This window comes from Triturus cristatus, chromosome 5_2, assembly GCF_964204655.1.
Source record: "Triturus cristatus chromosome 5_2, aTriCri1.1, whole genome shotgun sequence".
NCBI classification, from domain to species: Eukaryota; Metazoa; Chordata; class Amphibia; order Caudata; family Salamandridae; genus Triturus; species Triturus cristatus.
Genome location: NC_140588.1, coordinates 985,235,805 through 985,379,983, shown reverse-complemented (window position 1 = coordinate 985,379,983; position 144,179 = coordinate 985,235,805). Strand labels below are relative to the sequence as shown.

The 144,179-nt window shown below is 48.1% G+C and overlaps 1 protein-coding gene across 2 annotated transcripts; it reads left to right on the top strand.

Annotated features, from left to right (window-relative positions):
- Positions 1 to 44,406: 44,406 nt before the first annotated feature.
- FGF16 (fibroblast growth factor 16) lies at positions 44,407 to 100,436 on the top strand. 2 transcript variants are annotated; one of them, XM_085608239.1, is made up of 3 exons: positions 44,407 to 44,856; positions 92,450 to 92,553; positions 99,429 to 100,436. In XM_085608239.1, exons 1-3 carry the CDS (start codon positions 44,583 to 44,585, stop codon positions 99,669 to 99,671), a joined length of 621 nt encoding a protein of 206 aa, XP_085464365.1. In that variant the 5' UTR covers positions 44,407 to 44,582; the 3' UTR covers positions 99,672 to 100,436. The 2 variants fall into 2 exon arrangements, with proteins under 2 accessions (XP_085464365.1, XP_085464364.1); XM_085608238.1 differs by having other exon boundaries at positions 99,426 to 100,436.
- Positions 100,437 to 144,179: the final 43,743 nt, after the last annotated feature.

Sequence of the window (144,179 nt, the reverse complement as noted above, 5' to 3'; positions counted from 1 at the left end):
ACACCCACAACCCCCAAACACGAACGAAAGCAGTACAGGGGCCTCGGTCCTCACGGCCTCTGCGCCGGCCGAGCCTCTTGTACTGAACCCAACGTCGGCTATAACGTTAGATGACCCTGAAATGAGACAGAAGGAGTCCACCAGAATGAATCAACTAACAAAGGACGAACGAGCAGGAATCGACAAAATAGTAAAGACACTAGTGGAGCGAAAAGAAAATGAGGAGTATATAACAGACGTGTATAACTCGTATGCCGACAGCCGCAGACGACACTTTGTCGTACGGCTCTGTTATCACGCCCTGAATGCATATGAGGATAGATACCACGATAAAGGTCCCGAAGGCTTAGCGGCCCTATATAGGAAGGTAGACATCGGAGAAGAAAGAGAGGGCGATGTGACGAACCTCTTCACTCGTACACTCAAGGTCTACCGACACCTTAAAGAACATAGACAGACCACCAAAGCAGAAACCCCCATAGCGACTAAGCCCCAGGAAGGAAGGGCTGATGCCATGATGCCCATGAAAGAAGCTGCCCCCTACTGGGTCCCCCCACGAGGTCAGGGAACACATGACGACATCAACCACCAAGATGCGAAGGGAAGGGTTGTATATAACTGGGTCTACCAGCCGTGGGACCGGCAAGATATTTTGACCTTTAGAAAAACTCTACCCGACTTGAGAAAGAACCCGACTGCCTTCTACACTGAACTGGGTACAGCCTTAGGTTCTACGATAATGACTTTAGCAGATATCGACTTGTTCTTTGGGCTATGTCTGCCGGCTGATGTGTGGAAGCAAATCCGGAAAGTTGACCACGCTGAGCCGTTCGGATATACCTGGGTACAACTCGATACCATAGATAAACAGCGAGAACCGGGACAGAAACCCCCGAAAGCCATATTAGAGCTCCCAGACAAGATTGTACTTAAGTTGAAGACTCTAATCCCGGAAAGAAAGGTAGATTGGTCAATAGTGACGGCTTGCCGCCAGAAACCCCAGGAGGATGTGTCTGAATACCTCTCCCGATTTGAGACGGTGTTTTCCGATTATAGTGGCCAGGACATGACCACTGCAACCGGACATCACCTCTTTGTCCAGAATTATGTGAAGGGTCTGTCACAAGAAGTTTCCCAGAAGCTACAGACCAGCGAGAGTAGTTGGGCAGCCTCCAAACCCGCAGCAATTCTCCAGATGGCCCAATACTACGAAAACCAGAAAAACGAGAACGATAGGGCGTCAGAGAAGAAGAAAAAGGAACTAAAGGAGAGGGTAATGATAGCACAGTTGCAAGGGGTGACCATAGGAAGGGAACCCCCGAAAGAGAATTACCAACCAACCGCCCCTAGAAAGCTACCCCCTAGAGACCATACACCTGCACCCTACAACGGACGGAGAGACTTAGATGGGAACCAATGTGCGTTCTGTAGAGGGTTCGGACACTGGAAATCCCAGTGCCCGGTCCTTCTGGAACTGAACAAAAATAGGGATCCCAGAGACACAGCATATGACCCCAGAAATAGAGGACAGGGACGAGGGCACACGAACGACGCAATCAACGTCAGGCCAGGCAGACCAAACACCTTTGATCGCCCCCGACAAAACCAGTGTCAGCAGTCCGACTACGAAAGCACCCATGACTTCGCATAGGACCGCCAGGGGCAAGGGAGGGATCCAGTCGAACTCCGTGTTGACCAGCAAGGTCCTTACGTCACTGCTAAGGTCTTGGGCACAAAATCTCCATTCCTGGTAGACACTGGGGCGACACGTAGTGCGTTATCCAAACGACTGATCCCTAGGGCACCCTTGTCTGGCTCACATGTAACCTCAATAGGCTTCGATGGAACGCCCTCCACTAACCCCTTATCAGCACCAATCTCCTTTGACTTAGAAGATAACACCACTGACACGACCTTTCTGCTCTCCTCCAACACCCCCGATGCTATTATGGGACTTGATTTGCTAAAACATTTTCGAGCTACCATCAGATGCTCCCCAGACGGAGTCCGAGTCATCCTACACGATAACCCAGATCTGTCCAGACCCTGTCACACACGGCGTATGCTCTCTATAACCGATGCTGACATGTCCCTACTCGACACATTACCTTCACATCTATGGGCTAAAACCGACTCAGATGTAGGGCGCATGGTGATTGACCCAGTACACATAACCGTCCGACCGGACGCAGTGCTCCCAAAGCTTCCACAGTATCGGATATCACCCGAAGGCGAGAAGGCATTGGTGGAAATCATCGAGTCCCTAGTCGAGGCGGGAGTGGTAGAGGAAGTAGTCAGTAATGTTTGTAACAGCCCTATCCTACCCATTGTAAAGAAGCAAGGCGAGGGAGATGAGAAAGCCTACCGTTTCATTGTTGATTTGCGAGAGGTTAACAAAGTAGTCATACCCCAGTACCCCGTGGTCTCAGACATCACCACCATCCTCACCCTGATTCCATCCACTGCCACCACCTTTACTGTTATTGATCTCAAAAACGCATTCTTTTCCATCCCCATCCACCCAGACAGCCGCTACCTGTTCGGCTTCACTTTAAAAGCCCGTTCGTACAGATTCTGCAGGGCACCCCAAGGCTACACTGAGAGTCCCAGTATTTATAGCCAAGCCCTCAAGAGGCAGCTAGATGCAGTCCAACTACCCGATGGAGTGGTGTTGATACAGTACGTCGATGACATTCTTTTGGCGGCTGACACCACTCCACTTGCCGTCACAGCCACCATTCACCTCCTCCGCTTCCTTGCGGAGAACGGTCACAAGGTCTCCAGAAAGAAATTGCAATTCTGCCAGCCCCAAGTAACGTATCTAGGCCACCTACTATCCAAAGACGGGAGGAAACTTACCCCTGACCGAATTCAGACCATCCTAGAAACCCCTGTTCCCAAAACTCAGAAGCAAGTGCGGTCCCTAGTAGGCCTCACCTCCTTTTGTCGACAATGGTTGCCAAACTTCAGTCTTATCGTAAAACCTCTGCTTTCCCTGCTGGCTAAAGATGTCCCCTTCCCCCTCCCCTGGACACCCGAATGTCAATCCTCCTTCAAAGAATTACGAGACGCCCTCTGTTCGGCCCCAGTCCTAGGAACCCCAGACTACACTAAACCTTTCTCCCTCTACACCCACGAAAGGGAGGGATGTGCGTTGTCTGTCCTAACCCAGTCCATAGGCCCTAAACAACGCCCTTGTGCCTACTTCTCTGCCACTCTTGACCCTGTAGCCAGAGCTTTGCCTGCATGCCTTCGAGCAGTAGCCGCCGCGGCTATCTCTATCCGGCAAAGCGAGGGGATCGTACTCTCAAACCCCCTCACAGTATTGGTACCCCATGCGGTTGACACCCTCCTGAACCAAACCAAGACTCAACACCTGACTAGCGCACGACTGACCGGTTACGAACTGACTCTGCTTGCACCCCACATCACATTGAAACGATGCACCACTCTGAATCCAGCTACTCTACTACCTCTCCCTGACACTGATCCCAATGCGTCCCCTATACACGACTGTGTGACCCTCACCGACGAACAGACCAAGAGTAGGGTCGACCTCCGAGATACTGCCTTCCCGGACCCTGACGGAGAACTGTGGGTGGATGGCTCATGCATCAAGCTCCCCGATGGCACCACCTCAGCTGCCTATGCAGTCACCACAGCCCGAACAGTTGTTGAGACAGCCCGCATCACACAGCGATCCGCACAGGCGGCGGAACTAATTGCTCTCACACGAGCCTGCATCCTGGCAGCAGGGACAACCGCAAACATCTACACAGACAGTCAGTACGCCTTCGGGGTAGTTCACCACTTTGGGCTCTTATGGAAAGAGAGGGGATTCTTGACTTCTCATGGCACACCCATCCTGCATGGAGATCTAGTCTCTGCCCTGACCGAAGCGGTCCTCCTCCCCACACGGCTGGCTGTGATCAAATGCCAAGCACACAAGAAAGTGACAGACATTATAGGACAGGGAAATGCATTAGCTGACATCACTGCCCGAACCACAGCCGAGAATAGGTCCACGACCCGTATGTACGTGACCAGGTCACAAGCTGAGAAATGGAAGGATGCTAGGGAAACGATTAGGGACATCCAATTAGCCAGTACACCACACGAGTTAACTGAATGGGCACGGGTGGGATTGAAGGACGATGATGGTTGCTGGCGGACTAAAGACTCGAACAAATGGTTGCTACCAGACTCATACTTGATCCCCATGCTGACCATGGTACACTCCCCCGCACACATAGGGTCTGCCCCCATTATCGAACTCGTCTCCAAAGTCTGGCACAACGACAAGATCCCAGACTCAGCCAAACGTCTGGTCCAACAATGCCTAGTATGCCTCCAACACAACCCTGGGAAAGGAACTGCTGTACCCCGGGGAGGGTTCGGGGTCCCCAATCACCCTTTTGAAGTCCTACAAATGGACTATGTCCAGTTAGAAAGGTGCCAAGGTTTGAAGTACGTACTTGTCGTTGTGTGTGCCTTCAGCAAGTGGGTGGAAGCCTATCCAACCCACGACAACACCGCTATGACTACTGCAAAAGTACTACTGAAGGAATTCTTCCCCCGATACGGCCTTTGTCGAATTTTGTGGAGCGACAACGGCCCCCACTTCGTAGCCGAAGTTATCCAACTCATCTTAAAAGGGTTGGGTGTAAAACAGAAATTCCATGCGGTCTTCCATCCCCAATCTGCAGGCCTGGTTGAGCGACACAATGCCACATTGAAGCTTAAGATAGCAAAAATAGTCGCCACCACAGGACTAAGATGGCCAGACGCTCTCCCACTAGCATTGCTATCAATGCGTTCCACCCCCACCAAACACCACTTAACCCCCTACGAGGTCGTCTTCAGGCGGCCCATGAACCTTTGGACTGCACCAAAACCAACATCCATCCACGACGTCCCGGACGTCCTCATGTCTGACTATTTGTATAACCTAACTAAAACGTTGTCTGTTATCCATCAGCAGGTGCTGCACGCCATTCCCGATGTTTCCAGGGGCCCCGGACACGACATCCAACCCGGTGACTTCGTCTTAGTGCGTAACTTCCAACGCACCAAGAGTCTGGAGCCCCGGTGGACGGGCCCTCTGCAAGTCCTGATCACCACCCGAACAGCTCTTCGAGTGGAGGGAAAACGCAATTGGCTGCATGCACACCACTGCAAGAAGGTATCACCGACCCTGACAACCACGGACAACATCACCGCCCAAGAAGAACTTCTGGACAAAGACCGACCATCCCTGAGCCGCTGCCCAGATACAGAGACACTCGAGTTAGTAAGATATCCTGATCCCACCGTGCCATCCAAGGAAGGGTATAACTTGCGACGAAAGGAGAGAACTTCGGCTAAGCAGACCACAGGCTAAGTGGAAATCTCAGAGCGGTAGCCTAGTCACCTCAAAGGCCACCAGGAGAGAAACTAAGCGAAGTCTGTGGTTCTGCCCGCTACCGAGTCTCTTGAAGGTGATGGAAGCGCCCGACATGAAGATGATGGAAGCAACCGGACGTCCGAAGATCCACTACAAAAACCCAAAGACTGACCGAATGCACAGCTTAAAGACTATTGCACTTTTCATTACCCTTCTCTTTTGCCTTCTTCTCGTGGTCACCTTCTGGATCATGGAGGAGGGCACACCCGCTCATAAGATATTGCTGACCACCGTTCAACCTACCACCACGAAAGAACACCATCTGATCTCACTTTCACCCCAACTCCGAGAAAGGCGTAAGGAGTTCTGGAATAACTCTTTTGTGCAGTTGCTCCACCAACACAATCTTGCTGCCAACACCACTAATTGCTGGATCTGTGGATTGCTACCACATGCCACTGGACACTCTATCCCTTTCATCCCTTCACCTTTTTCTGTCCATGGTTCCTGCCTCGCCTGGCTAATCCTCCTGCAAGAAAGCTACAAGGACAATGCCACTTCCGGCAGAACCATGTCACACTTCTACCATGGGTTCTGGCTGAACAAAACTGGAAGAACTTCTGCCCTCTTCTGCCCTCTGAGATTGAACACTTCCTTTCACATGGACATCCCTGCCAAAGAACGAGTTGAAATGCAAGTGTTCAACAACCCAGCCAGACCCACCTTCTCTTACCTCCGGAAACGGACGGCCGCCACCCTAACAGTGGCCCTGTCCGTCATCAACATCACTGGATTTGTGTGCCTCGAAGGCCTGGGGGCACAGCTGGTGGGCCACAGCTCCTGCCTCATCACCCGAACATTGGACTCAGTTGACCCACCCTCCTTTGTTGCCTCCCCAAATATGTACTTCGTCTGTGGTACTAAGGCCTACACCTGGCTTCCGAAAGGTTGGGGAGGCACCTGCTACATCGCCTTTGTCCTTCCTCCGACATATGTGGCTCCAGCAAACCATCACCGACAGAAGCGGGCCAAAGACATTGTGCAAGCCGACTCCGCCGGAGCACAGTTCATGGACGCAGTGAAAGGCCTCGTTCCACTCTGGGGTCCAATGGCAAACAGCCGTGCCATCCGCCACTTAACCCAGGCAGTCGAAACGGCGATGAACATTACGGCTGGCGCCCTCGCCAACAACACCGCCGAGCTCCAGGCCGTCCGCTTAGTGGCCCTTCAGAACCGCCTCGTTCTAGATGTGGTTCTGGCTGATCGTGGAGGAGCATGCCGCATCATTGGGTCCAGCTGTTGTACCTACGTACCGGATAACTCACCCTCAGTCTACAAAGCAATTGAACACCTCCACAGACTGTCCGCAGAGGTCCATCAAGAGCAAGGAGAATGGTCACTGGGGAGTTGGTTTTGGGACACTATTAAAAGCTGGGGATGGAGGCTGTTTTCATTTATCCTCATACCAATTGTGATACTATGTGGATGTTGCTTGGGGATTCAGTGTCTGCCACCTTTATGTTCGCTTTTTATGAACTGCATCTGCCCTAAGACTTTGGACTTTGAAACAGAGCGAATGAAAGCTCTGTATGAGGTGGAAGTTCGGAGTATTATGGGGATAGATCCGAACTAGGCAAGCTGGCGAGATATGTTAAAAGGGAGGACTGTGGAAATTTAGCTTGCAAACTGAACATTATCTGCGCCATCTTGCCTCTCCCCAGCGCCACGCACAGCGAATGCAAGGCCGCCATTTTAGGCACCCCACTCTCTCCCCGCTCATTCTCGATCGCCAGCGCTTTCCCCTGGCGCTGCGAGCATCCCCCGCGCGACGGCCGCCCCCGCTCTCTCATACACGGGCCATAAACCTTCTCCTTCTGCGCAACCCTGCTACGGAACCACATCCGACCGACATCCCATACATGGTCATGCCTCTCCTTTGATAACCCCCTTCCTCTGCGCCCCATTGTCCGAACTGGTCCCAGGCCATCACCTAGCCCTGCGGATGCAGTTTATTGCCCCTACTGTAAGGGAAACACCCCACATCAAAGGGATTACAGTAGATCAAAGCCCCTACCCCCTGAGACCCGACCGGTCACACACACCCCCGGGAATTGGCGGAATACCCTGCTGCGCGATAGCCATCTCCTACTGCGGGTAAGGCGGGGACTTCTACTGTAGCTATGTGTGGGATTGGATCTGAGCCGGGGCTTCAGGGGATGTTCTCTCATACATCAAGGGAATCTCAAGAATGTACTGTGTAATAAAGCAATAAACCTGTGTATAAGAGACCAGGTCTCAGAGATGCAGTTAGAGCACCTCGTGACGATACCTTGCTGTCTGATCTGATGTGTTCTGCTCCGACGGAATAAAACTTTGTTTCCTGCCTTCCAGTCTCCGGCGCCTGCCTCTTTCATTGGTAAATTATCGAGTGGTATGAGAGGCGATTACCGCCGGGCAAATACTTGAAAGGTTATCGATTGAAACTGCCGCTACCATTTAACAACCGGGCTATGAGCAGACGCCAAACATCACATGAATCGACCAGCAAGACAAGGTGTGCTGACACCGTTGCCATCCGTAAGGATATGTGTTCATTTTTGCCTCCCAATTTCTTGCACCTCGACACGTTCCCATTCTGCCTGTAACTGTCTTAAGCATTTGTCTGCCTGTTGTGGCCCATTCCTTGCCCGTACTGACACGCACATGCTAATTAAGTCTACGCAACTTCACCAGTGTACAACTGTGATGAGTGTTGATTATAATGACAAATCCTGTATCTCAATGAGCATTGTCCGTTCACAGGGAGGGACAGACTGCCGCATGTACATTGGTGGTGAATCCCTATTGGCAGCTCCACCTCTGTGAGCCAGACATTGTGTTTGGGATAGCTGCTGGTAGACCTGTGCTCTTATGTGTCTTCAGCAATGTGAGTATGGTGTCCAACTTCTTGCCATGTGGATCAATGTGATCCAATAAAACAGGCTGTGTCCACACTGATGTGTGTGAGTACGTCATGCGAAGAGATGTTCTGTAGCCACATACGATGGGAGACCCTTCTTCAGGCGTGCTACTGATTCTGACATTTCTACACACAGCCCTATATAATACATGGATAGGGGGCTACGTTGGGGGATGCAAGATTTTTGTTCATGTGCAATGAGGCCACAGCTAGTTCATACCTTCACAGTCATCTAATTGGCCATGTGGGTCAGGGGCAAACATGGACATTTATGACATTTACCTGTGTGTACCTTTTTATGCAATCAATGTCCCTACATTCATTAATTCTTGTATACGTGAGTGAACATCTGTGTGATTTGGAATGTTTTATTCACATTCTGGGGAGTGTTGGAGCTGGAGGGGTACATGGCCAGTTCAAGCCCACATAACGTGGTACCCAGTGGTGGCCCAACCAGAGTCCTTGGGGGAATGCAAGTTTAATCTGAAGAGGAAGAGTTCAATCTGCAACCGGATTGCTGTGTCATTGGTACAAGAGCAGATATGGCAGGCCCTGTCGGGTTCAGGTGAATGTTGCAGAGTGTTCCGGGGGACAGTGGGAGGTGTTGTTCCAGAGCATGATGCATAGGGCTGAACCAGGCAGGGACAGGCCATGTGGCGGGTATGGATGCTATTGCCTCCTTCCCCACACAGTCATTAACCTCCACATCTTACTCCTCTGAGAAGTTTTCTGTGTCCAGTGTGTCAGGTGTGTGTGGTGGTGTTATGGCTGCATCACTGTGGGGCACTGATTCATTAGGGTGCGAAGGTGATAGGTCTGCATCACTGTGTGCCAAAGACACATCAGGGGGTGGTGATGTGTGTGTCGAAGTTCCAGCAGCAGTTATCTGGGACAGGCTCTGTGGCAGCAATGTCAAGATGAGGATCTGCAAGGCAAGGAAGATCTCAGCTACATCTCGCTGGTGTTCAGCCGTGGTGGTGTTATGGCTGCATCACTGTGGGGCACTGACTCATTAGGGTGCGAAGGTGATAGGTCTGCATCACTGTGTGCCAATGACACATCAGGGGGTGGAGATGTGTGTGTTGAAGTTCCAGCAGCAGTTATCTGGGACAGGCTCTGTGGCAGCAATGTCAAGATGAGAATCTGCAAGGCAAGGAAGATCCCAGCTACATCTCGCTGGTGTTCAGCCGTGGCAGCCCTATTTCCAACCTGCATCGGCTCCATGGTCTCCATTGTCCTCCGCATCTGTGCCAACTCTGTGCTGTCATCGCTGGAGCCTGTCTGACTAGACAGTTCTTGTATCCGAGTAATGGCCCCAGCGAGGTCAGCCAAGGATTGTTGGTGAGCATGGTGCAGACAGTGGATGTTTCTTAGCGACTGTAAGTGGTCCCTGATGGGACTCAGACACCCACGTATGGCATCGAGTTTGGCTGCCATTAGGACGAACCCCACCCGCAGCTGATCAGCCATCTTCTCCTGGCACCCTAACACACGGCGTTGGAATTCCATGTGTTGGTCGTGGGGGTCCTGTGAGCCAGCTGTGGTGGTGTGTGCTTCCTGCTGTGTGGTCTGTGCAGGGTGTGGGGTCACCGTGATGCAGCTGGGCTGCCCTGCCCCTGGGGTGGGGTGCGGAGGCTGTCCACAAGCCGTTGGAGGGTGTCTGGGCAAATGTGCAGGGTGTCCTCTTCATCATCACTGTAGAGATGTGTGCAGGTTAACAGTGTGTTCCATGTATGTTCACACATTGGAGATGTTTACATTCAGACTGCATGACAATGTACATTTTGGCTGTGTTGGTGAAGCTGGCTATTTGATGGGAGACAGTGACATTTCAACCACCTGATGAGTGTGAGGCTGTACTCATACATTATCATCTCACAGTGTCATGCAATACCAGATGTGATTAGCCAGTTTCTACGCACGGGCGGCACCAGTTGTGTCCTCTGTCCTGTGGTGTAAGGGTTGCACTTTGTACGACATTGTCGTCAGTGTTGATGTACTGTGATTGCTATGTGTGTGTGCTGCATTGTTGGCGAGTCGCCCCTTGCAGCTCTGATTTGCCGGCCCCTTATCCCTCTGAGTCACTGTGCCTTTGACTTGTGTGCTTTTCGGGAGCTGGGATGTTTGCGACTTGGGTCATTTGTGCTCTTGAACATATTTAGAGCTCTTGTGCATTGTTTGTCTGCAGATGTGTTTTTGACATCATGGGTTGTCGGTGCACATGGATGTGTCAGAGTGTGACCTGCTCCTTTACGGATGTGGTCCACACTCAGCCACCTCAAAATCGTCTTGTGCACCATGTCATGTATTGTGACTGCAGCCATGCTATCTGTCATGCAGTGTCACTTGCATAGTCAGTGTGGCTCACAGAGCAGCTGCTTTTCTGCATTCAGCACATGTACATGGGTAGGTTGTGGCATTGTTGATATGGAGGGGGGTTTATTTGTGCACATTGTGGACGGGGGCCTACTTGGTGTTTCTATGTGTGCTGCAGTGTGCCAAGGGTATCAGGGACATGTTCCACACTCATTGTGGGTGTGCAGTGTGCTGCACATGATTGTGCATGTGTGCCATTGTGCCCATCTCCCTCCGTCCCCCCAGTTCCTGGTCATTACTCACCCTGTTGCTGTTGGGTCAGGTCATATCGAGCTGTGTCCACACCCCCAACTCCTTGCACCGTCTCCACACTGATGACTGTGGCCACCATTTCCTCCAGCTCATCCAGCTCCTCCTGTGGCCTAGGACTCCCACCTCCAGTCGCCTTTTCTGCCTTCCTGTTGGCCGGCGGGTTTCTCCTTGGTTTGGCTGTGCACTTCATGCCAGCGCCTCTTGACCTCCTCCATTGACCTCCTCGATACTCCGACTGCATTCACGTTGGTGACGATAGACTGCCATTTTTCCGTTTGTGTTGCCAATGACACAGTGGAGGTGATGAACAGTTGTTGGTATTGTTCTATCACCTCCGTGACGATGATCCGGTCTTCGTGCGGACTGAACCCTGTCTTCCTCTTCCTCTTCTCCTTGCCCTTCCCCGAACACGGGGTTCCTGGCTGGTCCTCCATGAGGCTTGTGGGGTTTGGGTTGTCCTCTGCACTCGTTCGGGGTGCATCCATGGTGCTATGCAGTTTGATTTGGTTTTGGTGTGGTTTTTTTTTGTTGCTTTTATAGTGCATTTTCCCGCATGACGGGTGGGAATTGCAGGCCTGTCACTGGTTGTCGCTGATTTTTGTATCGCGATTTGGGGCATCGCAACTTTTTTCGCGTTACTGTTTCGCATTTTTGCGGAGTCACATTGATTTTAGCGTGGTCATTTGACACGTTATCGTGGGACTATTGCATGGTGCCGCCGACTTGAGAATACCACATTGACACAGAGTTATTTTCCCGCGAAAGACTGCGATGTGGAGAGTTGCGTTAAGCTAATTTTGAGATGGTTATCACACATTCTTGAGAATATCCCCCAGAGTGTGCTAGATAGCTTTATTTTTTTAGTCAGTTGATATCAGTTGTGCTAACAAATGACAAAAGCCTTTTACCACTGCAGGCACAGTATTAAAGCTTTGGATTGATAAAATGACATCCAAGCTAACCTGGAATGGATAAAAACAACCTTGGTACATGCTTCACCATCATTACAGCTTTTCACAGAGGTTCAGCTTTGTACAGATACAAGGAAATACCATTTCAGGCTTGGAGTGCTGCATGAATCATGCAAAAAAGGAAGCAGAGAACTCTGGGTAATTCACAAGTTTAGGTGGGGAGCAACTCCTATAGAGAGTACACTATAACACCGGTGACACGCAGATGTTTTTCTAGCAAAGTTTTTAAGTATAGAATTAGCACAGTGTTATCTATGCTGAGCTATATATACATACACAGACATACAATGGAAAGAACTAAGGTTAAATGGATGGTATAGTTAGATGAAATTGCCATTTAAAACATAACATTTGAAAATAACAAAACCAGTGAAATTCACCAGTTATATTTATTTCAAGTAACTCTAATTCATGCCCTAAAGAAACTATAATCCACCATGCACAGTATTGTTATCAATGATGTCATTTCAAATGTCTATAGGGATGTTATCAATGTATTGACTGAACATGTCAAACTCAAAAGTGATGTAAAGTGAGATGGTAAACCAGTGCATAGCGAGGCTCAGAGTTATAGGTGTATATTCACAAGAACGTGTGATAACTACCACAAGAGTAACTTAACGCAACTCTCATCATCGCAGCCCATGGTGGGAAAATAACCCTGTGTCAACGTAGAATTCACAAAAAGGCTGTACCATGCGATAGTCTGCGGAAACCGTGGACAATGTCCGCGACACAACCACCTCGATGGAGATAAAAACACAAACCACAAGACCAAAAAACCTGCGATGGGCCAAAGCGCGATGAGGAAATCAGTGATAAGGAGCGCCAGGCCTGCAACACACACCTGCCCGGCAGGAAAAATCGCCATGCTGTCTGAATGTCAACATATACCATGCGTCTACATACATGTGGACACATTGCAATACACCATCTCCCCTTCACATTGCAGGGCCACTGTCAACACCCCCTGCAGAGCAGTCCCAGCCACTCTTCACTGATGACGAGGAGGACAACCCCAGCATCGACACGCAAGCCCTCCTAGACATCATTGACATCATCCGCGACTCACCTCCAGGATCTGGGCTGACCAGCTGCATCAAGGAAACCCCACCCACCACCCAACACACCCAGCAGGAGGCACCACATCTCCCATGACCCCCAAGAACAACACATGGCCTTCCAACGTCGTATCCTGGAGGCCCAGAGGGAGACGGCTGAGCTGGTGCGGGTGGGGTTAGACCTCATGGCTACCAAACTGGACGCCATCCATGGGTGTCTAGGCCCGCTCCATGGCCTCCAACGAGCCCTGACTGACATCGCTGTCCTGACACAGAGAGAAGAACACCTGTCAGCTCAGAGGGGCTCCAGAGATAGCAGCTGTGAGCTGGCACACATGCAGAGGCTCATGAGGACATGGTGCGGATGGAGGTGGAAAGGATGGCAGCCACCACTGCACATCAGCGAAATGTAGCTGGGATCTACCATGCCCTGCAGACCATCATCATAGCATTGCTGCCACAAGTCGTGGCGCTGATGAATGCTGCTGACCCCACACCATCCACATCTCTGCCCCCTGGTGTGTCAGTGCCCCACAGTGCGGCAGGCATATCCACTCCGGCACCTGATGTGTCACTGCTACACAGTGCGGCCGACAACCCTCCTCCGCCCCTGATGTGTCAGTGGCACATAGTGCCCCAGCCGGTACTGCAACACCCACAGGTGGGGCAGAGCACACATCTGGGGATGATGACGTGGATGGGTTTGTGATCAGGAGGCACTACCATTCATTTCCGCCACCTGGCCTGTTCCTGCTTGGTGCCGCACATGGCCCCATGACATACCACTGATCCCCGATACACTCCGATGCACTCACCTTGGACAGCGACATGGACTGCCATATCCTGTTTGATGACCAATGGCACGGCGACCACACTGCGGACTGTACCCTATCTCTTCCGCTGGACTTGTCATCCCCAGATGGACTCTGGCTGGCCCTCCACGGGCCCATATTGTGTGTGCTCGGCATTGCCCTGTACCGCTCCAGCTGCAGGACTGCACTGGATGTGCAATAAACATCCAGTGACGCACTGCTGTGTTATGTCGTTCATCATCCGTGTATGAATGTGTGGGTGAATGTAGGGACAATCATGTCCCTTGCGTCAATGATGCTCATCCTGTGGGATGCCATTCAGAGGGTGCTACATGTCATATTGTGTACCGGGTCCCGTGAACACTGCAAAAGGAACACATGCATCAGTCACTTCCATGTCCGGACATGGACTGAACCACACAGAGATCCCACGTGTCATTGTTGCAAGCCCTGCGCTGGTCCGGCGTACGACAGGCCAGACCACTGCTCTTACGCTCCGAGGGGGGGGGGCCCTCATTGCTACCCGTTGCAGGCATACTCGGTGGTGTGCAGGTCACTGGTCTAGTTGTCCGCATGTCACAGCCACTCCCTCCCGGCACAGGCGTCACAAGCCATGTGACTCCGCCAACATAAGGGGCAGACAACGTCACATTCCCCTCTGCCGGTAGTGACTGGATGACGAACGCTCCACGGTTCCCAATCATAAAGGGCCCATGAGTTGTTGCGCACAGGGTTAGTGGCACCCGAGGCCTTGCGTCCATCACAGGCCTGCCACCACGTGGCACTGACTGTGCTTGCACAGGGTTAATGGCACTCGAGGTCTTGCATCCGTCACGGGCCTGCCACCATGTGGCGCTGTCTGGGCTTGCACAGGGTTAGTGGCATCCAAGGCCATGAGTCCATCACGGGCCTGCCACCACGTAGCACTGACTGGGCTTGCACAGGCCTAGTGGCAGCTGGAGCATTGTGGCCGGCACAGGCACCACGCCACGGGACTGTGACTTTGGGTGCACTGAGTCAGTGGCACCTTAAGCTGCTGAGCGGGTGTGCAGCCTGCGATGATGCCCTGTCCTGGCGGTCCGGACAGCTCAGGTTTTGTGTGCCCTGCTGGACCGCATTGTAGGCCAGAGCCAGCGGGCAACGCGGGCCTACCACCACGTGGCATCGCTTCCGGGACCACAGAGTTGGTGGCACCTATTGAGCTGTGCGGGTGTGCAGCCTTGGATGAGGCCGGGGGCCCTGGTGTGTCCTCTGCCATGGAGCAATCAAGACCCAGCACAAACGTGAGACCTGGTGGCCTGCGGAGCAGGGCAGCATGGTGTGGAGTGTGCCATGTCCGCGGGCTCTGGGCTTGTGGCCTGCAGCGGCACGTGGTAGGACCTTCTGTCTGCACGCCGTTGGTGGAAGGTGAGCAGTGCGGCATGGGTATGCATGGGCGGGCATGCTCCAATGGGCGGCGGGAGGGGCTGGGGTGCCTCTGTCTGGGTGTGCATGGGCAGGCAGGCGATGTTGTCTTGTGCGATTGTGTGTACTGTGCCAAACATGTATCTGGACTCTGTTTCAGATAACGGGTCTGTCTCAGATGTGTGACCTAATGAACTGCACTACATGCCGGCAAGTGGTTGGAAAGACACAGGTGGCAGCAGGTGAGCAGTGTGGCCTGGGTGCACAGGTGCGGCGCTCTCTCTCTCTCTCTCTCTCTCTCTCTCTCTCTCTCTCTCTCTCTCTCTCTCTCTCTCTCTCTCTCTCACTCTCTCTCTCTCTCTCTCTCTCTCCCTCTCTTCTTCTTCTCTCTCTCTCCCCGTCTTCCTCTCTCTCTCTCTCCCTCTCTCTTCTTCTTCTCTCTCTCTCTTCCCCTCTTCCTCTCTCTCTCTCCAACTCTCCTCTTCTCTCTCTCTCTCTCTCCCCCTCTTCCTCTCTCTCTCTCTCCCACACTTTTCTTCTCTCTCTCTCTCCCCCTCTTCCTCTCTCTCTCTCTCCAACTCTCTTCTTCTCTCTCTCTCTCCCCCTCTTCCTCTTTCTCTCCTTCGCTCTCTCTCTGTCCTTTGATGTGCGCAGGACACACCTTCTCATCATGATTTTTGTCTTGCAGGCTGTGACCTACGGATTGGCCCGAGGGGAGCCGCAATGTGTCTTCATTTAACTTCTGTGTTCATTTTAATAATGCTTTGGAAATGAATGTGTGATGCTCATTTTTGTGACGACACATGCATGTCACCAGATGTGATTCTGCGACATCATGCCGATAGTTTTGTAAGTGATTGGGTGTAGCTGATGTGGCATGTCTTTGGTCGGGGGGGGCAGGGAGGGGAGGTCCTGGGGGGGGTTGTGGCGGGTATTATTTCCCTTTCGGCCCTCCGGGCTGCATATTCAGTTGCCCGCGTGCATCTGTTGCCTTTCAGGTGTGGTTGTGGACTGTGCTCCCTTTTGTGGTGCAGGCTGTGGTCCGACTTAGCACCAGGTCAGAGCAGGTGGTATTTCCCTGCTGCTAACGCGCCTTATCGCCTGTTTCATGTTTTTATCGCAGTTCTGTCTGGTCGTTGTGAATGTTGTGGAGTGGTGTTGTCACGGCTTTTGGCACGCGAACGCCTACTCTGCATCTCATTAGCGATAGTGGTGGTGGTCCTCGGTGGCGATGTTTTTTGCAGCTGCTATCGCAGGTAAACTGGTGCTGTGGGCTGTTAACACCAGCTTGTGAATGCGGCGATATATTTATCGCAACTTTGGCTGCGATAAAGTGCCGTTAACTCAGCGATAGTTACTTGTGAATATGCCCCATAGTTTCTTTAGTGCAAGTTTTAGTTACTTGAGATAACTATAATTAGTACATTTCAGTGGTTTTGTTGGTTTAAAATTTTATGTTTCAATTAGCATTTTCACCTAATTAGATTGTCCCTTTAACCTCTGGATTTTACAGTAAATTTCCAAAGTTTAAAAAAAAAAACTAAAAGTAAAATATTATTACAATTCCTAACTATAATGTCACTTTAACCTTTGTTTTTTCAGTGAATTTCTATATTTTTTAAACGTAAAATAAGATGTTCCTCGCTGTGTGCAATGTGGGGTTGGGCGCGGCAGCGCGCCTGTGGCCAGACCCTGCGTGTAACCCCTTGTGTGAGCCCAACCCCTTGAAGGTGATAAAACCCCACAGATGGCCAACACCCCCTTTTTAGGTGGCGCCTAGCGTTGCAGCGCATGCGTTGCTCGCTTTGCGAGGCATGCAGTATTTAGTATAGTGTGGAAGTTTCGTGTAAGCTCCGCCCACTCTTCCGCCATCTTTTTCATTGGATTTTGTCTTAAATGCTGCCTTCGATTGGTTTTAGACTTGTTAGTCCCTCCTTATGAAGGCCATGTCGTCATTTGGGCCTTCCATGGTTACTGGCCCCTTTACTTTCAACACTATTTTGTTTCCGTGCCTCCCCTCCTTCTCGGCCCAGCACTGTCGTTCGTGCCTTTTTCCCTACCTGCACTTCCGTTTCCAATGCAATAGGTCTCACATTATGCGAGTCCTATTGCATTGCAAATGCTTGTTTTCCTCTTGTTGGGAACCAGGAACTTGGAGGGAAGGTTGGATTACATAAAGCACAACTGACAGAGATGATGATTAAGGAACTGTTGGGAAAACGTAGCCGTAGACTTGAGATGCACCATCCGGTTTGCCACGTGCTGAGCAGGGGTGGTCAGCTGTGGTGAATTCACACGTGCATGAAGGAACCGGTGGTTTGTGGTGGAGAGAGAGGGAGGTGGGAGCGTCAGTCCCTGATAAGGTGTTCTGGGAGTGGCTAATCGTCTCTGGTGGGTGTGTCGTTGACGGGCCGGTCAGCTGCTATCGCTTCCCCTAAATTCCCTGTGTACTTCTGTTTTTGCTGGCACCGGCGGGGCTCTTCTGGCATTTAATCTGCGTGCTGATGCTCATCCGTTTTATAATCGCTGACCCGGTCGATTCTTTTGCTGCTGGCTTTACCTCCCTAGTGCTGGTGCTTTTCTGTGCCATTTCTGCTGATTTTGTGTGTAATGGTTATTTTACTGCGGTGTGTGCCCTGGGCTCGCAGGCCTGTTCCAAAGTTCGGGTGCCGGTTCTGTAACAGTGGTACATGGTCTGGACTCCCAATGTCAGTTCTGGGCTTTGGAGTTTGTGACTTAACCAACGCTCTCTGGGTTCTGGGTCCCTGCTGTTGTTTCTGGTCTCCTGGTGACAGTTCTAGACTCCTGGTGTTTTTTCTGGACCCCCTATGCTGGTTCTGGTCTGTCGTTGTCTTTGTGTCTCGGTTAAGACTTTGGACTCTTGGCCCTTCTTTTAGGGTTCTGGGCTTTCAGTTCTGAGACTGAGCTAAGCTGTCGGTTCTGAGTGAACTCTGTTGATTTCGGGATGTTCTGGTACCGGGTCACAATCAGCACTGACACCTCTTAATATTCGGGAACCAATAACTACATCTACCTGGTTCTGATTGGAGAACACAGCCGCTTGGAGAGGACCCTGCTGGACCGGCCTGGACTCGACTTCTGCAGAGGGGCGGTGAGTACCACATGGGACCAGCAAAGTGGGCGGTGGGGGGAGGAGTGTGTTGAGATGGAGAGGCTTGAGTAGGTGCTCAAGGTGGTGAGAGGATGTGGCGTAACAGCCAGAGATGCCAATTTTAGAAGTGGGAAACCAGGTTCAAGCCTGGGCGTCGGATCAGCAACCTGTGATTCTGGGCAAATCTCACTCTGCCTACTAAAAAAAGCATTGGTAAATGCAATAGGTTTTGCCTATGTGATCATTAATAATTAGGTCTCCTGGTTTTATTTTTTCAACATTTCCGTCTGTATTTATCCATATTTATTTTTTGAGCTACATTATCTGTATTTATCCATATTTATTTTGTTTTGTGCATAAGTTGTAAAACTGTACATTTCCATATTTATTTAACTTATAGACATGCACTCATGCTTTGATGTCTGTCGTGATTTAGCTATTCAAGCTGCCAAATAATATGAAACAATATATCCACTGAATATTAGCATTATATCACACATGTATGTTGACATATGTCAATATTTAAAGACATGTCATCCTATTTTTTAATTTCTCATGCTGTCCATCCGCTCACATATTGGGCTACAATTCATAACAGTAAGCACGGAGGCTCACTTAAAAGAAGCACAATTTTCTGTATTTATCCACTTTTAAAAATAAATGCAGGCAGAAAACACAGTGTTTTCTGTCTGTATTTATCTCTAAAAGTCAGAAAAAATGGAAACAGGAAGCCTTATTGATAATTTTATGCCCACATCCTTCACATTTAGGAAGGTAAAATAAAAATCAATTTTCATCCTTAAATACAAAACAGCATTCTTACAAGCATGATGCCATATGAAAATGTTTGAGTGAGCTGCGCATGCTGAGGAGAAAAAAAGCATTGGCTTTGGCCCAGTATCACAAAATGTTGAGCGGACGACATGACTTGAACCTGTTACCTATTTTGCAAAATTGCCAATAAAATGGAGTCACGCAGTGGAAAGCTGAAGTTTCATGTCATGTCAATGGACAGCACAAGAGTGCTCCTGTGCATATCCCTCTGCAAGACGTTTGATGTGAATTTAATTCATATAATTGACAAAATACCTAAAAGAAGCATAATTCGCATAAAGCCTTTGGGGAAGATTTACCAGCCCCTTGCGCCACTGATGTGTCACTTTTTCCATGTTAAAAGTGACTCTTTTTTTTTAAACGTAAAGTAATACCTAATTACCATACATAAATTCAACCCCCAACAATGCGCATAGTATGGTGTGGGAGGGACTGGCCCTTCTGCTGACACCTCTCTAATGATAGGTGTGTGTAGTAGGGTGTGGGAAAGGAATGGCCTCTCCTTTCAGACCCCTCTCTCAGATTACAGGTGTGCATAGTTGGGTGTGTGGAGGGACTAGCCTCTCCTTTCAGACCTCTCTCTCAGATGACGAGTGTGTGCCGTAGGGTGTGGGGAGGAAGTGCCCTCTACTTTCAGACCTCTATCTCAGAAGATGGGTGTACATAGTAGGATAAGCCTTAACTCTACTCACAACTCTTCTCAAACCAATGAGCATAAATGGACGAGTCTGATAAACACCATCTCTAGTAAGACTCCTTCATACAGCAACAAGTGTGCATAGCAGAGTGTATTCAAACATCACCTACTTCTTCCTACTTTTCACGATCCCGCGAGAGTCTCGCAAGATCGTAACATATTTAAAAAACAAATATTTAGCCTTCGAAGCATTGCAATACTTATCTCTTACACACTTCCTCTCAAAAACAGGAAACCACAATATGCATCCCTACTAATAGAGTGTTTTGAGAACTCATCTACTCCTATTACACTATTCATGATCCTGTGAGAGTCCTGCGAGATTGTAAAAATGAGTTAAAAACAATATACATTTGTTATCTTAACAGTAGCTATCCTTTAGACACCTCCTCTCTAAATCCAGGGGGACAGCAGGCCTTTCTGCTGCCCCCTTATAGAGCCGATTTACTTCATTCCAACAACATCTCCAAATTTTCACAGTAAACAGTAACGGTGGCCATTTCATTTCTAACATTCCAACAGCCTGCCAATCAGAACACTCACTTTCGCAGGACTTGCGGGAGCCTCTCGCTCCTGCGAGAAGGCTCACAGCAAAAATTGGCCTCTCAAGCAATCACAGGGCTACATTCCTGATTGTGTGCTCTTGCAGGCCGCCTGCTGTATTCTCACGAGTCCAACTGCCAAAATATACAATATTTGTTCCCATTAATATCTCAAAAACTCAATCTGTGGACCAAGGTCTAGCTTCCTGAAGAATTTGGTGTAATTCTGTACAGCAGTTTTTACTGTATCCTTGTCTAAAGAAGTCTATAGAAAATGCAAGGGAATGTTGAGTTTTGGGACCCCCCTTTTTCTTGGCCTCTGCTGATGGATCTCCCTGAAATGTTAAAGGAAGGAGCTGAGGTGGATAAACTTTCTTTATAGAATGTTTCGTGAAGATTCATCAAATGGGGCCAAAGTTATTACCAAACTAAAAAATTTCCATCTATGGAGGTAATAAATGTTTATATATATTACCTACTGGTGGTCGCTAGCAGGTAGTTATAGTTAGACCATGTTCCCATAGAAAAAGCATTTTTTTACTTGCCTACACCATTGGCGTCCTTTGACAAATCTTCCCGAAATTTTCCCAAAAAGTTGTCATAGTGAGTCTTGTTGTGCATGAAAAGTTTCGGGGTGATCCGTGAAGTGGGGGCTGAGAAAAAGGGGGATAAACAGAATGTGTTTCCCATGTTAATTCCCATAGAGTTTTTAGACAAGCCTGCAGCCCAAACCACTGGACGGAATTACATCAAATTTGGCAGTAAGGTAGATTTTGGTTTGCAGATCACGTTGCAGTTATTTGGTATAAATCCATTAAGTAATTATTGAGAAATTTAAGGAAATCTAAAATTGTATATCTATGATCGCGGCTAATTCATTAATAATAACAAGCTCGGGCAGAGAACTATGGAGCTCTGATTGGCTGCCAACCCTTCAACCAGGAAGTGTTGGCAGCCATCTTGGGACTTGGCTTCAGCCAATTCCCAAAAATAAATATGTGAAAAAAAAGAAAAGGGGGCGGAGGGACCTAGGCAAGACAAAAAAGCCCTTTAAAAAATATATTTTTGTTGGAAATTTGCAGCAAAAAAAGTTTACAAAAACAAGCGCTGGCTCCCGTGCTAGTTTTCAAAAGGGCCCCTGGTCGGGTCCAAGTCCAGAGGGCATTTTATAAAAGAAAGGAAGGAGGCACACGTGCCCCCTGCTCCTAAGGCTCTTTGAACCCCAGGGACCACCACCTTCTCGGGGCTTTTTTTATCCAGAAGAAGGGGGCACAGAGTGGCCCCCTCCTGAAGCTTTATAAGTCCTGGAGACCACCACCTATATGGGGCTAAAGAAACATTGATGGGGGCTGTGCGGACTCCCCTGGGAACCCCCACCCCTGGGACATAGCTGTTGGCTTTTGCTTTTGCTTGGCAGCAGCTGTGACAGTTCCTGCCAAGCAAAAGCAAGCACTCTGGGTGCAGTGGGCGAGAGCTGTCAAAATGCTCCCACCCGCTGGAACCGGAGGTTTCACATCTTTCCCTGCCTGCAGACATGCAAACAGGGAAAGAGTTGAAACTTTTGCTCTTACACACAGGGAGAAGCATTTGCAGCAGCTCCCTATGTGCAATAGCAATGCCGGCTCCCGCAGGAGGTGGAGAGCCAGCTGGGACCGCAGGGTCCTTAAGGCTCCTCCGCTGACCGTATGCTGCACACTGGGTGCCCTGGGAGAGACCCAGGACACCCAGGAGACATGGCCAGGCTCGGGGGGATGAGGTCCCTGTGTCCGAAATCGGCCCTGAGAGAGGAACTGCATGGGCCCCATCCCCTTTACATTATAAGTATATTAAGGCTGGGCTTTGGGGGATGGGGTGGTGGGGCCATTATCGGCCCAGGTTGGGGGGACGCATGGCCCCCTCCCCTATTCAATGAAGGCCAGACCCATGTGGATGGGGTTATGACAGTGATGTCATCTGTGATGTCACTGACAATGTCATGATTGATGCAATATGTGAGGTCAAAAGCAGTGTATTACGGGGGCGTGAGTTGTAATTAGTTTACGTAACTATAACTGTTGAATTTCACTGGCTTTGTACGAGTGAAATATGAGCCTAACTATGACATCCCTGTAATCTTTGTTTTTTTCTGTGAATTTCTAAAGTTAAAAAAAAAATCATTTTCCTAACAATATCGTACTCGTAACCTTTGTTTTTTAAGTGAATATAGATAGATAGATAGATAGATAGATAGATAGATAGATAGATAGATAGATAGATAGATAGATAGATAGATAGATAGATAGACGCAAAGCTGCTGAATGGAATTACACCAAATTTGGTAGGAAGCTAGATGTTGATCTGCAGATTGTGCTTTTTGTTCTTTGGTGTAAATCCCCCCAGTAATTTTGAAAAATGAAGGTACAAAAATATCTGTATATCTGGACGGTAGGGTCCGAGAGACACCTCCAATTCAAAAATAGAGCGTAGTGATTGGCTTTTTTCCCCCTTGAGCCAATTCGCTCTGCTGGAACAAAAGCTGTGATTGGCTGCCAGCAACATGAGAAAAATGTTGCTGGCAGCCATTACTGGACTCGGGGACTTAGTTCCCAGTCCTGAAGCTAAAACAATATATATATAGGGGGCAGGGTAGGGATTCCATTCCCCCGCTGCCCTGTGGGTGGACCCAGAAGAACCACAAAAAAATTGTAATTGCTTTTTTCCGCCAATCTGTGGGACTCCCACAGGAGTCGCCAGGGACCCCATCCCCCGGGCCCAAAATGAAGTTTAAATCGAAGGGTCTGAGGCATGTTTGCAGGACTTATCATGTGGGTGGCACAATCAGTGCTACAGGCGCATTAGTAGCATTTGATTTACAGGCCCTGGGCACACATGGTGCACTATACTAGGGACTTACTAGTAAATCAAATAAGCCAATCATGGATAAACCAAATCTCCAATACATTTTATACAGAGAGCATATGCACTTTAGCACTGATTAGCAGTGGTAAAGTGCCCAGAGTTCTAATGCCAATATAAATAGCTCAGACAAAATAGGAGGAAAAAGGCAAAACATTTGGGGATAACCTTGCAAAAAGGGCCAGGTCCAACAATCATTAAAAAGCAAAACTATTTTCCCAGTTTGGGACAGCATGGAAAAAAGGGCACAATAGGCACAATAACATGGCAGCTGTTGGTAGTAGTGTCATTTGGTAGGTGGGTGCAGGAAAACAAACACATCTGTTTCCAGCTGGCTGGAGCATCTTTAAATCTTCTGTGGGAGAGCAGACTTATATGTTTGCTCCCATTTTACGGGAGATTTAAAAATGTTCCCACCAGAAGGGAGCAAACATATGTTTCCCTGACTGTGCTCGTGTCGGCAGGGAAACTGCTGTGTACCTGGGTGGGCTCCCCGGGATACAGTGCTGAGGCGGACCAGACAGAGGGGGTCTTTAAAGGGTCAGGGAGGGGTACTGCATGGCCCACCACTTTTGAACTTTATTTTGGGCTTGGGAGATGGGGTGTCTAGGCCCTCCTTAGGCTCGAGGAGGGGGGAGCCGTGAGGCCTCCTCCCCTTTCATTTTAATTTTGGCCCTAGGGGATGGGATCCCTGTGGCCCAACAAGGTTTGGTGGGCTGCATGCCCCCTAACCTTAATTAGTATATTGTGACCCAGGGGATGGGGGTCCCCAGGACAGACATCGGCTCAGGGAGGGAGCCGTGCACCCCTGTCGCCATCATTAATATACTTCGGGCCCAATCTGGGCTCGAGGAGGGGGGAACTACTTACTTCTCCTTCCCATACACTTAATATAAAAACCGCAGCCGCCATTTCCTTTTTTTCCCCATGAACCTGCAGTTTTAGGACTCAGGGAGGGGGCTGTCTGGGTCGTTTTTTGGGCTGGAGGTCGGTTTTAGGGTTCAGGACAGGGGGCTTGGGTGTTTTTAGGGCTGGGGTTGGGGCCGTTTTTAGGGCTGAAGGGTTAGGTTTTAGGGATCAGGGCTGTGGGATAGGGGTCGTTTTTAGGGCCAGTGGAAGGGTCATTTGCAGGGCTGGGGGCGGGGTTTTAGGGCTCAGGGTGGGGGCTGAGGTGTAATCTTTACCATGCATATGCCTTTACCAATCATGCCTTTACAATGGATTTCATTGTAAAGTCATGCGTGGTAAAGACGCGGTTGTGGTAAATAACGCATTGTTAAGGCATGCAATATGATCTGTGACTGAGATGCAGCCCTGCTGACTCTAATCTCTATCCTGCACAGGACGGTGGCCTGTTCTATACCAGATTGGCTTCCTGATACATCTTACCCAGGAAAGGAGAGTTGGGTTGTCCCAAGAGATCTGACAGAGAGTGCTCCCACTATGCTCTCAATAGTGTAGGTAGTATTAGGTAAGAGTATAAGTATGATATATTCTCATATATTCAAATAATCACTGTAAACATCATAATGTTTGAACTGTTTATCTTTTTTGCCATTCTTGTAATCTGGGTTACAATGCTTTCTTTCCTTTTGCTAAAAATTGTGGGTCATGTTTTTCATACAAGAATACAATTACTTCAATAAATGTTTGAAACGTGAATTTGTTTATTATTTGTCTCCCTTTGCACATGCCTTAGCAATAACAAAAGTCTAGAGCTGTTTCCACGTTTTCCTAAGGGAATTAGAGTGATCATGTTCTGAGGTTGCAGATACCATCCAGTACCCAGTAAGGTTAGGGGTACAGATGGCGCCCTGTGGGCTAGCTCGGAATTGGGCCAACATAGTCGGATGAAATGGGTACACTCATGCCCCATATTTTGATGTTTTTGATATACAGATACACAGTCCCACTTGATTTGTAGGAACTTTTTAACATGGCTACACCAACGTTCTAGGCCAGGTACTTATTTAATGGGTCTCCTGAGTAGTTCTTGCGTATGCCCAAAGCCTCTACTTATAGATGGAGACTTCTGTGGTGTTAGGGATTAATCCACCTCAGCTAAGGTGGGAACCCCTAATTTAGTCTTTAGGTTGTTCAAGCTTGAGCCTTTGAAAGGATCACCCCACTAAACGTGTTACCTTGAATTCAATTAATTGAATATGGAGCAAGCACTAGTGGTTATTCCACTCAATTGCTGACATGCAGTAATACAAATGTTACAGCACCAAAGGCTTCCTCTTACAGGGGATGATGTTATCTTTGTGGTAGAGGCCCACAAACCATACAAAGTAGAGGTCACTGTTCCTGCAATTGATGTGAACACTCAAACATGTTATGCATACACAGCAGCTGCAATACCAGGCCACTACAGAGCCTATGAAGATTTAGAAATACCATTAACATTTCAGGAATATACAAATTGATTCTAAGGTGCTCTACCACATGTACTAAACAATGGAAGACTGGGCCCGCTTGGTAATGATGGAGCAACCTGTCCAGTCTTAGCCAGCTATACACCATATCTAATATTACCACCACTCACTGTTGTAGAGTTCCATGCTCTTTACACAGGTTTAGTTAGACTTTACAGATATTTAATACAGTTCATTATGCATAATAGCAGCATCCCCAGTGAGGTCTGTTCAAGCTGTGCAGCCACATATAGCCATGCCTGTGATTAGTCCAGTTATCATTAACGCAATTATGGGTAAGATACCCACCAGACAGGAAGAAATTTCTATTATGGATTGCACAAAAAACAAACCAGTTTGAAGCTTTCCATATAGAGGACCCCAAGATAAATATAAAATATAGAATTCTCGCAATGTGCCTTCTATTAAGGATGGTCCCCGGGTAGATGAGCGTGCCACTTAGGGCACAGCTTTTGCTGCAATATATACAATAACACATGGTACACCATCCAGAGCTGTTTTGCCTGAAGTGCTAAAACAGATTCAAAATGAAAATGGGGCTGCCCCTGCCCGTATTTGGGAATGAAACTAATTGGCAGCTACACTACAGTTGCCTCAATTATTTTAAGTAACAAAAAAGGCGAAGCAGCAGCTTTGGGAGTATGCCAACGCCTTGTGTAGGTTCCCTTAGTGAACGAAGAGCGTTGTTAGACCTGTCATCCTTTGGTGGTCTTTCCCGAGACTTTCTGCCTGCTTACCTCCTCTCTTTGCTGGTTCTTTTTGTTGGCCTTAGGACTCTGAGCACTTTATCAATGCTAACTAGTGCTACAGTGCACGTGCTTCTCCCCTAAACATAGTAACATTTGTGTAAACACAATTGGCATATCTAGTTTACATGTAAGTCCCTTGTACAGTGGTATATCACATACCCAGGGCCTGAAAAACCCAGATGCTGCGAGTGGGCCTGCAGCACTGATTGTGCCACCCACAGAATTAGCCTCTCAAATCTGTCTCAGGCCTGCCATTGCAGTGCTTGTGCGTGCAATTTACTGTTACTTCAACTTGACATTTAAAACTACTTGCCAAGCCTTACACCTCCCTTGTATTTCACATAAGTCACCCCTAAAGTAGGCCCTAAGAAGCCCTAAGGGCCAGGTGCTGTCTAAGTAAAAGGTATGACATGTACTATTATGCATATCCTGGTGGTGACGAACAGCTAAATTCGTTTTTCACTAATGTGAGGCCTACTCCTCTCATAGGTTAACATTAAGAATTCCTTAATACACTTTATGTTGAAATTCCTGATTAGAAAAGGACAGTTGTTTTATGTTTTGGAATTGTATTGATAAATCTTTCTCACTGGTGAAGTTGGATTTAACAATACTGTTTTAGAAATGCCACTTTTAGAAAGTGGACATTTCTCTGCACTTATAGCTCTGTGTACCTTGTAGCCTGTCTCAAATACACGTCAGGTGTGGGTGACAGCTACACTTTGTTCATTCCCTTTAGACAGCCACAAACACAGGAAGGCTAGGTGGGTTTGAATACCCACCTACATACATCTGCCTTCTGGTGGCTCTTCTTGGTCAGGAAGGGAGGGAAGGGCTGGCACTTACACTTTAAGAAATAGTGACCTGACTCGACACAAAGGGCTGATTACAACCAACAGGTAGTCTGGGGCCAGGGCTGAGTTGAAAAAATACTTGTGCACTTCAAAGACCCTTATCTGAAGTCACCTACATTTCAAAGGCAGAACTGAATATAAGTACTGGGTCTCTGGCCCCCTAAAATCAGACACTTCGGGATCTACAAGTGAAACTCTGTCAGGAGAACTGCTGTGTTGCTTAAAGGGCTCCATGCTGGACTGCTGTCCTGGAAAGCCTGCATTTCTCTTGTGCTGCCCTGCTGCCTGCTCCTCCTCACGGACTCGGCTGAAGGAGAGGTGGACTCTGCCTTCCCATTCAAGTGTGTTCCAAGAGCTTGCCTACTGTTGTTGAGACTCAGGGAAATCATAGTTTCTACCCCTGCTCCTGTGCCTGGTTCACTGGAATTTGATCCAGATACTTTTATCAGTGAAATTGGGGCGTCTCCTGTCTGCTGGAAGCAGAATCGGTGCATCGACCCTGTTGCAGGAGAAAAATCGGTGCATCGCACTGGGAGCCCATGCACCTTCACCTTCACTGGAACAAATGCATCGACTGACGTATGGCACACACACATGCACAAGGACAATCCTTGCAGCCCTTCGAAAAGCGTGGAGAAAGACGGTGCATCGGCATTGATACAACACTGAGACCACTGCATTGCTGCCGCCACTGACGGAAGAATGAGGCATTCCTTCAACAAATGTGGAGAACCCCAGTGCATCAACTTCAGAATCAACGCATCACGATTTTGATGCTCATCTTCAAAAACCAACACATCGCCTTCAACATGTGTGTGAAATCAATGCATCTCCTCGACTGTGGTAGTGACATTGATGCATCTTGTGTTTGCAACCAGGATCAAGGTACTCTGCTCCCCGGGTCAGCATGGCTCCTGTATCCAGTCCACTGCGGTCGACTTGAATTGCTGAATTTGGCCCAGTCCAATGTGACTTTAAGTAACCCTTAAAGCGCTATTTGCTTCAAAGCGCTATTTTTACACTTATTCTTTAAAAATTCATATCTCAAACTGTGCTTTTTGGATTTTTGTTGTTTTGGTCTTGTTTTTCAGAAATTAATCATTTATTTTTCTACACCTGTGTGGGGTCTTTCTGCGGTGTTTTAAGAGTGTGTGTGTGTCTGTGTGTGTGTTTTGCACAAATACTTTACACATTGCCTCTTTAGATAACCCTGACTGCTCTGTGGAAAGCTGCCTAAGGGTGAGCACAGGTTATGTTTTAGTGTGTATCTGCTTACCCTGATTAGGATTGTCGTTCCTGCTTCAACAGGGTGAATACCTCTGCCAACCAGAAACCTATTTCTAACAAGCACGAACTACCAAAAATTATTGCTGACACCTATATATCTATAAGTCAAGATAATTTGGGAGCCAGAGCAAATAAATCACAACTTAAGGGTCATTCTGAGTCTGATGGGTATCAGCATACTGATACACGTCCTTCTCGTTCCTTTCAGGATACACCCGACAAATGTTCGGAGGGAGGAGGATGATCAGATTGCAAATCAGAGATGTAGGTGAAACCGAGAGATGACTCACAATGCTCGTCTGACAGCATCATAAACAAGCATTTACAATGCAATGGTCTCGGCATTGTTAAAGTTAGAGCTATTGGCATTGCTCATGACACTCTCAAATGCGAGACCTATTGCATTTGTACCCACACACACAAAGCCACCCACACACACAGAGCCACTCTGCATCAAACGTAAAATAAGAGACGCACAAGACTCCTGTCCTTGGCTCCTGCGCAGCATCACACTCAGAAACTACAGCAAAAATTATTTTCTTTTTTGGATCCATTTCACAGGGAGCAAATAAAAGAAAGTAGAGGAAAGAGAGTGAGAACCCCATCTTGATGTCAAGGTTTTCAGTAAGAGAAGAACTGCTAGACAGAAAGAGAGGGAGGAATGAAAGAGTGGGGGGGGCAGCTGAAGCGGCAGAGCAGAAGCGGACACTGTATTTTTCTTCTCTAAGTAAGAAGGAAAAGACAGAGTCCTGTTACTTCTCTGCCGCCCGTGAACCATGTGAAATGCACGCAGGAACAACATAGTTACCTTAACACTTGTACTCACCGGACTTGAAACGCCGATCCAGCAGCAAGGAAGAGGCGACCCCACGTCCCCTCCGACCGCGCACAAAATGGACGAATCTTCAGACGCAGAGCGTAAAAAGCAAAACAAATTAAATTAATCTGAACCAATGGTAATTATGCTGGTCACAGTCCATTCCACTGTTTAGAGCTAATCGGTGCCATTCCATACGTAGATCAACCATGTGCAAATCAGCCTTGACCCAAGTGCGAAAGCGCCTTGAAAATAATGACGAATGTTGTGTTATAATGCGAGCGGAAGGATGGAATATGGCTTATGTATATAGTTATACATGTATTACATGATCACACACAAGCATTCATGCACACATTCACACAACGCTCATTCACTCATGCACCTGCACACATGAAGTGTTCAATGAGTGTTGACTATGATGACAAGTAGAATGTAATTACAGTATTTATGAGGTCCCAAAATGTTCACGTTAGTGTTGGAGACGGATTGCTTTGGAGCTGGTGGCTTTACTACGATGATTGTATGTGGGCCTACTTGTTTCATACTTGAAGAATAAAGAAGCTTTTAGAAACGCTGTCGTCTATGACTCTCCATAACAATGGCCTCCATACATTCAAAGTCAAGGCGACATATAGATGGCAGCACCGTCCCTTGTTCCTACCTGACAACCCACATGGGTTCATTAGTTTCTTCCAGATTTCCCCCAAACATCTCAGACTCAACGTTTCATACTATGTGCTTCATAAGAGACACCCTGCCCTTGGCTGCTGTTTATCTTTAGTAAGTGTGAGTAAGTAGCCCCCAAATTACCACAAAACACAGCAAATCGTTCACCGTACAGGTATGTTACTCAAAAATTTCAACTACAATGAGGAAACTCAGGGATTTTTTTTAAACATTCCGCATGGTAAGTTAATATGCAGAGAGTTGGACCCTGACAGCAGAATACCATTTATTTTTCTATGCACACATCTGCTCTCTACCTGTCAAGTGATTGAAACGTCACGTGTGGTTTCTTTACCCATCCCTAGCTTCTTAGGCAACAGGTCTTTGCAAGCTGGTGCCTCTAGGTCCTGGCTTTGCGATAAAATGAAAATCAAAACTGCTAAGAATGTGTGTGCTATGCCGATTCCTACTGCGAACTGAAAATGGCTCACATAATGCTTCAAATGTATAGATTTCCAAACTTGTTGTACTGGAAGACTCCATGAATCAGGGTACATGGGGCTATAACTGGGGTTGGGGCAGTGTAGGTTTGATGAAAGAGTACAGCACCATCTCCACAAGTCTGATAGGCAATCCTGTTGATACTAGGAAATGTGCACACTTCACAGTCTGAACCAGCCACCACTGCACACCAGCCAAAGCATACAAGCTACAAAAAAATGGTCAACCTACAGCATACAGTAGTAAAGAATTAACTTGTAATATCAAAAGAAAGTGAACTTTAAAAATAGAGCGTATGAAAAGTCCATCCCTCATCTTCACAGGTAAATTCAAGCGGCTGCAGAAGACACAAGCTATGTGTTTTAGCTGATTGGGAGGTGGTGCAGGCAAGGGGCCTACAACAGCCAGGAGCAACTTCGGCCAGGGAGACTCGGCTGGAGCTGTAAGAAACGGGTTCTAGGGAGGTAAGAAGCAGGGTGGTCCTGTGCAGCAGGAGGGGGGCAGGCACTTGGCATGCGGATTCAGAAGGTAGGGTGGCTGATTGGAGCATTCACTGCAGAAGGCAAGGGGGCTGGGTCAACAACAGGCCTGTGGTGCTACATGCAGGAAGCAAACTCTATCAGCGTTGGGCGCAGGGGTGAAGCTGGCAGCGAGCTGGACAACGGCAGGCACGAAGTTATGGGACAGGAACAAGAAAATGGCCCAGGATAGCGACATGTAATGGGTCTGGAGCCACAGTGGAGCTTGAGATACAGGGACATAAGGCTGCTGCAGGACAGGCAAAGGGCAGCCGGGGTGGGGAGAGGGGGCCATAGGGCTGCAGCAGAAGGGGAGCGGTTACGGATGCAACAGTCAAAGAGCCAATAAATGCATCAATAGGAAACATTAGATCCCAGTACCAAATGTGGCATAAGCACGAGTAAGAGAAAGGGCACTGGGCTGCATGTGCATGCTTATCTGAAATCCGTGCAGCAGGGATACGACTCTCACTACGCTGGACACTAGCCTATGTGCACTTGTCCCCAAACACTCTTAAAAGTGAAACAAAGAGCCCTGATGCAGATTCACAATACCATTTATCTGTGCCCGGCGCCACGCACTAACTCGGCTTCCCACCTTTTTAAGCGGCGGAACATATCCTGCCAACTCTGTCCTGATCACGCAAACTCACCAAGCTTGCACTGCCCGGGCTCTCTGTCCGCGGCAATGGAGAAAGCCTCACACTTTGTTTCTGGTTTGTCAATCCTCTGAAACCGTGGGAAAAACGGGGAAGCAAAGCGGCGCTGCCGGTCCGAGAAGGAAAAATCCGAAGTCAGAAGCCCTTTCCAGGGAGCCCTGAGAACAGAGCATGCCGTGCCTCCGACCCCTCACTGGCTGCATGGAAGAACAAGCCAGCTGTCCAAGCCACGTCCACTGTCATCCTATTGGGTAAAGGAAGCCCTTTCCTATAGGTTGAAGTAACAAGCGCAGCCTTCGGTAGCCGAGACACGAATCGTCCCTGTAAAAAAAAAAAAACACCCCACACCTCCTTGCTGGCTCCTCCGTTTCTTTTCCGGGTCTTCCAGTTGCTTCTCTCCAATGAAAGTGAAGTCCCCAGCTGCGAGGTGCAGTCTGGTGTGTAGCGGGGGCTCACGTTCCAGACTCGCATGGCTGGCGGGGCCAGGGGGAAAGGCCACTGCTGAACACAAGCCACGCACGCTGGGGTTCGGGTATATGCGGAGAAGGCCGAACCCCAATACTGCGCTAAACTTGCTGCCCCTGTGGGGGTCCATACACCACGTGGGCACGCCTCAGTGAACACTAAAGCCCATAATTATCACAAACCTGCAGGCACACTTTCAGCCGGGTGCTGAGCAGAGGAGCAGCGGCAGATCGGCACAAACGCCTGCAGGGTAAACAAGACACATCACACAACGCGCCAGTAGGCTCTCTGATTGGTTGACAAGGTCCACCAATCACAGTGCTTATTTGGTAGTTGCCAACCAATCAGAGAGCCGACTGGCGCGTGTAGGCAGCGTGAAGGCATGCTGTCTTGTGGGCGTGTAAGGGGCGGGCTGCCAAAAATCGAAAAGCAACCAAAAAGCAATTAAAAAAACACCCCCGAATCCGAAAAGGACGGGGCCAGTTCGGAGAGACAATCCTCTTCTCCAATGGCTGGCCAGCATTCAAGAGGCCAGCCAATGGAGAAGAGGAGAGAAGAGGGGCGGGTTCAAGCCACTCTTCTCCAAAACGTTAAATCTCTGAGCGAGACTGCGCAAGCGCAGCTTTCGAGCCGAGACCTAAAAAGGAAGAAAAACTTCCACAGCAAAAGCCTCAATTTAAAAAGAAGAAAGTGGCAGGTCTTTCTGTTAAATATGCTACACATATTGAGGAGGATGCTTTGGAACAAGGAGTGGGCACTGACACTGCTAGGCAGCATAGCAGAGGTCATGATAATTCGCCAGACTCTTCAAGAGTTTCTGGTGGCGAAAGCAACTAATGATTTTATTCAAGTGGAAACACCAGATCAGAGGTTAGCGCTCCGGATAGATTGTATTATTTGGACATCCAAATTGAGGGTGAAATACTTTCTACCATTAAAGTAATTTTGGGGAAAAACTTAACACTTACCTATAACATTCTCTTGGCTTAGAAGGATTGGTCACCTGAGTTTGTTCGTAAAGTCCCACAAGGGGAAGGTATAATAAAACCATCTTTCTCCGGTCTCCTTCCCAAGATGTTATATAGGCTTATGCCACAGAGTGGGCCCTTGCACAAACCCCGACATTATACCGCAACCATGTAGGCTCGGATCAAGATTCACCTTATCACATCATACATATAAGGTTCTGCCTGCATGTGCAACCACAATAGCCTATTAATCATGAAGCTAAACATCCCGTTAGAGAAATTTTAACACAACTGGAACACCAGGGCATAATTGAGCCTTGTATCTAACCAAATAAACAATCCTTTGTTTCCAGTAGCGAAACCAGATGAATCATACCGCTTAGACTTTGACTACAGACATCTAAACAGCCATACATGCATATTTGAGGTACAAAACTCACACAGCGCAGCACTAATGAACAACAAAGTGCGCAAAAAATGCAAAACAACATTGGACATTGGGGGCCTGAGAAGGCCCGAGGAGGGGGGACATACTGCCCCTCCCCATTTAAATTAGATATGGCCCTGGGAGATGGAGTCCCCCGGGCCTAATGAGGCTTGGGAAAGGGGGCTGCATGGCCCCCTTGCCTTTTTTAAGGGTATTTGGCCCCGGGGGGATGGAGTCCCGGGGCCCAATCAGGGTCGGGGAGGGGGTAGCACAGCCCCCTCCCCTTTTAAATTATATACGGCCCTTAGGGATGGGATACCCAGGGCCTAATGAGGTTCAGGGAGTGGGGCTGTGCAGTTCCCTCCCCCTTTTAAGCACATTTGACCCCAGGGGTGGGGTCACCAGGGCAAAATGAGGCTCAGGGAGGGGGGCTTCATGCCCTCACCCCTCTTTTATTAAATTCAGCCCTGGAGAAAGGGTACACGGGGCCTAATAAGGTTTGGGAGGCGGCAGCACAGCCCCCTGCCCTTTTTATTCAATTCGGCCTCTGGGGATGGGCTACCTGGGGCCTGATAAGGCTCGAAGAGGTGGTCCATGTGGCTCCCCTCTCCTTTTTATTGGAATTTGGCTCCAGGGATTGGGTCTGCAGGTCCCAAGAAGGCTCAGGGGGCTGCACTACCTACTCCCCTTAATTATGGAATTTGACCCTGGGTTATTGGGTCTCCGGGGTTTCCCCGTTAAAAAGAAAATACCCCTGGGAATTAGGTTCCCGGGAGCCCAAAGGCCAACCATTCACCGCTCCAGCCTGCGGGATGGCTGCTAGCTGCAGGTTGGTTAGCCATCCTACAGCAGTGCACGGCCAAAGGCCATGAGCACCGTGGGATTGAATGCCTGCAGGGGGTTGGACGCAGGCCCTGTGGCCAAGCCCATGCTGCGCATGATCAAAGGCCGTGCACGTCATGGGTTTGGCTACCTGCAGGGGGGGCTGGCTGCAGGCCCTGCAGCCTACTCCCCGCCACATGTGACTAAAGGCCATGAGTTCCAGGGGTTTGTTTTACGTATGGTAAGAAAATATTACTTTATGTTAAAAAAAACTTGAAATTCACCGAAAAAACACAAAGCTTAAAATGTTGTTATATTTAGGAATTATTATTATATTTTACTTTAAAAATAAAAAAAATCTCAGAAATTCACTAAAAAAAGCAAAGGTTAAAGTGACGTTATAGAATAGGTGACGTTACAACGCATGCCATTGCATCGAATGCCGGTGCAACGCAAACTTTTACTCCGACTTTCCTTCGGGGGGCGCTGGAAGTTGGAATAGAATCATTTTCTATTCAAACTCCAGTGTGTGCAACAGTAGGGAAGGTGTTGGAGTTACATCCAACACCTTCTACCCACTGCTGCACACCTTTTGCGTTGCAACGACATGTGATGTAATGGCATGCGTTGTAATAGTTTTGTTGTAAAGGCTGTCTCCCAACGTTATAGCTAGGTGAATGTCAGTGCCAGCATAGAGGCCGATTATGATGTCGATAAAAATGTAGGCAGTCGGGATTGAAACCAGCCGTTCATTCCGGCTTGATTCCGACAGGCTCAAGGAGCCCGTCGGCCAGTCGGAGGCCCCAACATAATCCCTGAGAACAGCGTTTCTGCTGTCAAAATTACGTTTATCGGTTTCCTACAGGCTTTCCAAGACTATTGGAAAGGGACTTTGGGGGCTCCTAGCAGGGCCCCCATTCCTACATGGCCTCCAGTTGGGGCCAAGTTTACCCCCTGTTAATCCCTGCACTGCGTAGCGGGCATCTTGAGTAGGCCTGGGCTAAAAATCCGTTCCGCTCACGGAAATTGCGATAATTTGACATTTTCGCGTTCCGCGGAGAGCGCGAAAATGTCAAAATTTCCGCAATCCACATTTTACCGGAAATTTTTTGCTTGCTCGCGCTGTAAAATAATACATTCTCGCGTGCGCGCGATCGCCTTACCTGAATCCCCGCGTTCGCCGACAAGTTTTCCCGATCCGGTCGCGTTCTCCACGAGATGTTGGATTGTTGGTAGCCATTTGCGCTGTCTCGCGACAGTTCGCGCCCGCAGTAACGTCATTCGTCGCGCGATCACGTCTTTCTTCTCGCGATCATGCACCGCGAGACAAGTGAAAACAAGATGGCCGCGCCCGCGAGCAACCGCATGGGTAAGTTGGCGAGCCGCGACCACGCAGAAAATACCGCGAACGGGCGGGAAAAAAACTTCCGCATCTTCGCGATATTTCCACGTGTTTGCGGAGATTTTTAACATTTTCGCGATAATTTCGCAAATTACGCCCACCCCTAATCTTGAGGTGCCTGCCACGCGGTGCAGGGATTATCAGAATCTCCCATTTCTCCATGGAAGCTTGTGCTACGGCCGGTTTACGGCCGCATTACAAGCTCCCATAGAGAAATGGGAGTATGCGACTGCACCATGTGCGGACGCATTGAATGGCGGTGTCAGTGCCGCCGATCTGAGGTCGGTCGGTCCTGATACCACAGTGACGACCGCCCGACATCGTAATCAGGCCCATAATGTTTTGAACTAAAAATAACACAGAAATTCGCCAGCTATAGTTAGCAAGGCTAATAATAACTTGCGCCTCTACCATGCACTGTTATGACCTCACATATTACATGTTTTATGAAATCATTTATGACATCACAGGGAAAAGATTCTATGTGATAGATATTAAGTATTGTAAGCAGCCTTGAGTATGTAGACAGAACTGTCTCAGCATGACAATTTGTACATAAGACAGAAGACTGTGTGCACCAGGCACTAACCTATATACATGAGCTTGATTCGCTTAAGAAGATGGGCTAGCTGTAAAGTATGAAGACTGCAGGTGGTATGACCTATAGCACCTTCAGAACTTGGGATTCTATTGTCAATCAATCAATCAGGACATTTATAAAGCGCACTACTCACCTGTGAGGGTCTCAAGGCGCTGGGGGGGGGGGAGGACTGCTGCTACTGCTCGAATAGCCAGGTCTTGAGTAACCTCCTGAAGGTTAGTAGGTCCTGGGTCTGCCGAAGGAGGATGGGGAGGGTGTTCCACGTCTTAGCGGCGAAGTGGGAGAACGATCTGCCGCCGGTGGTCGCTCTTCGGATGCGGGCGATGGTGGCGCGGGCGAGGTCGGCGGAGCGGAGCTGGCGGTTCAGGGTGTAGAAGGTGAGTCGTTGGTTGAGGCATGCCGGACCGGTGTTGTGGAGTGCCTTGTGTGCATGGGTGAGGAGCTTAAAGGTGATCCTCTTGTTGACGGGAAGCCAGTGCAGGTCTCTCTGGTGGGGTGTGATGTGGCTGTGGAGAGGGATGTCGAGGATCAGGCGTGCAGAGGCGTTCTGTATGCGTTGGAGTCGTATCAGGAGTTTGGCTGGGGCTCCTGCGTAGAGGACGTTTCCGTTGTCCAGCCTGCTACTGACGAGGGTCTGGGTAACCGTTCTTCTTGTTTTGGTGTGGATCCACCTGTAGATCTTGAGGAGCATGTGGAGGGTGTTGAAGCAAGAGGACGAGACGGTGTTGACTTGCTTGGGCATGGAGAGTGTTGAGTCGAGGATGAATCTCAGGTTGCAAGCGTAGTCGGTGGGTGTCGGTGCTGCTCCCAGTGTGGTCGGCCACCAGGAGTCGTCCCAGGCCGAGGGGGTGGAGCCGAGAATGAGGACCTCCGTTTTGTCCAAGTTCAGCTTCAGACGGCTGGTCTTCATCCATTCAGCGACGGCTTTCATTCCTTTGAGGAGGTTGGTTTTGGCAGTGAGGGGGTCCCTGGTGAGGGAGAGGATCAGCTGCATGTCGTCCGCGTAAGAGATGATGTTGAGGTCGTGCAGTTGGGCGACATGAGCGAGCGGTGCCATGTAGACATTGAACAATGTCGGGCTGAGGGGTGATCCATGGGGTCCTCCGCAGATGATCTCGGTGGCTTCAGATCGGAAAGGGGGAGGCGGACACTCTGGGTTCTGCCGGAGAGGAAGGAGGTGGTCCATTCCAGGGCCTTGTCTCGGATCCCTGCGTTGTGGAGGCGGGTGCGTAGGGTGCAGTGGCAGACGGTGTCGAAGGTGGCTGAGAGGTCCAGGAGGATGAGGGCCCCGGTTTTGCCATTGTCCAGCAGGGCCCTGATGTCGTCGGTGGCGGCGATGAGGGCAGTTTCGGTACTGTGGTTGCTGCGGAATCCAGACTGGGACGGGTCTAGGATGCTGTTCTCCTCAAGGTAGTGGGTAGACAGTCTTCTCGATAACCTTTGCCGGGAACGGGAGCAGGGAGATCGGACGGAAGTTCTTGAGGTCCTTCGGGTCAGCCTTGGGTTTTTTGAGTAAGGCGTTGATCTCGGCGTGCTTCCAGCTCTCCAGGAAGGTAGTGGTCTCAAAGGAGATGTTGATGGCCTTGCGGAGTTGAGGTGTGATGGTGGCGCTGGCTTTGTTGAAGATGTGGTGTGGGCATGGGTCTGACGGAGAGCCAGAGTGGATGGTACTCATGATTTTGATGGTGTCATCGTCGTTTATGTTGGTCCTGGTGAGCAGGGGCTCGATGAGGGTGGTGGTCGTGGGGTCAAAGGTCTCGGTGGCTGTTGGGGTGGTCGGGTTGTTGAAGCTGTCGTGGATGTCTGCGATCTTGCGATGGAAGAAGGTGGCAAGGGAGTCGCACAGGTCTTGCGATGGTGGGATGTCGTTGGTGTTGGAGCTGGGGTTGGAGAGTTCTTTCATGATGTTGAAGAGCTCTTTGCTGTTGTGCGCATTGTTGTCTAGGCGGTTCTTGAAGGAGGCCCTTTTGGAGGATCTGATGAGGTGATGGTGTCTGCGGATGGCGTTCTTGTGGGCTGCGTAGCTGTCCGGTGTCTGTTCGCGGTGCCATTTCTTCTCTAGTTTTCGGCAGGTTTGCTTGGAGGCCTGGAGGTCCGCGGTGAACCAGCTGGCTTTCTTGTTGGTGCATCCATTGGGGGGTTTCTTGATTGGGGCGAGAGTGTTGGCGCAGCCGTCGATCCACTGTCTGAGGTTGCGGGTGGCGGTGTTGGTGGGGTCAACGGGAGGGCTTCGGGCGAGGGTGGTGTTTAGCTGGTCTTCAGTGACTTTGCTCCAGCTGCGGCGGGGGATCTGTTCAGTGCTGTGGTGCGTGGTGGGTTTCCGGAAGGTGAAGTAGATGCAGCGATGGTCGGTCCAGTGGAGTTCGGTGGTGTGGCTGAAGGTGACGTGGGAGCTTGCGGAGAAGATGGGGTCACGCGTGTGGCCGGTGGAGTGGGTGGGTGTTGTGACAAGCTGTCTGAGGTTGGAGAGGTTGTCGATCAGGGTGGTGGAGTTGGTGTTGTTGTTGTTCTCGAGGTGGAAGTTCAGGTCCCTGAGGAGGATGTAGTCTGTGGAGGCAAGGGCATGCGTACTGACGAAGTCGGCGATGGACTCGCTGAACTGTACCCGGGGTCCGGGGGGTCTGTAGACCGAGGTTCCTCTGAGGGTGGTGTTAGGATCCGTGTGGATCTGGAAGTGCAGGTGTTCGGCGGTGCTGAGGGTGTCGTCGGTGCTGGTCGAGACTCTGAGGGTGTTCCCGTGGACGATGGCGATTCCTCCTCCTGTTCCATTGGTGCGGTCCCTGCGGGTGATCTTGTAGCCGTCAGGGATGTCTATGGCGATGTCGGGTGCCGAGGAGGGGCTCACCATGGTCTCCATCGGGAAGTCGACGTCTGGAGATGTGGAGTCGAGTAGGTCCCAGAGTTCGAAGGAGTGTTTGCGGGCGGAGCGGGTGTTGAGTAAGATGCATCTGTGGGCGGTTTGGCAGTTTGGAGGCTGGTGTGGCTGCAGCTCCTGCAGGAGAAAGGTCCTTGGGTGCGCTTCGGTGCGGCCAGGCAGCAGGTGTGTGATCGTCCGGTGTTGAGTGCATGGAGGGTGCTGGTATCGTAGCGGTGTCAGGTGTCGTGGCGTTCGCAGGGGCCAGGGGTTCTGGCGCTGGGCAAGGTCCAGGCGCGGACAGGCACAGACGGGCTTGCCTTTGGCACGCCTTCGACCATTATAAGGGGAGGTGGGAGGGAGGAGCAGCTGGGAGGGGGAGCGGGACGACGACTGGGACGAGCAGGGGGGCGAGCTGCAGGGGGCACATCGGCAGGAAAAAACAGACGAAAAAAACAGGGTGAATAGTGTCCCTTTGGAGAAAATTTGCATAGCGTGAACACTGTTCTTATACTTTTTAATACTCTGTGGTGTGTTTCTCATAAGAATTTATGAAAATCGAGCAAAAGAGTTCAAAGTGAAAATCAAGTAATAATGCTAGTGCACACCAATTAAAATCTCAGATTAAATTCCAGCTGTTCATATCTTGTCTTTATTTCTTGACAAAGCTTCTTCGTTGCAAGCCCCCTGCCAGCCAACACGTGTTTCGTCCTGACTATATTAGGTCATGGACTTCATCAGGGCTGAAGACAAAGAAATAACCAAATTCCATAAAGTATATATTACAAGTCAAAACAACATACGTACAACTATACTAACATCAAAAACTAAAATGCTAATTGTACAATTTATTGTGCCACTTAAACCTAATAGATAAACATGATGGTCGGAGCAAGACGTATGATGTGTAAGTTCACCGAAAAATAAGGGTTGTGAGTAGTGTGTATAGGAAAGGAGGGGAAACTGCAGAGAGAGAGTAAAGATTATTAGGAAAGAACCCAATGAAAAACAATATATGTAGAGTTCAAAAGTCAAGTAAAATCAAGAAACTGTTAGTGACCTGAAGAAGAAACAGCTACTAACCTAGACACTAGTGCCCTAAATAAAGGCATGAGAAAAGAGGATATTATATAAAGTTGTAAAAAACCTGAGTCCAAATGACCCGCCAGTGAGGTTAAGCCATTGCCAGGTATGATCTAATATAGTCAGGACGAAACACGTGTTGGCTGGCAGGGGGCTTGCAACGAAGAAGCTTTGTCAAGAAATAAAGACAAGATATGAACAGCTGGAATTTAATCTGAGATTTTAATTGATGTGCACTAGCATTATTACTTGATTTTCACTTTGAACCCTTTTGCTCGGTTTTCATAAATTGTTGATGTTTAAGGTAAACCCAGTTTGCCTAAATTACGATGTTGGTGGTCGTCGTATTGCTAACCTAGTAGCAAGGGTTCTTATTTACACACAGTACTAATAATTCATTTCCCAGCGCAAATTGTCCCTACCACTGTGGTTTTTTGTGTTTCTCATAAGAGTTTCAGTGTCTGCAAACAGTGTGGTACAGATTAAACTCTATCCATAGAGTAAACACTATTTACGTACCCACCTTTCTATTCAAATCCACTTCATTTCTCACTGTAGGTTCAGTGAGTGTCAGGGTTTTGATATAGGTTAGGGTTGTACAAACTAGGGCATTAGTTATGTAACAGGGCTTGAGTACCTAAAGAGACTTGGGCTTTCTCTGGATAGTTGTCTAAATATTGAAAAGTGTGTGCAGTAGAGATGGTTGATAGTCAACAGGAACTCAGCACCCCATGGAGTGTATGGTATTGGGTCAATGCTGCACTTAATAGAAGCTTGCTTCACCTATAGGGAGTGTGTGTATGATGGCATTAATGATGCTTCATGTTATTCTGAGCTATTTTGTGCTTACTTTCATACTCTAATGCCATACCAGTTTAGAGAGCAATGTGTTCAAAAGAAGCTTGGATGACATCATCAGAGATGATATAAATGATGTCATAGAACATGTCATGAGTGATGTAATAACGTCAAGTCATAAGCAGGGGTGCATGGTATAGCTAGCTCTGACGAATTGCTGTGTTTTTTTTATTTAAAACATTATGTTGGAATTGACATCTTCACTTAGCTATAACCTCACTTTCGTATGTGTTGTTTTCAGTGAATGTATATATATATTTATAGAGAAAGAGAGATTCACTGAAAAAAACAAAGGTTAAAGATAATAGCTAACATTTTTTTAAAAAACTGAAATTGACAAGTTATAATTTACTGAGCTCACCATGCTCCGCTGTTAGAAGCCATGATTGCAGAGAGCAGAGAGCAGGACAACCCTGGAGGAGCAGTGGTGGTGGTGGGACGCAGAGAGCAGCAACAGGTGGAATCCAACGCGGCATACAGCAGCGCAACCTGTGTCCAATACTGCCATCTAGAGGCTGCCAGGGAATATTCGTGTGAAGGCGTCCTTCATTGTAGACTATAGGAGCCACCTCTGCCCACGACTAGGTCCCGGCAATCACGTCATCTTCTCTTCGGGGTGAGAGATGAAAGGCTGCCCGTGCTCGGCACGGCTCCGAGGCCACTCCCCCGTCTGGCTGGTTCACACTGGGCCTCACGCTCATTCTCTCTTTTCTCGGTTCAATTCAATAATGTTCTCTGGCATGGCTTACATGTTTGTCCGACGTGCACATGTTCTCTCTCCCTCATGCTCTCTGCCACTCTCGTTTTTTCCACTCTCTCGTTCTCTCACCTCTCTCTTCTTCCTCTCTCACGATTCCCTCAGACACATCCCTCACTCTTTCTATCACTTATTTTCTCTCGTCAGAGTTAATTTTCAATACCTGTCTCTCGTGTCTCTCACTCTTATACTCTGCCTCCCCTCTTTATCTGTCTGTTCTATGTTTTTTACTGTCTCCCATGCTGTCTGTCTGCTGTTTCTGTTTGTTGTCTTTCTCCCAGGCTCTCTCATCTCTATCTTTCATATTCACTTTGTGACTGACCTGTCACTCTGTGGTTCTCTTCCTCTTACCTTTTGTCTCACTCTCTTTTATAATACTGGTGTTCTCTATCCTCATCGCATTCTCCTCAACGCCCCTTTCTTTCTTTTCTTTGCCTTCGTACTCTCTCTCTCTCTCTCTCTCTCTCTACACACACATACACATATATTTATATGTTTGTTTTTATCAGCCTGTGTTTCTACTTCCCTCTCATTTACATAGGTCCCTTTTGTCTCTGTTTTCCTCTGCACTTACCTCCCCCTTCCTCTACATGTTTTTCTCGTCTTCGTGTGTTTCTCTCTCTCTCGTTCTCTGTCCACGTTTCCACTTTAAATGTGTATCTCCTCTTTCTTTCTGCCCTGCCTGTGTTTCTTACTTCTGCTTCTATTTGTCGTTCTGCTTTTCCTCTGCGCCTTCCTTTGCGTCTCCTAGATCCACTCACCCCACCCCCTCCCGTTACAATCTGCTTCTCTCTCGCTGCATCAAAAAAAATGTGTTTGCATCTTTCTATGTCTCTTTCCACGCGCCGCGCGCCCCTTCGCAGCATGTCTGGTTCTCACCCCCCCCCCCCCCCCTCCCACCCCTGCCTCCCTCGCTCCCTCCCCAGTGCCCCTGCCCCACACCCCCCTTTCCCTTCTCCCTTCCCAAGCTTTCCCGGCAGCTGCTCCGGCAGCCAGAGTGTCAGTGGGCAGAAAAAAGATCGGGGAAACACCTGTTTCCAACATGAAAAGGTGGAAAAACAGCCCCGCGCAGACTTCAAACCTCTTTTTCACTTCCACCCCTCCCACAACTTGTAAAATAAAGCAATAAAAACGGAGTATCGTTTTACAAAAGATTGCTTGCGCTGTGTACACATGAAGCTTTTATCCCTGACCAGAACTGGCTCTCCTTTCAGAGTTCTTTTGTAGAGCAGGAAAGGTGTCCAGGAAAGTGCGCTGGGACATCCTTGCGAGGCATTAACTAGGAACAGTGACCGGCGGGGGCAAGGCTGCACTCAACTAGGCGCTAAGTAGGCAGAGGCAATCGGACGGGAGTGTGCGCATACACAAGCACACAAACTTGTGTGCGCACACTCTCCACTATGTGCGCGCCTGTGTGGTGTGAGACACGTGCAACTGTGTTTGCACCTGTAAAAATAGTGTAAAATAGTGCACCCAAGTGGGACTGTGCTGGGAAGTTCTTGTAGGGCATTAACTGAGCTTAATGACCGGCGGGCGCAAAGCTCAGCTAGGCGCTAAATAGAGGCGACAGGGGCGGGGGCGTATACACAAGCACACATATTTGTGTGCATACACTCTGTGTGCGTGCCTCTGTGATGGGAGGCACACCATTGTGTGTAACTGTGTTTGCGGGTGTAAACATAGTGTAAAAGAGTGCTTCCAAGTGGGACTGTGCTGGTAAGTTTTTGGAGAGCACTAACTGAGCTTAATGACCGATGGGGTACAAGGTGTCACCCACAGATTACATCTAAGGCGAAAACTGAAGACGATGGTGTGCGTGCGTGTAAATAAAGTGTGAAACAGAGCGTTTACAGGGCTCGCAATGGAAAGTACCAGGAACGTCCAAAGTAGCCTAATACCAATAGTTCAACTACGTGAGCGCACAAGTCGCGCATCTGTGCGTAAAAAAAAGTATTTAATGTCAGCAGCAAGGATCGTGCTGGACGTTCCTGGCAGGTCATTAACAGAAGGTTAATGCATGGATCCGATGATAACGCTCACAGAGCTGGCAGACACGAGCCCGTGGAAGGGGAGGGGTGTATGGAGGTGTGTGTGCCCGTGCTTGTGTGTTTATCTGTGTGTATGTGAGCACAGCCTATGGGACGAAACCTGGCGAGGGGTGCTATGAGTACGAAAAATATGTAACTTGTCCTGCCTTTTTTCATGATGAAGAGGAGGGAGGCATTCACCCTCCCCCACCCCCTCCAACAGCAAGTGAATGGACGCGGAGAGGGGCACCGGGCCAGGGGGATGCCAGTGAGGTGTGGCCTGTATTTAAATCTCCGATATGTCGGTGCTGAGGGGAGTGTGTATGTATATAAAGTGCGGTCGGCATGGGGTGGGCAGACACACGTCCAGACATGACAAGCCTGGGGAGCGCGTCGAATGCACGGACCCGTGGCCCTGCACGGATCACGCGGGCACCGGCACAGAGGCCACTCTAAAGGGACAACGCGTCGATTAAAACTGATTTTTTGAGGAAAAGTCCGGGACTTGTTGCGCGCTTGATCCTTCCTGCCATGGCTGACATCGGGGGGTTCATGGGGGCCCTGGATTGGGATTTGCACGGGTTCGCCGCCTCCCTCGGAAACGTGGCCCTGTCGGACTCCCCCGGCTTCTTGGCCGAGCGTCTGGGGCAGATCGAGGGCCGGCTGCAGCGAGGGTCGCCCACCGACTTCGCGCACCTGAAGGGCATCCTGCGGCGGAGGCAGCTGTACTGCCGGACCGGCTTCCACCTGGAGATCTTTTCGAACGGCACGGTGCACGGCACCCGGCAGGACCACAGCAGGTTCGGTAAGAGCCGCAGGTGTAGCTCCTGCACGTCTGCCTCGGGGCGCTAGCTAAGCTACCTCAGGAGAAGAAAGCAGGTTCATGTAGCCCACTCATATCTCGCCTCCAGAGAGTCCAGGCTTGGGGGGAGGGGGGCGGCGGGGGGGCTTAGGGGGGTCAGGACAGAAAGGAACTTCCTCGGGGTCCAGGTCTCTCAGGGGAGTCAAGACAGAAAGGGCCCTCATACATACCACCCTAGACTCCCGGTCTCTCGGGGACCTCAGGGCAAGGCAAGTCAGAGGGTGAAGCCTACCCCCTCACTACTCCGGGGCGAAGGACTCTCAGGGGATCTCAGGGCGAGGCAGGCACGCGTGTGGCCCCCAGATCCACCCTAGCTGAGGACCCCAGACTCCCAGGGGGTCTCAGGGTGGGGCTATTCAGCGGTTTATCCTACTGAAACACTGCCTGAGAGCCAGGAACTCTCAGGGGCTCACAGCGAGGCAAGTCAGGGAGGTACTTACTCCTATGTTACAGCAGGATCATTGGGGTTCCTTGGGGTGGGCAGGTCTGTGAGTGCCCCACCTCTGGGAGCCTTAGGGACCTCGGGGTGAAGGAGGTCAATGGGACAGACCGCTCTATACTCCGGGGACTTTGGGGTACCTCTTGGCTAAGGAGGATGTGCCCCCAAAGGCTGTCTCAGGGTCAGGACCCACAGTGGACCTCAGAGCGAGGCAGGTCCATGGAGGTGCCTCATTCACCTGAAGTCTCTGTCCCAGGACTCTCGGGGCCTCGGCGGAAGTGACTCAGTGGGTGGATGAATGGATGTGGGATGGGTGAATGATGGATGGATGTTAAATGGATGTATGATGGATGGATGGTTTAGATGCATGGGTGGGTGGACGGGTGGGTGAATGGATGGATGGATGGTTTAGATGCATGGGTGGGTGGACGGGTGGGTGAATGGATGGATGGGTAGGTGGATGGATGGATGGATGGATGGATGGATGGATGGATGGATGGATGGATGGATGGGTGGGTGGATGGATGGATGGATGGATGGATGGATGGGTGGGTGGGTGGGTGGATGGATGGTGTGGGTGGATGGATGGATGGATGGGTAGGTGGGTGGATGGGTGGGTGAATAGATGGATGGTAATCTGGCCTTGCCTTCATGCAATGTCATTAAATGGTTTGGTAAATTGCTGTTCGTTCATGCAACATAACAGAAAGACGTATAGGTAATATAGATGGAACACGTTTTAGAAAATGGGAATATTAACGTTATGTCAACTTGGGTGAACGCCAGCTACTTGCATCAAGTGCGGCCAGTGTAAACAAGCATTGCTATTGACGTAGCCACTCACTTGTGGCCAGGTTAACTAGCTCAAACGTGTAATGACACTGCCTGAAGGCGCTATAAACAGCGGGCACGCACACCCATCTCATGCTCGGTAGCTACCCGAGCTCGGCTGTGCATGCCCCCCACACCATGAGTTTACACAAGTGTGTAGGCTGTGTGCACACAACCACAAACATATTTTAAACTGTAGTGGGGGTGGGATTTAGGGAAATTTTATTTCGCGCACATTTTCTGGGGCAAGACGTAGTGAAATCATCGCGAAGTGCAGGGATTGCTTTAGAAGGGCACCGCCTGGCATCTCTGCACAGGGTGTGATGGGCGCACCTGCACAGTCGCTCATCCGAGGCTCATTCCTGCATGTCTGCTGCCTGGCTGGGTGCACGGTGGCAGTCTACCCCGTGCGCACCGGGGTCAGGGGTGGTGGGGTACAGGATCTAGGGGTGCCCAGGGTACAGGAACCAAGGGTCCTGGAAGATAGGAACCAGGGGTGCCCAGGGTACAGGAACCAGGGGCCCTGGGAGATAGGAACCAGGGGTGCCCAGGGTACAGGAACCAGGGGCCCTGGGAGATAGGAACCAGGGGTGCCCAGGGTACAGGAACCAAAGGCCCTGGGAGATAGGAACCAGGGGTGCCCAGGGTACAGGAACCAGGGGCCCTGGGAGATAGGAACCAGGGGTGCCCAGGGTACAGGAACCAAAGGCCCTGGGAGATAGGAACCAGGGGTGCCCAGGGTACAGGAACCAGGGGCCCTGGTAGATAGGAACCAGGGGTGCCCAGGGTACAGGAACCAGGGGCCCTGGGAGATAGGAACCAGGGGTGCCCAGGGTACAGGAACCAAAGGCCCTGGGAGATAGGAACCAGGGGTGCCCAGGGTACAGGAGCCAGGGGCCCTGGGAGATAGGAAGCAGGGGTGCCCAGGGTACAGGAGCCGGGAGTACTGGAAGAGGTAGTAGCCAGGGGTGCACAGAGTACAGGAGCCAGGGGTACTGAGGATAGGGGCTAGGGGTACGGGGGTATAGAAACCAGCGGTGACCGAGGTGCAGGAAATGGGGGAGCCGGGGTACATGAATCAGGGGTGACGGGCGTGCAAGAACTGGGGTGTTCGGGGTACAGTAGTTCATGAACTAGGATTGGGGGACACTTAAAGAGAAGCAGTGGACAGTAACTAAGGGTGAATGTTTCTCAGGAAGTGCGCGTGCTGGGCGTGAGCGGGGGGTGACGAGGGGTGCCAAGGGTACACGCACTAAGGAGCCCGTGGTATTAAGAACAAGGGTACCGAGTGCACTGCCACTAGCCATGCCGAGGTACTGGGGCACTGAGCAAAACAGAAGAACGGGCAGGGTGGGTACTGAATGTTGGCACCAACAGTACTATTATTGGGGTGCTGTGACGATGGAAGTAGTGGCACTGAAGGTACCGGAACTAGATTTGCCGAGAACGCCGGGATTAGGGGCGCTGAACAGTGGCGCCGCGAACCCCCGCGTTATCAGCTACTGTGGAAGGGGCGGGGCCACTGAACTCTGTGGGATGGAAGTTGGTGTCCGAAAAATCTTTATCTCCAGGCTGTGTCTGCGTCTGCTACCTGCAAGTCAGCAGATAACTCCGAAATAAGGACAGAAGCGAGAGAGAGACAGAGCGAGGGGTGTGGAACTGAGAGAAGGGAAGGAGCCGGGCTGGGAAAGAGGACAGAGGAGCATGAGAGAAAGAAGATGAGAGAGAGAGAGAGAGAGACAGAGCGAGGGGTGTGGAACTGAGTGAAGGGAAGGAGCCGGGCTGGGAAAGAGGACAGAGGAGCATGAGAGGAAGAAGATGAGCGAGAGAGAGAGAGAGACAGAGCGAGGGGTGTGGAACTGAGAGAAGGGAAGGAGCCGGGCTGGGAAAGAGGACAGAGGAGCATGAGAGGAAGAAGATGAGAGAGAGAGAGAGAGAGAGAGAGAGACAGAGCGAGGGGTGTGGAACTGAGAGAAGGGAAGGAGCCGGGCTGGGAAAGAGGACAGAGGAGCATGAGAGGAAGAAGATGAGAGAGAGAGAGAGACAGAGCGAGGGGTGTGGAACTGAGAGAAGGGAAGGAGCCGGGCTGGGAAAGAGGACAGAGGAGCATGAGAGGAAGAAGATGAGAGAGAGAGAGACAGAGAGAGACAGAGCGAGGGGTGTGGAACTGAGAGAAGGGAAGGAGCCGGGCTGGGAAAGAGGACAGAGGAGCATGAGAGGAAGAAGATGAGAGAGACAGAGCGAGGGGTGTGGAACTGAGAGAAGGGAAGGAGCCGGGCTGGGAAAGAGGACAGAGGAGCATGAGAGGAAGAAGATGAGAGAGACAGAGCGAGGGGTGTGGAACTGAGAGAAGGGAAGGAGCCGGGCTGGGAAAGAGGACAGAGGAGCATGAGAGGAAGAAGATGAGAGAGACAGAGCGAGGGGTGTGGAACTGAGAGAAGGGAAGGAGCCGGGCTGGGAAAGAGGACAGAGGAGCATGAGAGGAAGAAGATGAGAGAGAGAGAGAGAGAGAGAGAGAGACAGAGCGAGGGGTGTGGAACTGAGAGAAGGGAAGGAGCCGGGCTGGGAAAGAGGACAGAGGAGCATGAGAGGAAGAAGATGAGAGAGAGAGAGAGAGAGAGAGAGAGAGAGAGACAGAGCGAGGGGTGTGGAACTGAGAGAAGGGAAGGAGCCGGGCTGGGAAAGAGGACAGAGGAGCATGAGAGGAAGAAGATGAGAGAGAGAGAGAGAGACAGAGCGAGGGGTGTGGAACTGAGAGAAGGGAAGGAGCCGGGCTGGGAAAGAGGACAGAGGAGCATGAGAGGAAGAAGATGAGAGAGAGAGAGAGAGAGAGAGACAGAGCGAGGGGTGTGGAACTGAGAGAAGGGAAGGAGCCGGGCTGGGAAAGAGGACAGAGGAGCATGAGAGGAAGAAGATGAGAGAGAGAGAGAGACAGAGCGAGGGGTGTGGAACTGAGAGAAGGGAAGGAGCCGGGCTGGGAAAGAGGACAGAGGAGCATGAGAGGAAGAAGATGAGAGAGAGAGAGAGAGAGAGAGACAGAGCGAGGGGTGTGGAACTGAGAGAAGGGAAGGAGCCGGGCTGGGAAAGAGGACAGAGGAGCATGAGAGGAAGAAGATGAGAGAGAGAGAGAGACAGAGCGAGGGGTGTGGAACTGAGAGAAGGGAAGGAGCCGGGCTGGGAAAGAGGACAGAGGAGCATGAGAGGAAGAAGATGAGAGAGAGAGAGACAGAGAGAGACAGAGCGAGGGGTGTGGAACTGAGAGAAGGGAAGGAGCCGGGCTGGGAAAGAGGACAGAGGAGCATGAGAGGAAGAAGATGAGAGAGACAGAGCGAGGGGTGTGGAACTGAGAGAAGGGAAGGAGCCGGGCTGGGAAAGAGGACAGAGGAGCATGAGAGGAAGAAGATGAGAGAGACAGAGCGAGGGGTGTGGAACTGAGAGAAGGGAAGGAGCCGGGCTGGGAAAGAGGACAGAGGAGCATGAGAGGAAGAAGATGAGAGAGACAGAGCGAGGGGTGTGGAACTGAGAGAAGGGAAGGAGCCGGGCTGGGAAAGAGGACAGAGGAGCATGAGAGGAAGAAGATGAGAGAGAGAGAGAGAGAGAGAGAGAGACAGAGCGAGGGGTGTGGAACTGAGAGAAGGGAAGGAGCCGGGCTGGGAAAGAGGACAGAGGAGCATGAGAGGAAGAAGATGAGAGAGAGAGAGAGAGAGAGAGAGAGAGAGAGACAGAGCGAGGGGTGTGGAACTGAGAGAAGGGAAGGAGCCGGGCTGGGAAAGAGGACAGAGGAGCATGAGAGGAAGAAGATGAGAGAGAGAGAGAGAGACAGAGCGAGGGGTGTGGAACTGAGAGAAGGGAAGGAGCCGGGCTGGGAAAGAGGACAGAGGAGCATGAGAGGAAGAAGATGAGAGAGAGAGAGAGAGAGAGAGACAGAGCGAGGGGTGTGGAACTGAGAGAAGGGAAGGAGCCGGGCTGGGAAAGAGGACAGAGGAGCATGAGAGGAAGAAGATGAGAGAGAGAGAGAGACAGAGCGAGGGGTGTGGAACTGAGAGAAGGGAAGGAGCCGGGCTGGGAAAGAGGACAGAGGAGCATGAGAGGAAGAAGATGAGAGAGAGAGAGAGAGAGAGAGAGAGAGAGAGAGAGAGTGAAAATAAAGTAACCAGTAAGAAGGAAAGGAAAGGGAAATGTGAGGAGGAGAGAAGGAAGGTACTGAGGAAGGGTGAAAAAAAGTAACTATAAAAAGGAAAAGAAAAGTTGAAACAAGGGCAAAACGAAGGATTTGTTAGTGAAAGGAAGAGTTAAAATAAGTAAAGGTAAAAAGAAGAGCGGTGAAAAGAAAGAAGGGTGAACTGGTGTTTGGATGGAAGGGTGGAAGGACCAACGCATGGGGGCCAGTGTAGATGGCTGCAGGGAAAGGGGAAAAGATGGTTGAATAAATGGAATGATAGGACGGTGAATGGATGAATGCATGAAGAAGCAGATGGAAGGAAGGGTGAAGTGACCGATGAGTGAACAGATGAATTGATGACTGACAGAATGGATGGATGAATGACCGACCTTAAGACTCTATGGGTGCAGGTGTGACTTGGTGAAAACATGGATGAATCAAAGGGTGGATGGAAGGTTAAAAGGGTGGATGGGTAAATGAACGGCAAGATGGAATCGTTAAAGGATGTATGAGTGAACAGATGAATGAAAGAAAGGAATCTTGTATGGATGGGTGGATACATTGGTGGATGGGTGAAAGGATGAATGCATTTAATGACAGATCAAAGGATGAATGGAATGGTGAACTAATGGGAGGATGGAAGGTAAAAAGTGTGGATGGAAGGAAGGATGAAGGAGACTCCTCTAGGGCGGGTCGGCCTGCTGACTGGCATTGGAGATATATAGCACAGTAGGGGTATTTTAATCGTTTGGCTCCTCCCCTGTGTGCCGAGGCCCAGGGCGCTGGAGCTTGGGTTCTGAACATACTCAAACAGGGAGGGACAGATGGCAGTGAAACAAGTGGCTGCAAAGGGGCAGGAACTTTGTGGGGTGCAGTGGTGACTGAAGTGGAACCCCGAGAACTGAGAGCACTGTAGCAAACAATAACTGCAGTACAATATTGTGCGTGGGGGGGTTATTAGAAGTGGAATTTCTGATGGTACTGGACATGGGGTACTGTGGGTACTGGGACTATGTGGGTGTGGTGGGATTGGAGTTATGTGTGCTGTGGCTGCTAGGACTATGTGTGCAGAGGGACCTGGAACTAATAGTGCTTAGAGTACTGGAACCGAGAGAACTGGAACTAGAGGTGCGGAAAGTACTGAAACTAAAGGTGCTTAGAATACTAGAACTAAGAGTACTGGAACTAGAGATGCAGAGGGTACTGAGTATTGGAATTGAGAGCACTGGAATTCGACGTGTGAGGGGTACTGAAACTAAAGGTGCAGAGGGTACTGAAAGTAAAGGTGCTTAGAATACTATAAATAAGAGTACTGGAACTAGAGATGCAGAGTGGATTGAAAGGAAAGGTGTTTAGAGTATTGGAAGTGAGAGTACTGCAAATAGATGTGTGGGGGTACTGAAACTAAAGTTGTTTAGAGTATTAGTAGTGAGAGCATTTGAAATAGAGGCGCGGAGGGTGCTGAAATTAAATCTGCTTAGAGTACTAGAACTAAGAGTACTGGAACTAGAGGTGAAGATAGTGCTGGAACTAGAGGGGCTGAAAGCACCAAGACTATGTGGGTGGAGGGGGGCTGGGATTATGTGTGCTGAGGGTACTGGGGCCTGGAACTAGAGGTGAAGATAGTGCTGTAACTAGAGGGGCTGAAAGCACCAGGACTATGTGGATGGAGGGGGGCTGGGATTATGTGTGCTGAGGGTACTGGGGCCCTGGGCGCCGAGGGGTCTGGAACTAGAGGTGAAGATAGTGCTGTAAGTAGAGGGGCTGAAAGCACCAGGACTATGTGGGTGGAGGGGGGCTGGGATTATGTGTGCTGAGGGTACTGGGGCCCTGGGCGCCGAGGGGTCTGGAACTAGAGGTGAAGATAGTGCTGGAACTAGAGGGGCTGAAAGCACCAGGACTATGTGGGTGGAGGGGGGGCTGGGATTATGTCTGCTGAGGGTACTGTGTCTTTGGGTGCTGACAGTCTACTGGGGGTACTAAGACTATAAGGCGGAGATCTTGGGACTTTGGCTGCTGAGGGTCCTGGGACTGCGGGTGCGAGGGTCCAGCTCCTACGTGCGCTCTGGGTCACTAGAGCGAAGGGGTTCTGATGATATGTAAAGTGGGGCCACTGATTGTACTGAATGGAGGGTACAGGGGCGGAGCTGGGCTAGAACATGGGTGGTTACATAGAAGAAGAACTTTAGGTGTTGAGGTCACTGGAAGTCAGGGTACTGGTGCCACCGGTTGCCGGTACACTGAATGTGAATAAACATTGGGTGTCAAGGGGCACCAAAGATGCGGGAACAGGTCCTGGATCTATGGGTTCTGGGGACATGTGTGCTAAAGATGCTGCAGGTACTGGGCCTAAAACTTTTCAGGGAACTGGAGCTGCCAGTTCTGAGGGCACTGGACCTAGAGTGCTGGACTCTGGTGATAGGTACACCACCGCTGTGGGTTTACTACACGTAAGAGTAATGAAAGCGCTAGAACTAATGGTTCGTTGAATACTGAAATAAGGGAGCTGGAGGGCCCAACCTGGGGTTTAAATGGTGATTGCCCCAGGGGTGCAACAGGGTTCAGGGCGGGGGGGGCCAGGACTAGTTGCAGTGAATGATGGAAGTACTGTGGGTGCCAGAACTCGGGGTACTGAGAGATTGCATTTGCATTCATATAGCACTTACTACCCCTGACGAGGCGTCGAATAGGTGAGCCGAGTTTCTGGAAGTTAGAAGTTTAGAGGATGCAGTGTACAGCGCTAGGCCAATCATCAGCACCTAGATGTTCTTTGTAGGAAGGCTCTATATGCGTTATTGTCATCATTTCCACCACTGTAACCTAGGAGATCAGAGGGTACTGACTATAGGTGGTGAGAATGCCTCAACCAGGCGCACGGATGGCTGCCACACATCACAAACGGATGTCTCTCCTGCCCGCATCACACCTCTCTCCCCTCAACCCTCTCACCTTTGTACAGTGCTTGGTTGCCTCACAGATAGATTTGCAATATGTACATCCTGTGATTAAATACTTGTGAGGCTGTGAGTGGTGGGGAGCATTTCGACCAAAGAATGTTGGTTCCATATATTCTGCTGTCAGGGACTGTCCAAGATTATGCGGCCACCTAGGGCAAACAACAAGACTCCTTCCTAGACTGCCTAAAAATAGGGCAAATCCTTCTTCTCTAAAAAAACCCCCCAAAAAACTGATGACCCAGAGGACTTCAACAACAACTACTGTGAAGTCTCAGGACTCCCATTCTTGGCCAAAATACTGGGGTGCTGCATCAACACACAAATTAATCAAGTAAAAAAGTTTCCTTGATAAATTTCACTCAAGGTTTCGGGAAGGCTGGAGCAGCCAGCGAGCACTCTCACGGCTTCGGGATGAGCGCCTCTAGAGTCACGGATAACGGAGACTCATGCTTGCTTATCTTAGCTGACTCTCAGCGGCATTCGATACTCTCAACCATCAGTTCCTTATCTGCACCTTCAATTACATCATGGGCCTGAAAGGGAAAGTTCTAGAGTGGTTCAAGTCTTACTTGGAGACCCACTCATGCGTGATCATGATAGAACATGCATCCTCCAACCCTGTAAAAGTCTCGCAAGGAGTTCTTCAAGGGTCTGTTCTAACTCCTGCTCTGTTCAAAACTTACCTGGAACTGTGGAGTGAACTACTCAAGAACTCTGACGTATACTATCACCAATTCACAGACGACACCAGGCTATGCTTAAGAGCCTCCTCCCCGGCCAACATCTCCGGACTAGCTACAACTTTTTATAAAATACAATCCTGCACGGCAATCCACTGTCTCGAGCAGAGCAGAACCTCCAAAAGATCGAAGTTCTTCTCCCCTCTTCTAATGCATCTCCCACGCCAGGTGTGGAATGGTTAACCCTGACTTTCTACCTAGGCTACCATCTCCAAGGATGCTAAATCCCCAAACATCACTCATGATGGAAAACTACATTTCCTTAACCAAATCAATGTGACCACAATGGCAGCAAACTTCCATCTCAAAGACATCCCGCTAATGAAGCCTTTCCCACCTGTCCAAGACATGACAACAGTAATAGAGGCTATGGTCCTATCAAGGCCGGACGATGGGAATGCCGTTCTATCCACAATTCCCCAAAAACGCACTGCCCCAAAGAAAGACTCAGTACACGCCGCTGCTCATCTGGCCTCAGGGACTAACCGGTTTGATCGCATGACCCCAATCTTGTCTCCCTTAAAGTGTCTGCCTGCTGGAGGAACATCCATGCTTGAAGTTGTCTGCCTACTACGCAAACTCATTCCCTCTGATCAATCGCATTACCTGAGTAAAGCGCCGTGGAGACAGATGAGAAGCACAAACTCACTAGTAATGGAAATTTAAACTTTCCGGAAAACAACTAACCCTGAACCGTTTTCTGGATTCGTTCCTAAAATATGGAACTCTATTTCCTAGGATAATCGAACTCTGTTCTCCCAACCGGTGTTTAAAGGACACCTCAAAGGGTTCCCCCCTCAATGTAATCTTACCTAACCCCACCACATGCAAACCTGTAGGGTCTGAGGGTGCGGGTGGATACTAACAACATTGCCTCATCTTTCATCGGCCTGGAGGCACGGACTGACCCCTACTGGGACTGGAACTATTGACCACCCCTAGGAATCACGGAAAGGGTGGAGGCCTCCCTCCTTCACTCGCCCAGGGCAGAGCCATGATAGGCTTGTATGAAACAGGCTTAGTTTCATGCTCCCCACTACATATGATCATCTGATTTGTACACAGTTCTGGGACTTCCCCCTGCCAGAGAAAATGTGGTTTTCTAATGTACTACATTGCTCTCAATATGTGCCTTTCATTTGACTGTCCTATGCACACTTCTTATGTTGTTGCTGGGCTATGTACTGTATGGCCCCCATTATGTACCTTCCCTCTTACTGTCCTGTGCACACTTGTTATGTTTTTGGTGCTTCTCCTCTGCCAGGAACGCCCCCGCTCTCTGTTTACCCTCTGCCACAGCATCCAAGATCCACACCCGCCTGCCTGGGCCGCGCACTGAAGATACCACCTTGCCCCACAAATAGGGGACCCCAGCGAGCATCCCAAACCCATCACCCAATACCAAGTCAAGTGGGTGGGTTTTATATTTTTACTTCATATTCAATCCAGTCGTTCTACCAGGGTTTGTATTTTACGAGAGATTAAACCCCCCTTCCTTCTTTGGCAGAGCTAAAGTTTACCAAATTCACCACATTTAGAGGTTTGTGTGTAAGTTGAAGAATACAGATCCTGTCATCCTTTCGTCTTTGTGGGATGGATAAAAGTAGTGCCAGTGACTTGGAGATCAACAATATCACAGTTATCTGTACTGCAGTATGATTCGCTTGGAAAAAATTATATAATTATAAATCTACTAAATATCAGTGGCGTTCATGATACTCAGGCAGAGCACTGGAAAGCAAATTCACAATAAGCGACTAGAAGGGACTTTGATGCACTGGATTACAGAGAGTGGTCAGCTGGGATTGCCGGGACTAGAATGTAAAGCTCCTAATTCACATCTCACAATGTAGACACTTGACTACCCTTTCAGGTACAAAATATTGGCACGAACAAAATGGTCTTAGCGCTCTTACATTCGATTAGCTTGGTTATAACAAAATGGATAGTAAGCCATGCCCGTGTTGTGTGGGCTTTGACTGTGAGTAAAAATCACAGTGTTGCATATATCACATATTGTAATTGGTATTGTTGGGTGGTAGTGACACAGCTCAACATCTGTGGTTTTCATTGCATCTTGGCGCGAGGGCTGTCCGAGGGGTGTTGTGTGTTCCTCGGTGTCTGTCCATACCCTATTATCCATAAACATCTGAGGGTCACGTCTCTGGCCGGATGAACCGTGTTCTTGTTCTGCTGTCAGCATGCATGTCAGTGTGTCAGTGTCCTGGTGTTAGAGCCTCTTCCTTGTACTGGTGTCCATGTCCTGGCGTCCATGTCTCATTTTCCTTGTCCTAGTCTCTGTAGCATGGTTCCTAGTGTCCGTATCCGTGTCTGGCTCAGTATTGGTTTTCCAAGGGTCAATGCCCTGGTGTTCGTGTCCATGTTACAGTCAGTATCGGGTTCCAGTGGCTCATGTGCTAGTGTTCAGGCCAATCTCATGGTCAATATCTGTTTTGATGGTCCATGTTGCAGTGTTTGTGTCCATGTCGGGGTCAATGTTAGTTTCCAAGGCTCCATGTCCTAGTGTCTGTGCCCATGCCTCAGTTGTCAGCATTGGTTTCTGTCGGGACACGTCCCTGTCCTCGCCCCAGTGTCCATCTTAAGGTCAATGTCTCTTTCCTGAGTATCCATGTCCTGGGGCCAGTTTACATGTCCATGTCCTTGTGTTAGTGCCACTGTCCTAGTCCCAGAGCTCATCTTAAGCTTGATATCCCTTTCTGGAGGATCCCAGTCCATATCCTGGTGTCAGTGTACATGTTCATGTTCTTGTGTTAGTGCAGCTGTCCTTGTCTCAGTGTCCATGTCCTGGTGTCTGTGTCACAGAATTCATGCCAGAATATCAGTTTCATTGTCCTAGTCTTCATATCTGTGGTCAGTATCAGTGTCCGATTGGTCCACGTCCCAGTGTCTGGTTTGATGTCAGAGTCAGTCTCGCTTTCCAAGGGTTTGTGTCCCATTGTTTTTGTCCTTCTCATGGGCAATATCTATCTCCGACGATACATGTCCTAGTTTCTGTGTGGATGTCAGATCAGAGCTAGTATCAGTTTACAAGTGGCTGTGTCCTAGAGTCCATATCCATATCAGAGTCAGTATCAGCTTATGAGGGTCCAAGTGCTCGTGTACATCTCAGAGTCAATGTCGGTCTTCAATGGTCCAAGTCCTAGCGTTCGTGTCCGTGACTAGGTCAACATAAGTCTCGAGTGGTCCATGTCCTAGTGTAAGTGTGAATGTCAGATCAGAGTTAGTATCAGTTTGCAAGGGTCTGTGTTCTAGGGTCCGTGTCCATATTAGATTCAGAATCAGCTTATGAGGGTCCAAGTCCAAGTGCCCATCTCAGAGTCAATGTCGGTCTTCAATGATCCATCTCAGAGTCAATGTTGGTCTTCAATGATCCCTCTCAGAGTCAATGTTGGTCTTCAATGATCCATCTCAGAGTCAATGTCGGTCTTCAACGGTCTATCTCAGAGTCAATGTCGGTCTTCAACGGTCCATCTCAGAGTCAATGTCTGTCTTCAATGGTCCATCTCAGAGTCAATGTCGGTCTTCAATGGTCCATCTCAGAGTCAATATCGGTCTTCAATGGTCCATCTCAGAGTCAATGTCGGCCTTCAATGGTCCATCTCAGAGTCTATGTCGGTCTTCAATGGTCTGTGTCAGAGTCAATGTCGGTCTTCAATGGTCCATCTCAGAGTCAATGTCGGTCTTCAATGGTCCATCTCAGAGTCAATGTCGGTCTTCAATGGTCCATCTCAGAGTCAATGTCGGTCTTCAATGCTGGTCCATCTCAGAGTCAATGTCGGTCTTCAATGATCCATCTCAGAGTCAATGTCAGTCTTCAATGGTCCAGCTCAGAGTCAATGTCGGTCTTCAATGGTCCATCTCAGAGTCAATGTTGGTCTTCAATGGTCCAGCTCAGAGTCAATGTCGGTCTTCAATGGTCCATCTCAGAGTCAATGTCGGTCTTCAATGGTCTGTGTCAGAGTCAATGTTGGTGTTTAATGGTCCATGTTGGTGTTTAATGGTCCATCTCAGAGTCAATGTTGGCCTTCAATGGTCCATCTCAGTGTCAATGTTGGTGTTCAATGGTCCATCTCAGAGTCAATGTTGGTCTTCAATGGTCCATCTCAGAGTCAATGTTGGTGTTTAATGGTCCATCTCAGAGTCAATGTTGGCCTTCAATGGTCCATCTCAGAGTCAATGTTGGTGTTCAATGGTCCATCTCAGAGTCAATGTTGGTGTTCAATGGTCCATCTCAGAGTCAATTTTGGTGTTCAATGGTCCATCTCAGAGTCAATGTCGGTCTTCAATGGTCTGTGTCAGAGTCAATGTTGGTGTTTAATGGTCCATCTCAGAGTCAATGTTGGCCTTCAATGGTCCATCTCAGTGTCAATGTTGGCCTTCAATGGTCCATCTCAGAGTCAATGTTGGTGTTCAATGGTCCATCTCAGAGTCAATGTTGGTGTTCAATGGTCCATCTCAGAGTCAATTTTGGTGTTCAATGGTCCATCTAAGAGTCAATGGCGGTCTTCAATGGTCCGTGTCAGAGTCAATGTCGGTCTTCAATGGTCCATCTCAGAGTCAATGTTGGTCTTCAATGGTCCATGTCAGAGCCAATTGTGGTTTCCACAGGTACATGTGTCTGGGTCCATATCATGGTCTATGTGTGTTTCTGAGGTTCCACGTCCATCTCAGGGTCAAGGCCTGCTTCCTGAAGGCTCATGTCTATATCGGGGTATCCGCATTGATGGCCTTGTCCCTTTGTCCATATCCAAGCGGCTGTATCCCATGACCCCGAGAGTGTCCCATTGCTAGTACCCTTAATTCTGTGTCCATATGGGTTTCCGAGAATCCCAACTTGAATAGCGTGCATTTCTTATGTGATCTGTTTGCCAGTAAAGCATCATTTCTGATATGGGATTTTTCACTTTTGTATGTTAGGCAGTATGACCAGTGAGGCTGTAAGAATGATTGCTTTGAGACGCAAGGTTTTCTTTATGCCATATCACAAGGACTCAGACAATTTCTGTAGCAATAATATAGGCCAGCTAGGGTTGCTACCTTTCTCACAGAAACATACCAGTTATTTGTTTAAGGATTTTGCAAAGGTTTGGACATGATACTTAAATAGAACTCTGTATAAATTCGACTCTTTTCATTTTAACATGGTATTACTGTCTTTGTTTACTTTACATTTCAGTCACAGATCATTAAGGCAGCTCTAGAAAATATTTTAGTGCTTCTTATATTTGCTGCTTTATGTATGCACTGAAGACAGGAAAAAATACATGTTTTAGGTGTTTTTCCTAATTTTTGCTTTAGCCAGTATGTAAAAATACTGACCATGCGGGTAAAAAAAAGGCCAATTGGCAAACTTAGTCCAAGCGCAGTTCAGAAAATAGGGACAGGCAGGATGTTGTCTTTGGAAAGGGAATAGGAAAATGAAAATGTTGCCAGTGTTGGTGAATTTCTGCAATCATAAATTTAGAGTTAAGGGAGGGTTTGTGGGCATTTCTGGAAAGCCCTACTTGCAAACGTAGGTGACCACCCGGCCCCCAAACTTGTGAATTTCTGTGTATTTACATACCCTTTTCGGGTGTTAATCCCGCTCTGTAAACAGTTACAAATTTACACATGTCATGGACAGGAGTAAGTGTGTTTTCTGATGGCGTTCGGGAGGGCGCTTGTGGAAAAGCAGTAAGGGTACGGGCGGAAGTGATTGAAAGTAAACATTAGGGTCAGATTTCGGAATTCAGATTTGGTGAACGTTCCAAGAGGCATATTAACAAGAAACGGCGTTAAAATTACCGCCGCTTTAGCGGCAGGAAACTGCCGCCAAAGCGGCGATAATGGGTTTGATAATATGCCCTTGAGAATTCCCATAGAAGCCCATGTTCTGGTGTGAACGTGGGCTTCTATGGGAATTCTCAAAGACATATTATCAAGCCCATTATCGCCGCTTTGGCGGCAGTTTTCTGCCGCTAAAACGGCGATAATTTTAACGCCTTGCTTGATTATATGCCCCCAAATGCGCACATTTTATGCTATAGGTCTGGGGAAATTATGTCTGTCATAGCTTTACAGGCAGGCCTCTGGGGGTCCTTTGTTTATCCCATAAAAATGAGAAATCGACACAGGAATGATCCTGTTTTAGTATCATTATTATTATTATTATTTTCCATTATTATCAATCTAGCTGCTTATCAGGCAGATGTTTATAACGGTAGAATGTACAATTCTTCTAGTCTCACAATAAACAATCACCTTTGATGTTGGCTACATCAGTAAGGCAACTACTGCCACAATTCCAAAATTGAATTTCCCCTGGCATCCTACAGGTCTTTAAAGCTTGCAGGGGTGGAGAAGGATTTTGAGTACAGATTTCCACAAGACTCTGTAGAAAATGCACAGAAATTGTGTGGCATCATATTGACACTGTGAATTATCATGTTTTGCGCAGTCATTGGCACGTGTCAGTCACGAGGTGGACCTGCAAGATGCAGTCAACGCATCAATACAATTAGTTTGTGGTTGTTCACAAACATTTTGGGGCTTATTTACAAGCCCCTTGTGCCGCCGGTACATCACTTTTTCCTATATTAAAAGTGACGCAACAGCGGTGCAAGGCGCTTGTAAATAAGCCCCTTTGTGTGCAACTTTTCACACCAAAAATTACTCAACACTTAGAGGTGGAAGTAAATTATGTTGTGTTACACAGTTACCCACTGCTTGGCACCTTAGTGCTCTGGTGCAGAGCTGGCCTGAGTTTATGGGTTTGCCCACAGACTGCCCTCTCATGGCAGGAAAGAGAAGTGCACACATCCAGATATCATTAGGTGTAGGGGAAGGGTTTGCTTGCAGAGAAAACATTTCCACATGAATTACTACGAAAATGCACATTGAAGCCATTCAGAGTAGCGCTGTGAAGCTCCAGTAAGTCAGAACTCGATCGAAAACACTACAGTAAACAGGCTCGAGTGGATTTCCAATGTTTGCTAGCCCAGCTGTGGGAATTGTGCTCTCTGGCTTTTGAGCATTTCGTTTGAGGCAGGCGTGTGAAATGCACTAATTTGCACATTACTAGTGTATGTGAGTAGAAATAGTCACTTTGTATATCTGAGCGGTCGCCTGAAGTTTAGAATCTGGTCAAAGCTGGTGCTTGTGTGCTGTTTGTAAAACCACCAGAATGGAAAAGGAAAGGACATGTTTCTCTCTGATTACTTTTGACATAGTTCAATGTTAAATTCCAAGAACGGTGGAGGATTGACTATTAGTAGCCGTTCAGGAGCCCACTTGGTATGTTACTAATCCTTCCTCAACTCTGATGGCAATTTACAGGGCCTTCGTGACATGCGACTGGCTGTCTTTCAGAGGCAAGAGCCTGGTGTGCTATTGACTCTGCCCCAGCCCTACTGAGCTAATTTCACCAGCCTAAAGCGAGCTCTTGTCCGCCCTACTACCCTTTCTGAGGCGCCAGCCTGGCATATCAATGCATTTGACTAAGCCCCACCAGCTTTTCCAAGGCACTGACCTGGCGTGATGGGCACTTCCCACCCATGACAACCCTCTCAGGGGCATCCGGTTGGCATGAGATTGAGGCAGACTCAGAAGTGCCAGCTTCTCAGAGGCACTTCCTTGAAGTGATTAACACTGCACACAACCAGCAGTGGATACAAGCGACTGCGTGGCACCAGCCTCAAAAGTGACATGGGTTGGGCGCCTCTGGAGGATTACAGAGCACTTCATCGCAAGACAGTCTCTGCACTTCTAGGTGGGACTCAAGTACCGTATCAGAACCTCTGAATAGAAGTACAGTAATTTTAGTACTACTGAATCAGCACTTTTCACAAGGATTATAGCTTCAAAATCACTGTAGCAGCACTTCTCAGCAGGTCTGCAATACTTTCAGTAACACTGTATCAGCCACGACAGCAGCACTTCCTAACAGAACTGCAACACTTTCAAGCACACTGTATCAGCCACTGTAGCAGCACTTCTAAACAGAACTACAAAACTTTCAGTAACACTGTATCAGCCACTGTAGCAGCACCTCTCAGCAGAATTGTGATACTTTCAGTAACACTGTATCAGCCACTGTAGCAGCACTTCTCAGCAGAACTGTAATACTTTCAGTAACACTGTATCAGCCACCGTAGCAGCACTTCCTAACAGAACTGCAACACTTTCAGGCACACTGTATCAGCCACTGTAGCAGCACTTCTCAACAGTACTACAATACTTCAGTAACACTGTATCAGCTACTGTAGCAGCACTTCTCAACAGAACTATAATACTACAGTAACACTGTGTCAGCTTCTGGAGCAGCACTTCTCAGCAGAACTGCAATACTTTCAATAACACTGTATCAGCCACTGTAGCAGCATTTCACAGCAGAACTGTGATACTTTCAGTAACACTGTGTCGGCTTCTTTAGCAGCACTTTTCAACAGAACTACAATACTTTCAGTAACACTGTAGCAGCACTTCAAACAGTACTACAATACTACAGTAATAATGTGTCAGCTTCTGTAGCAGCACTTCTCAGCAGAACTGCAATACTTTCAGTAACACTGTATCAGCCACTGTAGCAGCACTTCTCAACAGAACTACAATACTTTCAGTAACACTGTATCAGCCACTGTAGCAGCACTTCTCAGCAGAACTGTGATATTTTCAGTAACACTGTATCAGCCACTGTAGCAGCACTTCCTAACAGAACTGCAACGCTTTCAGGCACACTGTATCAGCCATTGTAGCAGCACTTCTCAACAGTACTACAATACTACAGTAACACTGTCTCAGCTACTGTAGCAGCACTTCTCAACAGAACTACAATACTACAGTAACACTGTGTCATCTTCTGTAGCAGCACTTCTCAGCAAAACTGCAATACTTTCAGTAACACTGTATCAGCCACTGTAGCAGCACTTCTCAACAGTACTACAATACTACTGTAACACCGTGTCAGCTTCTGTAGCAGCACTTCTCAGCAGAACTGCAATACTTTCAGTAACACTGTATCAGCCACTGTAGCAGCATTTCTCAACAGAACTACAATACTTTCAGTAACACCATATCAGGCACTGTAGCAGCACTTCTCAGCAGTACTGTGATACTTTCAGTAAGACCGTGTCAACCACTGTAGCAGCACTTCTCAGCAGGTCTGCAATACCTTCAGGCACACTGTATCAGCCACGACAGCAGCACTTCCTAACAGAACTGTAATACTTCAGTTACACCATATCAGCCACTGTAGCAGCACATTTTAAAAGCAGTTTTCATCAAGGCTTCAGTACTTTCAGTCGGACAGTATTGTTACTTGGCAGTACTACAGTACTTTTGTATAAGTACAGAAATCTTAGTGCAATAGTTTCAGCACTTCTTGGCAGAACTGGAATGCTTCAATAAGACATCATCCATGCTTCTCGGCACTACGGCAATACTTCCAGGAAGACAGTATCAACTCTTGTCAGCAATTTTGCTATGTGGTCAGTAATACTTTCAGTTGAACAGTACCCAGTCTGAAAGTATAGTACGTTGCTATACTTTCAGTAGGGAAGTGACAACATGCCCCAGCAATATTACTGTACTTCCAGTAGGACAGTGTTCACTCTTATCAGCAGTGCTGCTATACCTTTATTAGGACAGTAATGACATTTTGTAGCAGTACTGCTAAACTATCAGCAGTACAGGGTCCACACTCCTTGGAAATGCTGCTATACTCTCTGTAAGCTAGTGTCAGTTGTCTCATCAATACTACTGTACTTTCCGTAAGACAGTATCCACTTGTCTCAGCAGTACTACTATACTTTCTGTAAGACAGTGTCCACTTGTCTCAGCAGTACTACTATACTTTCTGTAAGACAGTGTCCACTTGTCTCAGCAGTACTACTGTACTTTCTGTAAGACAGTGTCCACTTGTCTCAGCAGTACTACTGTACTTTCTGTAAGACAGTGTCCACTTGATCCAGCAGTATTACTGTACTTTCTGTAAGACAGTGTCCACTTGTCTCAGCAGTACTACTATACTTTCTGTAAGACAGTGTCTACTTGTCTCAGCAGTACTACTATACTTTCTGTAAGACAGTGTCTACTTGTCTCAGCAGTACTACTGTACTTTCTGTAAGACAGTGTCCATTTGTCTCATCAATACTACTGTACTTTCTGTAAGACAGTGTCCACTTGTCTCAGCAGTATTACTGTACTTTCTGTAAGACAGTGTTCACTTGTCTCAGCAGTACTACTATACTTTCTGTAAGACAGTGTCTACTTGTCTCAGCAGTACTACTGTACTTTCTGTAAGACAGTGTCCATTTGTCTCATCAATACTACTGTACTTTCCGTAAGACAGTATCCACTTGTCTCAGCAGTACTACTATACTTTCTGTAAGACAGTGTCCACATTTTTCAGTAGTACTACTATACTTTCAGTATGACAGTATTCAGACATCTTGGCAATACTACATTTTCAGTAAGGGAGTATTCACACTCCCTGGCAGTGTTTTTATACTTTTAATAGGACACTATGAACACTTCTTGTCATTACTGCTATGCCATCAGTAGGACAGTGTCCACACTTCTCGGCAGTACTACTATTTTTCAGTAGGACAGTGTTCACACTACCTGGCAATGCTGCTATACATTTAATAGAACAGTATTAACATTTCTTCTCAGTACTGCTACACCATCAATAGTGCAGTGTCCACACTGCTGTACGTTAATTAGGACACTAGTTGCATTTCTCAACAGGCCGGCATTTTCTCCTGTAATGTTACTTTCTGCACAACTCTGGCACTGCCAAAGCTTGTTTGCAGTGATGACCTACTTGAAGAGCACACACACTTTCCACGCTAATATCACCCTTTCTGAAAGCCATCATGGGGGTTTCTTTGCTGTGTTTGGAAGACATGGGCACTCTGCATGAGCAATGTCATGGAACATCAGCCTCATGGCATTCAGACCTGGAGTATGGGCTGAAACTTACAATGGAGTTGATATAGTGGGGTATTCCTGAATCTCTGTTTAGGCCATCCAGATTTTGTGTAACAGAGCTTGGGTCCAAATCAAGCTGGGACAGGCAGCCCATCCATCTAAACTTATATACACAAATAAGTGGCTGAAGCAGGAATGCTTGTTCCTACCCCTATTTTCCAGCCTCTACACAGATAAACTAGGCAAGGCCCTGACGACAGCCAGATTGTTTTTCCAGGTAAAACCGATATACAGTTTCTATAGTAAGCTGAGGTCTGGTGATTTTTGGTCCAACCAGGATTGGTCTATTGAGTTCATCAGTTGAATAAATACAATATCCAAAATCACCTCCTCGTTCATGCAGCTAAAATGATTTTCGTCAGGGCCATTACTAAGAGCAGTAGTTGTTACGCCAGGGCCCAAACAAATCCAGTGACCCCCGACGTACAACTATTTGGGAGTTTGGCTCAATGATCCTGGCTCCCCATCATTGTGATAAACTAAAATGTGAAACTAAGTCTCTAGCATTTGACTTTCCGTGCTTGCCTAGATGGTTGTCTAGTTTTTCAGAGAACCCACTATTAGAAGTCAGCGGCCAAATGATCACCAGCTCTAGAGTTTGGCCAGGTTGAATATCAATGTCACCATGAAGCATTCTTGGATACATTCCAGTGCCAGGTTTACAGGAACATTATATGGTAATAAATTCTACAAGAAAGCCACAACACAGATTAGAATTTTGTTTTAGTTCAACAATGCCTAGTTGGTGAATTTGCTCTCGCCAAGCGATGCCACCAATTTAGAACAGTGGATTGGGATTCAATGCCTGCCTCTATAAGGGAGGAAACCAACAAGTTCAAACAGCTGTTGTGTGTTGTTGGCAGAAGCCACCCTTAGGTAACTGCAATGCAGGGACCCCTACAGCCACCCTTAGGTAATCCAATTAAGGGAGTCTTACAGCCACCCTTGGGTAATGCAATAAAGGGTGCCCTACTGCCACCCTTAGGTAATGCAATGAAGGGTGCCCTACAGCCACCCTTGGGTAATGCAATGAAGGGTGCCCTATAGCCACCCTTGGGTAATGCAATGAAGGGTGCCCTACAGCCACCCTTGGGTAATGCAATGAAGGGTTCCCTACAGCCACCCTTGGGTAATGATGAAGGGAGTCCTACAGCCACCCTTAGGTAATGCAACGAAGGGAGCCCTACAGCCACCCTTGGGTAATGCAATGAAGGGAGCCGTACAGCCACCCTTGTGTAATGCAAGAAAGGGAGCCCTACAGCCAACCCCGGGTAATGCAATGAAGGGAGCCCTACACCCACCCTTAGGTAATCTAATGAAGGGAGCACTGCAGCCACCCTTTGGTAATGCAATAAAGCGTGCCCTACTGCCACCCCTGGGTATGCAATGAAGGGTGCCCTATAGCCACCCTTGGGTAATGCAATGAAGGGTGCCCTACAGCCACCCTTGGGTAATGCAATGAAGGGTTCCCTACAGCCACCCTTGGGTAATGATGAAGGGAGTCCTACAGCCACCCTTAGGTAATGCAACGAAGGGAGCCCTACAGCCACCCTTGGGTAATGCAATGAAGGGAGCCGTACAGCCACCCTTGTGTAATGCAAGAAAGGGAGCCCTACAGACAACCCCGGGTAATGCAATGAAGGGAGCCCTACACCCACCCTTAGGTAATCTAATGAAGGGAGCACTGCAGCCACCCTTTGGTAATGCAATAAAGCGTGCCCTACTGCCACCCCTGGGTATGCAATGAAGGGTGCCCTATAGCCACCCTTGGGTAATGTAACGAAGGGTACCCTACAGCCACCCCTGGGTAATGCAATGAAGGGAGTCCTACAGCCACCCTTAGGTAATGTAATGAAGGGGGCACTACAGTCACCCTTGGGTAATGTAACAAAGGGTGCCCTACAGCCACCCTTAGGTAATGCAATGAAGGGAACACTACAGCCACCCTTGGGTAATGTAACGAAGGGTGCCCTACAGCCACCCTTGGGTAATGCAATGAAGGGAGTCCTACAGCCACCCTTGGGTAATGCAATGAAGGGAGCACTACAGCCACCCTTGGGTAACTGCAATGCAGGGAGCCCTACAGCCACCCTTGGGTAACTGCAATGAAGGTTGCCCTACAGTCACTGTTGTGTAATGCAATGGAGGGAGCACCACAGCCACCCATGGGTAACTGCAAAGCAGAGATCCCTACAGCCACCCTTGGCTGACAATTTTGTGGGAATCACAATCTAAAAGCACAAAGATAGGTAGATGGATTCATTGAATACAGCCACCCTTGGGTAACTGCAATGGAGGGAGCCCTACAGCCACCCTCAGGTAGCTGCAATGAAGGGCGCCCTACAGCTACCCTTGGGTAATGCAATGAAGGGTGCCCTACAGCCACCCTTGGGTAATGCAATTGAGGGTGCCCTACAGCCACCCTTGTGTAACTGCAATGAAGGGAGCCCTACAACCACCCTTGGGTAATGCAATGAAGGGAGCCCTAAAGCCACCCATGGGTAACTGCAATGAAGGGAGCCCTAGAGCCACCCTTGGGTAATGCAATGAAGGGTGCCCTACAGTCACACTCGGGTAACCGCAATGAAATATGCCGTACCAAATGCAGCTCTCAGTTCTCTCTGAGTCCAGGAGCTTTAACCCAGATTACTTAAAATAGCACTGGGCAAGTAATTGGTTGTCTAGGCTTTTTGACGTGAACATTTGGCGTAAGAACGGCATGCCCACTATGTTCTTGCCTACTACTTAAAAAAGAGAATCAGGACTATTTAAATAATCCTCCCACGCGCTCAATGAGGAGGTCAATTCTTAGAATTAGAATTTGTTTAATTTCACTACCCGAGTTTATGTTGGGTGTCCTTCCTAAATAAGACAGGATATTGCAGTCTGTGCGCATATAGGTAGTAACCTTTCTCCCACTTTCTGTGCCTATGCCCAGCAGTGTGAATATGCAAGAATTACAAGGCAACCCTTTGATCCTGGGAACCTAAGCAAGTATTTAATATACAAAAACAGTGATGCCCTCGAAGAGAGGTGTAAGCCTAACCTCTCTTGGCAAGAAGAATTTATACAAAAAATATGTAGATATTATATGCACAATAACACAAGTTATTGTCCAATCATAACATCATTGCAAGAGATTATTGATTAGGACTTAGCTCAAAATGTAGGTGCTCCAACAAAAATGGCGCAGTGCATAGTGACATTACAGAATAAAGTGTGCAGGTGCTATTTACAATATATACACTCTTCGGGGCTTATATTAGATCTAATTTTGACAACAAGACTAAAGATTAGAGTACAATGTGTGAATCGTTCTCATCAATATCAGTCCACTAGTAGTGCTGGCGACGTTTCAACCCCATTTCAATTAATACAGGGTCATCATCAGGACCAAGGTGGTAGAAACCAACAGCACAATGGATGGGTTGGGAACCGGAGAAGTACCAGAAGTTGAGAACAACAATAATTCGATCAACTGCAAAACACACTGTCAAAGGATCAGTGGAGAAAGGCCCGCTTCTTACAGTGATGGCGTTGGGCCCCAGAGCTCTAAGGCTGTGGGCCCTTTTCACCAACGATCCTTTGACAGTGTGCTTTGCATTCGATCAATTGATACATTTTGTCTACATATTCAGGGGCAGATTCACAAGCCCCCTGCGCCACCAGTACGTCACTTTTCGTGACATACTGGTGGCGCAGGGGGCTCCTCCATATTTACAAGGAGAAGAAAAGCCACCCTGCGTGACTTTTCCTTTCCTGGTAAATACAGGCCCTTCACACGCAGCACTTTGCGTTGAGGGGGCATTCCATGGGTGTTGCTGTGGGTGTTCCCACGCAACACCCATGGAACAAGACACATCTACAGATTGACGAGAAATCATAAATCTGGAGATGCGTCTGCATTCTACAGCATGCATTGAAAGAGGAAAATGCCTGTAGTGATTGTTTTTGTGCACGAAGGTGCTCCTTCGTGCACAAAAACAATCTCCCCGTGAAACAGGCATCCTTGCACCATGGTGCAAGGATGCCGGCGCATGGCTGCAGTTTGTGCGCCAGCGCAGGGGGAAGCACAGAGATGCGACATATTCTTGTAAATATGTTGCATCCCTGTGCTTCGGAAGTGCTGCAGTGTTGTGCGGCCAAAGGGCTTGCGGTGCCACGCTGCGGCACTTCCTTGTAAATCTGCCCCATATCTATGTAATGTTTTGTATAGATTCTTCTTGCCAAGAGAGTCTAGGCTTAGGCCTCTCGCCAATGGATTTGCCCAGCAGTGATCGTGACCCCTGGTATTCAAGTATGGGACAATGTCACCTGTAGTTGCTGACAATTTTGTGGGAATCACAATCTAAAAGCCCCAAGATAGGTAGATGGATTCATGGAAAACGTATGTTCATAAATATAACCTGGTTTTATTTCTTGATGCTTTATTTTGATTATGGCTGATCAAATTTTTGAATAATCTCCAATAAACATTCATAGTAAAGCTATGGAATCCGTGCTACTCCGCCCACACGGCTCAATAACAACTCCACTGTGTCAGTGGCACAACTCCGCAGTGATGTCACTTGTCCATAGTAACTCCACAGTTTGAGTGATGCCACCTTATAGGCGTCAGTGGTACAGCACTAGCACTTCTTTGCAGTGATGTCATATTGTCTGTGGAACAACACTGGCACATCTCTGCAGTGACGTCATATTGGCTGTGGTACAGCAGTAGCACATCTCTACAGTGATTTCATATTGTCAGTGGCACATCATTAGCATATGTCTGCAGTGATGTCATATTGACAGTGGTACAGCACTCATTCTTCATTGTAGTAATGCTATACAGTCAATGGTACAGCACTCACGCGGGGTCCATAGTAACTCCACAGCTTGAGGAATGCCACTTTATAGGTGTCAGTGGTACAGCACTGGCACTTCTTTGCAGTAATGGTATATTATCAGTGGTACAGCACTCACGCGGGGTCCATAGTAACTCCACAGCTTGAGGAATGCCACCTTATGGGTGTCAGTGGCACAGCACTAGCACTTCTTTGCAGTAATAGTATGTTATCAGTGGTACAGCACTCACGCGGGGTCCATAGTAACTCCACAGCTTGAATAATGCCACCTTATAGGTGTCCGTGGTACAGCACTGGCACTTCTTTGCAGTAATGGTATATTATCAGTGGTACAGCACTCACGCGGGGTCCATAGTAACTCCACAGCTTGAATAATGCCACCTTATAGGTGTCCGTGGTACAGCACTAGCACTTCTTTGCAGTAATGGTATGTTATCAGTGGTACAGCACTCACGCGGGGTCCATAGTAACTCCACAGCTTAAATAATGCCACCTTATGGGTGTCAGTGGCACAGCACTAGCACTTCTTTGCAGTAATGGTATATTATCAGTGGTGCAGCACTAATGTCTCCACAGAGATATCCTACTGTCTGCAGTTTAAACTCGCCAGCAGTAATGTCCTGTTGTCAGTGGCACAGCACTAGCACCTCTCAGCAGAAAGATGTGCCAGTAGTACAGCGATCACGCTTCTCCGCAGTGATACAGCACCCAGGCGTGTTTTTCCCGCCTACCCCTTTCCGATTGTGTCTGGTTCTCACTCCCCTGCAGAGAGTGCATGAGCAGTAGGGGCCCTGGTGTCATTTTGCTACCTTGCTGCCTGGCTGAGGGTCATCTGTGGTGCTTGTTGGCGCATGCGCAGATCTGCTCTCTGGTGACGGTGCCCTAGCTGACTGCCTAGCACTGCTTTGCTGCAGCGCATGACTATGACAGGCTTGTGATGTCCGAGGTGGGGCAGGCCTGGGCTGCGGGCAGTAGACTCTCCAGAGGACAGGATAGTCGGACTCAGGGCGACACCAGTGGTGGAAAAATGTACCTGCACTCTGCTCCTGGCGCCATTGTCTGCTGCAGAGTGACTGCCGCTGGGATGCACGCGCCTAGAAAACGTTTTCAGGGTTCTCACTCTAAACGAAGAATTATGAGTAATTGTGTAATTCCTGGCTTTTTAATCAACTATGTATTGCATTCTGGGAATTTTAGTTTCGTAAGTAATTTTGTAAGTATGAGATTAAAATAACTATTATCATACCTGCCAACTTACAAATAAATTTCACAGTGTGAGGAGAGGGTGGGCCTTGGAAGGGGTGGGGCCTCATACCGTGAGCTACCCAAGAGACACGCTGCCTCTCACCATGCCCCCCCAACTCCCTCCCCCAAAAAAACATAAAAAAGGGTCGTTGAGGCTGTTGCCATTGTCCTGGGTGTGTTTTTACACCTCTTAATGGAAATCAGCTACTTACAGCCGCCAAAGAGAAGCTGGAAAGCTGCTTTATGCAGTGGTTTTCAGCTGATCTTCCCTGCCACTGTGTGATTTCGACTCCTCACCGGGTGACCGTGTACAGGGTGCCAAAATCAAATGAGGCGCGGTGGCACCGTGTCAGTTGGCAGGTTTGCACCATGAACGCGTCAGTCGTGAAGGAGCACCAGGGCCAGACTGGCCGTAGTGCAGGAGCACCAGGGCCAAACTGGCCGTAGCGCAGGAGCACCGGGGCCAGACTAGCCGTAGCGCAGTAACACCGGGGCCAGACTGGCCGTAGCACAGGAGCACCTGGGCCAGACTGGCCGTAGCGCACCGTTTATACGGTGGGCCAGAGAGGTGTGGGACGTTGTTTAGGTCTTGCCTGACCCAGCGCATGCGCTGGTCTGGCGAGACTTATTGAGAGGGCTCCAAAAAGTGCTACCAGGCCAGCCTAGAGCTACAGAGCATGTGCGCGGGTGCGCGCGCCGTGCTTTACCGCGATTACTTTCACTTTGATGTTTGATCGTGATCGCGATCACTTTCGCGGCCGCACGGCTGCTTTGCATAGCCAATAGGTCTCGCTTTTGGGACCTTATAAGTATTTAGTTATGCAACTGTTGCATGGCTAAACACTTATAGGGTCCCAAAGGCGAGACCTATTGGCTATGCCAATGCCTGTTTTACTGGAAGCCGGTTTTGCAGAAGTGTTGCAATATCGACCCCCTGTAACAAAAGGGGATGAGGGCTGGTTTTGTACCCGTGGGGGCCAGTTTTGTTATTGGGGGCCAGTTTTGTACCTGTGGGGGCCGGCTTTGTACCCGTGGGGGGCGGTTTTGTTATTGGGGGCTGGTTTTGCCACAGTAACAAAACCTGGAGCGGCACTTCTCATCCCCGCCCCCACCCCTGGGACCGGTCCGAGCAGCAATCTGCCAGGGCTGGTTGCTGTTCCCAGTCCAGCCCTGATGGGCACACATCACATAAGGCCACTTGGTTGTACTGTAGCTTTCAGAGCGATTATTGAAAGCTTATACCTTCATGCGGAGGAGACACTGGAAAGTCATCGGCTTTCAATCACATCCGTCCCTTTGATTTTGTTAGACTTTGTAAACTTTGATGTGTTAAAAAAATCTGTGAAAAGGAGACTTTTGTGGCACTAACAGAAAAAATACTCTTGAGAGGCGTTAAGTCACGGAGAGCCCTGGTGTAGCCGTGATTATTGCTTACAATTAGTTGCAGAGCTAAACACACAGCTGTGAGCGTTTTTAGCACTTTACGATTTAATCTGTCTGCCATGACCAGGGCTGGGGCAGGGCCTGGCAGCCGCCTGGAAACTCACAAGGAAGGGGTGCCAGGGAGAACTTGCAGATGCTGCCTTTTGGCCCTCCCCTGCCAGTATCCATCCTCCACCAAGACCGCTCCATCCCCAGAGCTTGGCATTCTGCCACCCTGGCATTTCACCAGGGGGCTGCTTCCAGAGCAGAATGAGCTACCATGACCCAAGCACGGCCTGGGTACATAATGTTTGACAAAAGCTTGTCTTCACCAGTGTTATATAGACAACTGCTGTGAGGATTCCATACCTTGCTAGTTCTCTAAACTATGCTAACCAGTCCGGGACACTCCTAGGAGTAGCTGAGCGCGCTATAAATATACAATAACATAACATAACAGTCCACCCTCGGTTGTATATGTTCCATCAATGCTTCTATTCAGTGCTTAATTTGAGCCAGTGATTTCCGGTGCTCAGCACCGGCACTTAATCGTCAACACCGGCGCTTATAGCTCAAACTCGACCTGATGGTATTGGAGCGCTTTTAATGAGCACCAGTTAAGGACACATTCATTTTTTATTGGCACAGGAAGATTAAGTGATTTGCCCAGAATCACAGAATGTTGAGCCTACGCTGTTCGGGCTGGACTGTTACCATGAGGCTCAGGGTCAAGACTGATTTGTATATGGCTGGGTCTAAACTGGGGTAGCGAAGTGAGCTAAAGAACCATGATGGATTCAACCCAGATCTGTGACTGGGGGGGGAGTGTCTGAAAAGTATCAGCGCTCCATCCTTCATCTCCTCGTGTCTGCTTGGCTCACTTTATAGTCATTGCTTCCCACAACGGGGCAGATATTGGCACTATTGTGTAAGCCATCTCCACTTTGTACACTTCACAGAATGGTGTCATCGTAGGCCATGTTGTATGAACCTGTTTATTTTGTGATTTACACTACCCAGGATGGTGCCTGCATTGGCACTGTTGTGTAAGCTGCCTTCTCTTTGCAGGCTCCACTTCTAAGACTGGTGCAGTCATTGCCCATGTTTCACGATCCTGCTTCACTTTGTGACTAACACAAACCAGAATGCTGTAGGCATTTACTCTGTTGTGTAATCCAACTTCATTTTGCAGACAGCACTTCCTAGAATCGTGCAATGTTTGGCTATGAGCCTTTTATAGGCGGCGCTTCCACAATGATGCAGGTATTGGTTCTGTTGCACAAGTCGGTTTCACTGTGTGATTGACGCTTTCTAGGATGCAGCAGGTATTGGAACCCTTGTGAGAGCTTGCTTCACTTCACACACAAGGTTCCAGGGTGCAGAAGGCATTGGCTCTCTTTTGTGAGCTTGCTTCAGTTAACAGACAAGGTTCCAAGGTGCAGAAGGCATTGGCACCCTTGTGTGAGCTTGCTTCACTTCACACACAAGGTTCCAGGGTGCAGAAGGCTTTGGCACTCTTGTGAGAGCTTGCTTCAGTTCACAGACAGGGTTCCAGGGTGCAGAAGGCATTGGCTCTCTTGTGTGAGCTTGCTTCACTTCACAGACAAGGTTCCAAGGTGCAGAAGGCATTGGCACTCTTGTGTGAGCTTGCTTCACTTCACAGACAAGGTTCCAAGGTGCAGAAGGCATTGGCATTCTTGTGTGAGCTTGCTTCAGTTCACAGACAAGGTTCCAGGGTGCAGAAGGCATTGGCACTCTTGTGTGAGCTTGCTTCACTTCACAGACAAGGTTCCAAGGTGCAGAAGGCATTGGCACTCTTGTGTGAGCTTGCTTCAGTTCACAGACAAGGTTCCAGGGTGCAGAAGGCATTGGCATTCTTGTGTGAGCTTGCTTCAGTTAACAGACAAGGTTCCAGGGTGCAGAAGGCATTGGCACCCTTGTGTGAGCTTGCTTCACTTCACAGACAAGGTTCCAAGGTGCAGAAGGCATTGGCATTCTTGTGTGAGCTTGCTTCAGTTCACAGACAAGGTTCCAGGGTGCAGCAGGCATTGGCACTCTTGTGTGAGCCTGCTTCAGTTCACAGACAGTGCTTCCCAGGATGGAGCAGGCATTGGCACTCTTGTGAGAGCTTGCTTCAGTTCACAGACAGTGCTTCACAGAATGGAGCAGGCATTGGCACTCTTGTGAGAGCTTGCTTCAGTTAACAGACAAGGTTCCAAGGTGCAGAAGGCATTGGCACTCTTGTGTGAGATTGCTTCAGTTCACAGACAAGGTTCCAAGGAGCAGAAGGCATAGGCATTCTTGTGTGAGCTTGCTTCACTTCACAGACAAGGTTCCAAGGTGCAGAAGGCATAGGCATTCTTGTGAGAGCTTGCTTCACTTCACAGACAAGGTTCCAAGGTGCAGCAGGCATTGGCACTCTTGTGTGAGCTTGCTTCAGTTCACAGACAAGGTTCCAGGGTGCAGAAGGCATTGGCACCCTTGTGTGAGCTTGCTTCAGTTCACAGACAAGGTTCCAGGGTGCAGAAGGCATTGGTACCCTTGTGTGAGCTTGCTTCACTTCACAGACAAGGTTCCAAGGTGCAGAAGGCATTGGCATTCTTGTGTGAGCTTGCTTCAGTTCACAGACAGTGCTTCCCAGGATGGAGCAGGCATTGGCAGTCTTGTGTGAGCTTGCTTCACTTCACAGATAAGGTTCCAAGGTGCAAAATGGCATTGGCACTCTTGTGAGAGCTTGCTTCACTTCACAGACAAGGTTCCAAGGTGCAGCAGGCATTGGCACTCTTGTGTGAGCTTGCTTCAGTTCACAGACAAGGTTCCAGGGTGCAGACGGCATTGGCACCCTTGTGTGAGCTTGCTTCAGTTCACAGACAAGGTTCCATGGTGCAGAAGGCATGGGCCTTCTTGTGTGAGCTTGCTTCACTTCACAGACAAGGTTCCATGGTGCAGACGGCATTGGCACTCTTGTGTGAGCTTGCTTCAGTTCACAGACAAGGTTCCAGGGTGCAGACGGCATTGGCACCCTTGTGTGACCTTGCTTCAGTTCACAGACAAGGTTCCAGGGTGCAGAAGGCATTGGTACCCTTGTGTGAGCTTGCTTCAGTTCACAGACAAGGTTCCAAGGTGCAGAAGGCATTGGCAGTCTTGTGTGAGCTTGCTTCACTTCACAGACAAGGTTCCAAGGTGCAAAATGGCATTGGCATCCTTGTGTGAGCTTGCTTCAGTTCACATACAAGGTTCCAAGGTGCAGAAGGCATTGGCATTCTTGTGTGAGCTTGCTTCAGTTAACAGACAAGGTTCCAAGGTGCAGAAGGCATTGGCATTCTTGTGTGAGCTTGCTTCAGTTAACAGACAAGGTTCCAAGGTGCAGAAGGCATTGGCACCCTTGTGTGAGCTTGTTTCACTTCACAGACAAGGTTCCAGGGTGCAGAAGGCATTGGCACCCTTGTGTGAGCTTGCTTCAGTTCACAGACAGGGTTCCAGGGTGCAGAAGGCATTGGCACTCTTGTGTGAGCTTGCTTCAGGTAACAGACAAGGTTCCAAGGTGTAGAAGGCATAGGCATTCTTTTGTGAGCTTGCTTCAGTCAACAGACAAGGTTCCAAGGTGCAGAAGGAATTGGCACTCTTGTTTGAGCTTGCTTCACTTCACAGACAAGGTTCCAGGGTGCAGAAGGCATTGGCATTCTTGTGTGAGCGTGCTTCAGTTCACAGACAAGGTTCCAAGGTGCAGAAGGCATTGGCATTCTTGTGTGAGCTTGCTTCAGTTAACAGACAAGGTTCCAAGGTGCAGAAGGCATTGGCACCCTTGTGTGAGCTTGCGTCACTTCACAGACAAGGTTCCAGGGTGCAGAAGGCATTGGCAGCCTTGTGTGAGCTTGCTTCACTTCACAGACAAGGTTCCAGGGTGCAGAAGGCATAGGCATTCTTGTGTGAGCTTGCTTCAGTTAACAGGCAAGGTTCCAAGGTGCAGAAGGCATTGGCATTCTTGTGTGAGCTTGCTTCAGTTAACAGACAAGGTTCCAAGGTGCAGAAGGCATTGGCACCCTTGTGTGAGCTTGCTTCACTTCACAGACAAGGTTCCAGGGTGCAGAAGGCATTGGCACCCTTGTGTGAGCTTGCTTCAGTTCACAGACAGGGTTCCATGGTGCAGAAAGCATTGGCACTCTTGTGTGAGCTTGCTTCAGTTAACAGACAAGGTTCCAAGGTGCAGAAGGCATAGGCATTCTTGTGTGAGCTTGCTTCAGTTAACAGACAAGGTTCCAAGGTGCAGAAGGCATAGGCATTCTTGTGTGAGCTTGCTTCAGTCAACAGACAAGGTTCCAAGGTGCAGAAGGCATAGGCATTCTTGTGTGAGCTTGCTTCAGTTAACAGACAAGGTTCCAAGGTGCAGACGGCATAGGCATTCTTGTGTGAGCTTGCTTCAGTTAACAGACAAGGTTCCAAGGTGCAGAAGCCATAGGCATTCTTGTGTGAGCTTGCTACAGTTAACAGACAAGGTTCCAGGGTGCAGAAGGCATTGGCACCCTTGTGTGAGCTTGCTTCAGTTCACAGACAGGGTTCCAGGGTGCAGAAGGCATTGGCACTCTTGTGTGAGCTTGCTGCACTTCACAGACAAGGTTCCAAGGTGTAGAAGGCATTGGCATTCTTGTGTGAGCTTGCTTCAGTTCACAGACAGTGCTTCCCAGGATGGAGCAGGAATTGGCACTCTTGTGTGAGCTTGCTTCAGTTCACAGACAAGGTTCCAAGGTGCAGAAGGCATTGGCACTTTTGTGTGAGCTTGCTTCAGTTCACAGACAAGGTTCCAAGGTGCAGAAGGCATTGGCATTCTTGTGTGAGCTTGCTTCAGTTAACAGACAAGGTTCCAAGGTGCAGAAGGCATTGGCATTCTTGAGTGAGCTTGCTTCAGTTAACAGACAAGGTTCCAAGGTGCAGAAGGCATTGGCACCCTTGTGTGAGCTTGCTTCACTTCACAGACAAAGTTCCAGGGTGCAGAAGGCATTGGCACCCTTGTGTGAGCTTGCTTCAGTTCACAGACAGGGTTCCAGGGTGCAGAAGGCATTGGCACTCTTGTGTGAGCTTGCTTCAGTTAACAGACAATGTTCCAAGGTGCAGAAGGCATAGGCATTCTTGTGTGAGCTTGCTTCAGTCAACAGACAAGGTTCCAAGGTGCAGAAGGCATTGGCACTCTTGTGTGAGCTTGCTTCACTTCACAGACAAGGTTCCACGGTGCAGAAGGCATTGGCACCCTTGTGTGAGCTTGCTTCAGTTCACAGACAAGGTTCCAGGGTGCAGAAGGCATTGGCATTCTTGTGTGAGCTTGCTTCACTTCACAGACAAGGTTCCAGGGTGCAGAATGCATTGGCACTCTTGTGAGAGCTTGCTTCAGTTAACAGACAAGGTTCCAAGGTGCAGAAACATTGGCATTCTTGTGTGAGCTTGCTTCAGTTCACAGACAAGGTTCCTGGGTGCAGAAGGCATTGGCACTCTTGTGTGAGCTTGCTTCACTTCACAGACAGGGTTCCAGGGTGCAGAAGGCATTGGCTCTCTTGTGTGAGCTTGCTTCAGTTCACAGACAGTGCTTCCCAGGATGGAGCAGGCATTGGCAGTCTTGTGTGAGCTTGCTTCACTTCACAGACAAGGTTCCAAGGTGCAAAATGGCATTGGCATCCTTGTGTGAGCTTGCTTCAGTTCACAGACAAGGTTCCTGGGAGCAGAAGGCATTGGCACCCTTGTGTGAGCTTGCTTCAGTTAACAGGCAAGGTTCCAAGGTGCAGAAGGCATTGGCATTCTTGTGTGAGCTTGCTTCAGTTCACAGACAAGGTTCCCAGGTGCAGAAGGCATTGGCATTCTTTTGTGAGCTTGCTTCAGTTAACAGACAAGGTTCCAAGGTGCAGAAGGCATAGGCATTCTTGTGTGAGCTTGCTTCAGTTAACAGACAAGGTTCCAAGGTGCAGAAGGCATTGGCATTCTTGTGTGAGCTTGCTTCACTTCACAGACAAGGTTCCAGGGTGCAGAAGGCATTGGCACCCTTGTGTGAGCTTGCTTCACTTCACAGACAAGGTTCCATGGTGCAGAAGGCATGGGCCTTCTTGTGTGAGCTTGCTTCACTTCACAGACAAGGTTCCATGGTGCAGAAGGCATTCGCACTCTTGTGTGAGCTTGCTTCACTTCACAGACAAGGTTCTAAGGTGCAGAAGGCATTGGCACCCTTGTGTGAGCTTGCTTCAGTTCACAGACAAGGTTCCAAGGTGCAGAAGGCATTGGCCTTCTTGTGTGAGCTTGCTTCACTTCACAGACAAGGTTCCAAGGTTCAGAAGGCATTGGCACCCTTGTGTGAGCTTGCTTCACTTCACAGACAAGGTTCCAAGGTGCAGAAGGCATAGGCATTCTTGTGTGAGCTTGCTTCAGTTCACAGACAAGGTTCCAAGGTGCAGAAGGCATTGGCAGCCTTGTGTGAGCTTGCTTCACTTCACAGACAAGGTTCCAGGGTGCAGAAGGCATTGGCATTCTTGTGTGAGCTTGCTTCAGTTCACAGACAAGGTTCCATGGTGCAGAAGGCCTTCGCACTCTTGTGTGAGCTTGCTTCACTTCACAGACAAGGTTCCAAGGTGCAGAAGGCATAGGCATTCTTGTGTGAGCTTGCTTCAGTTCACAGACAAGGTTCCAAGGTGCAGAAGGCATTGGCATTCTTGTGTGAGCTTGCTTCAGTTCACAGACAAGGTTCCAAGGTGCAGAAGGCATTGGCCTTCTTGTGTGAGCTTGCTTCACTTCACAGACAAGGTTCCAAGGTTCAGAAGGCATTGGCACTCTTGTGTGAGCTTTCTTCCTTTCACAGACAAGTTTCCAGGATGTAGCAGGAATTGGCAGTCTTGTGTGAGCTTGCTTCAGTTCACAGACAGGGTTCCAGGATGCATCAGGCATTGGCACTCTTGTGTGAGCCTGCTTCACTTCACAGACAGCGCTTCCCAGGATGGAGCAGACATTGGCAGTCTTGTGAGAGCTTGCTTCACTTCACAGACAGGGTTCCAGGATGCAGCAGGCATTGGCACTCTTGTGAGAGCCTGCTTCCTTTCACAGACCACGCTCCACAGAACGGTGTAGACACTCGCCCTGATGCACACACGCCATTGTTCGATGGCTTGCTTGTGCGCATTGCCCAGACATCTGATCTCTCTCAGCTCTTATGCAGCTTAACACACTTGTGCATGCAGCAGGTGGGCGGTAAGCAGATATGAGCATGCTGCCCCCCTTTAACAATGGCACGCACAGGCGAATGTGGGCATGGTGCCAGGAACAGACGGGCGCCCTGGGCAGATTCCCCTGTGTGCCAGCGCCAGCTTCTACCAGCAATTATCTGTGTCAACATAAGCAGAAAAGAACTAAAGTGATGACTGTTTGCACAAATAATCCATGGAATGCCAAACAGTGTGTGCATTACAGGTAATATATCCATCTGAAACAAGTCTAAATTATTGCGCGTAAACTGGGAAGCCTTAGGAAGAGCTCTAAACCCTCAACATTAGTTTGATGACTGAGGGATGTGTATGATGTGTGTACTCCTGCATCTGATCAACCTTTGTCATAAAAATCTCATTCATACATAATGAACCAATGATTAGCGTCTTAGATGGATGATCGAGATCGCTTCAACAAATCAAAGTGCGTAGAAGGCGGACACTGACTACTGCTGTCTGCCAGTGAGAGGGTGCAGCGAGGACAGAGGGCAGAGAGGGATATTTGGTCTGTTTGCCTTCATTGGGTGGCATTTGCCAATAACCTTACGGTCAGGCATTAACCGCTGATAGTTGCCCTCCCGCTCATCAACCACTATTAACACTATGAGCAGTGGGCAGTAGAAGCACCATCTGCAAGGAGACGTTGCTAGACTGATTCGTTCTGTTGGTGATGGCCTCGCGTAAGGCGTAAGGATGTTGGTGTTAGCACTGGCGCAGTTCTTGCCACCGTTTCTGAGACTGGTTCTGCTAAGGTAGGGATATTGTTGATACTACTTTTAATCTCATGAATGCAAGCATTGCCTTTGTTGACAGAACCCATAGAGGCTTCTCATTGGTCCACAAGAAGGTGGTCAGCACAGATGCAATGTTTAGGGTACCTACTCGCTAGCGCTTCCATGGCCGTCAATTTATCAAAATGCCAGGGGTAGCGGAAGTGACATCACACACCATTTGACCTTTACTTTGACTCACACAAATGCTTACACATACTAACACTATCACACGCTCTTGTGCACATAAAAACAGTATCACCCGCAAGCATGCATGCAATATACATTTAACTGCATTTTTCTATTCAAGCAAGCATGCATTCAACATACATTTAACTGCATTTTTTATTCAAGCAAGCATGCATTCAACATACATTTAACTCCATTTTTTATTTACACTAGCTTCCACATAGGGTCTTATTCCATCTAATGTACTCCATTTTTAATTAAATCAATAGTGAATAATATTATTCACTATATTATTCACTATTTGTAGAATAAAAGAAATTGACAGAAACCAGGCAAGTGGAGCACCAACCAGCATCCATTGATTTTTACACCTCTGAGGCCAGGAGTCGTAAAATCAGTGCCAGGGGTAGCAGAGGGCAAGCCACCGGTCGCAGCTGCGACCCTTGGCAACCCCTAAATGACGTCCATGAGCACTACTCCCCTTGCTTTTGTGTAGATATCTTCAGAATAGCTATCCACAATATGGATTAGATATATTTATTTCACACTGACGTGTAGTTTTTATAGACCACAAGCAAATAATTGGGTGAAAACCAGTGTTCTCTGCATTGGCCAAAGAGAGCCACAGTGTATCTTCTGCACGTGAAAAAAGTCTCCTTCACAACCCCTCCCGCTCTTCTCAAGACAGTAAAACTGATATCACTTGAAATTCCAGAAATAAATGGAACACCTAATTTTCTGTTTTCATGAGAAAAATGGTGTGAAAGGAATTTATTTATTGTCTTTGAGTGATAGGGTTCCAGTAAAGAGCTTCAAAAGTATTTTCAATTGAAAGACATTCTGTTTTGGATGACTGTTCCTATGACCTTTTTTGACCTTAGATTCTAGGACAAACTCCAACATGGAAGGAATTTTTTTAAACTTAAAAGAGGACATGCAGGACAGCTCTAGCTCACTCTATCCAAGGAGTATCTCCCTCAGGAAATAAGGGAGCTATTTTGGGACCATTAGTTACAGAAGTCTTAAGGGACCAGAAACACAACATGAAAACATGCATCTTTTCATCACTCAGCCTGTTATGGCAACTACCACAGGGATCTCTATCCAACCCTTCCCTTTCAAACACCTCTAGCGCCTGAGCAAGTGTCCAAACAGAGCAGAAGTAGCTCCCATTGTGGAAAAGAGTATAGGGGACACGTAAACCAAATCCCATCAAAGGAACACACAATTACCATCAAAATAGAGTGTTATCGCTCCTAGCATCAGGCATTAACTGTTGTTAATGTCATTATCCTTTCATTATAGGCTCGAGCTGCAGGTGAAGGCCTGTAAGGACGGGGGTGGTAGTTAACAGCCATTATCTGCCTACTGCAAAGGCCATGAGTTATTAGCATCCCTCAGCTCAGCGCCCCAAAAAGGTACTATAGGTAGCATTAATGGCGCCTCCATCACCTCTAGCACATCTCCTGACCATCGACCTCCTCCTTCCACAACTCGTCCCGTCCCATCCTCCCACAAGAGCGTGTCTAGAATAGGATGGGATCACTCGTCATTGGAGGGTAAAGAAGGGGGCTCTTCTGTTACTGATCCAAGACCATCACCACATCCACCACAATACGCTCACGCTTTGTAATCAGAGCGCATAAGTCTGCCGGTCCCACCGTCAGCAAAGGAGCCCCTAAAACACCCCCTTCTTTCAATGGTATGGCCCTTTCTCCGCACTCTTCACAAGTCATTGTAAATTTACCAAATCCCTCTAAAGTCACGACTTCCCAGACAGCCTTCCAAGTCATTGATACCACCGCGCCGCGGGGACTGCGGAAAGGCCATTTCCATGACTGGAGCAGATCAAGATGAAACAGGAGCTGACATTTGATGGGGGTTTGACTCGGGGCCCGCCTTTTAAATCTCGCGCCTGAGGCGACTGTGAAACACCTATTAGAACCTGGGATCACCGAAATCCCTGTTAAATGTCAATACTGGGCTTGAGCGACTCGTAGAGGGTGAGCCTTATGCACCTGTGAAGTCACTCTCCCCACACACATACATGTCCCCTCCAGTGCTTCATTTGTAAATAATTAAGTGCCAGGGCCCTCATCAGGAGGCCACTGCAGCCCACACCACCCATTGCCCCAGCCGGCGCTGCCAATGACAGTGCCAAACCAGCTACTAACCATCACACCCTACAAGTGTGACTATTGAGACTATTCCAGGCCCCCAAAGCTATGAGAGTAGCATTAGCGGCAGGTAATAGCCATTTTTAATGTATATTGAATTAGTAAACCAATGTTGTTGTGCTCACTCTAAATCAGACAAACAGCACCACCATGTGGTAGACTGTCATAAGTGCCGGTGCTGCTAATTAAGTGCTGGTGCCAAATACAGGAAACCCCCTGCTCAAATTAAGCACTGGGGACTCCCCTCAGATACACGTGCATTCACCACCACTCTGTGGTCTCCTCTCCTCTCGTGGCCTCTCTCACGCTCCTGTTCCAAGTAGTAGTTCGCAGCAGCTTCTTATTGGCCATGTTAAGTGCCCTACAAGTGACCTGCAGAACTTGGCATTAGTTTTATGCTTCCTTTGCCCTGATACCCTCTGTCCTCTCTCACGTGCCTCTACCAGCAGCATCCCACCTCTGCTTCCCCCTCTTGTTACCACCGTGGCTGAACGGTGACGTAAAAGGCCCTGATCATGAGGGTGTCAGAGGCGTAGTTGTTATTTACCACACCCGATAAAATCGGACTCCCTGGGAATGGAATTCATTAGCTGTGGTAAGTAGCTTCTATCCCGAGTTTCTGGGGAATAACATGCAGATTTTGGTGCTCACAGAACAGAAATGTGTAAATACCGTAAGGTTTTCTCCAGTTAAATTCAAGCTTGTGTGACCTGCAAAAATGTAACTTGAAATGAGGGGGCAGATCTATATTGGAGATGCACCACTTTTACGCCGCCGTTGCGTCACTTTTGTGACGCAGCGGCGGTGTAAACCCTGCGCCACGTTGCGCCATATTTACATCATGACGCATCTATGGAGATGCGTCACGATGTAAAGCCCTGCGCCACGTAAAACCTGCGTCAGGTTTCACGTGGACGTGTCGACAGAGGGGGGGGCGTTCCGTCGCAGGAACGCCCCTGAAAAGTGACTCAGTCAAATCTATAAGATTTGACTGAGTCACTTTCCCAACGCTGATGCGCCAAAACCCTGCGCCTGCTTGAAGCAGGCGTAAGGCTTGACGCACCATGTTAGGGTTAGGGTAGGTTGGAACAGTGCTGGAGTTGCGTCGCGCTTGCGACGCAACTGAAGCACTGCGCCAACCTTACGCCATCGGATGCGTCACGCATCTGTTTATTCCTGCGCCATGATGCGCCGCATTGTAAATGCAGCACATCATGTGTGGCGCAAGGGTAAACTTGCGTGACGCATCATTCCTGGCGCATCCTTGCTGATTTGCAGGGATGCGCCAGGAAACATAAATCTGCCCCCTCGGGGCAGATTTATGTTTCCTGGCGCATCCTTGCTGATTTGCAGGGATGCGCCAGGAAACATAAATCTGCCCCGAGGGGGCAGATTTATGCTGCCCCCTCGGGGCAGATTTATGTTTCCTGGCGCATCGCAGGGATGCGCCAGGAAACATAAATCTGCCCCCGAGGGGGCAGATTTATGTTTCCTGGCGCAGCCCTGCAAATCAGCAAGGATGCGCCAGGAAACATAAATCTGCCCCGAGGGGGCAGATTTATGTTTCCTGGCGCATCCCTGCAAATCAGCAAGGATGCGCCAGGAATGATGCGTCACGCAAGTTTACCCTTGCGCCACACATGATGTGCTGCATTTACAATGCGGCGCATCATGGCACAGGAATAAACAGATGCGTGACGCATCCGATGGTGTAAGGTTGGCGCAGTGCTTCAGTTGCGTCGCAAGCGCGACGCAACTCCAGCACTGTTCCAACCTACCCTAACCCTAACATGGTGCGTCAAGCCTTACGCCTGCTTCAAGCAGGCGCAGGGTTTTGGCGCATCAGCGTTGGGAAAGTGACTCAGTCAAATCTTATAGATTTGACTGAGTCACTTTTCAGGGTCGTTCCTGCGACGGAACGCCCCCCCCTCTGTCGACACGTCCACGTGAAACCTGACGCAGGTTTTACGTGGCGCAGGGCTTTACATCGTGACGCATCTCCATAGATGCGTCATGATGTAAATATGGCGCAACATGGCGCAGGGTTTACACCGCCGCTGCGTCACAAAAGTGACGCAACGGCGGCGTAAAAGTGGCGCATCTCCAATATAGATCTGCCCCCTGATGATTACCAAATGCAGTGACTACCACACAACTCAGAATTCGGACTCCTGCGCAAACTGAGCAAACAGGGGCTGGCACAGGGGTCGCAAAGCACTGACCCACTCTTGGTGCGGGTGAAAGGTGTTTTACAAGCACATGTGACATTGAGCGGTTCTGTGGATCATAGAAGGAAGACACTCGCCTTCCCTAGTTTATCTGCCAGTGTAAAAGGCACTAGATGAACACGTGAAAAGGACTCCCTAGGAGCTAAGGTGTGATCAGTGTCTCCACTCTGGCACCTCTAAACCAGCCTCCACAGTTACACCCAAGAATGGCCCAGAGCGCCCTGGCATTACAGCTGGTGACGGCAGGGGGAATAACGAGACGTGGTAGTACCACAGCTGCGAATGACGCAGAGACTGAGATATACAAAAAACAGTCAGATGCCACTCTTCTGTCCTACAAAGGACGCAATCCATAAAATCAAGACCTACAGAGACAAACCCGAAGGAACACGAACAAAGAGGAAACAGAATTAAGAACTACTACAATATGGCACCCGTCAATGAGCCACACACTCAAAAAGTCAACATGCACTCACACATTCAGCCAACTCACTCAGCAAAGCAACACTCAAGCTCCACGTAATCTTGTGTCCAAGATCATCTGACTCACAGTCACAACATTAACACCTGAAAAGGACCAGGTCTGTCACCGCCTCTGCTGTGTGAGTGGCTCACGTCCAGCCATCTGCAGCCTGCCCACCACACACATGCCTGTCCGCTACAGCAAATACTGGGCAAGAAGGGGTGCGCGTTGGGTGGAGCCCTTTGTGTTCCTTTAGATGTCTTACTTGGGGGTTAGTGTGAACCTGGGGAGATTTTTTCTGCTGCACAAGACGTTCTAAGCAAGTTAAAGGGCGCTAGCTGAGCTTTGTCGGGGGCTCCGTGAGTTTGTCTGTGATGTTCGATGTACGGATGAGTGTCTGTGCTCTTGGTTGGAATGCCACAGTCTTTGTTTTGGTGTATTGCCTGCGTCCTGTGTGTGCAGTGTATGTATGTGCTGTGCATGCTCAGCGAAGCCCAGTGTGTGACTCGTTGTGCTTTGTGTTTGTGGAAGGGGGTGATTGCTCGTCGGGATTTGGACTCGGTGTGCAGTGCGTGCTTTGTGGTGTGTTTGTGAGGGAGGGAGCGATCTCCGGTCGTGGTATCCACTGTCTGACTGTGTTCCTTCATCTCTGTTTGTGACGACAGGCTGCATAGTCGTGCCTTACAGTGTGTTTCTTTCCTGTCACGTTGTCACCTGGTTTATGGTATGTTTGTGGCTGAGGGAGGTAGGTGCTGTCTGCCGTGCACACAGTCCCGTGCCTGGTGAGTGCAGCACGTGCAGTGTGCTCATTTCTAATATTATGTGATATTTAGAGCAGGTTTTATCACATATGTCGCTCAAACCTCAAACTAAAGGATGGCGCGTTGCTTCATTCATGAGTATAATGTATACCCACCTCTTGCACTCATTTAATGAGCCCCAAAACAATGAAAGGTTGAGTGGGCCCAGCAGGGGTTCGAGACTGTCTCCCACCTTCACCGAGTGCATTTTTCTTGACATCCAGCTGCGCCAATATAAAAATGGCTATTTACATGACGCACGCAAGAAATGAAAGTGCTTCTGGGTACTGAGAAGCGGCTGATGGCATGAACCAACTCAACAGAAGGCATTTTACAACCCGCCTGTGAAAGGTGAACGGCTGGGCGGCCAGTGCATGGCTTTCAGCCCTGAGGTGCCTTGGGACCTCGCCTTGCTCAAATATCGCTCAAACATCTCACGGGCATCAGCGTATCTATCAATTTTACACAACTCTGACGTGTGAGGGCACTTGGACTCCAAATAAGTTGTCCTGAAAAAACACACAAGCCAGGTCTTCCAGGACACGTTTATCGAAGGAGTTGCCTTAGATCAGTATATGGAAAACTAGTGAGTATGTCAGGCCAAGAATGTGGGCATTAACAATGGCGAATGCCCCGTGCGGCCTGTATCAATGCAACATCCACGCCCTGGTCATTGTGGCCCTGCATGGCGCCAGAACACTAGGGGGGCTTATTTACACCGGTGCGTCACTTTTAATATGGGTAAAAGTGATGCACCGGCGGCGCAAGGGGCTTGTAAATAAGCCCCAGTGTTTTAGTGACACCCCCCCCCCCCTTGTCTCTGCACCACTACACGGGGGGCGAGGGGGTGGATTGACAATAACCCTGGACTTCGTCCGCTTTCAGGCTGGTATTCCATCACCGCCCCGCGCGCCAGTTTAGAAGTCCTTGTGTTGCGAAACATATGTGGACAGGGACAGAGAGCTGCGCCAGAGGGCGGCTGAGGTACAGGAGGAGTGTTCGACTCTGGGGCTCCACCCCAGTATCAGCCTCACAGTATCTGGAACCAGAACAGCGAGTGAGAAACATTAAGGACAGAAACATCGAGGTGGTGAGTTCATAGGGCAAGCATAGATTATTATTCATAACTCCACACCTGTACCTTGACAATATATCCATATCTTTAGGTATGTGGATGCGGAGCTCATAGTAAATCTATGCTAACGAATATGCAAAGCCTTCTCCATAGTTTTGTCTCAAAATGTATTCTGGCACCACGATATTTTTGCTGTCGATATTTCGGCATACATCCTGCAAATACAACCTACAGGTCATGGGATACATGGCTGCAGTATGCCAATGCCCATGTGTTCAAATGCAACTTACATGTCATGGGATACATGGGTGTAGCGTACCAATGCCAATGTGTTCAAATGCAACTCACGGGTCATGGGATACGTGGCTGTAACATACCAGTGCCCATGTGTTCAAATACAACCTACAAGTAATGGAGTGTATGGGAGTAGCATACCAATGCCCATGTGTTCAAATGCAACTTACATGTCATGGGATACATGGGTGTAGCATACCAATGCCCATGTGTTCATGCATGACCACAAGTCCCTCTGAGGCAAGTGGGAAAGTGCAAAGCTCCAGATACATCTGTGCAGCAGAATTCATACTGGAGGTCAGATGGCCGGCACCCTGGTGTGCGCAGCGTATTCCAGCGCAGTTTGGTGGCAGATACAGGCGTTATTTCCATGCTGTGCCGTCCCTCTCCTGTTGCTGTGGGCGACAGCCTCTGATAACTGAGGAGTTTTACGCTCAACACCAAGCACACTGCTGGAGCAAGGAACTATTTATCGGATTCAACACCTCCTTGCTAAGGGGGCGGAACAGAACTTCGAGGCACGCTCGTGAGCTCTTCTACTTTTGTAGCACAATCTCCCCATCAGAATCCAGATTTCAGTTAAGCATCAGATGGCACGAGCTCACATTTTATTACATAGCACATGGCGACGGGGAGTAAATCGAGACAAAAATTTCACGGGAACAAAAATGGGAGAAACACTTCGGAAAAAAGTAAAATCGGTACAAAAACAGTGAGCAAGGGTAGGAACATTGTATTAAGGAAAAGTGTACGTTTTATGGAGAAAAGACAGAACATGTCATGAAAAATTAAAAGGGAGTCGTGGGGATCTCCCCTTGTAAATAAAACGTTAGAAAAGGTATGGCGGGTCAGCCTCCCGAAAGTTGGAAGAAGTGGAAATGAACATTGGGTTAAAACAAAAAAAATGAATCAAATGCTGATGGAAAAATAGTAATACAAATAGGGACCCAGAATGAATTACCCTGAGATTAATCCCGAGTAATTATTTGTACAGCTTGAATCTCATGGAGCCGGTGGGCACTCTGTGGAAAGAAAGGGGGGGGATTGTGAGGGGCAGGATCCCGGCCCTGGTCTCACAAACACATTAAAGGCCTTCTTTAACTGTTGCCCTACCTTCTCTCCTACTTCCTTTGAATGTCTTGGCCCACACAACAACTGGCTATCCATGTGCTTGAGCTGTTGCGAGGCGCTATGTTTGCTTCCCATCAGCTGTAAGGATAGGTGGGTGAATGAATACCACTTTCTGGAGGCCCACAGAGAGTGAGCGGTAAACTGTCATTATTATACAGACTGAAATACTCACACTTTACTATCACTTTTTGAGACCCAAAGCAATCCATAGCCTATCACCTCAGACAGAAGTAAATCATTCAAGACTGCACATCGGATCATAATAACAAAGGGCAGAGCTTGACTGCACCATCATTTAGGGTAGAAAACACAAACAGAGCCAAACGTCTTAAATGGCTCCTTAGCTTGACCCTCCACCCACCCTCAGCCAATGAGATACTCCAATGGCTGCATGCAACGCTTTGAGTAAGTGCACCTCGTAGTTTTCATCTCACCTTCCGGCAGGGTCTTCAGACTCGCCCGGCAAGTGACCCTGGTTTTAGTCTAGTATAAAGGGCTCTTAACAACATGGATTGGGGAGCAGGGAGACGTCACCAGGCAGAAGTTATTCAAAACTTATCTTACTGTAACAACTTTTCTGGTTGTGTCTCAGGGTCTCCCCATGTCTACTCCATGGATACTGCGCGTCCCCAGCCCAGGAGCCCCCAGTCTGTCTCCCTGAAGCTCCTCCGCTCCATGCTGTCAACAGCCAGACTATCATGGGAATTTCAAGGAATTACAACAGCTGAAAAAACCCTGCCCCAATCGCGGATATAAATCTCTTGAGCTTGTGCACAGGCAAAGAAAAACCCCATAACATGCTCATGTTACAGCAGCTTCCAACATGGTGGAACGCGGGAAACGTAGAAAAGGGACACATAAAACGAGAAATAATGGGGCAAATTTACAAGCAAATTTACAAGCCCCCTGCGATACCAGTACGTCACTTTTTGTGACGTACTGGTGGCGTATTTTACTGCTCCATATTTACAAGGACAGGAAAAGCCACCCTGCGTGGCTTTTCCTGTCTTTGTAAATATGTCCCCTTTACACGCAGCACTTTGCGTGAAAGGAGCATTCCATGGGTGTTGCTGGGGGTGTTGGAACCAGACACATATCCAGATTTACGAGGAATCGTAAATCTGGAAATACATCTGAAGGCTACGGCGTAGGGAGGCGCAACGAGGAGAAATGTTTTCATTTCGCCTCGGTTTTTCCTCTCTCAATGCGTGCTGCATTCTACAGCATGCATTGAAAGAGGAAAATGCCTGTAGTGATTGTTTTTGTGCAGGAAGGTGCCCCTTCCTGCACAAAAACAATCTCCCCATGACGCAGGCATCCTTGCACCGTTGTACAAGAGTGTCTGCACTGGCGCATGGCAGCTGTTTGTGCGCCAGCGCAGGGGAGAGCAGAGGAATGCGACATATTATTGTAAATATGTTGCATTCCTGTGCTTTGGAAGTGCTTCAGTGTGGCGCAGCCAAAGGGCTTGCGTTGTCGCGCTGCGGCACTTCCTCGTAAATCTGCCCCAATGTTTTTACAAAGAGGTTACATACCAGTTTCAAGAAAGCAATCCGGTGTGGAAAAGGTAACTGTGCCTTCAGACAATGTAAGCCAACCAGAACTCTGCCCTTTGTGTCTGCTGTGCGTTTTCTACACATGGTTTGCTATTAATTCTTACATGTTAAGTTATTGACATTTCTATAGCGCTTTCAACCATTATTATGGCATCTGGGCACTTTCTTCATTTGGCGCCCTTTTATATAGAAATGGAAGAGCCACGTTTTGATTGTATGTGTTGTTTCCAGGTGTTTGATTGTGTGATTAGGAAAATGTTTCCACTTATTCTTATTGATCAGACTTTTAGGATTATTGGAAGAATATTAAGATCTAATAGGGCAGAAGTGAACATGTGACCACCATGAAACCAGGAGATGGCCGGCCATTTAGAATGTCAGACCACAGAACACCAGCATGAAAATATCTCTACAAGTGTTTCTTATAGGTTTTGGCTTTTCCACTGAAAACCAGAGCTCGGTTTTGTGCGAGGAGTGAAGGGAATTGTTGACCTGTGAATATTTATTTATTTCTAATTCATAGTGGTATGTTCTGTTAAAAGAAAATAAATGATGCCTTTAAATACAACATTAAAAAACCACAAAGAAAGTGTGGGTTTAAACAAAATACAGTAAACATTCAATTCTCCAGATTTTCCAAGACATCAAAAACTGATTGGTTGGTGGAAAGAGAAATCTGAGATTATGGGGGAGGAAGGGTGTCGCTTGTGGAGCTGCCTGCTTCAATTTCATAAATGGGATCATGGGAGAGGTTAGAGTAAATGTAGTGCAAGGTGGACTTGTCGAATGCTGCTTGTCACCCGTGAGGGTATCCCGGCGCTCAGTAGGTGAGAGTAGGCGTGTGGTGAGGCTGGGCCTGAGTGCAGGCAGTCTCGATGGCCCAACAAGAAGACCTGATTGCAAAGCCAGGTTTTCAGCTTCTTGCAGAATTCAAGCAGTGAGGAGGAGGCCCTGATGTGCTGGGCGAGGTCGTTCCAGGGTTGGGCGGGTGGGTAGGATTGGTTGACCTCCTTTGGGAGTGCACTGCTCCATTGTTCTTACGATTTTGTATATCTGCCTGGCAGTTGGCATCCCACAACGGCGGGTGCAGGAGCAGAGTGTGCACACCGATTTTCCGATTTTTCCGATTTCAAAAACTTTATTGCGACAATTAAGTCATAAAAGTATCAACATCATCATCTTGCATAAGTACAATTAGAACAAACCATAATAATCAATAAAATTTGTGCTTATATGCCTAGGGCAATAATATACTCTACATTTTATGAACATGATAGTATTGCCTATACATCCAAAAAAAACACCGATTTTCACTATATTAATAACTCACGACTTGGGGTTCACACAGAGGAAGTGCGGCAACTGGAGTCCGCCGTTGGTTCTCTACTCTCATTTGATTGGCCTCCTGTTCTGCTTCTAGGGATGCGGGGTGTGTGCGAGTGAGAGTGATGCTCAGTGGAGTTGTCTTGTGGGATGGCGGACGTGGAGCTGGTGACTGAACAGTGATTTGAATGCGCATGTGAGTAGTTTAAACTGGCAGTGCCTTTGGATGGGGAGCCAGTGGAGCTCCATGAGGAGTGGTGTGAGATCGACGCCGAAGGTCGGGGACGAGTCTGCCAGCAGCACTTTGGGATGGTTTATGGTCTGTGAAGATGAGTTGGGATTGCTAGAGCGCTGCTATAGTCCAATCTGCGTGCGATTAGGGCCTCTACAATGGTATGGCTGGTGTCCAGTGGCAGCCACTTGAAGATTTTACATACAAAATGGGATACAGGAGTACTCACATTACAAAATCATTGACTTGAAAATTTGGTGTATTAAATGCATTGAAATGCTAAGCATTGCAAAACTCCTTATAATACAATAACACACTGCATAAGAAAACTAGAAATTACATGACTGTAAGTGTTTGAACTTGTTGCTGCCAATTTCTTCTCAACTAGTCTTTTTTCTTTTTCATAGTTTCGATGTTTTCTCTTTCTTTAGGAATTTTGGAGTTCATTAGCCTGGCGGTGGGGCTTGTCAGTATCCGTGGGGTAGATTCAGGACTCTACCTCGGGATGAATGAGCGGGGCGAGCTGTATGGGTCGGTAAGTCTGTGCTTTTTATGTTTCAACCATCTGTTACTATGTGGTGCTGGATCACTAGCTGATGTTGTGTCTGTCACAGTAGCACAGCTTCAGGAACATGTCAGGTCACCAAGTGAAGGATGGAGTTCATGATCATGTAAAGGTACATGTTTTCCCAATTTCTGACAGCCATACTTTTGGAACTTTCTTGGAGTTGCAGAGACATTGAAAAATGATACCAGATGTATCATATGATATTCAATTAATGGGCTCTCTGTCTCTCCGGTTATGTATCTCTCCACTTCTCTGCCCTTCTGGTGATCAGCATCTCTGGTGATCAGTGTTTCTGATTATCTGTCTCTTTAGTATTGACCTTCTCTAGTTCTTTCTCTTTCTCACTCTGCGTTTAATTAAAAAAAAGTTTGCTTTGTTTAAAATCAATCACAGACATGGGAATCTGCTAACCCCAGCAGGCCGCCAATCCTATGATAACAGCATATGGTAGTAGGTCATCATTTGCGACTTACCTCATTAATATTCATGAATTAGGTCAAGGTGCGACTCACCGCCTAGTAGTACATTGTTCAGTTTGCAAAATACCACACTGGTCCCAAAAACAATGGTCGCAAATTGCAACCATTACTTTGTGACCAGTGTTTAGTATCTCTGGCCCATGGATGTAGAAATAAGTACAGTAAGCCTACACTTGCTTACATGTACTTTACGTCTCGATATTCTGGTAGTACGATGTTCTGGATTCAATATTAAGGCGGAATACCCTTTCGTTACGTCCGCTTCTCTCCTCAGCTAAATGTTCGATAATGTACTTCTCTGGCTTTCTGCACCTCCGGTAATGTGGCCAACAAACTCGCTCTCTCCCTGGTTATCAGGCTCTCTGGTTAGCCCTCTCTCAAGCTATCTGTTTCTGTGGTCATTCCCCTCTCCTGTTAACAGTATCTCTAGTTAATAACCTCTCTGGCTAGCTTCTTCTCTGGCTAGCTGTCTCTCTTATCATCACTCTCTCCAGTTATCTGTTTCTTTAGTCAGCCTCCTCTCTTGTTGCCAGCCCCTCTAGTTTTGGGCCTCTCTGGCTAGCAGCCTCTCTGGCTATCCCTGTCTCCAGTACTGTTCCTCTGCTCATCTGCCTCTGTGGTTAAACCCTCCCTTGCTATCAACCTCTCTGGCTAGCTGTGTCTCTGGCTAGCTGCCTCTCTGGCTAGCTGTGTCTCTGGCTCGCTGTGTCTCTGGCTAGCTGTGTCTCTGGCTAGCTGCCTCTCTGACTAGCTGTCTCTCTGGCTAGCTGTGTCTCTGGCAAGCTGCCTCTCTGGCTAGCCACTTCTATGGCTAGTTGGCTCTCTAGCTAGCTGTCTCTCTTATCATCACTCTCTCCAGTTATCTGTTTCTTTAGTCAGCATCCTCTCTTGTTGCCAGCCACTCTAGTTTTGGGCCTCTCTGGCTAGCAGCCTCTCTGGCTATCCCTGTCTCCAGTACTGTTCCTCTGCTCATCTGCCTCTGTGGTTAAACCACTCTCAAGTTTCTTATTTCTCTTGTTATTGCCCTCCCTTGCTATCAACCTCTCTGGCTAGCTGTGTCTCTGGCTAGCTGCCTCTCTGGCTAGCTGTCTCTCTGGCTATCTGTGTCTCTGGCTAGCTGCCTCTCTGGCTAGCTGTGGCACTGGCTCGCTGTGTCTCTGGCTAGCTGCCTCTCTGGCTAGCTGTCTCTCTGGCTATCTGTGTCTCTGGCTAGCTGCTTCTCTGGCTAGTTGTCTCTCTGGCTAGCTGTGTCTCTTATCATCACTCTCTCCAGTAATCTGTTTCTATAGTCAGACTCCTCTCTTGTTGCCATGCTCTCTTGTTAGGAGCCTCTCTAGCTAGCTGCTTGTATGGTCATCAGTCTCTCTAACTAGCTGCCTCACTGGCTATCCCACTCTTAGTTATCTGTTTCTCAGGTCACACCCCTCTCTGTTTATCAGCCTCTTTAACTAACCATTGCCCTGGCCATCCCTCTATCCAGTTCTGTTTCTCTGGTTATCTTCCTCTGTTGTAATCAAACTCTCTGGCTAAGTACATCTCTAATTCTCTGGTCATCACATTCTCTAGTTATCTGTTTCTAATCTCACTTTCCACTCTGATTATCAGCCTCTTTGCATCGTTAATTATCAGCCTCTTTAATTAGCTGCCTCTCAGTTCTCTCCAGGTATCTGGTTTTCTGGTTATCTGTCTCTTGCTAGCCGCCATGCTAGTTAACCTTCTCTTCTGTTCTCCGCTTCTCTGGTTTTCCATTTCGCTAATTCTAGCTTTCTGGCTGCTTGTTCGTTTCTCACAGTTTTTCTGCCTGTTGCTCTCTGAGTCCCTCACTAGCCTGTACTTTGACTCCTTTCTTTGTTTGCTTGTCTCTTTCGCTTCCTCTCCTGTGCTAACCTTTGTTTTCTGTTGCTTTCTTTTCATGTGCTTGTAGTCATGCCTGCATGTAATGTTGCCATCCACAAAATGTGCCTAAGAGCTCCGTTTGCGTAAATGAACAATTCATTCGCGGAGACCACAAGCCACAGTTTCAACAGATAGTTTTTTCAACACTATTTGCAACTCTTCTTCCCAGAGCATAGCTCGGCCTTTGGCGCACCTTCTGATCGTGGGTTAATGCCTCATCGCCTGCTGCTTCTGTTGCTGGACTCTAGAGTGTCTGGGAGATGCCTTTGGCCAAAGGGAATGTGTGACTTTTATGAAGACATCCCAGACATGGACCAGTGATGGTATTATTGATCAAAGTCTAGTGCCAAGAAGCTGCTGCAGGGCGATATTCATTCATTGCTCAATGGTTTATCTTTAGTGAACCCTTCCCAGGGTCACGTTAATCCTGTGTTCATTCGGTAGCCAAAGCCACCAGTCAGTGCCACGAATTTGGTCTCCAACTCCCGAAAATTATTTTTTGTGATTCCCAAACGTGGGAGGAATGAGCCGCCTGTCAGGTCTAGCCCAGCCGCTGTGGACCATCAGCAGGCTGCAGCATTAGGATTCTGGGGCATGGGCACAGGCACGTTTTTACATCAGTGCAGTCATCCCTTCCTCGACACCACCTAAAAAATGGAAGCACCAAGTGCCCTCTGCCAAACTCACTGCAGTGCTTACATTGCCAATGATTGGAAACTGACCAAAATAACACAACGTGTATTTGTAAAGCGCACGTGCACCCAGACGGGTATCTTCATAACAGATGTTTATTATTACCCAACTCAATGGTGCTCCTTTTATCAACCTCAGAAGGATGACAGGCTGAGTGGACCCACAGGGATTTGAACCTGTGACCATGAGGTCAAACAGAGGCCCCTGCAGTGAACACATTAGTCGACTCAGCAACCAGACCCAGCTTCGTAGGGGTTCACCACATTAGAAATGCATTATTCCTTGGTACTCTCAGCCCCCCCATTGGACATAGATGCTTCACATACGTGTGCAGAATGTTTTGAGAGTCTGCCCCACAACAACTTTGTTAGCATGGTCCATTCTGATGCAATCATTCATAGGTTGTGCAGGTTAGTGCTGAGTATTCCTGGGGTGAGAATAGTGTTTCTCAACCAGTGGCAGCGAGTTCACGGCCAATACATTTCTCCAGGCCACATTGTTTGAGTGACAGGCCATATCATTACCGCCCTCGCGAGGCTTGTAATTTAGAGAGAGCCCAGTCTACTCCCAAGTTGCAGGCGATGCGGTACCTCCTTGGGATGAAAGGCGGCGCTCTTTTGATCTGCTGTTGAAAGCCTTGCCAGGGCAGGTGTCAGCCTTGCTTAGGGCACTTAATAGCTGCGCTCGGCATCCTTTTGTTGAAGCCGTAAATCAGGTCGGATAGATATTTATTTTCTAAGCACGAGAGGGGTCCTCTGCCTCTTCACTGGCACAGACCGAGGCTGCAAGACCTGGCCTGGCCCTTCAGCAGCAGCTGGACCCAGCAGACAGCAGTCCCTTCCACCTCTCCAACATGGCCGCCTGCTTCAGTGCTGTCCAAGCACAAAGCTGCAGATTTCTCCTGGCTAGTCCCTTGTTGCTGTCGATGTAAACAACTGCTTCCACGATGGTGTATTTTCCCTAATTAAAATTTTGTGCAAAGGTCCAATCTTCTCTTTTCACCAAAGAATCACTAACTTTCACTCATACTGGTTGTTTGTTTCATTATTTCCAGTCGATGCAGCACTGGTTGAGTTGATACTATTAACGCACCTCAGATATCCACTTATACAACCATCAGCAAGTATTGTATTTTATTATATTGCTGCATTTATATAGCGCGTACTCCTCTTATGCGGGGCACTAAAGCGCTTGTCTACATGAGAGCACGTGTGAGGCTGGAGGGGAGTCTCTGTGACCCTGTTGGTATGTGGTTCCAATGCTTTGTTTGAATCCTTGATTACCCCTAGGTTTCCTTCTTCTCTGTTGTGTTGAAGGGAGCTTGAGTTTCTTGGGCATATGAGATAGGCTGGTATTTTTGCCAGTGTCTGCAAGTGACTATTGCGTGTTGACCTTTAGGTGGGTACTCATCAGCCATGTGTTTATGGTGCAAAGGCAGTCGTCAAGCTTTGAGTTGCAGAGGTCTTCCTCCTTTTTGGAGTGTCATCTGCATAGTTCTAACAGGTGATGTTGAAAGACGTCATCAGGTCTGATGTTAAACAATAGAGTAGATATGATGGAACCCTAAGGGACACCGCAGTGTTGGGTGTGAGGAACAGATGTGAAAGGTGGTAGATATACCACACATTGTCTGCCTTTGAGGTAAGAGCAGTCCACTTTGGAGCATTTTAATGTACTTTGAGATGATGAAGTCTTTGTAGTGGTGTGTCGTGGAAGGATAATCCAATGGCTCCCTGCCTTTTCTGTACTCCCGAACCACTTTTTATGACAGTGCCACTCTGTGACCTGTCAGGCCTGGTACTGTACCACGGCTTCACTTAGCCACATCATTATTCCTTCCCTGTCACACACCGCTTCATAGGTGTCCTATTCGCTGTCACCCCAGCATCAATATCCTGTCATGTCTGCTCTTAATCACAACCTACCTTCACCTAATCCCAATTTCTGCCCCATCTGGTACCCAGCCTCTACCCTCACCTCTTTTCCGCTTCCTCCATCCAGGCCACTGTCACTGTTCCATCCCACTCCGAATGAATGCCCTACCTCATTCCCTGCTTGGTGCCTTAGACAAGTGACTTGGAGAGAGTCTCAACCAATGAAGTGGCTTTAATTGTTGCCTCAGACCAACCACGACCCTATCCTGCATCAAAGTGACAAATCAAAAAGATAAGTTACAGAACAGTTCTGGAACGTATGCCTGGCATACACCCTTGGTTCTGAACCCTACATGCGTGGCTTCTGCGAGTTGTAAGTCAGAGAAATAGGAAATACAATTTTAATGTTCTTTGTATTGAATTTTGTTATGCATAAAAAATGTATGCCACCCTAGCCCCCCTGTTAAAAGTAACTATTGTTGCACTTTCCCACACTTTCCACAGCCCTCATATCTGGATCATTCGCATGTAAGTTTGAAAGTGAAAATTAGCATAGGAAATGCCTTGATGATGTTTGAGAACACACAAAAGGCATGAATGAGGGAGCTGGCCTAACTTTGCATTGCCTTTTCCCTACCACTCCACAGAAACTACTCTGCAAATTCCTGCTTCTACACATCCAAGTGTAATGACTAGGGCTAAAGGAAAAAGGTCATGAATTGTGAAATGGGCAACATCAGCCATTTCTAGATCTCTCCTATCAGACAGCACAAGCTATCTGTTGGCGAAAAGACATATTGTCACCTTACAGTGGACTTGGAGCCTCCCCATTGTCTACCATAGGTTGTCTTTATTGTCACTCTACTTTGTTAGCTTCTAAGGGCTTTTCTTCCTCTTCTTGTGTTTGTCCCCTCCCCTGGAGCATGGACTCATTACTTGTGTCCTTCCACTGCTTGCTTTTCAAGAACTACTTTTTTCTATTGGGTTAAGCACTCCATGAGAGTGCATGTGTTTTCTAGTTGTCTCCTTTTTGTACTACTCTCCCCAGCCCCACTCATGTTGCTCTCTGTTGCCCTTGTGCTTCTACCTTCACCCCTTCCATGTTGCCATGCCCTCTGTACTTTTTCCCCTGCATTGCTTTCTCCTTTGTGTGCTCCTCTGCACCAGCTCCACATTGCCCTATCCTGCCCTTTGTATCTCTCCCCCAACCTTGCCCTCCGGGTTGCTACCCACACTCAAGCCCTCCACATTGTTTCCACTCACCCGGTCCCGCTGAGTTGTTTCTCCAACTCACGTCCTTTGTGATGCTTCCCCCACCTGTGTCTTTTGTGATCCTTCCCTCCACCCTGTGTATTGATCACCCCCGGTTGAAGAAAAAAAACACTTGTGTGCTATATATATATATTTTTTTCTTTCACTTCAACTCAGGAAATATAATTTTATATATGAACGCATGATGCATGTTGGGAGTTGCTCTTCCTATGAGTATTTTAAGAGCCCGTTTTTTTTAATACCAGTCTTAAATTGGCATTCCAACACTATATATTTTTTCAGAAGGAGAATCAGCACTGTACCCTTTTACTGCAACAGTACTAGAACTCATTAGAAGAGTACTGGTACTCTCAGATAATGACGTTGTGAGTCTTTATTCCACCCCCACTGTAGCCTACTGTCAAACTCTCAAAACATCAAACACAAAAACCTTCCACAACCTCGAGTCTACTGTTGATTGAGAAGTTACATTTTATGATGAAAGAATGAACCTCAGCCAGTTTGGAACTGCATCCATTGTGCTGTATTTTCACAAATATGATATTGACTTGGGCTGGAAAAGCAGAAGATTTGTAAATTCTTCAAGCAATGCATGTCTTAACTCAGTGCTTTTTTTGTTTCACAGAAGAAGTTAACAAGGGAATGCGTTTTTCGTGAGCAGTTTGAAGAGAACTGGTACAACACGTACGCCTCCACCCTGTACAAGCATCCGGATTCTGAGAGACAGTACTATGTGGCCTTAAACAAAGATGGCTCCCCGCGCGAGGGATATAGGACTAAGAGACACCAGAAGTTCACGCACTTCCTTCCGCGGCCTGTGGAAACGGCCAAAATCCCTGTCATGTACCGAGACCTCTTCCACTATAGGTGATGTTTCTAGGTGATGGCTCTCGGTGTCATGTACATACAGGATCTGGGTCCCCCGTCTTCTCGCTGAAGCTCTCTTTTCATAGTCATTCCTATAGACTCCTTAGGTAACGTAGAAAAGCACTTACATTGACTTCTACACAATACCACTCCTTGCCGTTTTAAATGTATATCGGGGCTATTTCTGTCGGGGAGGGAGTGGGTACTAGAAGGCGTGGGACCACCGCATATAACCTTTGGTCTTCACTTTCTGTCCCTGATGTCTACTCAAAGAAAGAATGTGGAATATAACATGGGATGAATGACACTCAAAAAGAGAAGAGGAATTTTAAAAAAAACAAGTCCCCCCTACCAATGGATGCAAGAGGGAACGAAGCACCACAGACTGACACAGATGCTGCTGATAAGCTTGGAACTGATATATGCTAAGAAAAAAACTATGGATGGTACCCTGCTGAAGAAGAGGTTTTTGGTTTTGTGTGGGCTCATGGATTGATCCCGACGCGTGATGTTCCTGCTGTGGGGAACGTTATTAAGATACAGGCATGGATACTGTGCATAAGGACAAAACCCTATTTATAGAAAAAAAATGTATATTATATTTATTTTATATATTTATTTATTTCAAAATAACTTTATTTTTAATGAGAGATGTTATGACCGGATTTTTTTCGAAAAGGAGAAAAAAAGGTCCTACTGATAAAGGAGACAAAATAATAATTTTGACTTTAAGAGCTTGCTGGCAATAAAATTGTCTTTATATTGTGGACTACTTTTTTAATTTGTTGTTGTTTATTTGCTTACTGTGACCAATCAATGTAGTTTCTTGTGCACGGTGTGTATAGATTACAGAAAACATTTGTGCAGAACTTCCAACAGTTTAGCCTATGAAATTAACACTTCTAAGGAATTAACAAACATCATTGCTGTTTGACCCAAATCTCACTGAACCAGTGCATCCAGTAATAACTCATGGCTTCATAAAACTGTTTCTCCTTACTTATTCCAACCATACATAGGGCATATCATCAAGGCGGCGCTATAAAATTATTGCCGCTTTTGCATCCGTTTTCGGCCGAAAAGCGGCGATAACTTTATCGCTTTATCAGCAAGGTCACGCTATTGCGTGAATCCTTGCCTTAGCGCCCTTTCCCTTAACGCCCAGCTTTGCATCTCTAATAAGATGCAAAGTGGGCGTTCCCTCCCAAAAGAATGTGAGAAATGTCACTAACCGACATTCCTCCTATTATCTAGCCTCACGCTAACCTGCAGAGCGATAAGAAAAGTAGCGCTAACCGTGGTTATTGCTACTTTCCTTACGCCTGCTTTTCATCTTACTTAGCCATGATATCCAATGGAAGGTGGATATCATGGCTGAGTCTGCCCTGCCCTATCAACAAGCTATCGCCAAACGTTGTGCGATTATTGCTGGATTTCCAGCAATAATCGCACATTTGGCAGCTTGCGCCTGGAATTTTATCGCTGTTGAGATAAGCGTTGCTGATAGCACGCCATCTCAGCGATAAAATTCAGCGCTAGCCGGCGATAATTATCCATGCGCTAAGCGCGCTGAGCGATAATTATCGCCGGCCCTTGCTGATATGCCCCCATATTTCCACAGGTAAGGTTCCATACTGGATCAGCAGGAAGCTGGGAGATGTTTTCAGCTTTAGAAAAGTCTGCAAGCAGATGTCAGGAGATTAGGAAATCTCTGTCAATGCTCTGAGCAGGTTTATTAAACACTCATTGGTCAGTTCTGCAGCAGCTATTTCTTAAGCAATGTGACCACCCCCTCCCTTCCCCCCCTCACTCTTCTAAATGATTCAGGCTCTGATTTAGGGTTTTCCATGTCTTTTTTAAGGTTTACTTTTTCTGGGCAACACGCACTGCATTGACAAAAGTGAGCGCTTTATGTTAAGTCTGCTCCTGGTCATATGACATACAGTTAAATGTTTTTTTGTTTTTTATGACAGCTTTTGTGTTTGCGGTCAGTTTTCATATTTTGGGAATATAAGTATTTGCAGTCACACTTGTTATAGTTTCAGTTTCAGTTATGCACATGCATCCATATTTGCTCATTTACTTCGAAGTACCAAGCCAACTGGATAGACTGTATGAAGGAGTTGTGTGTCTTTGCAAGAAGTAAGTTTTTTTTTTTGTTTGTTACTAGTGACCTCTTGTGTCTACAAGGTTATTGAAGCAATCTGTAGGGTGTCCCTTTTGAAGAATCACACTTGTGTTAATTGAATAATCATGAAATTCAAAGAACGCCTCATGCACCGCAGCGACTTTCCTCTAGTTGCGCGCTATAGCTCTGCGTGACTGCGCTGTTGCCTTCAAACAGCATGGCTCATTGTGCAATGCCAAGGATGGAGTCTAACTTTATTCCATCATTGATTATCAATATGCAGGTTGATACTTTATTGGAATTTTTTTTTTTGCACAATGATTACATTTGTATGTGATCAATCCTTTTGCATTTCAGGCATCATAGTGTGTATGAGAGGCCCATGCTTTTCAGATAGTGATGCAGCTTATGAACTATCCTCATATACCGCAATGTATGTCGGGTGAAACACTTTGTCCAGGGATATTTCAGCTATGGTCGACGTAGGACAAAACAGTAAAACAACAATAGACATAATAAGCAGTTATGCAACTTGTACAATTCAATATGCATGAATCATAAACTTAAGACTTGAACTCAAAGTACTTGTAAATTTATCTACTAATTTATTCAGTTCAACAAGCTTCAAGGATGCAGAATTGAGTAAGCCACTTCCATAAAGGCTACGGTGCTAAAAGAAATGGTGGAATGAACTGAAGTTAGTTTCCAACCTTGACAGTGCACAGAGAGATTGCTGCATCAGTTTAGAACAGTGCAGTTAGTATCTCACTGTGTGGATTTTATATTAACATATGTTAAGAAGTAACTGACATATTGCTGCATTACTTTAATTAACTTTACTTTACTATTTTACTGTATGTTCCTGATTACTGATTAGTTAGTATTCTACTTTCACGTGATTATCTTTATTTTAATATGCAAAATTATCTTAAGCATTCTTTAAGTAGATAAACAAAGCTACATGTGGCAAGGTTTTATGCGCAAATTTAATCACAGTGATCCCTATAGTCAAATGTACTAACTATCAAATTGTGTGCTCCAAAGAAGCATTCTTTAAGTATACAATAGATATAAAAAGACATGCAGCTGTATTACATTATTGAACTTCACTTTGCTTTTATGCTGTACTTGTGTTGTTACAAGATGTTTTTATTATCTGCACTTTCATATACTTATTATTTTGGGTCTGGTACATTAAATTATCTTAAACTATAAAGTAGATATAGAACAGGAATATTCTTGTATCACCTTAACAAGATTTACTTTTACTTTCAATGTACCTGTTTTGTCATTAGCTATTTTACTTTGTTGCAGTTTTCTTTCTTTTAGGGTGTGATGTTGTGAACTTTCTTGATGTGCTCTAAAAAATATTTCACTAGATGTTTGCATTACCCCTCTCTATTGGTTACCTTTGCCTTCTAGTTGTAAGAAAGTAAGATGTTGAAAGTATATTGTTAAAGAAATCTTTACAGATTGCTGTTGGAGTTTCTCCAGTTCTGATCCAAGTGTCAATGCGCCTCATTGTCCACTATGAAGCAACATTGGAGAAAATTATGAATAAAGCATATGCAGTGGGGGCAGCAAAATGTGATGCCAAAGTGGGTAAAAAACATTTATATGATATGCCACAGAAGAAGAAGATAGTGAAGGCCGAGAGTACAGCTGAGGGGTGGACGGTGGACTGGAAGATGGATTACAGAGAGGGTGGTGCCCACCTCTGCTACTAGAAAGGGCTCTACTGTCGATGGATATTGGCAGCATTGAAAGGCTGTCAGGGGCAGATATATATGAAGAGTATTCATTAGCTAAGCAGTAGATTGGATTGCTTTTATATTAATAGTTGTGAATTTGAAAGCAAATGTGAGAAAGTATGTCTTTCTGTAGACAGTGTGTAATGTTCTTAACCCCTTCAACCCAGGAAGTTTCTTCACAGTGGTAGAGTTAGCGGTGAGCTGATTGGGGGAAAATAATAGTTTTTAACCCTCTTCTCAGGATCCTGAACTCAGACGACCAAACAAGAATGTTACTTTTTTCATTTGCAAAAGCTGATACATGCTATGATCTAGATATAGAACAATATCTGTTCAAAAAAATGAACAAGTTCAAAAGAGAGTCCAGTTAATAGGTCACGTAGACTTAGATATTGACCATGATCTCTAGCTAGATTTGAATCAACCCCAAGACATCCAAGAGGACAAAGCAGCTTCGGACACAAGATCCAAGACGGAGGAAGAGTCGCGAATACACAAGAAGAAGTAACATGCTTGGGAGACCTGTTCAAGCAGGGAGCCCAGCAGCTCTGATCAAAAGAGAATGAAGCAGCTCCAACAGTTGGTGTAGAAATCTCACCTACAAGGCCTCTGGCGAGAGTGATGTGGGAATTATACCTGTATTTATTGAGGTACCCATCGACTATGAAGTACCAACAGGCCACGACAGCTACACTGAGCAAGACCTCATTGACAATGATATTGAGGTACAGCATTAATGGCCACTTAAGAGGGAAATGAATGAGTGAATTGCTCAACATACAGCACCGTAACACGTAGCCCCGCAGGCTCTGTGGTGTAAGGGTTCATGAGCACCTTGGCCACTGCATTTGATATTTCAGACTCATGGCAATTAGCAGCAGCTGATCTTCGAAGCCAGCTGACCTCAGTGACATGCGCGTCTCTCAAGGACGACTTACACGATTAATCATCTTGTGAGGTGTAAAACAGACCTCCTCTTCTGGGAGTGGGTGGAGCCCCCTTATGAATAGTTCATGATAAAGATACATGTGCCCCGCCTTGGATGTGAGAAGCCCTCTCCAAGCCAATCCTCATCATGCTTCCATATCACTCTCAGTCAGTGGAGTGACATTGGTGTCAGCCACTCCCAGCTAGGTTGTCTTCTCTCCTTCTTCTAGCATCTAGCCATTCAGAGCAGAGTTAACAAAGAGCGGCAGTGAAAGGAGATGATGCCAGCAATGTGTTACGCAACATGTGAAGATTTCAAGAACTAGTTCCCAGCACAGTAGATTCTAAGTAATCACCGTCCTGTGTTCTTATTTTGCGTGGCATGCCACTAGTATGCTGGATATTGCTTCTCTGCAGTAACTCCTGGTTTATCCCATTGCTTATGACCTACAGTGGAGTCCCGGCTCTGAGTGACTAGAGGTCGCAACGCACTGAAAGCTTGAGCCAGGCTCAAGCCAGATACCTGGCTCTGGCTTAGCTCAAGGTCCTGCTCTTGGACCCTCGAGCCCAAAACGAGCCAAGCTCTCATATGGCTTCTACCTACCACCTATGCTGTAACCTTACAACACTTCACAACAAAGCAGTAAATTTCAATTGAAAACAGGCACAAAAAAAAGGAAACCATCTAGTGGAGGATCTGCACAATGTGAAACCAGAGAACGTGGGATCAATCCGGGTTTCTACGCTTCACTAAATTTTGTGAATTAGGCAAACATTTTATTTCAGCACGCCTTCTTTTTCTTCACTATCACATATTAAAGCATGTTCAGATATGTGAGTTGAAGATGTATGCTGCAAAAAGCCACATGCATTTAATTTAATAGACTACAATGATTGTCCATGTATAATAAGAATCACAGTGGCATATTGTCAAGGACTTATCGCCGAGTTATCAGCACTTTATCGCAGCCAAAGTGGCGATAAATTTATCGCCCAATTCAGAAGCTGGTGCTAACTGCCGATATCACCAGTTTACCTGCGATAGCAGCCGCAAAACACATCACCACAGATGACCCCGGCAACTAACACTAATGAGATGCAGAGTAGGCGTTCCCGCGCAAAAGCCGTGACAACACCACTCCGCAACATTCTCAACGAATAGCCAGATTGGCGATAAGATACCAACACAGGCGATAAGGTGTGTTAGCAGCAGGGATTTAACACCTGCTCATACCTGGTGTGAAGTCAGACGACAACCTGCAACATAAAAGTGAGCCCATCCCAGAGCCACACCTGAAGAACAACAGATGCCAAGGAGCAACTGATCATGCAGCTCGGAGCCCCAAGAGGGCCACAACACCCACCCCCACCACCCCCAGGACCACTCCCACCCCCAGGACCACCCCCACCGGACTACCACCAAGGCAGCGCATAACAAGACAGCGGACCTTCAGAAAATGCACAAGCCTCACAGACCTAACACCAGAGGATGTCATTGCCCACTACAGGCTCAAAAGGACAACCACCCTCCACATCCTGACCATCATTGCCCACAGGCTGATCGTACCAACACAGCAGACAACCAACATCCCTCTGCAGACAAAGCTGCTGGCTGTGCTGCATCTGTTGGCCTCTGGTACCTTACAACCAACAACTGCCAGAGTCAAAACCGTCTTATAGCCAGACTATCAGAGTTGGTCACACCTGTCTTGGATGCCATCATCAGCTTGAGACCCTGATCAACTCTTCAGGTGCCACTAACTCAGTGAACCACAACTCATGGACCCTTTCTGATTGAGGACCCTTTCTGATTGAGTTTTGTGCTGTGGAGAGCTCACGCAACAATGTCACCTCAGGCAGTGGGTTAGACCTTGGACATGTAGCTTTGACGTCCCCCCCTTTACACGTAAGAGGAGTGGACTGGGCCTGTGTATGCAAGTCCAGCTTAGGGGTGTGAATGATTATCCCGGGGCTCTGGGTGTGGTTCAGTACTGGAAATGTGCAAATGCGTGTGTCTCTGTCACAGAGTGGGTGTCCGTTGGGAAGTGGAAGTGGTCCCTGATGGGAATTAAACAGCCACGTATGTAATCTAGTTCGGCTGCCATGAGGTCAAACCCCACCCGTGCATGTTTAGCCACCTCCTTCTGGCAGTCTAACAAATGGCCTTGGAATGCGATGTGTGCTTCGGTGAGGTGATGGGAGGCAGCCGTGGTGGTGGGTGCTTCCTGCTGTGTGGTCTTTGCAGGGGGTGGGGTCTCCTGGATGCAGCTGGGTTGCCCTGCTCCTGGAGGTGGGTTGCCTGAGATGTCCATGAGCTGTTGTAGGGCATCGGTGTCGAAGGTGTGGAGGTCCTCTTCATCATCACTGATGTGTTGTCTGCTCTGCGGGAGGTGTTGGTTGTCCCTCTGCAATGTGAAGGGGTGATGCATTTTAACATTGTGTTGACATGCATGTTGATGCATTATTCAGGTCTACATACAGACTGCATGACTACTGGACTTGGCCCTATTTGCAGGGTCATCCCTGAACTTTTTGCCTTCCTCCTGTATTTTCTCTGACCTGTCTTTCTTGGTTTTATGACTCTGGGCACTTTACCACTGCTTATCAGTGCTAAAGTGCATATGCTCTCTATTGTTAAATTGATGTACTGAATTAGTGACTCCATGATTGGGTTATTTGATTTACTTGTCGGACCCTAGTACAGTGCACCATGTGTGGCCAGGGCTTGTATCAAATGCTGCTGGTGGGCTTGCAGCACTGGTTGTGCCACCCACAGAAGCAGCCTGTAAAGTGTGTCTCAGGTCTGCCACTGCAGAGCCTGTGTGCAGTCTAGTACTGCCATGTCGACTTGGTAAGTGCACCCACTTGCCAGTCCCTAAACCTTCCCTTATCTTCATATCAGACACCCCTAAGGTAGGCCCAAGGGCAGGGTACATTGTAAGTAAAAGTTAGGACATGCCCTGGTGTGTGTGGCATGTACTAATAGTGAATTACAGCCATTTTCGTTTTTCACTATTGCAAGGCTACCAGTCCCCATAGGCCAGAATGGGCAGTTTGATTATAACACCTTATAATCCTAACTGACCCAGGGAACATGGTAGAAATTCGAGTTTAGTATTCCTGAACTCAGAATGATAAAATACATCTTTCAGTGAAGTTGGTTTTAACATTCTGTGTTTGAAAATACCACTTTTAGAAAGTAGGTATTTTCTTACCTAACCATCCAGCCTGCCTCTGCTAGCTTGTGTATTGTGTGTCTGGTTTTGTGAGTGACAGGGGCTGGGGGATTCCAGGAGACAGGGTGAGTCAGCACAGGGCTGAATCGACCTATCTGCATGTAGAGTGGTGGGAGGAGTCAGCACCAGGGTCTGAATAGGGCTGTGCCTGCCTTCCACAATGCTGGCTCCACCTTCTGTGGTGCGTCTGATGTCCCTGGCCCACCCTGCCAAAGGAAAGAAGGAGTCCTGTAAACAAAGTGCTCCAGGACTGCAAAGAAATGGTTTGGACTAGGTACAGGCCCCTCTGCCTTCAGAGGACATAGGATTTAGTATTATAAATATGGGGACCCAGCCCCAAGACTTTAGATCACTTCTGGAACAACAAGACAAACCTCTGCCAAGGAGAAGAACCAAGGAAGCTGTAGGAGTTGGACTGCCCCCTGCCAGTGTGCTATTTTGCTGGGTTGGCTTACAGTGGTGTCTTCAGTGCCAAGGAGAGCAGAAGGAACTTTCAAAGAACTTTCATCATCTTGCAGAATACTACTCCAAGGGCTTGAACTTGTGCTTGCCTCCTGCTGAAGTCTCAGGGACAAAATACTTCACCACCAGCTCCCCTCTGAATTTCCTTACTGGGAATTCTGTCTGCAGTAGCCTGCGTGTCGCTGGGAGCTGGAAGCGTGACTCAACGAGAAGAAGCGTGTCGCAGCTGTTGCCGTCGCATCGCCGGAGAAGCGTGTCGACGCCGCATCACCGGAGAAGCATGTCGCAGGGCCTGTCGTGGCTGCAAAGCTAAAGAGTTCGCTGCACGGCCGTCGGGCATGCACACATCATCTTCACGCCGTCGCCTCAAGGGCGCCCTCTCATCGCATCGCACCGGATTGTCGCATCGCATTGAGGCGCCATCTTGTCACATCATAACCAGAACGCAGTACAAGAATAAACGCATCACCTCCTCTCCGGTAAGAACCAAGACGCATCCCCTGCTCTGCGCAAGCATTGAGGCGCGAGGCATCGTCTCCCCCAAAGCAAGGAACCGACGCATCTCCATCCCTGCGAACCTTTTGTTTGTTTTGGGTTACGCGTCAAGGTACTTTTGTCAGAACTGTGTTGCATTTATCATCAACTTGAACTAAAGGACTTCTACCATCTTTAAGTGTATTTTGAGTACAGTATTGTGGATTTTTGTCGTTTGTGGTCTTGTGTTAAGTTTATTTAAGGAATACTTATTTTTATAAAACCTGTGTGGTGTCCATCTGTAGTGTTTTCACTGTATTACTGTATGTGTTCACAAATGCTTAACACACTGCCTCTGAGATAAGCCTGTCTGTTCGTGCCAAGGTACCAAGGGGGTGAGCAGGGGTTATCCAGTAGTGTTATCCCCTTTTCCTGGTTTAGAAGCAAGGGTCTCTATTTGGTCAAAGGTGCCTACCTCTGCCAAATAGAGACCCCCAGTTCTAACATTGGTGGTCAGCGGTGAGGATTCTGGACATGCATTTGTGACTCATATACAGTAATTGGTGTACACTACTAGTGAGTGCAGACCAAACGCAACCACATACTTTTTGGGTAGAATTTTTTCTTTCCTTGCACTGTTATTTTTTCTGAGAACTGCCAATTCTTACTGCCATGAGCAGACCAGCACCCATTGCATCTAGGGATCTTGATTTTGAGGAAGAGAGGTTGGAAACCTTCAATGTGAAACAGCTAAAGCACTTCTGCAAAAAATTTAAAGTTGCTACCCAAGGCCTTGCCAAAAAGGATGAATACCAAAAGGCGCTGAGAGCCTGGGTGGAAACCAGAAATACCTCTGAACTGGTGGTGAAGCCAGTTGGGGATGCAGATGGGCAGCTGGATAGGCCATTGTTTCCAGCCAGGGGAGAGGTACCGTCCCCGCCTGGCAGTAGCGTCTCTTCCAAAGGCCTGTCCCCAGGAGAACTGTGTTGTATATGCATTGGGAGAGAAATAGGTTGCATAAGCTGGAGATGGCCAGGCTCAAGATGGAGGGTCAAAGGGAGCTAGAGAATAGCAGGTTGTCCTTGGAGAGAGAGAGAATGAGATTGGAACATGAGTTAAGAATGAGGGAGCTTGATTTGGAGCTCGAGAGGCCTGATGCCATGAGTGTCTCAGCCCAGCAAAAAGAAATGTGTGTAGCCCAGAAAATGAGTTTGGCTGAGTTGGAGGTGGAATCCAGCTAAGATGGTGGCAGCAAAATTGTGTTACCTAGTGCAAGGGAGTAGTGCCCACACCCAGAGATGTGGCGCACGACTTGAAGGGGGTTAACATACACCAGGAGGTTCAAGGATCTGAGGTAGCTCCGGTGGTGCGCAGTGTCCCGGAAGTAGATGGGGGCACTGGCGCAGGGGTTCATGGTTCTAGTGTTGGGAGGGACACACCACTGACTCTAGATGGTAGGAGCAGGGAGGGGGGTTGCTCCATGGTTGAAGTCCTGGTGTGTGAATGTGGAGACCACCCAGAAGAGTGTGGGTTGAGTGACAAAGACAGTCAGATACTGTCTTGCCAATCTCTGGAGAGTGGTGTGGAGTACGTGTGCGAGGCACTGGATGGTGAGGTGAAGGATAGTTTGGTTAACCCTTGTAGGGGGCTGTGTGATCCAATTGTGGGAGAGCATATTGTAAGTCCCTGATTTCCAGAGCTATGCCAACACCTGTTGGAGGGTGAGTTCTCTGACCCCAGGGAACTCACATTGGAGGCAGACCTTTTGGTGGATTCCAGAGGGTCTGAAGAGGCATTGGGGAGTGACTCTGAGAGAAGTGACTCAGGTATCTTCCAACCCAGAGTGATGGAAGAGGGTCAGAGTAGCCCAGCTAGGTCCCGTGGTAATGTAAGGGGTGTAGGGCCTCACGTCCTGTCTTCAGGGAGAAGGAGTGAGACTGGGATATGTCCTAATTGTGCCCACCCTCAGTCTCAGGTACTGGATGATTCTTTAAGGGAACACCAGGTAGGGAGCCTAGTCTGTCCTGATAAGCTGCCCGCTGTGGGGGATCCCCTATTGTCTGGTGAACTGGGAGGGTCTGTAAGCAGGCCTCCATCAGTTCTGGTGTCTGGCAGTGCCACAACTAAGTGGAGGGTGCAGATGTCCAGATTGAGGGGTGAGAGGGGGAAAGAATCCCTAGTGGAAGAACCAGTGGGTAAGGGACCAGCCAGAAGGGCTGAGTCTCCAAGGAGTGACCATGGCAACACCACTTCTGTCTGTCCTGGGGGATCATTATGCACTGTCAGATGGACAGGGGTCGGGAGATCTGCATCAGTCAGACTGTCACACGAGACATGAGTTATGTGTCACCCTCGAGGAGGGTATATGTACTCCCCAGGAAGTCCTGGTTCGCCAGACAGTCCTGGTTCGCCAGGCAATTGTTCAGCCACAGTGTTTAGTCCCTGGGTTGGGAAGCCAGGTTCAGATGTAGTCTGACCTGGAGGGGAGGACAAATGTAATCAGTGTCCCTACCGGTTTGTCTTCTGGGGGCACCACTCCAGGTGGGAGGGTACAGCACTCTGGAAGGGGGTGCAGAGGAAGGGAGTCCTCTCCTCTGACCCCTGTTCAACTGGAGGGTTTAGACCCTAGGTTGGAGGGCCAGGTTCAGGGTGTCGCCCGTGACCTGGAAGCCCAGTTGCAGGATAAAACCCCTGAACTGGTGGGCGAATTGCGCAGGACACTTGCCACAGGTGCCCTGGCAATTCTGGAAGGGAGTACCGCTCCAGGTGGGAGGGTGCAGAGCCCCGAGGAGGAGGACAGTGTGTGGGAAAGCCCACCCCAGTCTCCTGTTCAGCCAACGGGTATAGGACTGGGGCTGGTGGGTCAGTGCCAGGATGTCATACCTGACCTGACAGGAGGGAGAGTGGACAAAGGGTGCCAAGCACCTGGGGCTACTGCCCCCCGCTCTCTGATGCCACAGAAGTTTGAGAGCCCTGAGAGGCATAAGGCCTGGGTCTCATCACCGACCACTGTCAGTGGCCACTGTAGCTTGCTGTCTGTCTGTTGGGACACACCTGTGAGCCAGCTAAGGTTAGGTACTGCACAGATGGTACCCACAGGTGAGGAGAAGGGTTCCCCATTGGTTAGCTTAGTGGGCCCTGAGAGTATGGACCGAGGGATCCAAAAAGGTACAGAGTGGCGTAGAACTGGAATATGCCCCTGCTGTTGCGGGCCAGAGGCCATGTTCTATCGCCCAAAGCAGGGAACTCATCAAGGTAGTGATAGGTCTACCCTGCGTTTTGGCTGGAAGGGGGTTGTGTTGGACTTGGCCCTTTTTGCAGGGTCATCCCTGAACTTTTTGCCTTCCTCCTGTATTTTCTCTGACCTGTTTTTGTTGGTTTTATGACTCTGGGCACTTTACCACTGCTGATCAGTGCTAAAGTGCATATGCTCTCTATTATTAAATTGATGTACTGACTCCATGATTGGGTTATTTGATTTACTTGTCAGACCCTAGTACAGTGCACCATGTGTGCCCAGGGTTAGTAAATCAAATGATGCTGGTGGGCTTGCAGCACTGGTTGTGCAACCCACAGAAGCAGCCTGTAAAGTGCGCCTCAGACCTGCCATTGCAGAGTCTGTGTGCAGTCTAGTACTGCCATGTCGACTTGGTAAGTGTACCCACTTTCCAGTCCCTAAACCTTCCCTTTTCTTCATACCAGACACCCCTAAGGAAGGCCCAAGGGCAGAATGCATTCTAAGTATAAGGTAGGACAAGCCATGGTGTGTGTGGCATGTCCTAACAGTGAATTACAGTTATTTTCGTTTTTCACTTTTGCAAGGCTACCAGTCCCCATAGGCCAGAATGGGCAGTTTGATTATAACACCTTATAATCCTAACTGACCCAGGGAACATGGTAGAAATTCCAGTTTAGTATGCCTGAACTCAGAAAGATAAAATACACCTCTCAGTGAAGTTGGTTTTAACATTCTGTGTTTGAAAATACCACTTTTAGAAAGTAGGTATTTTCTTACCCAACCATTCAGCCTGCCTCTGCTAGCTTGTGTATTGTGTGTCTGGTTTTGTGAGTGACAGGGGCTGGGGGATTCCAGGAGACAGGGTGAGTCAGCACAGGGCTGAATAGACCTATCTGCATGTAGAGTGGTGGGAGGAGTCAGCACCTGGGTCTGAATAGGGCTTTGCCTGCCTTCCACAATGCTTGCTGCACCTCCTGTGGCGCGTCTGATGTCCCTGGCCCACCCTGCCAAAGGAAAGAAGGAGTCCTGTAAACAAAGTGCTCTAGGACTGCACAGAACTGGTTTGGACTAGGTACAGGCCCCTCTGCCCTCAGAGGACAAAGGATTTAGTAGTATAAATATGGGGGCCCAGACCCCAAGATTTTAGATCACTTCTGAAACAACAAGACAAACCTCTGCCAAGGAGAAGAACCAAGGAAGCTGTAGGAGTTGGACTGCCCCCCTGCCAGAGTGCTGTGTTGCTGGGTTGGCCTACAGTGGTGTCTTCAGTGCCAAGGAAAGGAGAATGAACTTTCAAAGAACTTTCATCATCTTGCAGAATATTACTCCAAGGGCTTGAACTTGTGCTTGCCTCCTGCTGAAGTCTCAGGGACAAAAGACTTCACCACCAGCTCAACTCTGAATTTCATTGCTGGTAATTCTGTCTGCAGAAGCCTGCGTGTCGCTGGAAGGTGGAAGCGTGACTCAACGAGAAGAAGCGCGTCGCCGCCGCAGAGGTCACTGCCCAATCACCAGAGAAGCGTGCCTTCGTCAAAGCTGTTACCAGACAGATCACCGGAGAAGCGTGTTGCCGCTGCAGAGGTCGCCATCGCATCACCGGAGAAGCGTGTCGCAGGGCCTGTCGCGGCTCTAAAGTTACAAAGTTCGCTGCAAGGCCGTCGGGCGTGCGCCCATCATCTTCATGTCGTCGCATCAAGGGCGCCCTCTTATCGCATCTGTCAGGGTGTCAGTGGCACAAGATAGAACTGAAAGCCACTAACTTCTTCTTAGCAGCCAGCAGGGACGACGGCGAGCTGAGAAGCCTCCCTACTCTCCTAAGTGCTATCCCCCACAGTGCAGCGAACGCAACTATGGAACACAGCACCCCGGGGAAAAGGGAAGGGGACAAAATAACAAAGTGTACTGCCAAGAATGCGTATGTCGTAGGTCTGGTCTAGGTTCTGTATTTCTACCTTACGTGTTTGCACTGCAGGGGGAAATAAGAGAGAAAGACAAGCGTGAAATGCAAACTAACAATCACATACACTTTCAATCAACTCGAGTGACGCACGTCTTGCACTCACAAGGAGCTCTGCAGCAGCTGTCCCTGAACAGCACGATAGTTCTTTCTTTCCAAACAAAAGAACTCGAGTACGCCTAGGTTATATATAAAAAATACGAACAAAAACAATCCAAGGAGAGGAGTCTTCGCTGTTACACCACAGCGAGGGTTTGTCGATATTGAAAAAGGGGCACCCTTACGCTGTCCAGTAAAAACATAATGGAAATGTCAAGTAGCAGCACCCTCTCGGTTCGCGAGGCCGCTGGAGGGTCTGCCTGGAATACTCCTGGAATACGCGCTGAAATCCCAGAACGCGTGTGTTGAAATGAAAAACAGGCCGCTGAAGAGTTTGCCGGTAATGTAGAAACGAAAGTTCGGCCGCTGAAGACGTGCAGAAATGTGTGAAACAGCATGTGACTAGTAAAGAAAAAAGAAAACGCACTCGCGCCCTCTATGAACGGGATCCTTGAATACCTGGTAAGCGGCCTTCACACTCTCGCAATACGAGCGAGACACCCGAGAGCCCCATGGAACTGCTCTCGGCAGACCATATGTAATCCAACGAATGTCTGCATCCCAATCTTCTAGCGAGGAGGAAACGTCTGCTCACGAAGGGAGTTTAATCCAAATTGTCGAGCACCTTCCCACTGCGGAGGAGGTGCTTATAAGGAGGCGTTTTCATGACAAGCTGTTTGTTCATCAGTGCTAGGCCCCACTGCCTTCTGGGAGAGGTAGTGCCGCGGGCTCCTTTTCCATTTATACCAGTGTTCACACACACAGGGGAGTTTGTTGTGGTGTGTGTGGACCTAGTTCGGCTTACTACGGTGCACAATCGCGACAGCATCGCACCAGATTGTCGCATCGCATCGAGGCGCCATCTTGTCGCATCGTAACTGGAACGCAGTACGAGATTCAACGCATCACTTCCTCTCCGGTAAGGACCAGGACGCATCCCCTACTCTGCGCAAGCATTGAGGCACGATGCATCGTCTCCCCCGAAGCAAGGAACCGACGCATCTCCATCCCTGCGAACCTTTTGTTTGTTTTGCGTTACGCATCCAGGTACTTTTGTGAGAACTGTGTCGCATTTATCATCAACTTGAACTAGGTGACTTCTACCATCTTTAAGCCTATTTTCAGTACAGTATTGTGGATTTTTGTCATTTGTGGTCTTGTGTTAAGTCTATATAAAGAATACTTATTTTTATAAAACCTGTGTGGTGTCCATCTGTAGTGTTTTCACTGTATTACTGTATGTGTTCACAAATGCTTAACACACTGCCTCTGAGATAAGCCTGTCTGCTCGTGCCAAGCTACTAAGGGGGTGAGCAGGGGTTATCCAGTAGTGTAATCCCCTTTCCCTGACTTAGAAGCAAGGGTCCCTATTTAGTCAAAGGTGCCTACCTCTGCCAACTAGAGACCCCAACTTCTAACAATGACAATGTACATTGTGACTGTTTGGGAGGAGCTGGCTATTTGGTACGGGACAGTGGACATTTGAACTACATGACGGATGTGAGGCTGTACACGTACATCTTCATCTCACAGTTTCCTGCTATGCCAGATGTGATTGGCCAGTTTCTACGCACAAGCTGAACCAGTTTGTACTCTGTTCTGTGGTGAAAGTGTTGCACTTTGTACCACATTGTCGTCAATGTCGATGTGCTGTTCTTGCTATGTGTGTGTGCTGCATTGTGGAAGAGTCGCCCCTGCAGCTGTGATTTTGCTGCCCCTTCTCCCTCTGAGGCGGTGTGCCTTTGACTTCTGTGCCTCTACAGTGCTGAGATGTTGCAGACTTGGTTCATTTTAGCTCTTGTTCGTATTTTGTACTCCTGGCCATGGTTTATCCGCAGATGTGTTGTTGTCATCAGGGGTTGTTTGTGCAAGTGGATGTGTCAGAGTGTGATCTGCTCCTTTTCTGATGTGTTCCACACTCGGCCACCTCAGTGTCGTGGCGTGCACTTTGTCATGATAATTGGACTGCAGCCATGCTATTCGTCATGCAGTGTCACTTGCATTGTCAGTGTGGCTCACAGACACGCAGCTTTGCTGGTTTTGACACGTGTGCATGGGTTGGTTGTGAGATTGGTGCTGTGTGGGGAGGGACCCCTTTGTGCCCATAGTGGATGGGATCCTACTTGCTGTTTGGATGTGTGCTGCAGTGTGCCTAGGGGATCAGGGACATGATCCAGAGTCATTGTGGGTGTGCAGTGTACTCTACTCACTTGTGCATGTGTGCCATTGTGCCCATCTCCCCCCAACCCCCCAGTCCCTGGTCGGTACTCACCCTGTTGATGTTGTGTCAGGTCATGTTGAGCAGTGTCTGGATCCCCAACTCCTGGCACCGTATCCCGAATGATGACTGTGGCCTTCATTTCCTCCATGTCATCCAGCTCCTGGTGTGCCGCGGGATCCCCACCTCCAATCTGCGTTGCTGCTTTCATGTTGGCATTGAGTTTCATCTTGGTTTTGCCCTTCACATCATTCTAGCGCCTCTTGACCTCTTCCATTGTCCTCCTCAATGCTGCAACTGCATTCACATGGTCCAAGATGGTCTGCCATATTTGCGTCTTTGTTGCAAATGACACGTTGGAGGTGACGAAAATTTGTTGGTTGTGTTCTATCACCTCCGTAACGTTGATCCTGTTTTCCTGCGAGCTGAACCTTGTCTTCCTCTTCCTCTTCTCCTTGGCCTTCCCCGACCCCAGGGTTCCTTGCTGGTCATCAGTGGGACTTGTGGGGTTCGCGTTGTCCTCTGCACTATGTTCGGGTGCGACCATGGTGCTACGCAGTTAAATTTTTTTATTATATTTTTTTCCCTCTGCCTTTATGGTGCATTTTCCTGCACAATGTGTGGGAATTGCCGGCCTGTCGCTGGTTATCGCAGATTTTTGTATCGCTATTTCGGGTATCGGAACTTTTTTCGCGTTCGTGTTTCACTTTTTCTCAGCATCGCGTTAATTTTTACGCGGTCATTTGGCACGTTATCCTGAGACTATCGCATGGTGCCGCTGGGTTGGGAATACAACGTTAACACAGAGTTATTTTCATGCAATAGACTGCGATGTGAAAGGTTGCGTTAAGCTAATTTTGCGATATTTATCACACGTTCTTGAGAATATCCCCCATAAGGTTCAACAACATGACTACTGACCTGATTCTTAGTTCACTAGGGGGGTTCGTCATCGGGCCGAGCATGACTGTTTATAAGTTATTGTTTAAAAACATTTGTTTTTCATAAATGTCCCTCAATGCAACGATATAATAGGATGTGCTAAAGTGAAAGGCTTCTTCTGCATGATCGAAAAGTACACTTTTTACATTTTGAAATAGATTTATCATATTTTTACCTGATCTTTCTTGCATGATTTAGATGCCACATATTTTAATGGCTTGGCTTGTGTACAAGGCATCAGAACCAAGGCAAAATCTTGCCTTGCTCTGGCTTGCTCTCCCTGTGAACTTATTGGCTCGCCCACCTCTATGATTGACCGAGTTCTAATTTAGCCGCGGCTACCACTCAACACCACTGTTAGCCCCAGAAACCACCACCAAGTTCACAAGGGCCAAAGTAAAAGAAAAATAAACTGCTTCTGAATGTGCAGTGTAGTCATCCACTCTGTCCATCAAGCTGTGTGGTACTGTGCCTGAGTGGACACTGTGATGGCATCTGCGATGGCAGAAAATGGTGATGGGCCGGAATGTGTCTGCTGGCCCAAGCAACACACCTGGACCTCCAGGTTACCCAGCCAATGCATACGAGGCAAACAAAGTCCTCTCACGTTGCCCAGGTACATGTTTTAGTAGCTCATCTAGGTCGTTTTTTCTTGTTTTGCATTCTAGGGCTGGTGCTCTGTCAAATTTATCATAGGATAGACAGTACTGCAAGTCCCAGAATTCAAAGAGAAAAACTAGGCCTGGATGAGTTATCCATGAGTGGACATAGCACTCTTGAGATCTCCGCAGAGGTAAGTCTGCAGAGGAAATGACATAGGCAAAGAAAGGATGTGAGTGGTAAGAAGGAAAATTCATTGGTTTACAGATCTCAAGAGCGTTCCTTGTTGTCAGCCTCTTAATGTTATTGAACATAGGCCCACATGCATCAAAGGAAAAACCGGTCGCAAACGGGTAGATTCTCAGAATCTGCCCCAATGCGACCGGTATTTTTGCATTTGGGATGCATCATCCCAAATGCAAAAATCGCAATTTAAGGAATCTCTAAATTGAGATTACTTAAATTGCGATTGCATTTAAGGAATCTCAAATTGAGATTCATTAAATGCAATGCATTAAAGTTAAAAAAAATTGCGATTTCACTAATAGGGGGAGCAAATTACCATGAAGTTGAACTTCATGGTAATTTCCAAAAACGTTGAAAAATGCACTAAAGTGCATTTCACACACACACATGCCCTTGGTTCAAAACCTATGCTAGACTCAGACAGATACCCTTGCACTATGGTGCAAAGGTGTGTGCATGGTGCACAGCAGCAAATTTCAGGGAGGAGAGTGCCATATTTCTGTAAATATGGCACTCTCCTGCTCGCTCCTTCTCACGCACCGCAGCATTGTTGGCTGCTGCGCTGCGTTGCTTGAGATTTTAGTAAATCTGGGCTTATTGTCTAATGCCAAAGCCTTATGTTGTACAGCGCCACTGCCTGAACCCAACACCTGTCTGATCTATGTAGAGTAAGGATACCGCTGCTATGCAAATGCTGGAAGGTCTGTGAAATCTGTGGTGTAGTTCTGGTGTGTGAAGACTGAAACTGCAGTTCTGCCCCCTAAGAATAGACCTCTCATAACAATGAGTATTTGTGAAGTGCACATTCACCAAAGGGGTTTAGAGCAGGTGTTTATTGTTACCTACCTCAATGATAGTCACATTATCAATTTAGAAGGATGAAAGGCTAAGTGGATTTACTAGGATCAAAATGTTTTTCTACTGCTTAAAGCAAACAGATAATATCTGCATAACCACTGAGAGGGCTTCGCTTTCTAAAGCTCAAGGGGCATATTTACAAGGTCTTTATCTCCGCTTTTTTGGCTTACAAAGATAAAACCAGTGCCCTATTTACAAGAGGGTGCTAACATGCATAATCTCATGTTAGCACCCTTTTTCCCAACGCCTCACTTTGCATCTCCAATGAGATGCAAAGTGGGCGTTGCTGGGCGTACCCAAGATGGACTACCTTGCAAATATCGCTGATGTTTACATCGCGATATTTACAAGGCAGCCCACATGATTTTAGCACACATTAGATTTTGGCGAAAACGTCAGTTTTCGCCAAAACCGAACGTCTGCTAAAATCCTGACTTAGCCATCCCTAACATAGGGGGTGGATTATGCTGATACGATGTGGGTCGTATCAGCAAGGTTATCGCCCTTTTGCAGGGAACATCGCTGGAAAACCAGCGATGTTCCCTGCGAAAGGGTGATAACCTCGCTATCTCTGGGATTTTTATCGCCCTGGAATAACGCGTTGTTAATAACGCACTACCAGGGCGATAATTATCAGAGATAGCCTGCGATAATATAATTATCACTAAGCACGGCCAGCGATAATTATCGCTGGCCGTTGTTAATATGCCCCCAAGTCTGTGAGTCTTTGCAACTAAACTGTATTATAATTGCATCTATACCACGGACCATACACATGACAAGGCACAGGATCTTGTTATTGGGCAATAGTATGTAACATCGTAAGGCTTTCTTGATTGGAAGAATATCGAATTGAAATGATGCCTAAGTGGGAAGAGTTTAGGTGTCATGTGTGGTGACAATATAGTGCTGTTTTCCCGACATACATAGGTGGTTGTGCTTCTGTGGGTAGTGTGTGGAGGATGAGAGAGGAATTGAACACATTAGCTTTACATTAAAGTATTGTATTGCTGTTGCTGGGAGAATCTTGGTTAGGTGGCAGTTGTTTTTGTGTCTGTGATGTGTAGTGAGATGGATTCTTGTAACACTCTGACAGTGCTACTGTGCTAATGATGTAGAGTGAGCGATAAATGCACATGCCCTACAATCCCTGATCAGTTCTGGTTCTTCACTAGGAATGGTTGCGCTCCGGTTCTTGAGTGAAAATGGCCCTAAACCATCTGATGCTTGTATTTTCCTTGCGGCCAAAAGGATAATGTTTTGAGGGGTTGGTAAGATTCTGCATCAGTAGATTGGTAAGATTGGGGACTTTACTTCCATACTGAATTTCAGGTGATCTTGAATGTTTCTTTTCTTCGTTGAGCGAGAAGTGCCTCACTTTCCTGTTTCGACTAGTGTAGACTGTCCGTCGATGCACTTCTTCTTGAAGGAGGCAATAGATCGGCCAAGGTGTTAGCAGAAGGTAGCAGTAAGTGATGCTGGACCTGCCACGGAGGAAGGAGACCCATTCTTGAATGCTTTCTTAGATGCCAAGTTCTTCTAGTGGCTGCAGCAGAGTTGGGATGTGGGCTGTGCCGAAGTGGCAGATAGACCTAGCAGTAGTAGTGTAGCTACTCCATTTCTGTCCATTGTAATTTGAGGTCATCTCAGTTAAATCAGGGTAGTTTAATTGCCTCTGCATGTGTGGAATCCACTTGGAAGTCGGAGAGTAGGCTGATCCCCCTCAATGAGGTCAACGGGCTGAGTTCGGGCAGATCTTGCTATCAGTTTTCCTATGAATAGACCATTGATCTTTAGTACGTAGCTGGCTCGAACTGATGGCATGAGTATGTTCTTCTTCAGGATGTAGCTGGTCTTAATGGTGGAGGTGAAGGTTCCTCAAACTATCAAGTTGTTGAATTTTTTTCTGTGTGGTGCTTGAGGGAAACTGTGTAATGTCAGAGCCTGTACATTTGTGAGGTTCACTGATAGAATATTGACAAAAACATTAATGTTAAAAATATCGAGAAAATATATAGAATAAAAAAATATCGACTCCCATACCTGCACAGGTAAGTACAAAAATATCTAATCAAAAATATTGATGTAAAAAATATTGATTTAAATATATATATATATGAAATAATATATATTAAATATTTATATACATTTTAACAAAATATAACAAATAAACTTCATTTAAAAAAATAAACACACAATCATTTATACACATAGCTATTTTCTTTCAAATAATTAATAAACTATTATCTTTAATTTATTTTAAAACTTTAAAATATATATATACATATATATCAATAATTTAAAAGATTAAAAAAACATTCTATAATAATTTAAAGCATTAAACTATTTAAAAATATTTGAACTTACATTTCCTAATACAATCAGTGCAACAGTAGGGAAAGTGTTAGATAGCAAAAATATAAAATGTACTATTCTAACTCCAGTGAGTGCAAAGGTAGGGAAAGCGTTGGATAGCAGAGGGGTAAAAATTACTATTCCTACTCCAAAGAGTGCAATCGTAGGGAAAGTGTTGGATAGCGGAGGGGTAAAAATGACTATTCCCACTCCAAACAGTGCAACAGTAGGGAAAGTGTTGGATTGCTGAGGAGTAAAAATTACTATTCCCACTCCAGTGAGAGCAACAGTAGCGAAAGTGTTGGATAGAGGAGGGGAAAAAAATACTATTCCCACTCCGAAGAGTGCAACAGTAGGGAAGTGTTGGATAGCGGAGGGGTAAAAATGGCTATTCCCACTCCAGTGAGAGCAACAGTAGGGAAAAGTGTTGGATAGGGGAGTGGTAAAAACTACTATTCCCACGCCACTGAATGCAACAGTAGAATAACTGTTGGCTAGCAGAGGGGTAAAAGTTTTTTTTCCCACTCCAATGAATGCAACAGTAGGGGAAGTGTTGGATAGCGGAGAGGTAAAAATGACTATTACCACTCCGAAGAATGCAACAGTAGGGAAAGTGTTGGATAGGGGAGGGGTAAAAATTACTATTCCTATGCCAAACAGTGCAACAGTAGGGATAGTGTTGGATAGCGGAGGGGTAACAATTACTATTCATACTCAAACAGATCAAACAAAAATAAAAATCATTAAAAATTATACAAAATCATAAAAATAAATGAACAATATTTAGAAATGAAGAATCAAATATATAGAAATTAAAAATATTATAATATTAATTACATATATAAAACCTACAAATAATATATAATATAAAATAATAAATACAGTAATAAAATAAAATTCTTTTAAACTAGAAAATATTTACAAACAAATTAATTAATTAATACATAAATGTATTTATTGTATTTCCTACCCTATAACACCACACCAATAACAAAACACATCAACATTCTTAATTATTTTTTTTATTCAAAATTAACATAATTAATAATCAATTTAAAAAATATTATTAGAAAAACTAATAAACATTAATTGACTACACACACTTTAACACTATGATATCCACAACACACATCTAAATTAAACTTCAAAATAATAAAACCCAATTAAAACTTATTTATAAATTAAAAACTATTACTATTAACAAATAATAATAAAGTAATTAACCCCTTCGATGCTCATGACGGAGCGGTTCCGTCATGAGCATCGTTTGGGCTGTGCTCATGACGGAACCGCTTCGTCATGAGCACAGCCCCTGGGGGAAGCGCTGGCGCTCCCCCCCTGGGGCATCGATCGTGCCCCCACAGAGGGGGATGGCAGCGGAAGAGTTTCCGCTGCCACCCCGAGCCCCCCCACGCTTCCCCATGACGTCAGCACGCACAGCGTGCACCGACGTCATCAGGAAGCGTTGGACGCGCTGGAATCCATTTCTTCCAGCGCGTCCAAGGGAGCAGAGGTACGTTTCCTTGTCCGGTGGGGGCCGCGGGGGTGATTTCTTCAGTATTGAGGCATCGGGGGAGAGGAAAGAGTATATCCTTTCCCCTGATGTCTCAATACAGGGCATTCCTGCTCCACGATCGCGCACATCGTCGCGATCGTGGAGCAGGGATGCCCCACTAGACACCAGGGATGTGTTTTTTGTTATTTGGGAAGCGACCCCTTGGGCAAGGGTCGCTTCCTTTGCGGCCTAATTATTTAGAAGACTTTTCTGCCCCCCCTGGGGGCAGATCGGTCATCTTTTTGCCCGTTTCTGCCCCCAGGGGGGGGCAGAACAGCCCACTACACACCAGGGATGTCTTTTTCGTTATTTAGGAAGCAACCCCTTGGGCAAGGGTCGCTTCCTTGGCGACCTAATTTATTTGAAGACTTTTCTGCCCCCCCTGGGGGCAGATTGGTCGTCTTTCTGCCCCTAGGGGGGGGCAGAAAAGCCCACTAGACATCAGGGATGTATTTTTTCTGCATGAGGAAGCGACCCCTTGGGCAAGGGTCGCTTCCTTTGGGGCATAAATAATGGGAAGACTTTTCTGCCCCCCGTGGGGGCAGATCGGTCGTCTTTCTGTCCGTTTCTGCTCCCAGGGGGGGCAGAAAAGCCCACTAGACACCAGGGATGTATTTTTCTGCATGAGGAAGCGACCCCTTGGCAGAAACTGTTTGCATTTGTGCTCGATGTGTATTTTGTTGTCTTGTGAGTAATTTGTTTTTTTTTCTTCTTTCTAGTTGGATATCGTTGGGTTTTGCTGTGTGACTGCAAAGCAGGTTCTGGTGAGTGTAGCTGTCTCTTGTAATTGAATTCTATAGTTTTTGAGTACATTGATCATTGTGATAAAGGTACACATTTCTTTACTTACTTGGTTTGCACATTGTTGGTTGTTGTTGACTTGTTTGTGCAGTCTTCAATCTTAGTAAGTATAATGCCTAGCCGCAGGATTACTGCTCAGCAGGTTGTTGGTTTGCTGTTTGAGTCTTCCTCTGATATTGGTTCAGAGACTGACTCTGCATCTGAGGGAGGGGAGGCAGGGGACGATTCTGGCAGTGAGTTTTCTCTCCGTATGGAGTCATCGGATGATGAAGATACTCTTAGTGCGGATGAAGTGCCTGTGTTAGAGGAGGAGACTGATGTGCCGATAGTGCGGCAAGAGGCATCTGGGCTGCAGGCTGGGAATGCAAGGCTTCCCTTTGAAAGTGATGACCTCTGGGTTGCCCCTGGCATGGTGCAGCCGGCATTGCCAGAGTATACTGGTGTTCCAGGGTCTAGAGTAAATATTTAAAACTTTTTGCCGGTAAATTTTTTTCAGTTGTTTATGGACGATGTGTTTTTGGCAGAGATTGTTGAGCAGACTTGATGGCAACGTCTATTTTTCCGGCAGTCATGAGTCGTGACAGGTATTTGCTTCTGCTTCGGATGATGCATTTTGTTGATAATGGTTTAGCGTTGCCACGAGATCACCCTGATTGTGACCGTCTTTTTAAGATTAGGCCTGTCCTTGATCACTTTGTTGATCGATTTTCTGAGATTTATGCCCCTGGGAAAGAAATTGCAGTGGATGAGTCTTTGGTGTTGTTCAAGGGCCGCTTGGTTTTTAGGCAATACATTCCTAGTAAGAGGGCACGCTATGGAATAAAGCTGTATATGCTGTGTGACAGTAGGACTGGATATGTGTCTAATTTCAGGGTGTACACCGGTAAGGAATCTAGGATTAACCTCCCTGGTTGTCCGTCCACTTTTGGAGTGACTGAGAAAATTGTTTGGGAACTTGGTAGAGGATTTTTTAACAAAGGCCACCATTTATATGTAGATAACTTCTACACTGGTGTGCGGTTGTTCAGGGAATTGGCCAAAGTGGACACTGTTGCTTGTGGCACAATCCGCTCTAACCGTAAAGGTTTCCCGAAAGAACTTGTTTGTCAAAAGCTTGTGCGGGGACAGTGCAGTGCGTTGCGTTGCCAGGAGCTTCTTGCTGTGAAGTTTTCAGACAGGCGAGATATCTCCATGCTGACTACCATCCATGATGAAAGAACTGCACCTGTGACTGTTTGGGGTCAGGTCGCTGAAGCGCGCAAACCTGTGTGCATTTTAGACTATAATAGGCACATGGGTGGTGTTGACAGAGTAGATCAGAGGTTGGAACCTTACACTGCTCTTCGTAAGGCTTACATTTGGTACAAGAAGTTGGCTATCCATCTTTTCCACTTGGCAATGTTTAATGCTTTTGTTGTGTTCCAGGATTCTTGCCCTGAGTCAAAGATGACTTTTGCTAAGTTTCAGAAGTCTGTAATAGACAGCCTTGTTGTAGTGGAACAGGCAAGTGTTCCTAGAGTTGGAGTGGTGGAGGATGTTGCTAGATTGAAAGATCGCCACTTTCCAGATCACATTCCTCCCACACCCTCAAAAGATTTTCCCAGTAGGAGATGTAGAGTCTGTTGGTGAAGAGGTACGCGGAAGGAGAGTCGTATGTACTGCCCCGACTGTCCTTCTCATCCTGCACTGTGTCTCCCTGCTTGTTTTAGAGCGTACCACACGCGAAATAATTATTGGGAGCATTCATGAGTGGTAAAGTGAACTGCCTGGTCTGTATTCTTTAGATAATTTGTTTCTGTTTCAAGGTTGGTGTTTGTGCAATGTATTTAGTTGCTGATTTTCTGTTAGAAGATTTGTATCTATTTGCGATTTGTTTGTGTTTTTATTTTTTTCTAAAAAAATCCTAAATGTGATGGCGTTGTGTGTAGGCTTGCGCTTGGCTGTTGGTGTGTGTGGACTGGCACTTGGTTGGTGGTGTGCGTGGAATGGTGCTTGGCTGGCGGTGAGCGTGGACTGGCGGTGTGCATGGACTGGCGGTGTGCGTGGACTGGTGCGTGGCTGGTGGTGTGCGTGGACTGGAGCTTGGCTGGGTGTGTGCGTGGAATGGTGCTTGGCTGGCGGTGTGCGTGGACTGGTACTTGGCTGGCGGTGTGCGTGGACTGGTGGTGTGTGCGGACTGGTGCTTGGCTGGTGGTGTCCGTGGACTGGAGCTTGGCTGGTGGTGTGCGTGGACTGGAGCTTGGCTGGTGGTGTGCGTGAACTGGAGCTTGGCAGGCGGTGTGCATGGAATGGTGCTTGGCTGGCGGTGTGCGTGGACTGGTACTTGGCTGGCGTTGTGCGTGGACTGTTGGTGTGTGCGGACTGGTGCTTTGCTTGAGGTCTCCGTGGACTTGAGCTTTGCTGGCGGTGTGCATGGATTGGCGATTGGCTGCCGGTGTGCCTGGACTGGCGACTGGCTGGCGGTGTGCCTGGACTGGCGCTTGGCTGGCGGTGTGCCTGGACTGGCCCTTGGCTAGCGGTGTGCGTGGACTGGTGCTCTGCTAGCGGTGTGCGTGGACTGGCGCTCTGCTAGCGGTGTGTGTGGACTGGCGCTCTGCTAGCGGTGTGTGTGGACTGGAGCTCGGCTGGCTGTGTGTGAGTAGTGACTTTCTGCTGGTCACTACACACACTGCTAGCTGAGTGCCACTCCACACAATCCATCAGCATGTGTAGTTGCTGTGTCTGGATTGTGGGCGTGTGAAAGTGATGGGCCCTTGAATGGTGCTGTGTGCTGGTGTGAGTTTTGTTATGTGATGGGCCCGCGGCTGGCGGTGTGAATGGTTTTGTATGTCTCACACGTATGAAAGGTGTATGAATGGCCTGTAAAGAGGTTGGTGCCTTGTCACGAGCTGTGAGTCAATGGTTCAGTTTCTCGCCCTTTCAATTATTACCAGTGCATTTCATGTTTTGTGAAATCACTTGCTAATACAATTGTATCTACTGAACCATCACTCACCCTCGTGCCAAATCCAACCAGTATGTGTGTGTGCTTGCGGATTAGATGGCTGTGCAGTAATATATGTCTTTCTGAAGCAGGGTGTACCTTGTCCCTTTTTGGTGAATTTTGTAATGTGTTGCTTTTGTACCTGGTGGTGCGAATGGTCTTGTTTGTATCACGTATGAAAGGTGTGTGAATGGCCTGTAAAGTGGTTGGTGCCTTGACGTGGCTTTACAGCTCACGAGCTGCGAGTCATTGGTTTGGTTTTTTGTGAATTTAATTATTGACAGTGCATTTCATTTTTGTGAAATCTCTAGTTAATAACATTTAATACACTGAACCATGACTCGCCCTCGTGCCAAATCCAACCAGTATGTGTGTGTGTTAATAGATGGTTGTGCAGCAATCTTTGTCTTTAGTTTCTCTGCCAAGGTACACTTTCCATGTAAGAATAACCCACCAACTGTAGATATTGTCGAAAACCCATGGGAGTTCATGGTGATGTCTCTCTTGTGAATTCAAAAAGTTTTTTTTATCCCCAATGTCCTGCAAACCTCAAAATGTCTGCCACATTTTCTTTGCAATTTTATTCCAAAATTCTCACGCTGTAGGAACAATAGTTAATCAAAACGTAGTGAGGCGACATTTGGGATAGGCAATGTTGATGTCGCCTCACTACGTTTTGGGCCCTTGCCTGCCGCGGGTACTTGGGCCTCCCACACAAGTGAGGCACCATTCTTACCGGGAGACCTGGGGAACGCTGGGTGGTGGTAAATTTGTGTGAGCCCGGTGATGCCACAACTTTCCCACCCCAAAATGTGTGAAAAAAGTGATTTTTTAAGCAAAAATTGAGGTTTGCAGGGGATTCTGGGTAAGGAAACGTTGGGGATCCACGCAAGCCATACCTCCCTGGAAGCCGCCGGGTGTCTAGTTTTCAGAAATGCGTGGGTTTGGTAGGTTTCCCGAGATGGCCGCCGAGCACGGGCCAAAAACCCAAGTGACCCCCCTTGCAAAACCAGGTGGTTTTGCGATAGGCCATTTTGATGTCGCCTCACTACGTTTTGGGCCCTTGCCTGCCGCGGGTACTTGGGCCTCCCACACAAGTGAGGCACCATTTTTACCGGGAGACCTGGGGGAACGCGGGGTGGTGGTAAAATTGTGTGAGCCCTGTGATGCCACAACTTTCTCACCCCAAAATGTGTGAAAAAAGTGATTTTTTTCAGCAAAAATTGAGGTTTGCAGGGGATTCTGGGTAAGGAAACGTTGGGGGATCCACGCAAGCCATACCTCCCTGGAAGCCGCCGGGTGTCTAGTTTTCAGAAATGCGTGGGTTTTGTAGGTTTCCCTAGGTGCCAGCAGAGCTAGGGTTCAAAAACTACAGCTCGTCACTTTGCCAAAAAAGGGTAATTTTTCACTGCAAAATTGAGGTGTGACCACGTTGCGTTTTGCGCCATTTCCTGTCATGGGCACTATGCTGACCCGCACAAGTGAGGTACCATTTTTCTCGTAGGACTTTGGGGAACGCGGGGTGGGTGGAAATTTGTGGCTCCACGCAGATTCCAGAACTTTCCATCACAGAAATGTGGGGAAAATGTGTTTTTTTTGTCAATTTTTTACGTTTGCAAGGGATTCTGGGTAACAGACCATGGTGGGAGGCAGTCAAGTCACCCCATCCTGGATTCCCCTGGGTGTCTAGTTTTCAAAAATGTATAGGTTTGCTAGGTTTCCCTAGATGCCGGCAGGGCTAGGGTTCAAAAACTACAGCTCGTCACTTTGCCAAAAAAGGGTCATTTTTCACTGCAAAATTGAGGTGTGACCACGTTGCGTTTTGCGCCTTTTCCTGTCGCGGGCACTATGCCGACCCGCACAAGTGAGGTACCATTTTTCTCGTAGGACTTTGGGGAACGTGGGGTGGGTGGAAATTTGTGGATCCACGCAGATTCCAGAACTTTCCAACACAGAAACGTGGGGAAAATTTGTTTTTTTTGTCAATTTTTTACGTTTGCAAGGGATTCTGGGTAACAGACCATGGTGGGAGGCAGTCAAGTCACCCCATCCTGGGTTCCCCTGGGTGTCTAGTTTTCAAAAATGTATAGGTTTGCTAGGTTTCCCTAGATGCCGGCAGGGCTAGGGTTCAAAAACTACAGCTCGTCACTTTGCCAAAAAAGGGTAATTTTTCACTGCAAAATTGAGGGGTGACCACGCTGCGTTTTGCGCCATTTCCTGTCGCGGGCACTATGCCGACCCGCACAAGTCGGGTACCATTTTTCTCGTAGGACTTTGGGGAACGCGGGGTGGGTGGAAATTTGTGGATCCACGCAGATTCCAGAACTTTCCATCACAGAAATGTTGGGAAAATGCGTTATTTTGTCAATTTTTTACGTTTGCAAGGGATTCTGGATAACAGACCATGGTGGGAGGCAGTCAAGTCACCCCATCCTGGATTCCCCGGGGTGTCTAGTTTTCAAAAATGTATAGGTTTGCTAGGTTTCCCTAGGTGCCGGCAGGGCTAGGGTTCAAAAACTACAGCTAGTCACTTTGCCAAAAAAGGGTCATTTTTCACTGCAAAATTGAGGGGTGACCACGTTGTGTTTTGCGCCGTTTCCTGTCGTGGGCACTATGCCGACCCGCACAAATGAGGTACCATTTTTCTCGTACGACTTTGGGGAACGCGGGGTGGGTGGAAATTTGTGGCTCCACGCAGATTCCAGAACTTTCCATCACAGAAATGTGGGGAAAATGTGTTTTTTTTGTCAATTTTTTACGTTTGCAAGGGATTCTGGGTAACAGACCATGGTGGGAGGCAGTCAAGTCACCCCATCCTGGATTCCCCTGAGTGTCTAGTTTTCAAAAATGTATAGGTTTGCTAGGTTTCCCTAGGTGCCGGCAGCGCTAGGGTTCAAAAACTACAGCTAGTCACTTTGCCAAAAAAGGGTAATTTTTCACTGCAAAATTGAGGGGTGACCACGCTGTGTTTTGCGCCGTTTCCTGTCGCGGGCACTATGCCGACCCGCACAAGTGAGGTACCATTTTTCTCGTAGGACTTTGGGGAACGTGGGGTGGGTGGAAATTTGTGGATCCACGCAGATTCCAGAACTTTCCAACACAGAAACGTGGGGAAAATGTGTTTTTTTTGTCAATTTGTTACGTGTGCAAGGGATTCTGGGTAACAGACCATGGTGGGAGGCAGTCAAGTCACCCCATCCTGGATTCCCCTGGGTGTCTAGTTTTCAAAAATGTATAGGTTTGCTAGGTTTCCCTAGGTGCCGGCAGCGCTAGGGTTCAAAAACTACAGCTAGTCACTTTGCCAAAAAAGGGTCATTTTTCACTGCAAAATTGAGGTGTGACCACGTTGCGTTTTGCGCCGTTTCCTGTCGCGGGCACTAGGCCGACCCGCACAAGTGAGGTACCATTTTTCTCGTAGGTTTTTGGGGAACGCGGGGTGGGTGGAAATTTGTGGATCCACGCAGATTCCAGAACTTTCCATCACAGAAATATGGGGAAAATGTGTTTTTTTTGTCAATTGTTTACGTTTGCAAGGGATTCTGGGTAACAGACCATGGTGGGAGGCAGTCAAGTCACCCCATCCTGGATTCCCCTGGGTGTCTAGTTTTCAAAAATGTATAGGTTTGCTAGGTTTCCCTAGGTGCCGGCAGGGCTAGGGTTCAAAAACTACAGCTCGTCACTTTGCCAAAAAAGGGTCATTTTTCACTGCAAAATTGAGGTGTGACCACGTTGCGTATTGCGCCGTTTCCTGTCGCGGACACTATGCCGACCCGCACAAGTGAGGTACCATTTTTCTCGTAGGACTTTGGGGAACGCGGGGTGGGTGGAAATTTGTGGATCCACGCAGATTCCAGAACTTTCCATCACAGAAATGTGGGGAAAATGTGTTTTTTTTGTCAATTTTTTACGTCTGCAAGGGATTCTGGGTAACAGACCATGGTGGGAGGCAGTCAAGTCACCCCATCCTGGATTCCCCAGGGTGTCTAGTTTTCAAAAATGTATAGGTTTGCTAGGTTTCCCTAGGTGCCGGCAGGGCTAGGGTTCAAAAACTACAGCTAGACTCTTCGCAAAAAAAGTGTAAATTTTCAGTGTGAAAATGTGGTGTGTTCACCTTAGGTTTTGAGCCACTTCCTGTCGTGGGCACTATGCCTACCCACACAAGTGAGGTACCATTTTTATCGGGAGACTTAGGGTAGTTCATATTTGTAAAGCAACTGTTATTACCTATTGATTTTTGATGCATTTCTCCCTTCCAAATGAAAGACATTGTGTAAAAAAAAAGTCATTTTGAAAAATGACCAATAATTGTCATGCAAGTATGAGTATTCCCAATTTCGAAAATGTCCAAATATGCACTGTTTCTAAACTCTGTAATTTGTTCCCATTTCAGAAATACATAGGTGTCTTTCATACCGATTTTTCCATGTATACATTTTCCCACAATAATTGCTATATACCCGGAACAAAAAAAAAACATTACAAAATGCTGCTCAGTTTTTTACTCTGGGTTCGTTGGGCTCTTCGTGAACCTACAAGTCCTATATATCCCCACAACCAGGAAGGTCCACCGGATGTAACGGTACATTGCTTTCAAAGAGATGTCATAATTGGAAGAAGTTACAGGTGAAAACGTTGACTCAAAAGGCTGCTTTTTTCAACACATTTTTAATTTTTCCTATATTTACCTGTTAGTTTCTATAAAGAAACCTTGATGGATCTACACAAATGACCCCTTGCTCAATTCAGAATTTTGTCTACTTTTCAAAAATTTATAGCTTTCCAGGATCCATTATTGCTTTTCTACCCATTTCTACCATTATCTGGAAGGAGGTTGAAAGCACAAAAAATAGCAAAAATAGGGTATGTCCCAGAAAAATGTCAAAACTGTGTAAAAAATGTTGGATTTCTGACAAAAATCTGTCATTCCCTAAAAGCTGGAGAAATTGTGATTTCAGCCCCACAAACCCTTTTTTGATATCATTTGCAGAGAAAAACCCAGACGCTTTCATTTGCAGCCACTTTTCCCCATTTGTCACAAAAAAAACAAAATTTTGCTGTAGTTTGACTAATTTCTGGGAACCCTCTAGGAGAATCCACAAACCCTGGGTACCTTTAGAATCCCCAGGATGTTGGAAGAAAATGACGCAAATTTGGCGTGGACACCTAATGTGGTCAAAAAGTTACAGGGGCCTAAGCGCGCACTACCCCAAATAGCCCAAAAAAGGCTTAGCACAGGAGGGGAAAAGGCCTAGCAGCGAAGGGGTTAAAATGTATTTAATACACACCCTTTGCCCCTTTAAAAGTAAAAACAACAGACAAAAAAATTAAACAATTACCCAAAATACATATCAAATAATTAACATTAATTAACAACTAAATATTAATTAATTAAATACAGATTACTTCCCACCCTTTACTCCTATAAACACCAAAACACACACCTAAAATTGATTACACAATTACTATAATTAAATACCAATTAATTAATTTAAATTAATTAACATTCATTCATTAATTTATCAATTAAAAATAAATTACTTCCCACCCTTAACACCTATTAACACCACAACACACCTAAAATAAATTACACATTTCCATAATTAATTACCAATTAATTAATTACAATTAATTAACTGCCAATTATTAACTCATCAATTAAAAATAAATTACTTCTACCCTTAACACCTATAAACGCCATTTAAATTAATTAGCAACCAATTATTAAATAAATAATAATAAATTACTTTACACATTTAACACTAGAACATCTCAATCAAACGCATATTAATAAATAAAAAATAATCAATACATTCAATATAATTAAATTACTTCCCACCCTATTCCCCTATAAACCCACAACCCGCTATGGAGCTACAAACGCAAAATTCAAATAAAATAAAAATTAATAACTAATAAAAATGTAACACATATATTAAAAATACAAACAATTCTTATACAATACATACATATAAAATATATACTAAAATACATAACATTAATAAACAAACTATATTTTTAACAACTATATTTTTGCAAAGGATACTAAACACTTCGATATTTTTAACATCGATATTGCTTACCTAAAATCGATATTCTTTGCCATGAGAATCTGTATGCCGATATTTCTGACTCACGATATTTGCAACTCGATATTTGTGCAACTCGATATTTTTGAACCGATATTCTGTCTCTGCATCCATTTGTGATAATGAGATATAGCTAACAGCTAATCAGTGCTTAATTTGAGCCAGTGGTTTCCGGTGCTCAGCACAAGCACTTAATTGTGAACACCGGGGCTTGTACCAGTCTGTCACATGGTGGCACTGCTAAAAATGACTATTGACTGCCTCCAAAGCCACTATTATAGCTTTGGGGGCCTAGAGTAGGCTGAATTGTCACACTTCTAAATGTGATGATTAGTAATTGTGTTGGTACTGCAATTGGCAGCTGTGGCAGGGGCAATGTGTGGTGCAAGCTGCAGTAGCCTCCTGAGGAGGTCCCTGGCACTACTTTTATTTACAAATTAAGCACTGCAGCTAATGGCTGTAAGATTTATATAAGTTGTGGTATAGCTCTGCTGTTCAAGGTCTGCTGAGCCTATACATTTAGTATGGGACAGAACTATGCCCCTATTAAAGAAAGTACCAGTAAGAGTGATATGCATTGAAGGATAGCTCTGCTGTACAATGCCTGACTGTGCAAGTTCTGTATGTTAGGAATCGTACCTGACTTGGGCCAAATATCTGGCTCAGGCTCACCCCTTGCAAAATGGGACTGCAAGCTCTAAAAGAGCAGAGTCCAACATCCCAGGCACTGCCTCATTCCCTTGGTCACTAATGGACTCACATCTTTCTAGAAAAATCTCTCTTACAGTGTCACTTCGATTTAACATACAGTGCTTGTATTTATGTAGTTAGTATCATTAAACACTGTGTACCAGTTTACTCCAGGAATACAATTAACCACAAAGCATTGGTCTGTGGTGTTAAACCTGGAGGAAGGTGCAGTCGGCCATTGTACTGGGGTGATGTAGATTTGCAATATTGTGGGGTTGAAGGAGAAGATCTTGTTCTAAAGATTGGACTTGGGACATGGTCTTTTGTGAAGAAATATTGGAACAGTACGATTTAAGTCTGCCGCCACCACCGTCTCACCCACAGGACGTCCGGCTGCCCTTACATGCCAATGTGTCAAGTGTTGCAGAGCTGGGGCAATGATGCAGAGTGAGAGATAAAGGTACATGCCCCGACAATCCCTGATCAGTTCTGGCTCCTCATTGGGAATGGTTATGCTCCAAAAGTGGAAATGGCGCCAAACCCTCTGATGCTTGTATTTTCCTTGTGGCCAATAGAATCATTTGTTCATTGGTTGGTAAGATTCTGCATCGTTAGATTGATATGAAGCATATGTATGGTAGCTACAACATTCCATTGCAATTACTATGGGTGGAGCACAGTCTATGTTGATGTGGCGATTATACCTCAGCCTATGTGCCATGTGGCCACATGTGTGTAATTGCTTGTGATGGTGGGTAAAGGGTGACTACTGCAGATGAGATACAGAATATAGAGATCAAAGTGCATATGCTTACCTTGACTAAGTTATACACTGTAGTGTAGTACCAATGGAAAAATAATAAAACTAAGAAATAAGAAATGTTGGAGCAAACTACAAAACAAAACCCTGGAGGAAGGAGGGGGCATGCACCCTGAATAGCATACAGAGTAATACGGAAACCTTGGCTCAAATCTTGGCTTACTCTCTTGACCAAATGTTATCCTAAGAAAATATATTTAGTTTAGCCTGCCACATTTTAGTTCACTATCCAATTTAAGAGCACCCTGAAGTAATTCCGTTCTGAATGTCTGATTTAGAAACATCTCATATGATTTGCAGATTTTAATGATTTTCTTTGTTGAACAACAATATTAATCAAATATAATTGGGCATGACTCACTTGTCTCTTGGTTGGCTTTACTGTTAGGGCATGGAGAAGGAGGTTTTTGAATGCTTTACATTTCATATTGTTAAACCTGTCAGCCTTAGTGTAGTCTTCCCCCTGTTTGCCTTCCTCCTCCATATTTTTCTGATCTCATTTTTGCTGGCATTAGGACTCTGTGCACTCCACCACTGCTAACTAGTGCTAAAGTGCATGTGCTCACTCCTTAAAATATTGTAATATTGGCTTATCCACCATTGGCATATTTATTCTACTTATAAGTCTCTAGTAAAGTCATACTACATATACCCTAGGCCTGTAAATTAAATGCTACTAGGGGGGCTGCAGTACTATTTGTACCATCCACTTAAGTAGCCCTTTAAACATGTCTCTGGCCTGCCATTGCAGATCCTGTGCATGCAACCTTAAACAGCCATTTCGACCTAGCAAAATAAACCTCTTGCCAGGCCCAAACCTTCCTTTTTATTAATACATAGAAGTCACCCCTAGGGTAGGCCCTAGGCAGCCCAAAGGTAAGGGTGCAATATATTTAAAAAGAAGGACAAATACTTTTAAGTTTAACATGTCCTGGTAGTGAAAAACTCTTACATTCGCTTTTCACTACTGCAAGGCATATCTCTCCCATAGGATAGCATTGGAGTTGCCCTATTACATTTTATAAGTGTAATTGCCAAATCATGTTTGGTGTCTCCAAAATCCCAATTCAATATCCTAACTTTTGGTGGAGTCAGATTTTAAATTGCAATTCTGAAAATGGCACTTTTAGAAAGTTGGCATTTTCCTGCCTTATCCATTTAGGGGCCGATTCCGATCCTGGAAAAATGTTCCCCGTACGAATCGTATCCGGATTTTTTTCCGTACGAATCATACAAGTACCGTACAAACTGGCAAGTACGATTCGTATGAGAAAAAGTCCATACGAATCGCATTGGGAAAATTCCCCAACACGTCCTGGGGTCGGAAAAAGTGTCGGACACGACCCCGGACGATTTTCCGTACGAATCGGAAAACTGAAGTTTGAGCGCGCAAGTACGATCTGTCCTGTGCGTCCGAATGTACAACCGTATGGAAAAAACACTGTACGGACCGAACTGCTATAGCAACCATGGAGACATGTGCCTGCATACGCGCCGTACCCCCCCCAGCCCCCGTAGGTATGCGCTGAACCCCCACCCCACCCGTGTATGTACGGAGCGTACCCCCACCTGGGTATGTACGGTGCGTACCCCCACCCCACCCGTGTATGTATGGAGCGTACCCCCACCCGTGTATGTACAGAGCGTACCCCCACCCCACCAGTGTATGTACGGAGCGTACCCCCACCCCACCCGTGTATGTACGGAGCGTACCCCCACCTGTGTATGTACGGAGCGTACCCCCACCCATGTATGTACGGAGCGTACCCCCACTCCACCAGTGTATGTACGGAGCGTACCCCCACCCGTGTATGTACGGAGCGTACCCCCACCCATGTATGTACAGAGCGTACCCCCACCCCACCAGTGTATGTACGGAGCGTACCCCCACCCGTGTATGTACGGAGCGTACCCCCACCCCACCCGTTTATGTACGAAGCGTACCCCCACCCCACCCGTGTATGTACGGAGTGTACCCCCACCCATGTATGTACGGCGCACTGGGGGTCCGCACTGTACATACACGGGTGGGGTACACTCTGCACATACACGGGTGGGGTGGGGGTACGCTCCATACATACACGGGTGGGGGTACGCTCCGTACATACACAGGTGGGGGTATGCTCCGTACATACACGGGTGGGGTGGGGGTACGCTCCGTACATACACTGGTGGGGTGGGGGTACGCTCCGTACATACACGGGTGGGGGTATGCTCCATACATACATGGGTGGGGGTACGCTCCGTACATACACGGGTGGGGGTATGCTCCGTACATACATGAGTGGGGTGGGGGTATGCTCCGTACATACATGTGTGGGGGTACGCTCCGTACATACACGGGTGGGGTGGGGGTACGCTCCGTACATACACGGGTGGGGGTACGCTCCGTACATACACGGGTGGGGGTACGCTTCATACATACACGGGTGGGGTGGGGATACGGTACGCTCCGTACATACATGGGTGGGGTGGGGGTACGCTCCGTACATACACAGGTGGGGGTACGCTCCGGACATACATGGGTGGGGGTATGCTCCGTACATACACGGGTGGGGTGGGGGTACACTCCGTACATACACTGGTGGGGTGGGGGTACGCTCCGTACATACACGGGTGGGGTGGGGGTATGCTCCATACATACACGGGTGGGGGTACGCTCCGTACATACACGGGTGGGGGTACGCTCCGTACATACACGAGTAGGGTGGGGGTATGCTCCGTACATACATGTGTGGGGGTACGCTCCGTACATACACGGGTGGGGTGGGGGTACGCTCCGTACATACACGGGTGGGGGTACGCTCCGTACATACACGGGTGGGGGTACGCTCCATACATACACGGGTGGGGTGGGGGTACGCTCCGTACATACATGGGTGGGGTGGGGGTACGCTCCGTACATACACGGGTGGGGGTATGCTCCGTACATACACAGGTGGGGGTACGCTCCGTACATACACGGGTGGGGGTACGCTCCATACATACATGGGTGGGGTGGGGGTACGCTCCGTACATACATGGGTGGGGTGGGGGTACGCTCCGTACATACACGGGTGGGGGTATGCTCCGTACATACACGGGTGGAGTGGGGGTTCAGCGCGTACTTACAGGGGCTGGGGGGGGTACGGCGCATACTTATGGGGGCTGGGGGGGTACGGCGCGTACTTATAGGGGCTGGGAGGGGGTACGGCGCGTATTTACGGGGGCTGGGGGGGTACGGCGCGTACTTATGGGGGCTGGGGGGGGTACGGCGCGTACTTACGGGGGCTGGGGGGGTACGGCATGTACTTACGGGGGCTGGGGGGGGTACAACGCGTACCGGGCCCCCAATTCCACTCGCATCGCGACGTACTTCGCTTTTCCGGCACTTTTCGGGTGCCGTAAAAATATTGCCGTCCGGACTGCTGTTGGTACGAATCGTACTTCCTGGTACGTGAAACGCAGCCTGAATGCGGATCACATTGGTATGTATTTTTACAGTCGGTCGGTGTTTTTTCCGATTCGTACGGAAATTGTGTTTCCGTACGAATCGTACTTGCATGTTCGTAGGGTTTTTTTACTGGGTATGAGTCGGACGGAGAAAACGCTCCGACCGACGGTTCGTACCCGGTTTTTCCAGGATCAGAATCGGCACCTTAGTGTCTGTAGTCGGTCTCTAGGCACATGACTGGGTGTAGCTGACAGTTGGGCTTTGCATATTCCTTCCAGTCAGTCACACACAATAGGGAGGCTAGGTGTGCCTGGGTGGACCATCATTGGCAGGATGGGAGGGAGGAGCTGGGCACAACCCCACTTACATCTGAAAAGGCTGTGTCCTCCCTCCACACAAAGGGTTACATTCACCCTGTAGTTAGTCTGGAGTCAGGAAAGGGGAGGCAGGATTCCTGGGGATTTCAAAGGGAAACATCTAGGTGCCGATTCCGATCCGTTAAAAAAATTCCCCGTACGACTCGTATCCGGAATTTTTTCCGTACGAATCGTACAAGTCCCTTACAATCTGGCAAGTACGATCCGTGTGGGAAAAAGTCCATACGAATCGCATTGGGAAAATTCCCCCACACGTACTCGGGTCGGAAAACGTGTCCGACACGTCCCCGGACGTTTTTACGTGCAAATGTGAAAAACCGAAGTCCGAGCGCGCAAGTACGATTCGTACCGTGCGTCCGAAGTTACAACCGTATGGAAAAAACACCGTACGGACCGACCTCCCATAGCAACCATGGAGACATGTGCTCGCATACGCGCCGAACACCCCCCCAACCCCCGTATGTACGCGCCGAACCCCCCAGCCCCCGTATGTACACGCCTAACCCCCCCAGCCCCCGTATGAACGCGCCGAACCCCCCCAGCCCCCGTATGTACGCGCCGAACCCCCAGCCCCCCCCCCCGCAGATGTACGCGCCAAACCCCCACCCCCGTAGGTACGGTGCGGACCCACAGCGCCCCCCCGTAGGTACGGACGGTACCCCCACCCGTGTATGTATGGAGCGTACCCCCCCCAGTGTATGTACGGACCATACGCCCACCCCACCAGTGTATGTACGGACCGTACCCCCACCCGTGTATGTATGGAGCGTACCCCCCCAGTGTATGTACGGACCGTACACCCACCCCACCCATGTATGTATGGACCGTACCCCCCCAGTGTATGTACGGACCGTACGCCCACCCCACCAGTGTATGTACGGACCGTACCCCCCCGTGTATGTATGGACCATACGCCCACCCCCAGTGTATGTATGGACCGTACCCCCACCCCCCAGTGTATTTATGGAGCGTACCCCCCACCCCAACATTGTATGTACGGACCGTACCCCCACCCGTGTATGCATGGAGCGTACCTAGACCCGCGTATGTTCGGAGCGTACCCCCACCCGTGTATGTACGGACCATACCCACACCCGCATACGTATGGAGCGTACCCCCACCCCAACAGTGTATGTATGGAGCGTACTCCCACCCCAACAGTGTATGTACGGACCGTACCCACACCCGCGTACGTATGGAGCGTACCCCCCCAGTGTATGTACGGACCGTACGCCCACCCCACCAGTGTATGTACGGACCGTACCCCCCCCAGTGTATGTACAGACCATATGCCCACCCCACCAGTGTATGTACAGACCGTACCCCCACCCGTGTATGTACAGACCATACCCCCACCCGTGTATGTATGGAGTGTACCCCCGTGTATGTACAGACCGTACCCCCGTGTAAGTATGGAGCGTACCCCCCCAGTGTATGTACGGACCGTACGCCCACCCCCCCAGTGTATGTATGGAGCGTACCCCCAACCGTGTATGTACGGAGCGAACCCACACCCCACCAGTCTAAGTACGGAGCGTACCCCAGATGGCCGATGTACGCACCGTACAGACGCTAAAAACACTCGTACACAACCAGGACAAAGCAAAACAACACAAGAAGACTCAAGTCGATTCGCACAAAGCCACAAAACATGTCCAACAAGCCCAAATACAACCTATTCACTGACCAGCAACTGCCAAACACCTAAACAGAGGCCCAAAACACAACCACTCCTTATAACACACCCACCCAAAGTTCAAACACAGCCACACCCAACAAATGGACCAATAAAAAGGCCCAACACACACAAACCATGATCCTTTGCAACAGATCCACTGCTGCCAGACCACAGAGACAACGCACTGCACCACACTACATCCATCAATACACCTTACACTTGCACACCTTCACACAACCATCCTCACAAACACCCCCTCATCACATTCATACACACACCTTCACAACCACACCCACACACCCACAACCATCCACACCCACACCCCTCACCATGGCCACTACCAAGAATCCAAAGTTCACTAGCCGAGAGTTGGAGATCCTTGTCGACGAAATCATCATAGTCGAGCCACAGCTCTTTGGAACATTGGTCAGACAGACCAGCATATCAGCAAAATCAGCCATGTGGCAGAGGATTGTCGATGCTGTCAATGCTGTTGGGGCCACCAGAAGGACCAGGCATGAATGCCAAGCCAGGTGGTACGATCTGCGGAGGCGGGTCCGAGCTAAAATGACGGAGGAGCACAACCAGGCCAACATCACTGGAGGAGGGCCACCCCGCAGACTGGTACAGTACCATCCCTGGGAGGAGAAGGTGATTGCCACGCTGCCGCCGGTGGGAGTGCACGGAATAGAAGGACTCCGAGAGCCTGGTGAGTACACAAACAACACACCTCACATGGGGGGAACGCCATCCACAACCAAAATCACAATCATGCACGCAACCACCCCAAAGCTATCGCCTGACTCAACCACACTCCAAAAACACGCACATGCCACTAGCGCCACCATGCCCCATGCACACTGCTAGACAATGCCAAGTCACAGGCCACAAACATCACCAACACAAGACACGGTAACCCGGATGGCGGGAGGGTGGGCCTAAAAAATCACATAGTGCAACTAAGAAGCAGACAACAATGCCCTCAGCCCATATGGCCTAGGTCACATCCAGACAAACAGTGTGTCCCCACACAGGAAAGACTTGCATGCAAATGGCGGACGCCTTGCATGAAGACATGGGTGTGAAGGCACATTTTGCACATAACAGCAGCTAATGAACAGGCAACACTGTGAAAGAGTGGCAGCACACAACACCACAGCAGCAGCGCAGACCCAGCCACCACACCCAATGGGTGCCTGGAGATTAGAAACAAACCCACATTAACAAGCCAAGGGCCATTCAAAGACCTGCAAACTGTGTGTGCCTAGGAAGCTGGGCTGAGGGGACAGAGGGTGACAGACAGAGGGAGGGAGAGGGGGAGAGAGAGGGAGTGAGAAAGGGAGACACAGGGAGATGGACGGAGGGAGGAGGCTGACACAGGGAGGGAGGGAGAGGGGGAGAGAGAGGGAGGGAGAAAGGGAGACACAGGGAGACGGACGGAGGGAGGAGGCTGACACAGGGAGGGAGGGAGAGGGGGAGAGAGAGGGAGGGAGAAAGGGAGACACAGGGAGACGGACGGAGAGTGGAGGCTGACACAGGGAGGGAGAAAGGGAGACACAGGGAGACCAATTCACCCTTGGGTGGTGTGGGAATGTCTGCTCGTCAGCAGGTGGACTGCGTGCATGTATACAAGGGTAGGCAGTGCCTGAATCCCCCTCTCTTCTCCATGGCAAAATACTGGGCCATGTGTCAACCTGTGCACGAGTAGATCATCACCTACCTGCATTCTCTAAGTGTGTAGAACAACACCATTTGCCCACGTACAGTGCAACAGGGAAGCCGGCAATGCATGGCTCGCCACACCTGCTCACTCCACTGCTGACTGCAGTCACAAATTACGCAGCAAGTAAGAGTGTGTCACACATAGGTAAAGTCTCAAAAGCTGTGGCCACGGGACATACCCATGCACAAGTGCACTGTGAGCGAAATGCGAGACATATCCAACTACCCAGAGGAACTGTGCCAACTGTGAAACAAATGAAACATGGATGTCACATGGAACACAAGTAACATTGTCTCTCTCACACACAGGTCAACGTCGTTGATCTCCCCCCAACACTGGGGGGGAAGACTCACAGGACCAGCCTCGGCGTGAAGGGGACCCCACCGGCAGCGACGACTCTCACCACTCCGTGGATGACCCAGACCAACCTGGCCCCTCTGGTGTCCAACCACCTGCAGCACCTGCGTCAGGTACAACTGTGCCAACCACCACCCCCATTTCTGCCACATCCCAGGAGACACCCAGGAGCCCTGCCCGCACACAACAACACAGCCAGTCTGTCCAGGAGGGACAAGGTTCTCCGGGCACCCAGGAGGAGGCAGGCGACACCGCAAATGCCATCCCTCAGGGGTCCCGGAGACCCGATGTGCCCACAACGACAGGCCAGGTGCAAGTGGGCAGGGGTGGTGGGAGTGGAGGACGGCGGAGGCGCGAACCTGACCAGTTGGCTCAGGAACCGGTAATGTCACACGTCAGCAACATCCTCGACTCATACCGGCATGACACCAGGGACCTCAGCCAGGTAGTGGAGACCCTCAGAGAGATCAAGAACATGCAGGCCGAGCAATATGCCAGTCAACAGCGACACCAAGGACGGATGGAGGCAAGACAGGCTGAGCTCGTGGCGGTGCAAACGGAAATGACCCGTGTACTCCGTCGGATTGCCGACAACATGGGCAACCCTCCCTGTGCCACCAGGCAAAGAACATCACCACCCACAGGGAGGGATCAGGAGGAGGAGGATTCATCCGACGGAGCATCAAAAGCATCCTCACGGCCTGCATCTGAGGGTACCCGCAGGAGGGTGGGTCGTCCACGCAAAAGACCGTGAGAGTCAGCGGAACATCACCATCTCCCAGGTCACCTGGCCTGGCACCTGGCCCTCTGGCCCAACAGCAGCACATCAGCAAATGGCATTCTCTGCCACATGGACTTGCTGGTCACTGTCTGACCAATGTTGACAAAGACTGTGGCATGGACTATGATGATTTCCAATGGCAAGGATACCAACTCCCCCAGTGAACTTTGGATTCTACACACCCGGAAAGCACCTCTTGTCATCCCCCCCCCCCCCCCAACACGTACACCAACACAAATAAAACTTTCACAATCAAGAGATGATGCCTACATTTTGCATTATTCCATTACATGTGTGTTGTAAAGTCTAACCATGCCTGAGTTCATATACGACTGCAACCATCCATACCCTGGGGTCTGAGTCTGCCACAGGACACACATGGGTCACAATGTATCATCCAAGACAGACATGGAGCACCATACACACCCGTGAATGGCCCAACCAGCTCAGGGGGTGCACGCACAACCGTGCCGACACACATATTTAGTAGAGCTACAGTCATGCGCAGAGGTCAGGGATCATGTGGAGTGTCCTGGTGGGCTCCCAGGTATGTGTGGACAGGAGGCAGAACCATGTCCTGCAAGCTGGAGTCAGGTGGATGCGGAGAATGGTGGCCTGGGCATCGTAGGATGCATGGGGATGGCACATGTCACAATACCTACACAGTCATGGACATCATGCACAATACAGATAATAATCCCTGACAAACAGCTTGCATCTTGCTACTCTACACATAGACACATAGCCACTATCACTGAGAACTATGCCAGACATGCCGTATGCACCGTGGCAACAGACCAGCATTGACTGAGAAGAGGCACCTTGGAGGCATAGGGTCACCTTTATTAGTCATGTATTCCGGATTGCAAAGGCAACTTGGATTACACATACACAGGCCATGTGGAGTAACATGTGGGTCCAACACTGGCACCCCCTTCTGCACCACATATGCTTAAAATCCATGGAACTGGCACACAAGTGACGGGTAACAGCTAAACACCCCCTGCTGCTCACGGAGAGCCTGCTATACACCATTGATCCTCTGATGTGGAAGTCCCACACCATGTCAAGCCGATGCAAACCGTATGTTTCCAAGGGCAGTGTGACACACATTGATGCCTTCATCACAATCCACTATCCCATTACAGATGACTGTCAACAAGTCTGACCATCTATTCAGGTGAATCCAGCTACATGTCATGTGCCCCATGGTGATGCTACATGTCTGTAGAGGAACCAAACATCAACAGGAGCAGTGTGCACACATTCTAAACAAATACCACACCCAAAAACCCGTGCTGCATCCCTTACCCTAAGGAGATTTCCAAACTTGTCCGTGCATGTAACGCTGAGTCAGCACACGTTGCTGTGTCCATGAGGAATAGCAGTGCCACAACAATGCAACCAGCAGACGGCATGCGCAAGTACCTGTGGATGAGAGACACACAAGAAGTCAGCCACAAGAAGCACATCCACTTGCATGTGCATGTACTCGACACATAGAAGGATGACAACATGCTAGGTGACAATTATGACTCAGGAAAGACACTCATCAATTGCACCATCACTCGAGCGACACATCCAAACACACCTCTGACTCACGTGGCATACATGCAGATGGACACACACATTGCAACACATGCCACACAAGGCCCAATGCGTGCACACTCAGACACTGGAACTCACCACTAAGCAAAGAAGTCGCGTATGAGCCGACTCCGGATGTCCTGTTGCGGC

Bases quoted from the DNA above. Each gene is read 5' to 3' on its own strand.
- FGF16 (XM_085608238.1), top strand. From the start codon at position 44,583: ATGGCTGACATCGGGGGGTTCATGGGGGCCCTGGATTGGGATTTGCAC. The intron at 44,857-92,449 runs GTAAGAGCCGCA...CTCTTTCTTTAG, and splicing joins GCAGGACCACAGCAGGTTCG to GAATTTTGGAGTTCATTAGC. The intron at 92,554-99,425 runs GTAAGTCTGTGC...TTTGTTTCACAG, and splicing joins GGGGCGAGCTGTATGGGTCG to AAGAAGTTAACAAGGGAATG.